Raw genomic sequence first — 144,179 nt, 5'->3', positions numbered from 1 at the left:
ACAACTCAAGTGCCTTAGGAATTTAGCATATCCAGTGCGATGGTTAGAACTGTCAGGAACTCTCTGACTTTCAGAAGTTCTTTTAGAAAACCTTGTCCAGTCACGCGACGTGCCTGAGCCAGGAAGTGAATAATCGGAGACAGACAGAGACGTCATCCATCAGCTCCTTCACCTGGTCCTAATGGCCTCCCTTAGACAGTCGAGTTTGACTGTGTGTGTTTGATGTGAGCATGCCACAGGATACCTGCCTGGGCTTTTGATGTTAGAATATCAGCAAGCAGCGCAGTGTCAGGGCTCACAAATGGATTTTCTAATCCACTTGTTTGCACTGAGTTCTTTCAACCCCACCCTTTTTTCTTTTTTTTCTTTTTTTCTTTTCTTTTTTGAAGCCTTGGCCAAAAATTTACTTAAACACGAGCCTTCTCTTAGACGCCTGACTGTCTCTCACCCCCCTCCCACCCTCAACCTCAACCCTTCCTCCTCCACTGTCATTGTGAGTTTGTGTGTTTTGACTGTGTAATACATTTCCGCAGTAGAGAGAGAGAGAGAGAGAGAGAGAGAGAGAGAGAGAGAGAGAGAGAGAGAGAGAGAGAGAGAGAGAGAGAGAGAGAGAGAGACGGAGTGGTGGAGAGAGGGAGGGCGGGAGGACATCAGGAAAGCTCAAATAATGAGATGTCAAGCAGGGCGGACCATAATTGTTAATTACATTTATCCCAGTGCTTTTGGAAAGCAGCCATGGTGCTTTCAGGAATATAAAGTGGTGTCCTCAACATGCTCCAGGTTCAGCCTTTAAATGGGCCTGAGCGATCAGTCCTGAAACTCAATAAGCAAAAGCATGTTCCAATCTCTCCCAGTGAGGCATGGGGCCATGTGTGGAACACAGACATATGGGCAAGCTAAAAGTCTGGACAGATATTATCTACAGCATTAGGCTGAGTCGAACACAGGCTGAGTCAACAACATGGCCGCTGACATGTCAGCGTTGTCAGTTTGCAGTGACATGGACAAATATGGACCTCTACTAAACGAATGGCTTTGACGTGCTGCAGTTGGCAATGCTGGTTGTAATGGTTTAATGTATCCTGCAGTGGTTCCTGTGGAGTTTAAATCTTTCTGGAGATGTTTATGTTCCCCAGAAGACATTTAACTTACTCTATGTCTCCATAATTGACAACGGGGACATGATAACTGAGCCGCTTTCCTTCTGTCGCATTCAACTGAAACGTCAAAGGAACCTTGCCTTTGAATATCTAACTACATAAACTCCTCAAAAAATAAACTACCGGCACAGCATCTGTAGATAATAAATATGACCTTCAGAAACGTACTTTGCTTCTTTAGTCCACACCGTTTAGGCATAAAGATTCATTTCTTCTCCCGAATCTTTTTCTTTGGTGTTCCCTCCCTTGTAGGATCCGACATGCCCCGCCAGAACATTGAAGTGCAAAGACACACACAGCCAAGCTAATCCAGGTAACAAGGTCGCTTTTCCTGCTTTCAAGTGCAAATAGTGCCGTATTCAAAAGGAAACCTGTGACGGGTGAAATATGTAAATTAACTTCATATTTTTGATGGTTCATGAACAGGAAAAAAAGCCTCCAGACTCCCCTGATGGGCTCAATCAGTATTTAAGACACCATGGAACACATAGCACTCCCCTGCAGGTGCAAATGTACCAATTTGGCAAATCTCTCAAATCTGTTATTTGTCATCTATTCTGCTTGGTATAGATGGAAATGAATAGAAATGATTCTAACTTCACAGCTCAAAGTGGGAGACCTTTTGTGGGATATTGCAACCTTCTTGATGGCATGTCTTTAATGCTTGTGCAAATGTCCTGAATATGTCAAATATATCTATTGGTCTACTGTTAGAGTTGTCACATGGTGGATTACAGTGTAGCATGCAGAGCCCTCAAACCCCCAAACAAGTGTAGAGACAACACTTGGTTTGAAATCAATTGACAATATCCCTATAAACTGCCATAAACTAACACAGACACCACACACATGCACGCACACACAAACACCAAAACACATACACTCACATGTACAAACACAGACACACACTCATACATCCCAACCAATAGTAGCCACCCCCAACCATCTGTCAGACTTTGGTAATTAGTTTTATGTGAGTTCTTGGCAGCGAGGGTATGACTGCACGATAATTACCCTTTTATTGTTTTGTGTTCTATTGTTAATGTGATTGTTGTTGTTGTTGTTTTGTGGTTTGTCCTAATTAAAAGTTTGGAGCTTCTAGGAATAAGAACAGGCTGCCCTTTTTGTCCTTCTAAATCGTTGCTCATTCTGAAAAGGATCTAAGGAGCTCTGAGCGAGTGGAGTGGGTGTGTGTGAGAAGCGACAGTAGAAGCTACTGTACAGCCACAGTAGTGATGTAGTATAGTTACAGTAGTGATGTAGTACAGCCACAGTAGTGATGTAGTACAGCTACAGTAGTGATGTAGTATAGTTACAGTAGTGATGTAGTACAGCCACAGTAGTGATGTAGTACAGCTACTGTAGGGTGGTAGTAAACCTATTGTAGTGTTAATGTAGTATAGCTACTGTAGTGCTCTGGTAGAGCTAGTGTAGTGATGTGTTAGAGATACTGTAGTGATGTGTTAGAGCTACTGTAGTGAAGCGGTACAGCTACAGATGTGGTACAGTTACAGTAGCTGATGTAGTACAACTGCTATAGTGATGTACCTGTTGAAGTGATGCTGACAGAAGGCTAAGCTGTATTCCAGTGAAGGCATCATAGTTAAGTTAAGAGTGGTCACAGCTTGTGTAATACTGTAAAGGTCAAATTCTGTATGGTTGGAAAGAATCTCACATGCAAACCCAATACAAAACAATACAGATATTGTTTGTCTCATGGGAAACCTTATTCTCTGTTGCTACTGCTTTTGATTGGAAAGCCTTGTTGAACAACCACTGAGGTAATATGGTGAAAAAACACACCATGTCTCCACGACTCATACCGTATTTCTATGGCATTCCTCTCTTTCCTCACTAGCACCATCCCTGGGGTGCAGTGCAAGTCATTATTTTCTGTCCATCTCTCCTTGCTTTCTGTGTTTTAATGGGTCTTAAGTTGACAGGTGTTCTGCTCTGGCTGTCTCTGTCATGAGACATGTTTGTGTGAAAGGTTGAGAGATACTCTAAGGCCTAAATATACTAAAGAAAGGAAAAAAGAAAAGACGAAGATGGAAAAAGGATTCTACTTTTACTTAAAGATTTTTTTGCAATACATTATGGTACTACTTAGTCCACAAGGTCCCAGTCCACTTCACATTCACAACTCATTATTTGAATATGTGGCCTCAGTATCTTCTAGAACCTGGCAATGCTGCCATTATAACGAGGCCACATAGACTTTAATGGCAAGGCACAATGTGAGCTCATCGGGCAGTGGTGTGGAAATGCTTATTTCAACACCCCCACAGTTCACAGTCTGCACAGACGCAGAGAAATATGCCTCCAATATGCTTCCTTGAGCACTCTGCCTCAGTGGGATTTCCCAAGGTATTTACTTTTATAAACTGTATAGGTTTTTCTCATCAAGCAAGGGTTAGTTTCCGGATATCACTTCATTCCAAGTCCTACTAGTGTAATGGTAGATTTCCTGAAGGAGGGTGTTGGGGACTTGATTGTCCAGGGCTGTGTGGTGAGCAGTACGGATGAAGGATGGGGAGGAGATGAGTGGAGAGAGAGAGTGGCCGGCTGCCAGTTCTCTAAGTCCCAGCTGTAGCCCACACAAGCCAGCACCAACACACCATGCCAAAACTACCAGTGGTTGGGGGAAGGTATTAGGAGTCAAAGAAACAGATTTATCTCTCCATCTTTCTGGCGCCTCACTACAGGCTGCTAAGGATGATTGTAGGGCACATTGTGAGCTGATTGATGGATTTGATAGACTTTTATAGATTTTATAGACAGTAACTTAATTTGTATTTTTAACAAACAACAGGTTTGTTAAAAATCAACGTGTCCCAGGTGTTTTTTTGTCAATGGGGTCAGATGGCTTAGTGGTTAGGCAATCGGGCTATTAATCAGAAGGTTGCCGGTTCGATTCCAGGCCGTGAAAAATGACGTTGTGTCCTCGGGCAAGGCACTTTACCCTACCTGCCTCGGGGGAATGTTCCTGTACTTACTGTAAGTCGCTATGGATAAGAGCGTCTGCTAAATGACTAAATGTAAATGTGGACATTTGTTGACTGAGTAGACAGAGATCGACACTTTGAATAGATCTGATCAGTATTTCTGGTGTCAGCTGTCCCTTCTAATCCATGCAGAACGTTTAAAAAGCTTTGATAATCGCAAAGTCTGAAAAACCCTCAGCCTCTTCTGAGAGTAAAATCCTCATGATGGCTATCGTGATTGAGCAAGGAGAGACAAGGGTTCCTTAATTCATTTTTAATCTTCAAATAAGTTTTGTTTCTAAACTGCCATGAGTTCAGAAGAGAAAACAACAAACTAAATATAATGATTAATGGCTGCTGTCTGAACCTTCAACATTTGAGAAATGCCTTTCTAGGCAATGAACCTGCAAAACACATTTGACCTTCTCCAAATCAGATTAGGCCTTTCAAATCTGCCTGCTTACTTATTGTTATGTGAGCACCAGGTGACATTTCCCCAAAACCAAATGTAATTGTTCGCTACCATGTTTAGTATTTAGCGAAGGGAAAATATCAAATGTGGAAGTTATCTCTCCATTGAAAAAAAAAATCGCTTCCTAATAGATGTTTTCCCCTATATTTTTCCTTGCAGCAGAATATTTAGCTTTAACCTTGTTCTTCAAGACAAGACAGTGAGGCCCCTCACTTCATATCAAGAAACAAAAAATGAAGGGCATCAATTGCTGGGTGAGGAAAAGGTCTCTTCAAGGGGAACAGGCTAATGATCTGTAAGCCGCTAGAAGACACAGATAAAGAGCACAACTGTCTCCTTAGGAGTGTGTATCCTCATTATTTAACACAGGGGGAGTGATAATTCCCTCTTAGAGAGAAGATCCGGTGAGGGCTGGACATTCCCGGCCGTGTCTTTGTAGAAGTCCCTTTAATAAGGGCTGTCACTGGCGATTAGGGACCGCTGACAGGCCGACTGGTCCATCCTGGCACCAGTTACAGCTCATGGCTTGTGTTTCCCCCCCCATTTAATCGCACCAGGCTTCAACATAAAACAGAGCAGATACATGCTTTCACTTTCAATCTCTCTCTCTCTGTCCATGTTTCTCTTACTGTTTTACAAAAAATCTCTGATGGCAAAACAAAAGCTGTCCTTTGCAGTTTATGGAGAGAGAGAGTGTTCTTGATGGTTGTCTCTCTGCCTCCTCATCCCACAAAACTCAAAACATCTCAGATCCCTGCTAGCTGCTAGCCACTAGCTATTATCACAGGCTAAATCTCTCTGTATTATACTTGCATGCTTAGCATGCCCCGAGTGCTCAGTATTCAGAACCCGGCAGGAACCAAACTAATTAAAGTGTCATCCACATTCTTTCTCTTTGTGGCCCCTGGATTTTGTGTGATTAGTTTCTTCCATGTCATTTATTAAACAGTTCATGGGGTGCAAACAATTTTCTGTCTAAATTAGTCTGTAGTGTCCTTTCTTTATCTGCTAAAGGAGGGTTAGACCTTGGGCTAATTGTAAAGGGATAGTGGTGGTTTCATGGTCCTCCATCCAGTGGAAACAAGGGATTGTAATGCCTTCTGTTGGAGCCCAGACCTGGTGTGACAGGCCATTCCTCATCCCATTCTTCTTCCTGCCGCTGGTCCATCTACCTTCCAACCCGGAGATCCCTGATGTCTCTCACTGACCTTGCCCTTTGACCTCCACTGCTTACACAAACAGCACTATTCCACAGGCAATACAAGCTGAGTGCAGTAGCTGACGCCTCGAGGGAATGTTAATTTACATGGGGGTCAAGGTTCACTAGAAGGCAACCTGGATGCATAATTCTCTAAGGTCCCTAGCCGTTACAACCATACCATACAACCATACGGTAATTATTTCGTTATCCAATTATTTAAAATCCATGTTTACCCAAAACTTCGGGGTAGATAGCACTAATGGCATACTAATGAAACCCAGTTCTTGGTACCTGAACCACCAAACTGCGAGGGAAAGAGAGTCGACCCTTGCGTCCTCTAAAACCCCAGAGTGTGCTGCTGACTTCATCCCGGTGCATTCCACTATCAACTATCTTTAATTGCAAGCTGTTAATTGGACTGTGAACTGTGGCCGACCTCTGTGGCATCGGTGCTGTCACACAAAACGCAACTACCGAGATTGAGCTGTTAAACAGGGATGGGGGGGGGGGGGGCAGCGGGCAGATGGCTTTGGGGCTCAGCTGCACTTCTGGACCTGGGGAACTGTTCTCCTAAACAACACTTTGCATACAGAACCATCTCACCTGAGCTAGGTGAATAGAAATACTGTTTATGCCTCAGGACTGTGGTTGCCATATTGAGTGGGATTTTGGAATTACTGACGCTCTCTCCCCGACGTTAATTGGTCGAGATCTATTTTTACCAAGTGATTGATAACACAATCACTTGTGTCTGGTGACACAACATTTTCTTTTGTGTCTGGTGACACAACATTATCCAAAGACACTGTCGTATCAGAGCTGCTGTGGTCCGATGTATAACAGAATGTGTTAATTTTAGACTATGCTGTGACAATAGCAGTATTATTCCCAATAATACGACCCTTTGATCTGTGCACCTTTGATTTAGTAAAATCGATGTCGTACATGACACATGGTAGAATGCATCGGTTTGTCAGTGGGCCCTAGTTAGCATAGCCTAGCCCATGTTCATGCTTGCTCTGGCCTTACGTAATCGTCCATGATTACAACTAATGGCTATAATGATGTACCCTCTCTCCCCAGCAGGGCTGTGTAATTAGGATCAAGCCAATTCTGCATCTCCCCAGGCAGCCCCCAAACCCTCTTTCTTTCTCTGTCTATCCAGCCAGGCTTTTGTGTGTATCTGTGTGTGTGTGTGTGTGTGTGTGTGTGTGTGTGTGTGTGTGTGTGTGCGTAAGAGAGAGAGAGGCTCTTGGTTTATGAGTCCTTGACTTTGTTTTAAGATATCCATTGTACTGTCGCAAGTTTCATTTTGATCTGATGTCATTTGTAGAGTTGTTTACGAGTGTGTGTGTGTGTGTGTGTGCATATGTGTTGTGATCAGGGTTAGAGAAAAAGAGAGACAAAATAAATACGAAATGAGTCATTGACTTTGTTTCAATAGAGAAGGTCAATGGGGTAGGCAATCTTTATTTTAATGATGTGTGAGTACGGGGGGTGAACACATTTTTGTGATGTTGCTTTCTTTATTCCCAAAGCTTACCTACCCTTACCTACACTGTGACTGGTCGGCATGGTGAAGGGATGAAAAATGTATGATTTATCAGTGAGCATATCAATCGTTTGCCCTGAATTGCCTTTGGACACATCCTCACGATTGCATCTTTCTCTGTTATTCGGAAGTAAATAGGGTTTTGCAACTTCATCTACAGTAGCTTTGAAGGCGTTGTACTTTGGCCTGGGGAAGCTCTGAGTCAAACTCTGTTTGAATCTGTAATCAGTCAGTGAGGCTTGGTTGGATGTGAGTCACACTAGTTCTATCAGCAACCATTGGCTGGCCATTTTAGCCAGACATCCAGTCATCTTAAAATGGAAGTCAAAATGAGATGTAATTGGCACAGCACTTTGAGGTTCATTGTGAGTGAGCTATGGCTCAGCTTGTGAGTGGGTTTCAGGTCTCTGTGATACTTTTCTGTTTTGGACCAGTTCATATTGTCTAGGCTTTGTTACCATGGATACAACATTCCAACCTTGCAGAGAGGGGCACATTTACATTAAAAGAGACGATAGTGCTTTAAATCCACATTCTCACAAAGCACTATGAGTCTTTTAGAGCAGTGGCCTTCAATCCTGGTCCTCAAAGCTCATTGTATTATATGTTTTCAATGTTTCCCAGCTCCAGCATACCTGATTCAAATAAATGGGTCATTATCAAGTTCAGCAGAAGCCTTATAACGAACACTCATTTGAATCAGGTGTACTGGAGCAGGGTTCTAGAACATACAGGACAGGGAGCCCTGAGGACCATTATTGAAAACCACTGTTTTTAATGTATGTCATTAAATTGTATTCATAATCAATATGCAGCTCTTGGGAGAAAAACTGTCCACCAGGCCTTGTCTCCCATCCCCCTTACAGCAAGATACATGGAGGAGGGGGGTACATAATGTGTGTTACCTTGTGTGTGTACTGTACGTATGTTTGTGTGGCTTCATTTGATTGCCCGGGTTTAGACTAGGGGGGTATTCCAGAAAGCAGGTTATATGCAACATAACTGGGTAAGTTAACCCACCAGCTGATTAACAATGTTGCAGCAACCTACTGGAAATGTTGTTATAACGCTGGGGGTCAGCTGGGGAGCTGCTTTCTGGAATACCCCCCAGGCGTCTAAGAAATGTTTACCTTATATTTTCATAGTCCCTATACCGTCAAGTGTTATTTTTAGGTGGTTTTAGGGAAATTAGGCTTTGGGTTGGATTTAGGGTTAGGGATTACAAGGGTTCGGAGTTGAGGATAGGTTTTATTTTACGCTAGGTTTTTGGGTTAAGGTTAAAGTTGGGGATAGGTTATGGAGATTAGGAAAACACGATTTTGAATGGGACTGAATTCTGAGTTCCCACAAGCATAGCTGTACACAACAAATGTGTGTACGTGTGTGTGCGTTTGCATCCCAGTGGTGCACAGCTCGAAGCCTCAAGTCCCCATGGAGTTTAAGAGGGATGCCTGGGAACAGTGGATCCATCACTCGTACCACAGCTCCTTCACACCGGCATGACTGTGGACTCACTCTGGGTCATTTGGATATTTTAAAGTTTTCCAGAGTGTAAGGCAGAGTTTCTGGATACATGTACGGCGTGTGTCTCTGTAAGGTCAAGAGGTCATGCAGCGAGGCTCCCTCTGAGCAGAATATAGCATGCAGTCCAGACAGAGGGGAGACAGTGAGGAAAATCATGTACCAATAAGGCTTATGTGATTAACGACCACTTCACCTGTTGAACGTTCTAGTGTATCAGTGTACTGACCACTGAAGACCCGTTAAGGAAGCAATTCTGTGTCATTCTATATATGTAATGTCCAACTCATGTATTTAAGCACAACTGAGAGACAGAGTTCTCACTCATGCCATCAGCTCGTCTTGAACTGATTGTTTGATCCGGGCTGCTCAACTAATAAACCCAAGTCAACTCCTTTCCTTTGTCGTGACTCTTTCCGGCCTGCCTTCTCCAGAATTTACATCTTATCACAGAGTGAGACTAAACTTTTTTGGCATATTTGAATATTTACATAAAAAGAGGACTTTGACTACAAATGAAAACGAATTAAAATAAATAAATAAAAATATATATTGAAGGAACATGATTATAAAGTGTGCTTAATTGGGCATTCTGATACCTGGCAATATGCCTTGTTGACATTAACTTGAGAATGATGGTTTCTATTTGTGTTCCTCTTAAAAACTCATAGTGGAGCAGTAGTTTGACATTGAATACATCCGTAGGATTCGAATTAGAGATACTGTATACACTTGACAATGCTTTTAATTACTGTAAAAGAACACAGAAAATCTTGGAGAGCTATCTACACATCAACCATGTGGCTTCATGTGGCCTCATTGGTAGAGCAACTTTCACCTGCTCGATATGGATATGAAATTCAGAATTGGATGTATTTGCCCTGGCCGGAGAGTAAGTAATAGTACTTAGCAAGTGATTAGGCTTCCCTGCCGCCTTCGGTCGGCTCTAGTTTCCATGGAGACTTGGCTTGATTTGATGAAGGGTGTGCGTCTGTGTGTGTGTGTGTGTGTCTGGCTATTCTCAAGTTAATTTTGAACTGATTTTTTATATGCAATCAATTCTTGATATCTCTTTCAGATCTTTATAAATTAAAGCCCCATCTCCAACATTACAAAAGATGTGAGGACTTGTTCATTAAGATTGCAAAGCAAACTATTTTGTAATGAAGTGCTTTATTTGTCCTAAAGGCCAGTGACTAAAGCTAATTTGTTTTCTGTAAACATAACCAGGAGCGATGTAATATGACTCATGGCTTCGCAGGGGGGGGGGGGGGGGGGGGGGGGAGGGCGGGATTGTAACCCAGGGTAGAGGAGGGGAGGGATGTGGATCTAACCCACACAGGGCACATCTCTCATCTAATTACATATTTCTCTGAAAGCTATCATTTCAACCTCCAAAATTACAGGGTGTCACAGAGATGTGCTGCAAACTCCTTTCCCCTGGTGTTGGTTTATGACCATCAGATCTCCCACTGTTATCACCATGGCCTCAGATCTCCCACTGTTATCACCATGGCCTCAGACCTCCCACTGTTATCACCATGGCCTCAGACCTCCCACTGTTATCACCATGGCCTCAGATCTCCCACTGTTATCACCATGGCCTCAGATCTCCAACTGTTATCACCATGGCCTCAGATCTCCCACTGTTATCACCATGGCCTCAGACCTCCCACTGTTATCACCATGGCCTCAGACCTCCCACTGTTATCACCATGGCCTCAGACCTCCCACTGTTATCACCATGGCCTCAGACCTCCCACTGTTATCACCATGGCCTCGGCGACCGCAGACACCGCAGACAAAGATCTGACCTTAGACGTCCATGAGGCCACTGCCACCACAATAACATTTCCTGGGTGGTGGGGCACAGTAGCCTGGAGCTTCTTTTCAACAGTCCTCAGATGCAGTGTGTTAGGAAAAGGCTGTCAGTGTGGAACATGTGTTTTGGCAAGCTGGGCAGTCTTCACACACACACACCGAGAGAAGAAGATAAAGTATGTCACTTCAGAGAAGCAAAATGCATCTGTAGCACTCTGGCTCTCAGGGTTGATATCTGAAGAGTATGTACAAGGGGGGGAAGAGGCTGCCAATTCCTGGTAATCTATGAATATCAAATTAAGATAGAAAAATAAATTATGCAAATAAACGAAGCCGCCTGTCTTGGTTTAGCGGGAGATGAGAACATCAGGAAACGGACATCTTATGAGCGTACTCAGCTATCACACTTCATAAAATGTTGCTATGTGCCTAATGCAGAGAAGTAATGATACAGGAGTCAATTTGCCTTATTCAGTTCACCCATTTTGAAACCTACCAGCCCAGTCAATATCAGCCGATAGCATACTTTTCCTTCTCATATAATAAATATTGTGTTCTGAGAGAGATTATTTGGAATCATCCGACACAGAGCTTTTCCCCACACTCGTTGATTTTCAGTGTGAGGGCATCTCTACTTGGATTAGACTTGTAAAAAAAGGGAAGGGTTTTTCCGAACAGAGCGAGCACTACTCGGAAAAAAAGTACTTACCGACAGCATGACACACACAACTATCTAGTCATAACACCACATTCTAAGAGTGAAATCGAAAAAGAATGCCGTCGCTTCCTAATGTCGAGCCAGATGGATGTTTAAACACAAAAGAAGATGAGATGTCTCTCTAGCATGGCCTGTGTATGTGTAGCTACTCGCAGCAGAAACCCCTGTTAAGCTCTAGAGCTCAATTAATGAAAGATTTGGAGAAAATAATGCTTTGCCCGCAGGCGCACAACACCAGAATGTGTTACCTCCCTCGTATCTTTTGTTTCTCTCTCATGTTTCTATTCTCTCCATGTCAAGATAATTATAACAATACACGTTTTAAATTAATGATTACACTGTTTGGCTATTACAAGGTATACTCTGTTTATTATAGCTTATCTGTAATTTCAGCTAATATGTATAGGTTTTAATGGGATAGTGTGATGATGGTCATGTTGCTAGTTGTTATATGTGGAGGCCAAAGGTGTTTTGAATGCTTGAGATGAACTATCTGTCATTTAAGAGGAAAAAATATGAATACAAAGGCGACCCAACATGTTTTTCCATGATCTAGTATGAGTGAATCATCTTCCAATAGTCAGTAGTAGAAGAAGAATCCATAGAGTACATGTTCAAAGGAAGTTCAGTTGAGCTAATTGGGCTGTTCTGTTAAAGTAGATCCATCCGACCAGACAATATTAGGATTGTGTTCTCTATGATCACAGCGTCAGATCCGGACTAACAAAATACCCAGCATACCTTTTATCATTTTTTCTTTTCACAAGATATCCAGTTTTGCTTTTAAGCCCTGGTGAGTCTTTAAACTTCTTTCAATTGCGAGCACCTCAGTCTATGTAGAATGTTGTGTGTCTCTGAAGTCTCTCACCACTCCAGCATCCTCATTCATCCTTGTTTTTGCAGTTACCCTGCATGTCCGCGTGGACATGCAGGGGAAAAGGAGATAAGTTGTGAAGTGTAGAACATTCCAAAGAGAAAGAGACAGAGAGGCAGGCAGACAGACACTGCTGTGTTGAAGTGTTTCGAAGGTGAGGCCTTTTGCCACATTGAATCGCCTGACAGAGAAATGAGGATCTCTGCTGTGCACTTTTAATCAAGGAATGTCATCTGCATAACCGCTCGCCTCGTTTGATCCTCCTTTAATCACAAGACTGATTTTGTGGCATTGAGCAACAGCCAAAGCTAGCCCTTAAATGGTGGCCAGATTAGAAACCACACAGCGGGCCTGTCTCTTATTTGTTATCTCCATGCTACAGTAGCTAGCTGTCCACCTCATCTCCTCCTAGAGTGCTTTTTAAGGGGACTGGTAAGTACTTGTTTCCATTTAGATTCATGCATATGGATGTCTGACCTGCCAAAGGGGAGATATTTGACCATGCGGGACATGGTTTTTATTCCAAATAGCATTTTACAATGGCCTTTAGGAAACCACAGGTCCTGTGACAAACCCTGTACTCATATTTAGCGTAGATGTGTTCTGAGCTCCTAACCTTGCGAGACAACTGGATTAGAGAGATCTCAACAAACGTAAAAATCCATCTTGCTGAGCTCCCACTTATCAGCTCCGACCAATCAGTGTCCAGTGAGGAACTACTGGCAGCTACGGGAGTGGTTGAAGTTAGACTGTGATAGACGGTGATAGACAGATGGTTCATCAAATCACCTGCCAAGTACTTTCGAAAGTTCCTGACCTTTACCAAACACTTTCCAAGAATGACTTCCCAGATGGATATATGTAACAAACCATCTGGGAGTCAGGTTAGTGAACTCCCACTAGTAGATGAGAACAGAACTTCAAGTCAGGTGGAGGGAGGGAGAATTGGCAAAGCACTTTTAAATACATTGCCTGGGGCATCATGGGTAATGAATGCAAAACATGTACAATGTATAAAACATGTTCCAAAGCATGGCATGATATTACATGAGAAACATGTCTTTCTCAGCCAGTGTGCTGATGAGCATATGGTTTGTGGTATGGTAAGCTCTCAGAACTCATAAGACATATTTAGTCCTTCTGCCTTAGCAAGAAAGATACCAGAAAAAGCAGTTCCAAAGCCATTTAGTCTCAACTAACAATACAGACATATGCTTCCTGTTCACACACACACACACACACACATCTTAGCAAGAAATCTCCAGCAGTTAGCGTGCAGAGTTCCCTGCTCAGGAAAGATGAGCAGGGTGATTTTATTTAACAGCTCATTTAGCATTCATGTATAGTACATTTAGCTCAGGTCCTTAACGACCTGGATCCCCCAGGATTTGTCGGGAGATGTATGGAAATGCACATCGAGCAGCAGGCAACAGACACCCTGTCTGCACTCTGTTCAGGGGGAGAGCCCCTGCAATCACAGCAAGCTAGAGCTCTCCTCTCAAGATCAGGCCGGCTCCTGGGAGGATTGTGTGTTGGATCTTCTGTAGGCACTGTGAATCCTGGTTTGAGTCAAACAGCACTCAACAACGTTTTCTCTGTATCTGTGAAAGAACATTGTCAAATTCACGTGAAAGCTGATTTCCTTTCATGTACCCAAGGTTCTGTTCATCTTTAATATCTGTTTCAGGGAGGTTTGTTTGCAGCTAGCTAAAGCGTATTGACTTTGTGGCAATTTCTTTCTTTTTTTTCTTTCTTTTTTTTCTGAATTGTTACGGTATAATGAAGTCCATTGATTAGGACCTGCTGGTGTAATATGTGGGAGTTTCATTACAGAACAATGATCGGCTGAGAAAGAAGACAGCATAACCCTTTATTATTTGGGCTTGAGCACTTCTCTAGATAAAACGGTGAAAATCTTTGTCATCCCTTTAATGCTTGTACGTAAACATATTTTCACAGGACAGTTTTTAATCACTGATTAGCATTCTGCCTTGCATATTCCCCTAAGGGACTCTGATAACTCAAGGTCTGTACACACACACCCACGCACACACACTCACCCCACACGACACAATACTCTCTCACCCAGCAGCACACTCGCGCACACACACATACACACCCACAGACGCACACTTCACATGCACACTTACACCCCCCCCCCACACACACACACAACATACTAACAAACAGAGCAGCACACCCGGCACTCACACACACATACACTCACACATGCACACCCACATAGTGAGTGTCTAGCAAAGGATGGGTCATCTTTGGGCCGACATGCAAACAAGAAAGCGTCAGTTCATTCAGTTATTCACACTTAGGCACACACACACATATAGACACAGCAAACCTAAACAGTCCTTTTTTTTCTCCGCTTTCTCCCTCTAACTGAATTACACCTCCCCCCCCCCCCCCCCCCCCCCCCCAGCAACGCCGACAGGAAGTGAGAGTGCTGGTGGGCGGGGGCGGTGGTGTCTATGTTTAGCCCGCATGGCAGCAGAGCAGGAGGTGGGATTTAGCGCTCTCTCTGCCAACCTAGCCAATCCCATTAGGGTTCAAACCCTGGAGGAGGCATGGACCCCTATCAGACAATTAGATATCAATGACTCCCCCTAATGGATTTACCATAATGAATCACCTGGCATCAGCCTACACATTGCTCTCCAGCCCAGCCCGTCAGACACTAGGAAGGTGCAAACCGTACTGGTTTCTTTTCAAGTCATACCAGAACTGTAGATGTCTGAACAGAATAAGGAACCATCCTGTGTTTTGTTCTTTATCATTCGATGTTCTGGGAGGAGATGAGATCTGTAGATTTCCAAATCCAGCGTCAGGTCAAATTCAGAATATCTGGTCCTTGTTTGAGGGGTTTATTACATCTTGTAGAACCATGTCATGTTTTTCATATATCTACATGTTTTGTTTCACATCAACCCATGTCCACCATTCAAGGGTGTAATGCATAGCAGATGTACAGTAGACAAGGGGTTTTCGTCTGTTTAACCATCTTTACATGTTTTCAGCACTTTAGACTTCTTATTTGTAAAATCCAAGTGAAGGAGTTCCACTGTCATGTTTTCAAAGGTACTGTTCTCAAAACAGAAAATACATTCAAGATCAATGAACTTCACAATGAAAACCAGACGGGAAAAATATGTTTGTCTTCAACCACAGATTCCACACCTTAAGAAATTCTACAAGCGCCTCTTTGTGTATCGATTCATTAAAAGAGAGAGAGAAAGAGAGAAAGGGAGTGAGTACACAGTCGTGGGAGGTCGGTTCCTGACCCACGGTGAGCGGTTCCCACGGTTCTCCTGTGTTCCTTGATAAACGAGTAGCCACTGTGGGAGGTAGATTAATCCCCATAGCTCCAGGTTTCCCTAGCTGTACTGAACCTCAGAGTCCCAGGGCCCTTGTTGCTGTTACTGAGCCCTCCTGCTTACCTTCAAAAGGAGGAGCAAAGAGTTAGGTCCCTCGTAAAACAACACTACTCTGCTACCGTGTGTGTTTACAAGTGTGAATGTGTGCATACTGTATGTGTGTGCTTGTGTGTGTGTGCGTGCATTAGAAGCAGCTTTTTATGAGAGGCCGTATAGGCCATAATTCATACTTGGTCTCACATACACACCATGACCTCACATATATACCATCATACTCTCACATATATACCATTATACTCTTGCACATAAACTACTTGGTCTCACATACAACACCATAACCTCACATATATACCATTATACTCTCACATATATACCATTATACTCTCACATATGTACCATTATACTCTCACATATATACCATTATACTCTCACATATATACCATTATACTCTTGCACATAAACTACTTGGTCTCACATATACACCATTATACTCTCACATATATACCATTATACTCTCACATATACACCATTATACTCTTGCACTTAAACTGGCATACTCTCTTACACACACACAAATACCCTCTTATATGCACCATCATACTAAAGTATGACAATATATGTAAGAGACAAATAGTATGTGTGAAACAGAATGTTAGTATATGTACGAGAATAACAGGATGTGTAAGAGAGAATACTTGTCTATGTAAGAGAGAATACTTGTCTATGTAAGAGAGAATACTTGTCTATGTGAGAGAGAATACTTGTCTATGTGAGAGAGAATACTTGTCTATGTGAGAGAGAATACTTGTCTATGTGAGAGAGAATACTTGTCTATGTGAGAGAGTTTGATTGAAACGGAAGGCAGTTTGATTGAAAAGGAAGTAGTACTGAATTCTCAGTTCCTGATTGGCTTACACATGAAGAAGGATTTGGGGTAGATGTAGCTAACGCCCACCTTCCCTATCAAGACGAGACTGACTGACATGACAAGATGGATTCATTAATAACATTTTGCATACTCCAAATCCTGCGGCGTCATTGTCAGAAATGTTGTATCAAAGACGACAGCCATACACGGGGGCTGTTTCTAACGCTAACGTTGACAATGAAATGCGCCGGCTCTTCAGACCTGGATCAGGTGCATTTTTAACCGTTGACGTCTTTAATTAGCCGAGTGGTCTTTACACCCTTGGCTACTAACCTAAACTTCAATGCCACAACCTGAATTTGATGTAAATCTGTTCACAACATTTTCCAGTTGGGACTTTTAAGATCCTATTTGAGTGTAGGCCCCTATGCCCGATGAGTGCCCGCACCCATTCACTGCAACGAAATAGCTTCATGGATCCGACTCAGAATCTGAGCTGAGACGCCTTGACAAAAAATGTGTTTGGCGTGTGGTGCGTTTTGGAATTGTTATTGTGATGTGTTCCCATCGTATTTAAGACGAAATAGTTTACAAAGAAGAGGTTTGTTAATGTGACTGTATACATATCTCACTCATACTGGCTAATCAGCTAACACGTTAAAGTAGCTTAGTCTACATCCAAAGTCGCTGTCGTGAAACTAGCCTCATTTTCACAAAAAGCTTTGGGGTAAAATTAAAAACCTTTAAAAACGTTTACATTTATCCAATATTATTGTGCACAAGTATTTTAGTATAGTTAATATGTAATTTAATTCCATAATGTCTCCAGGAATAACTGTAAAAACGTATTTCAGGAACGGGTCTGTCCTCCCTACATTAACGCCGCAGCATTTGGAGTATTCAAAATGTTATTAATAAGTCCAATGGCTTCATTAAGCCGCCCACTCTCTGCCATCTTGCCATGTCACTCAGTCTCGTCTTGATAGGGAAGGTGGGCATTAGCTACATCTACCCCAAATCCTTCTTCTTCATGTGTAAGCCAATCAGGAACTCAGAATTCAGTACTACTTCCTTTTCAATCAAACTGCCTTCCGTTTCAATCAAACTCTCTCACATAGACAAGTATTCTCTCTCATATAGACAAGTATTCTCTCTCACATAGACAAGTATACTCTCTCACATAGACAAGTATTTTCCCTCACATAGACAAGTATTCTCTCTCACATAGACAAGTATTCTCTCTCACATAGATAAGTATTCTTTCTCACATAGACAAGTATTCTCTCTCACATAGATAAGTATTCTCTCTCACATAGACAAGTATTCTCTCTTACACATCCTGTTATTCTCTTACATATAGTAACATTCTGTTTCACACATACTATTTGTCTCTTACATATATTGTCATACTTTAGTATGATGGTGCATATAAGACGGTATTTTTGTGTGTGTAAGAGAGTATGCCAGTTTATGTGCAAGAGTATAATGGTGTATATGTGAGAGTATAATAGTGTATATGTGAGAGTATAATGGTGTATATGTGAGAGTATAATAGTGTATATGTGAGAGTATGATAGTGTATATGTGAGAGTATAATGGTGTATATGTGAGAATATAATGGTATATATGTGAGAGTATAATGGTATATATGTGAGAGTATAATGGTATATATGTGAGAGTATAATGGTGTATATGTGAGAGTATAATGGTATATATGTGAGGTCATGGCGTGTATGTGAGAGTATAATGGTGTATATGTGAGAGTATAATGGTGTATATGTGAGAGTATAATGGTATATATGTGAGAGTATAATGGTATATATGTGAGAGTTTAATGGTATATATGTGAGGTCATGGCGTGTATGTGAGATCAAGTATGAATTAAGGCCTATACGGCCTCTCATAGCTTTTTGTGCTTGTTCTTCCTGACATTTCTCTTTCTTTCTTTGTCTCCGGGCTTCAGAGAAGAATCCCTGGGAAGATAAATGCTATACTTCCTGACACTGAACACACTTTGTATCTTTCCTGCTGTCCAAGTGAGAACTCCCACTCAGGAAAGATGAGGAGGGGGAATTTATTTAACAGCCCATTTGGCATTCCTGTGAGCGACTTGTAATTTAGAGATTTAATAGCCTCTGAGATGGTTCAGGCAGCTCATCACCCACTGTTCAACAGCTTTAGAGGAACTCCTACCTATCTCAGTGTTAAAACGACTTCAAACTTGTTACGGCGTGCTAACGCGTGTCTGCATCCTTCCGTTCCTGCGCTTGGTTCACGTTGACATCTCAGTCGCAGAGCCTCCAAATGAGCGTTGTTCACAATCCCCTTTCATACATGTCACTTACAGGTAGTCGAGCCCTTTTTTGGTCCGAGAAAAAAAGAGCCGTCTAAAAAGATTTGATTCTATTGTTTTTTTTTCTTCCCCCCTTCTTTTTCTGACCTTTCCGCTTTTGCTCTGTAGGAGAAGGCCTCTGCTCGCTGCTTGAGTCCGGCCTGTGAGTTGGGAGCTTGCTCTACTTTCTCCTCTCTCTCCCACTGCTTGCCAATTTTCTTGACAAGCGAAACTGAATTTACAGACGGAGGGGGGGGAAAAAGGGGGTCAGAGGGCCGTCGAAGAGTTACGCCAGACCGTCTACCTTCTCTGACGTGACCCCGCTCTTTTTAACCTGGCCTCCTCTCTCCATCCACTCCCTCGCTTTCCTCTCCTCCCTCTCTGTTGCAGCGAAGCGGGTTTTATCATCTGTGATAAAGCACCGACAGTCTGGCAAGAATCAACCCTGGATGGTTATTACATTAGGTCAGTGCCTTCTAATGGAGACAGTCCGGCACACCGTGTCAGCGCCACAGGGCTACAGGGGAGCGGATACAGAATCCCTGTACTCCCTCTCACACACAAACACACAAGCAGACACACACACGCACTCACGTGAGCGAAAAGAGGTTAAACTCGATTAGAAAGCTATTATGGATCTTAGTGCGCGCCATTTATTTGACTTTATGTAATTTGAAAATAAATAAGCAATTATCCATGTCTGCTTGCCACGCACACAGCTCTGTCATATTCCATTGATTTTTTTGGTCCCAAAAAATCTGTTTGACGAAATGGTCACTCTACTGTCTGTGTGTGTGTGTGTGTGTGCTTTTGTGTGCATGTGTGACACGGATTATACGAACATTATACATACGAACTTCACACACACCTCCGAGGTCATTCACAAGGTCATCCCTGATGTTAGTTACAATACCAAAAAAGTGCAGTTCAGCTCTCGTTCCTCCGAGCGACAGATTGTTTCATTTGAGAAGAGTCTGTTTCCGGGTCTGATAGAAGCACACTGCTCAGGTGTCTGTAACAACGTCAACTGCCAACTCACCTGGGGCCTACAATTAGCGTTGAGCAGATGTTGTGCTTTCTGCGCCGCGGCAACTCAAAACGCCATGGATACAGCCTGTCAGCTCCAGATATCAAACACCCAGAGAAAAAAACGCATCCCTGTCCCTTCTGCCTGGACTATTTCCATATCTGCTTGCTCTGTTGTGCAAAGTAAATACACTCATACATATAGAAGAACACAGACAAACGTCATTCCCCATCCATTGATACCAATCACTCAAAGGTCCAGATACCGAAGTCATTCATCTGTATTCAACCTTGCATGGAAAGGAGAATGACTGCCCTCCCCCCAACACACAAACACACACACAAACACACCAACTCCCACCACCCTCAGTCCAAATGGCTTGTTGACCCCCCCCGTGGAGAACAGACAGGCAGTGGCCCCCAGGTGACCCTGGCCAGCCCTGCCTCCATGACACGGGGCCACCTCTGATGAGGACCAGTGGCCGTGTGTGTGACGTGAATCACAGAGAAGTGCTTTAACTGGCAACGGCGCTGGACTCACACCGCCGTAATGATTATTAGGAGAGTCAGGGAGAGAGCTGGACAGATGGTCTCTCTGGAGGGATTCCCTATTAGGATGCAGCTGTCACCAGTGAAGACCAACTACCTGAAATAATGCATTTCCGTCTCACCAGCCCCTCTGACTGGAAGGTAACGATAAATTGTAGTCGAAGTTCCGCAGTTTTTCTATCGGCTGATTAAAGCCGGAATCTGTCTATCCATTTGTGATGCATAGATTCAGGCCTCCGAAATGGGACTTGGGGGCTCGTGATTATGGGATACTGTGTCGTGTTGCTCGCTCCCTGAGGGCACCAATCAACTGCTCACTGCCAGTCTCCTCCGGATTGGCTGTCTCCAATAGTTAAGTCCATCTGTACTTTCTACTTAATTAAATGGCTGGGATCTAAAGGTGCACACTGAAAGCCAGGATGGTGCAGCGGTTGTGTTTCAGCCACAAAACACACGCAATCCACAACCATGCAAGATGATCTCCGATCGTTTCAAGGTGTTTGTGCTCACTTAGTATAATCCCATGTACAGTATGAATTTGTCTCTACCAGAATGTTGCTGTGTACATTTCTTCAAAGGACAGCACTGCACATGGAGGGAACACCAAAGAACACGTTTCTGCCTACTTAAAATCTTACCTGGAGGCAGTGTGTGTGTGTGTTCTTATGCGGTGTGTGAGCGTAAACCTGCCTCTCTACTCTCTGTGAAAATGTTATTTTTCTGTCGAGGGAGTGAAGGTGCGTATCATTTAGGCCGTTTCTTTATCAGTTTGGAGGCAGAAAACACGGTGCTGGTGTAGCAAAACAAACAGGATCAATCTCACCAGCCGAGGCAGCGGAGCGGAGAGAAGCAAGATGGCAGCCGTAGGCCCATCCCCGGACGGCTCTTTCCCTAATCAGACAGCCTTCATAAAACCATGGGTTACTTTCATCCAGGCAGAGAGGGTGTGTGTGTGTGTGTCAAGGTGGGGGGGGGTGGGGTGGTCTAAAATAACGGAAAATAAGGTTTTATTATCATTTTTTCTTCGTTTTCATCACTGGAGCTGACAGGTGTTCTTTGTGACGGCCACGCGCAGCGCTTGTTGCGCAAACAAATGACGAACTCTCCATTTCTTGGATCTTTAAGCGTCTGTATGAGCGTTATGACAATAACAAAAAACTCAGCCAAGCCAAACTACTGAACTGTAGATCTCTGGTCAACTTTTCCACTGGATCTGTGCTGAGATTCTCCGTGCTACGGTACATCGGAATATGCATCAACGCGCTCCTCTGGAGATGCTCTCCACGGTGACCTCCCTCTCTCTCCCTCTGTAGATTAAGTACACTCCAGCCAGAAGTGCAGTCAAGATGATAATTGTTATCCTCTGAGCGGTCTGAAGTGCTGACTAATATACAGGTTGGATTCCGAGCAGTGCTGAGGGTCATTTCCTTGGCTTTTCATCTGCTTGTGCAGATAGTCAGATACATGTACTCTAATGAAGCTCTGCGGCCATGTGCTATAGGCCCACCTGTTGTTTTGATGTTTGGGCCTCATCTAAAGCTTCACAGGCGACATCACTTAGAAAAGAGAATTACTGCAGCACTGGAGACTGCGAAGGATATGTATCTGTGTAGTACACTGTTACAGTCTCTTTTCACCTGGAGATTAAACATGAAAGAGAAGGGATGTTGCTGAAAAGGGCTCATCATCACCATCACCGCTCTCATCCAATGCCCCCCTCCACCTTCTGCCAGCCCCTCGCCACCTCCCATCGATGGCCTCCTCTCCAAACCTATTTTCATTACCTCGAGAGTTCTCTAAACATGCTCGGTGCAATCAACGGCGATCAAAACAGCTCCGGAAACCTGTCCAATAGCCTCTCGGCTGCTCTCTCGACAACTTAAAAGCAACTTCTTAGTCAAAGGATTTTGTTTCAAAACATCACACTTTTAAATGATCTCATTGAGTCCTTCCATTCCTTAAACCTTGTAATTCTTTCAGTCTGAAATGGGAACTGATAAATGAAAAGTCCAAAAGGACAGAATAAATATATGTCCTATTTTTCCTGTCCGATCTTTCCTGAAGCTTGTTTTTGTTCTTGTTGTAAGTGCACATCCTTTATACCGGATGTGCACTTATATCGTTTAGATTTTGACTCTAAAAAACATGTTTCACTGACTTGCTTTTGGAGTGTGGCTGTGGTATGCGTGTGTGTGTGTGTGTGTGGGGGGGGGTCAGATTGTGTAATGCTCTATTGGGTTAAGTTTACTATAAAACATGTCGTATTTGTGTTCATGTACTTGATTTAGTTTCCCAGCAGTAGAAGATAGAGCTAACAACATTTTCCATTTGCACAAGTCATTCATGTCAATAACCAAGGGGAGAGTTTCTGAAGCGCAGAGCTGGTACGAGGGTGGACAAAGGGTGAAGCAGAGGGCAGCATGTTGTCTTCCTGTTCTAGTCCTTTCTCCATCATGTGATGACCCTAAGTCCCTTGGCAGGGGTCTGGGTCGCCAGGGCAACCCCCCCTTCATTACCCATAAGTCTCGGAGTCGGACTACAATATCTCATTGTGAAGGCAAAGGTCAAATTCTCCATTCTCCTCGTGAATGCACATGTGTGCTGTGTCTTTCGCCCACAATGCTCTTTTATTCAGCAGTACTTAGAAGATAGATCATGACATCTACGTTAGAGAGAAGCTAACTTTAGAAGAGACAGAGACACTGAAAACATAAATACAACAGTACAATAACCAGTCATTCTGTGGATACCATTGTTTGCATTTTTTGTAATATTTTTTTGTATTTTTATATTGTAAATTACTGCAACTTATATTTTATTTTATTGTATAGTTTATTTTAATCAAATTCCACTTAGTATTGCTAGTTATGTACCCTTAGTATAGTTAGTCCTCATATTTAAATTTTAGATTCCTATATGTTTAATGTTTGCACCTTCCTGCCAAAGCAAATTCCTTGTCTGTGCAAACTTTCATGGCGAAATAAAACCCATTCTGATTCTGATTCTATTTGATCACTTTTGATTATATGGCATATTTTTTTTATTCCAGTTGCTTTACATTTCGTTTCCTGGATGTAACTGCATGTTTTACAACATCACCCCTGGTGATCAGAAAATGAGCCACTTATGTGATATTCAAGTTTTAATGCATGTCTTTACCTCTTTTGAATTGTGACACCTTTTCAACACCCAGTTTTTTATTGCAGGACAAGTACTCTGAAAGTGTCTCTTGTGATCTGCTTTCTGAGAGAAAGTGTGACATGAGCAGACAGGGCTGTGGAAGCCGAGGACATAATGGAGGCCAGGTTCACGGGCTCCAGGCGCTGGTCTCCACACGGTATCAATGTCTGCCTGGATGCCTGGCAGCACCAACTCACTGCAGACACCCCCCCCACACACACACACACCCCACGCCCCCCCCCCCCCCCACACACACACACACACCCCACGCCCCCCCCCCCCCCACACACACACACACACCCCACGCCCCCCCCCCCCCCACCACCTCCAGAATCTCTGCAAGCTATCTAAAGCAAATAAAACAATGTTCAATTTTAGTCGACCTGACCTACCCCCCGTACTCACCCCCTACTCCCCTCGAGGATGAAACAAGAAGTTGACTTTTCTTTTTTCCCATCAGCACAAAATTCTAAAATAACCAACCTTGCTGTAAAAATAAAAAATAACATTTGAGAAGGAGATGAAAGAAAAACTGTGGAACATCTGGCCAGCAGACTCAGGCAGGTTAAGGTAAACAGCCAGGCCTTTTATGGAGGTGCTCAAACCCTCTTGCAGATTCCAAGGTATGATGTGGAACACCTTCAAAGGAGCATGAGGCCAGAACATCTTGTGTTCATTTACCTCGTAACCAGGACAACACTCCTCTTCAAATAGTTCTCTTGGCTTAATATACTCCCGCAAAGGAGAAGATACTCCACACACACATGAACCTGAGAACCATGCATGCTGATATAGAAAGGACCGTGTAAAAATACACTCTCACGTTTACTATACACATACACATGCCCCCCCACACACACACACACACACACTCACACACACCCACATGCATGCTCATACTCACACACATGCACAGTCACAGCTCCTCACACACCACACACGCACTCACACCCACACTGATATTTTCAGACCAGCACCACATATTTGAGCAGTGACCTTCTATGGAAGTAGGGAGGGGGTAGATTAATTAGTTCATGCCCGGCTCTGAAGCGAAGCGGCACGCCAAAGCCACACGTCAAGCCCTAGAACATCTGGCACTGGGCATCTGGCACCATACATCAAACCAGCTCCTCCATGTCCCTCTCTCATGTTGCCTTATCAAACTAGCTTCTCCTAAAACTAACATTTGCTTTAAAGGGGAAAGTGAGAAAAGGAGCAGGAGCTAGCTGGAGGCTTCTGGGTTCTGAGTCCCAGAGCCAGTTTATCCGACCAAGCCTGAACAAGATCCCTCCCTAAAAATCAACCTCCTTCCCTGTGTCAGGGGGGAATGTTGGCCGGCATTCCTGGTGTAGGCAAGTTTCAGACACCACCCCCCCCACCCTCCGTTTGTGTTCAGCAAATACGCAAATACACTCACTGTACTGTACACACAGACACACACACACTCCTTTGGTCCAGTCGAGGAGGATGAGATGACCAGGGAAGCTGTTACAACCCCTCCAGGGCCCTCCACGCCTTGAAGGCTCCAATGAACAGAGTCTACCACCAGCCCTGTAGCCAATGAGAAGCCTGCAGGCGCTAGCTGTCACACTGGCATGGACAAGATCTCCATGCTGAGAGGAAGAGCCGGCCTGTCCCTGATAACAGCCAGGTAGCACACACAGTCTACACACACAGTCTACACACACAGTCTACACACACAGACTATGCACACAGATGACACACACAGGCTACACACACTACACACAAAGGCTACACACTACACACAGACTACCCACACGCACTACACACAGGCTACACACAGACTACACACACAGGCTACACACAGACTACACCCACACACAGGCTGTCAATCTGGGTCATCCAGTATCTGTATCCACAGCTGGCCTCTACTACACACCAACCACCAGAGCCCCACCAGCATTGAGCATTTTGTCCTCACCCAACCCCAACCCTCTGCTCTGGTAACTACATTCCTGTCTTCTGACACCATGTAGGGCCCCACATTGCTGGGGAGATAAGATGCTGATGGTGAAGAGCTGCCATGTTCTCTGTCACAAAGCAGCATGGAAGACTCTCTACCCTGCTGTGTGTGTGTGTGTGTGTGTGTGTGTGTGTGTGTGTGTGTGTGTGTGTGTGTGTGTGTGTGTGTGTGTGTGTGTGTGTGTGTGAGAGTGTGTGTGTGTGGTTCTCGGTAGTCAGCAACTGTAATTGAATGATATTGTGCGGGATAAATTAGATCAGATATTGTGTTTATTTCTCTGTCAGTTTAAATTATTGGTCTGCCTTGAGCAAAGACGTACACACACAGACAGGCATGTGCCTGCAAACGTACTCACACACACACACACACACACACACACACAAACACTCAGAAAACAGGTAAGAGTAAACAGTATTTAGAAAGAGAAGAGCAAGAAGAAAATGAAACTAAATCTACGTTTTGTTGTGTTTCATTCAAAATCTCACAATAGTAGCTTTTCCTCAAGGAAAAGACGGATTATTCAGATTGTTCCAAAGATAATTCCATCAGCAGTTCGATGGCAAGCACATAAAAAAACAAAAAACATCACAACAAGATGTTAAACAAAATCTCAAGGCAAGTGTTAGAAGTACAGGAACATCTTTTATAAAACAGTAATTATGTTTCACATGAATCATCCGATCTTCCTTAGAAGGGATGATGTTTACAGTCCGCTCCAAATCCGATTATGTGAAGTTTATTGTGTTTCTTTGTGTGTTTCTTTCTTTCTCTATTTCTCATTTTCTCCCTCCATTTCTTTTCCTCTATCTCCCTCCCCCCCCCCCCCCTATCAGTCTCTCTTCCTCCCTCTCGCTCTTGCTCTCCCTTGTGTTGTGTGTGTGTGTGCGTCTGGGTGCGTGTGTGTGTGTATTTGTGTGCTTGGGGAATCGGTAAAAGCCGCTTGGGAGGGGATTGTTGAGGGGATTTTTTCTCATGTACCGTTCTGCAGGAAAGCGGGTAGAATCCAACTGTTATTCTGTAGGAATGGCCTGCAGCTTTTTGTCTGTCTCCTGTTTGCTGGGTAAGGGGAGGTTTTGCTATACTAAGCAGGCTATGGATCCTTTCCCCACCAATCCTCCAGTAATCCTAATAATCCAAGCTTGCGTTCTCATTCCTCTGTAATAGGTGCCAGATGCTGATAGCCCAGATAAACAGCAAACCTGTGTTTTCATCCAAGGAAAATAAAACGGCGGGGGCCACAGGAATTTGCATGCTGTTCTTGAAGCATGTGAACACACACACACATACCTACACAGGGCTTTGAACGTCTGTATGCCCATCAAGACCAAGTGGGAGACGTCCTGGAGACAAATGTTGTACACGAGTCGCCCACGCATGTCCCACCCTTTATGCACGTTCACCAAATGCAGAGAAACAGGAGCGATGTACAGTTAACGCAGGGACGTGGGAGAATTAACGTCAGTACATCTCTCTCCCACACACACACACACACACACACACACACACAGGCAGACACACACTCACATCCACTCAGAGGTTCTACAACCTCAAGCACAAGTCCCTGTTTCAAGGGAATTTCTGCAGCTATTGGGGCTGTACACATCATGTGTTTTCTACTGGCTCTCGGTGGAGTGGGGTATGGAGGGTGGGGGGAGAGAGAGAGAGAGAGAGAGAGAGAGAGAGAGAGAGGTGTGGTGCAGAGTATTGTTCAAACCCCATGTACTGAAGGCTCCAGGCTGCTTGCACAGATTGCTTTTTCCCACTCTGCAGAGACCCAGGTGGTCTGGGGTGGAGACAGCGGATTGTGACTGGCCTATCGTGCCAGGAGCCCAGACGCAGGGACACGGGCTGAGCTGGCTCTCCTCTGGGTCTGCTGGGAGAGCTCCCCGCACGTTGTTTGATGCTCCCATGTGTGCTGCAGGAGAGGGAAGCGACAGAAAGTCAAGCCCACCATCTCAATTAATTTAATTTGATATCGTTTGAGGCATTGTGGAACAATGGCAGCAGGGTATAAAGAGCCAAATATATGTTGACGTAGTTCTTGAAAAGAACCTTTATTCAAGTGGCACGTCGTATTTGGGTGCTGCAAGGCCAAATTCACAAAACAGAAATCACAGGATATATTTGTGAAGGTACACAGACTATTGTTCTGTATATCTGAGTACAGGCAATCTGTATCTTTTTTTCCCCGGTAAGTTTTAATGCAGCATATTGACTTTTTCTGAGAGGCCAACAAAAGACTGTTCTGGCTTCACTTTTACTTTAGCCTTTCAACAGAGAAGATGTTCTTGCTAGTATTTACTCCAGGCTATGATGTGTGCTGTCCTTCTCTGTGATATTACCGGAAATATATGAAGGCGCAGTTGCATTGAGAGTTTGTCAATCCTAATGTAAGTTCTCCTCTACTGTTATTGATTTTAGTTTCCTTGCTGCCTTTTTACTTTTCTTTCTCCACTTTTGTCCTTTTTACTCTTGTCTTTTTTTCTTTGGCTTTTATTACACCATGAGCTTTCTCTAACTTTCCTGTGAGCTCAGTGTCATCTCCAAAGGCTGAAGCTAAAGACTCTAATCTCCACAAGTTATACCAGTCCTGGATACTTACCACCTAAATGTACCGTTCTGTACATGGTTATCAGATTGACATCAGTGAAAACATCATCATTTCATTGTGTTCGGAAAGCTCGTAAATGACAATAGCCACGATAACGGAAACGGCATTGACAATGACCTTGATGGTGATGGAATCAGTGTAGTTGATGGCGGAAGATGCCGCGGTGATGGCACCAGCGGTGGTGCCGATGACAGAGAAAGGGTAATACAATGACTCTCCTTTTGACAAATGATCCTGTGGCTCCATTCTATGCTAAAGAGCGCTCTCCTGCCAGGCCCCTGTTTAACTGACAGCAGTATACCTCCCTCCTCCTCCTCTTCCTCCGCCCTGGAGACACCAGGAGCCCGTACCAGGGAAGGGATCGATCATAGTAATGGCTTCCCCCTGTGGCGACTGAAGCCAGAGGCAGGTGACACATCGCCCCATCACACTGAACACAACGCTCCATCACGGCTGACAATGGTTGCCACAGCCCCGGACCAATCAGCTCCCTTGGCCACTTCATCATTTTGGCCAATCAGCTCTCACATCCCCCAATCAACAGAGCCCATTCGCTCTGACTTGATTGCATCACCCCAACTAGCTAACCTATCAGTTTCCATCCCTCCATGTCTCAACCATATTCGGAGAATGAAGACCTGCATGAAAATTTCAGCCGCTCAATAGATAATTCATACACAAAAGATCCCTTGTGCTTTCTTCTCCCCTCTGGTCTATTCCACAGTGTTCCAACAGCTGTCAGCAACTATATATCTTCAGCCTCTGACCGACAGACTCCATCTCAGCCTGTAGGCTTTGATCCTGTCCCAGCCTCCCTGCACTCTATCAATCCAGTCACTCTCCCCTGCTCTCCCCTGCTCTCCCCTGCTCGTCTCTCCTCTGCTCTGCAGTTGTCTCTCAGGGCCTGGGTTGAGTTCAGGCTGAGTAATGGTTCTCTCCATCAACCTGGGTTCAGCTGCCAGGGAGCCAGAAGGCTAGTGGGCCCACGAGGCTAGGAGCAAAGGCGCTGATGGTTATGGGGGGGGGGGGGGTTGCTGTTCGCTGGCTAGTTAGTTTAGGTGTGCTGAGACCAGAGGGCTTCCAAAGGTCATTGGGAGGGATGTGTCAGGGGAGCTCCATCGCTGATGCAGACAGACTGAGGGTTCCCATGGGCTTTCACAGAGCGTTGTCATGGTTCTTAAGGGCAGATGAATGGTATGTCAGAGGTAGAGCACTGGAGGGTGGTGTCACCTTACTGATCCACTCTCAGAAACAACATCCATGTAGGAGAACCTTCTGGAAAATCTTCAATTGGGTGTTTTGCTTCCGGGCTGCTACCACAAGCCCGTTTAGCTGGTACCAAACAGGTGCTATTTTAAGGATTTTCTCACAACCAAGGAGATAACCTTAAATTGATATTCTGAAGTGTAGAAAACCGTTTGTTCAGATCATCCATTCCTTAGATCTTTGAATTCTCCAAGGTGTCTGACAGAGACATGAACAACACATGATTGAGATGTTTGCTAAATCCTAGATACACAGTGAGTCAAACCACTAAACCCCCTCACCTTCTGTTTCAGATCCTGTCAGACAGAAACCAAGGCCATGACTAGGCGAGTTGTTTTCTGACCTGAGTTTATCGTCCCATGTGTAACCCTCCTTTTACAGTGGAGGACAATGGAGGCCCCCTTCAGGCAGGGATGTGTAACCGCATGAGTCAGGCAAACAGCTGCTCTTTGTTAGGCATAGTCAGTGTGCATGTCACACCAATGCTGGATGTGTGGGGCTGGATGATCTGCTTGTCCGGCAAAGGGATGGGTTTTTGAGTGTGTGTGTGTGTGTGGGGGGGGGGGGGGGACGGACGCGGATGCTTGAGCACGTGGGTGAACATTCCTTTCATTGTGTTTGTATTAGCATTTCTCACACATAGATTTGTTGTCTCATTAATTGGCGATTTGTTCCCCAGCCGTTTTTGAATGATTACAGGGATGGCTCTTTAGAAACATGATGAAGGCTGGAAAAGCGATTAACCCCCTCCGTCTTCAATCCTACAAGATGTAGACAGATTCCCAGATTATTAAGACAATCAGGGTAATTGTTATTGGCAATTGACAAGCTGAAACATATTTGACTGAAACACATCAGCCAGTCTGACAGAAAGCAACCTGTATTTAAGATGGAGCTGTTTCACTGACTATTGACTGGGAACAAAACTGTTGATTCTTCTTAGGGAAAAATAAATGAGCTCATTTGTACTTGAAAGCTTTTTGTTTTCAAGAGTCATAAATTACTAATGTACAACAAAGCTGCTGTTTATGCTTTTACCCACGTGGGATTGTTATTTGTTTTATTGTTAAATTGGGCCATACTTTTCAGAAAGCGTTCTCAAAACGGGAATCCACAATGGGGATGAAGATTATGCACATCTCAATAATTAAAATTATTTTGTATTGTTTGCACCATGCATTCTAAGACACTATTCTGCTATTTGTATCTATCTATATAATGACTATACAGTCTCTGCACAAACGATTAAAAGTGTAAAATCATCAGGGCAAATATAGGGTGAGCCTAAAAGGTTTCTTATATGAGTATGTGATAACTCAAGCAAATGCTTTCTAAATGCACAAATTGCAGTTTTGCATCATGATTCTTTCATAGATTATTCATTAAAACATAACAGTTGAATTCATATGTGCATAATGATTATGTTCCGCTGGCTCTTTAAAAGCTGGAGCGTGGACACGGCTGCTCACAGCATCGCCATGGCAGCCAAGAGCTCCTGAGATAAATCCCCTCGCTAATCAATGAGGGTCCTCTGCCAGGGCCGTATCCCACGGCCACGCCAGCCTATCACCACCATTTACACCTGTCGGAATCCATCACTGATCACAAATCATGAAGTCCTGCACCCCCCCCCCCCCCCCCACCACCACCCTCTCCCCACATCATCGCACCCCGCTATCCTCCCATATGTCCCGAGGCACACTAGACCCCCCCCCCCCCCCCCCCTCCCCCCCCCAAGTCTAATAAACTCCTTACAGTGTCACGACAGACATCCCCTTGTCTGGGAAAGCTCCCTGTTCTTAGTCATAAATGATTTATGTGACAGTGTTTCAGCCTTGTCTTTACTTTCTTTTTTTCTCTCGATTTCGTCCTCTTTTCCCCTCTCCATCGTTTTGAGTGGCGTAATTAAAACCCTGGGAGCCGTCTGACTGTGCTTGGGATGAATCTCCCCTGGCACACCTCCATCTGGGGCCCAGTCGTCACACGTCCTTCTCTGCATTAGACCCCAGCTGTGCAAACTATCTGTCGGGCCCGCACCAGCCCGGCAAAACACCATCCTCATCCAAAGCTCCTTTCCTTTCCTCTCCCTCAAACCTCAGCCCCATCATTGCCTGTCAATCTGCTTTGTCCCTAGTCCCATCGGTCCTATGCCCAGACCCTCCACCCAGCAGCCATGTCCCCATCCCAAACCTATTTCCAAGTTCTGTTCCTAAACCGATTCATGTCCTCACCCCCATCCCAGCCGCAGCCCCTTCATCCTTCCTTGCAGAGATAGAGAGTGAAGAAAGAGAGAGAGAGCGAGATGCAGAGATCTCTCCAAATCCATCTCAATATCTCACATCAGTTCTACTTTGCCGGGCTGATTTGCTCCTAATTTGGTCTCAAACAGCTCTGTCCGCTGTGATCTGGTTGATGCTAATGGCCGCCGCAGTGGAGATATTTGGGTGGATGAAAGGCTTTTACAGAAGCATGCAGGGAAGATGGCCGACTTGTTAGTGTGATATCAAGCGAGAATGTGAGTTTGAAGTTTGTTTTCCCAAATCCTTCTCTTAGACAGGGTAGATATGAGAGGGCTTGTGACGGATGCTTCGGAGATTGTGACAACATATGCATGTGTCTGTTGGCAGCCAACGATGCACAACACGACAAACAGACAACTGGAGCAAATGCTATGCAAGCAAAGTGAGAAATGGAAGGCCTATTTAGACTGCGTACATTCCATCACTCATGATAATGTACGTTTACATGAAACTTCTACTAGTGATTGATTCACAATGTTCTGTGAAATGATGATAGGTGTGCTGGTCTCAGACAGGAGAGGGACATGTGCATGTTGAGCAGAAGCACGAGCAGAACCTTGGCTGTTGGTAAACCGGCGCTCAGGCACGATGGGCCGAAAAGACCCTCCGAATGAGCTTCACGACAGCAGTCAATCCCAGCATGCCCTTATAAAATCAAATCCAGGGCCTCATCATTGGATGGGAGACAGCCCCTGTCTGACAGCCTAGTCAGAGAGCTTGTTTTGCCTCACGGTCCATCCCATTTAACGGGCCTCTGGCTCCAAGCGTGCGAGATACGGCCGATCCAATTTGGGCCACGCTCAATCAACCTAATTCTACGGGGGACACGGAGGCAGGGTACTGCAATGTGTGCAAGAACGGAACGCTCGACAAAGCAGCTTTTAAAGGTCATGTTTTCGCTGCCTCTGTGCCCAGAAGACCCTTATAGAGGGGCACGGTTTACCAACACACGGTGTAAATTCATCAAAGCCATTCAAGTCTGGAGTGATTAATGTTGTTAAGTTGGAAGCAGCAAGTTTTGACGGTGCAAGCTGGGACTGTGTGAAAACTGTGGTGTGGCTAAATCCCCACATGGCCTATTTATAGATTCTGCAACTGAAGAAGCAGTTCAGTATATCTCTCAAATCAACAAATTGATTGGGCTTGGAATAAAGAAGCACAGTCTGCAGACCCCTCTGGTCACCTTCGTTTTTTTATCGATAGATACATACTGTAGCTGCCACAGTGGTGAATTGTGCACAATATATGCAATATTTGCAAGGCAACAAACTTGACTTCACTCCCCCTCTCAATATTTTCATCATTCTCCTGGAGAGCCCAGTATCATGCTTCTGACTCTGCAGTACAAGAAGCCAATTATATTGTCAGCATGGGACCTCCGCTTGACATCGCATGTCCTGATGGCCTAATGGAATAAAGGGGGTTTCACACACACTCCCGCTGTGTCCTTGACACTTTGAAATGTCTACTTTGCAATTTCTGTAATTTTGGTGAGGAGGGGGAGGGGTATTTACAGAGATACCACAGTGTGGACTGGACTCCAAAGGGGGGAGATTTTAGGCAGCCAATCTCAAGATGCGATCCAGGTATGGGGCACCAGTCACTAACCAGTGAGGTAAACAAACAAGTATTGTGTTCCATGAAGTTGTTGTCCCATCACCACAGTCACTATGCATTTGTGTATTTCATATTGCAGTATTTGCATTCCTAGTTTCTTAACTTTGGATAAAGTGTGGCGGTTTGACCTATGGGTGACCAATGACATTAGCAATGAAACTGACCATTAATTGGAAGATGGCACCAAACCAAGCTGCTCCACAGGCCAGGCTCTTTGGGGGAGATCTCAGTAGAAGTGCACACTTGGCTGCATGGATCTCAGAGGGGTAGGCGCAGAGGCAGAGAGGAAGACAGCTTCACTGAGTTTCGTGCCTTGTCATCAACTCCCAGACCCCCAGACGTTTACAGGAGTCAGGAATGGTTGTTGTAAATGTACAACACGCAGTTGTAAAGTGAGTGCCAAGCCGTGTTTGATGATGGGGGGGCTTTGACTGCCTTGTTCTAATGAGCTCTACCCCCAACCACCAGATGTGATGGAGCCAGTGCTCTGTGAAGTTAACATCTGCACATAATTGGATATTGTAGCTATTGTGGAAAACATGTTGAGGGGGCCCCTTTTCACTGTTAGAACTCATTATCAATGTTTGTGTTAATGGTTTCGCCCAACCAAGGTTGTTCTGGATGCTAGCCCCGTTTTCCAGATTGAAGCAGTTTTGCAGATTTTGTTTTGTTCTGTTTACAAGAAAAGGTTTTCAACCCCTTGACTATTTCTTCCAGGGTTTAGGAGGTCTCTGGAGTGTGAGCAGCCTGTTCCACTGTTCCACAGTGACAGGCAAACTTGTTTCTTGGCAAACACGGACTGAGAGACAGCTTTAGTCACTTAGTGATTTGACACATCACCTGTCACACACAGATGTTAGACTTAATATGCACTGTCAAAGAAAAACCTGCCTGCCTGCCTGTCTGCTGCTTGTCTTCATACACTGTGCTCAATACATAATTTTAATAATTTTCCTGACAAGCGTCAAGGTGCATCTGACATCCAATCAGGATTTCTACTCCATTTGTACCTGATGTTAAAAAAATGTACCTCAGTCATTTGTACAAGCATGGGTATCAGTGTTTTAAGTAGTAAAAAGGTATATTTTATCATCACATACTGTAGGATACTTTTTAAAATGTATCCTAGTATTAATCAGACTAAGATGCAGTGAAATAATTTTTGCAGAGGTGGGTGTCCTGTGGAGAGAAGCCTGGAGCAGCTGGAATAAATCTCTCCTTTCATGTCAGACATCCCCTTAGATGACCTGCTTCTGCTTGGTATTATCGTGAACAAGATTGAATAATTGAGAACACATTGCGAAAAGGGAAAAAATACCAGCCCTTTCTCTCTCTCTGAAATCCTTTCCATCTTATATAATCAGTGGGCATCTGGGCAAATGTGTGTATGTCTGGTTTGGATGCCTCCTACAGAGATTCCATGTAGTTTGAACTGGGTGAGGTAGATCAGCAGAAGATATTGACTGAATGTGTCTGAGTGTGGGGGGGGGGGGGGTGGTCTGGTGGTGTGAAGGTTCTGTACTGGGGAGGTCTCAGATTGCTGTCTGCTTGTGTGAAGGAAACCCCGGCTGTGCGGGTCCCTGCTGGGGAACGGCCCCTTCTTCTTTCGGTGGCGTAATCTGTAACAGTGTTACTTTAGACATCCACTTCTCAGGGATGTGCATAGATTGTACAGCATAGATTGGTGTAACCTGACTCGTCAGATAGTTTGTTACACATATCCATCTGGGAGGTCGTCCTCCCAGAAAAAATCTATATTTGGTAGGTGATTGGATGAACAATCTGTCTATCACTGTCTATCCCGGTCTAACTTCATCCACTCCTGTAGCTGCCAGCCGCTCCTCATTGGACACATTGGATTATGATAAACGAAAGACTTGGAGCTCAGCAAGCATGGAATCTTGCATGGTTGTGATCTTGTGAATCCAGCTGTCTTGCGAGGTTTAACATTGGTGTAGATGCAGCACTTCCAGGCCTAACAGCTCATTCTCCTGGTCTTCCAGACCGATGCAGAAATACAGACTGGCATACCTACAAGGGAAGCCAACCAGGAACAATGAGGAAGTGTAACGCGCCAGTGAAGTCAGCAAGGAAGGACAAAAGTGAGGAAGAAAGGAAGGGGGATAGGTGGGACATGGTTCAGCATGAGGAAAACTCCTCCCTCTTCGGTCTATTCTGAGGTGGAACCGACCGACACGGTTCTCAGACCTACCTGTAGCACAAGGAGGTGTTCTACTGGACACTTACGTTTTTTCTTTTGCTATAAATTCTTGACAGACTACCAAACATATACACAACAAACTGAATTGTTTTGTCCTGTTCTGGTCAAACTGAATGACATAATCAAACATCTTTGTACCACTTCTGTTCGTGTCTCTCTCGTTCTCTTTCAGTTCTCTTCTGAGGATGAGGAACAGGATGGAAATGATACTCAAATAGAGCTTCAGTGGAAAAGAGGCTGGATATGTTTAAGGCCTTGGAGCTTTGAGTTGCGTGGGTGACATCTCTTGTATTGATTCAAATGGTAGTGTTATTGAACAGAAGAACACAGAGTCCAACCCTGGCTGTTAATTGGTTTTGTGGTTACATGAGGTTTCAATGGAGAAGTAAAAAAATAAAAAAATGAATATTCTTCTGCTCGTCAATGTGTCGTTTATCCATGATAGCACCGATACGCTCAAAGACATGCAGCACAGCCATGGACTGCTTTGTGAAAACTTAATTAACACAAGTTTATTTCACTTGACACGACCTTGCATGAAGAAGGACACCACTTGCCAGTATGTTAGCCTGCTTCAGAGACTGTAATCCCACAGTAACTCACTAAGCGATAACAAACATGGCGTGTGATAAAACTACACTTCAGCGGATGGAGAGGCGTGTGTTTAGATTTACAGAGATTTACTGGGTGACTCTGGGGAGGAGGAATGGGTAGCAGAGACAGGAGGTCAAACAGCAACACCAGAGAAAAAGCAGAGGTATCCCCCCTGATGTCTTACTAGTCATGCAACTTTTATTCTTTGAATCGTTCTTAATATGAAATGGCATACACATGAACTGATTCTGGTTTGAATTGGAAAAATAACATCCAATCCTGGGTAACATCCTCCAAATGTTTTCAAATACTTCGCTTTAATCAAATTCTAAATTAAATAAACATACAAATGAAGTAAAGGGAATTTGTTATTGCCTCCCAGATCTCCCTTAGTTTATGAAACTAAGAGATGATGACTTCTGAAAGACGTCACAGTTAGGGAATGAATTTCTGTGCTGGAAGCTTCGCCCAATCCCCACCATGTGATTTGAATTGATGTTGCGATCTGTGTTTATTAATGTTTGGAAATGGATTCCAGTCCACCTGCGATGATAGCCAGACAACACATCAGTGCTCTGGTTTCATGTTTTTTTCATTACCAAAACGAAACAGATATTGATTTGAGAAGAGGTGTTTTTCAGGAAAGTTGGGTCCCACGGATTGTTAATTATCTGCCACAATCTCATACTGATCTGGAAGGTTGGTGGCAGACCTGCTAATGATGTTCAGCAACATGAGAGAAAATGAACATCTTACTGTAAATTTTCATAATAACTCTCTATTAGGCCTCTAGCAGAAATGTTTTCTCTGATTTAAAAACTGCATGTGTGCCTTTCTGTTGCTCTGAAAGCAAAAATAATGTAGTTTTTTGTGTTTGTTCTGTTGTTCTTGTAGCAGACTTAAACCTCGTAGACTGGGCCGTAGAAAACTAACAGAAGAGGAAATTGCTAGTATTGAAATGCTGCAGGAAATTTGTGGTTATCTCTGGAACCTTTCAAGCTACTGCTAAGTCAAAACATCCAAATAATAGTAAACCCAATAACAGCAGCATTTGTTCCAGCATTTGTTTCATCCTAATGATAAACTGTATTTCTATACCTTTCAGAAGAAGCAAAAACCCAATATATTGACTGACAAAATTAATAAGTCTCCAAACAATCCATCCAATCATTTATATTTCCTTAGCTAGCTTTCAGCAACATTCTGAACCCAACATACATACAATTTACATATTACTCTTCACTTGAATCAGAGCAAGATACAGAATTGTCTGATGTCCAGTACTGCATGGACTGTGTAGACCAGCCTGTGTATGTGGTTTGTCTCTGACTGTTGACCCCATGTCTTCCCCCAGCCAAACCATCTCAGTCCCCTGAGGCCTCTGATGGGGAGCGCTTGATTGATTTACCTTGGTTCCTCTGAGCGGAGGTCTGGCTGTGGGTGAGGAGGGTGAGGAGGTGGAGGTGCTGAGGGTTCACCTGAGCGGGGGTGTAAACACGGACATGATGAACCCTAGTCGGGAGGAGGAGGGAGGGGGGGGGGATCCTGCCAGGGTAAGTCATGACGGAGAGGACCTTCCTCTCTGTGTGATCCCACCACCGACACACCAGTTTGAGATAACCTACCACACATGCTGCTTGAAAAAGCATATCTTTTTCTCTCTGTTGCTTTGTGCTTGGAATGTGTTCACGGGCAGCTGTGTCAACAATACAAGAGGCCTGTGGAAGTTTAGCCTAGGTGCCGTGCTATCCTCCGACTGGCTTTTCTCGATATCAAGAAGACAGTTTGCTGTGCTGGCAGTGCCATCGTGTCTCACTGCTGTGAACTGGAAGTGTGTGTGCTGAATCCTGGCCTTCCGCACACCCGAGCAGGCCGCCCACGCCCAACGCCCATCTGCAAATCTGTCCCTGCCGCTATCAATGACAGGCCCTTCTTTGCCATGGTGTGACTGTGAAGTTTATGTGTGTGTTGACAGAGAGAGAGCGAGAGAGAGAGAGAGAGAGACAGAGAGAGAAGGAGAGAGAGAGGGAGAAGGTGTGAGAGAGTGTGAGAGAGAGAGGCGGAGCGAGGTGACAGTTGGAAATGAGTTGAGAAATGCAAGCGGATGAGAGGGTAAGGCATACTGTAGCAAGTTTCATAAAAACATACATTTTACATAAATAATAATGATACACTTACAGTATGCGGTTGCCGATAGAGTTAAGCTACCATGTGCCAAGCTGCCAAAATACCCAAGAACGCAATGACCCAAAAGATTTCCGAGGGTAATTGATGAACCTCATTTTTCCTTTTCTCTTCTTTCCACCATGCACACAGTGGCACATCCTTGCACACTCGGTGAGGACGAGAGAGATGAAGTCATCATCCACTGTTGTCTCATTTAGACTCTGCAGTCCCCACTCATGCGTATACGAACCCTCGCACCCCCCACCCAGACCCCTGCTCTCCTTTTTTGACTTAATGTTGATAAATGAATCTGTTCTTACCCTGTCCCCTCACCACCCTTAAACAAAACTGTCACTCTTAGAGAAGTGAGTCTGTTAAGATTCAACACCAGGATCTTAAAGGGGTCATTGACTGGGTTTTTGGGGCATTTCACATTGTTCCCTAAGGTCTCTGAATAGAGTATGTAACATTGGTTGGGCTGAAAATGGCCCGGGTGCTGTTCTATGAGCCCTGATGCATCCTGTGAAATAGCCCTGTGAAAAACAAGAGGTTTTCTCCTTTTATGGTATGCTCATGAATATATAGATGAGCTGCGCGCTGATTGGTTGGTTTGGAGTGAAGCTGCGGAGCAAAGACGCAACACGGCCAACAGCACTCACTGAAACATCGAAGGTGGAGACTTGAAATAAAAACGTACAAATAAATCTATTGTGTCTACACAACGCTGTTTCAACAGATTGAGTAGATATAATTTGAAATGATAACGTTAGTTGTTTCCACTTCTGTTGTCAAAGCAAACAGGATCGACTTAGGTGGGTATCGTTAGCACTACAGCTTAGCAAACAAACTATTGTGATTCAACTCAGCTTTAGTTAGCTCTAGCTATCTTGCTGAAAAATAGATCTGGACAAATATGCATCTTAAATTGTAGATTGTAGACAACACAGGTTATTTATTTGAATGAAACACAGTCAGGAACATGAAATAACATTAGCCCCATTGCCAATAAACCAAATCATCACACATTCTACCGATGCTAGATACAGGCAGGATACGTTAGCATTGCTAATAAATTTTAGCGACAACATCATACTACAGCTTGCAGTTGTGATGAACATAAGGTCGGAACAGCACCTCTTTTCAGCAACAGCTTCATAGCTAATCCTGCTTTACATTGTCCCAGGTTTTCAAAACTGTCCTCTGTGAAATGATTCGAGCAAATGTGTAATTGAGGATCGAACTGCACAGGGATCTTCTCATAGACAAACATCACAGCCCGTTGAGTGTTTGGTACCTTAAGAAGACTCTGAAAAGTGTCAGCATTCCCTCTGTATCTCTCTTTTACAAATAGTCGTCAAGGACACAGGGGCTGCATACCAGCAACGCTCTCGAACAGGGCTGTCTCTGAAGTCCTGAGAAACACAGCCAGAAAAAAAGTTCTACCAAAGATTTAGAAAAAACCTGTTACAGAGTAACTGGGCACCAGGTTCTGCCATTTACATAAAGTTCACCCTTGTGGAGGTACTGCTCCCATGACGACAGAGCCATCTACACTGCAGTGCAGTCAACTGTTAACGGAATTCAAACAGTGCAATTAGACAGTTGTTTCAGTCTATTAAACACAGTCAACTCAGAGCTAGAGAATAATCTACAAATGCTGTTCATTTGAGCTAAGAGGATGTAAATGTTTGAGCCCTTTGTGATAAATGCAAATTTGCATTTTAGCTGATCTCCCAGAAGTTTCAGTTAGCATAATCATAATTGCCATGATTGCCAACTTGTGGTTCTCTCTTATTAGGTTTTAGAGACCAGCTCCTCCTCTCTCATTTGCCTCCCTGCCCCACCACACCCATCCCACCCACCCACTTTACACCTTTAAAATGAGCAAGTAACAAAGAGGATAAATTGAGAGGAAAGAGGAGAGAGAGACAGAGAGAAAGTGACCTCCAGCGAGAATGTCTGAGTTCTAAGTTTACGAGACACTGTTTGCTGCAGCAGTGAGAGGCGGTTGCCAGATTTGGGTCAGGTTCTGCAGCCTGGGTTCAGGCACCATGCAGGCTTCTGCAGATGAGAGGGGGTGGGGGGCATGTAAATACCATTCCTCCTCCAGATGTAAAGGGGGAAGCATAATTGGGAGAATCTCTTTTACCTCAGGTGTCACAGATGGAGAGGTCCCCAAACAGGGAAAGGCATATACAGCCTTGCACACAGGCTGTGGAAGTTCACCACCCAGAGACCAGTTGACATGCCTAGCTCCATCAGTCACAGCTGAGTCCAAATATTCTCCACACTTCTGTCTGCAAGGGCAGGTATACAATGATCAAACCTGACTGATACTACAAATACTGTAAACTTCTTGGCTTGAGCTTGAATTAAGTCAACCAGTTCAATGAAACCAATAGGTGAGTCCCACAACTGCAAACTGTGAAGCGAACTCCCTCATACCCAGTCTATTGAGTCTGGTCTGTGTTCTGGGCTGGGATGGTTGTGGGTAAATCACAGTGACAGGCAGGCCCAGGGCCAAGGAAGTGTTGTCTGGCTAGATCACTTGGATTCAGCTCTCGCCCTCAACTATCATTAACCACTGGGGTCAGTCTCAGATCGACCTCAGTCACAGAGACCCTTGTGTGTCCTGGGCAGACAGACAGACAGATAAGGCAGGCAAGCAGACAGGCAGGCATACTTACATGCAGGCAGATGATTGGAAGGATGAGGCAGTAGGGCAGGGGGCCAGACAACCAGACCTTATTTGTGGCTGGATTTAGGTTGTCTTAATCTCTGCATGTTCAAGCATTTCTTTTTACACAAGCCTTGTTTGTACTGTCGGGCACCTATTTGGATAAAGGGATTGGAACCAAATTTGTGCAATGAGTAGGTCTACCTGTAACTTAAAAGATCTTTACAAATTCCTTCTAGGTCTAGTGGTAGATGTTGCGGTGCGGCTGTCCGGGGATAGACCCCCACCTCAACCCGCCATTTAATCAGCACTTTGATAAACTGATCCTAGAGGTTTTACTTGAATCTCTTCTGTACGTCATTGGATCGATTCATCCAGTTGTACCAGGCCAACTAATGATCTGAAGGCCAAGTAAGCATTTCTGAGGGCTCCACTTGTGAAGCCTGTAGGAATGGCATCTGTCACAAAAGGAAGGCTCCATACTGGTCTGCTTGTTCTGTATTGTATGGAGCTGCATTGCCAACTTCCATCTTCCAGCAGTTTGTTCAACATCAATAGTGTTGACCCTGAGATTAATGGAAAGATTGATGGTATTCTCAACATTTGGTTATAAGATTCATGTTATAATAAAATGTTCTGTATTGACCAGGCCCTCAAACATGGGCAAAGCTCCTTTTGTAGCTGTGGAAAAAGTATGACTTTGTGTTTTGTTGAAAGTACACTTGAATTTCATGTTTCTTTCACCATCGAAGGTCTCAACTGAAGATAACAAGCGGATGGTTACTGTCAACAAATCTCATCCCTTTGTGGTAAAGATGTTAAAGATGGTTTCACGCTTTACCACAGACATTTAGGACACTGGCGCTTAAAGGTTTATCCTGTAATGCATGTCGGATTTCACATCAGTTCCTACATCACACACATCCTAGAAGTGGAGGGTGAGGAGACAGGTTGCAGGTTATATTGTCGCTAGTCACACAGTAATAAGACAAAGCCACAAATCTAGTTGGAGATAGTGCCTACATTACTGTGTATATGCATTGCTCAGATTCAAATCACACATACACGATAAATGTTAATAACTTAGAGCCTGGTAACAACACTGTAAAAATGTTCACTTTTTTTACCTGCAACCGCTAGATCTGCTGTCAAATGCTTTAACGGTGAGGTATACCTGTCCTCTGTTGAAGAAAAAAAAAATTCAATGAGTGCACACAAAGAGACAGACACACACTCACACTAAGTAAACACATCTGTGAGTGCTGGTCAAATTGAGACCTCTTCGTTTTGCGAGTGTGTCATTAGTAAGATGACAGGATGAAAAATAAAAGCAGAGCTCAATCCCAGCACTCGATAAAGGGGCAGACGACAGTGGAAAGAGGAAAGGAGAAAACAACTAGCCGGGTGGTGGACAGATACCCACTGACCCATCCCCCTCCCCCACCCTCCCCCCGGCTCCCCTACAGATGGAGGTAATGACCAGCGTGGGCTGAGGCATGCCTATCCTCACGGTGAGCAGGTAAGCTGGTGAAGTTCAATAGGATGCAGGATAAGGGCCCCAGGGTGTGTGTGTGTGTGTGTGTGTGTGAGAGAGGGATGGGTTGAGGCTCACAGACTCAGACAAACACAGCTCAGCACACACTCTTGCTTTTCAAACTACCAGGGCCTCTCCTTCACAGCGGTGTAGCCTACCTACCCACCTCTACAGCCCCCCCGGGGAGCCCAACCCCGCCAGCCCAGCTTGCAGGGCTTCAACTTGCTGGGCAGAGGTGGGGGCCGGGAAGGAGGACGGAAGCTTGAGCCGCCCGAGGCGAGGCACACAGTGGAAAATGTGGTCCATGTGATAGAAAATGGGTGATTACCATTCTTAAACAACAACAAAAAAGATTTAAACAGTGGCTCAGATTTAGCCATGAATTTAAAGATAAGGATTTGAGAGATATACTTTATACAGTGCCTCACAGAAAGGTGAAGAGTTGTGTATTCTTGTTTTCCATGGCTCTTTCTGTTGTGTTCACGTGCACATATATACACACACACGTAGTCACTGTTTCAACCCTGGTATCCAAGACTCATTACTTTAAGTGGAAAAAAAACTCTCACTGGGGAGGCCAATTTCACTCTGTGTCTGACGAGCAGAAATTACACGTCTAATGGAATGGAATAGTTGTGCAAATTGGAGAAATAAAACACAGTTTTTTTTTCATCTAGGTGTCTCCTTAAATTCGTTTTTAATTTAAACCACCTTCACAGGTAATGGAGTGCAGTCAGCCTGCTTAGGCGCCTCTCTTGTCTGCCTGCAGCTCTTATGGATTCAGTTTGTCTAAGGTATTCATTATCAACTCCACTGACCACCATTTGGAGGCGACTGCAGCTAATGGTGCTGATGGCAAGATGACAGATGAGAGTCACATCTGACTGTGAAAGAAATGCAGTTAATTACTGACACAATGTGTCATGATTCACTGTTTTACTCTAAAGAGATGAGATGTGAGGGAATCATGAAGCACTCACAAAATAATACACCAGGAACCACTGATGACAAACTTCCTCCCAGCCTCTACATGCTTTATCTCTAGGCTTTGGGGAGGATCCCAAAGAATGTTTTCTGCTTTGGTCTCACTGTGGCCTACGAGTCAATGTACCAGAGAACAAAGTTGAGATTTCACAGCTGCTCCAGTTCAAGTAAACAAGAGAATTCTTATGGGAAGATGGAGGTTGTGGCCAAGGGAGCTGCCCAATGGGTCATCTCCATTTGACCATAGGTCACCAAAAGTTTCTCTCAGTAAGAGTGCTGTGCTGTGTGTGTGCGTGTGTGCGTGTGTGTGTGTGTGTGTGTGTGTGTGTGTGTGTGTGTGTGTGTGTGTGTGTGTGTGTGTGTGTGTGTGTGTGTGAATGTGTGGGGTTACCGGGGAGACAGATTTTCTATGTAAAAGGTTTCTGAGAATCCCTCAAGCCCTTACCAAACCAGTTTTGCTCAGTCTAAATAATGAAAACAACATGTATTTCAGATAGAATTTTTGACATCAAATGGTTTTATTATTAGCTGACTTCTCTGTGTTGGGGAATAGTGATGAATGGGGAAGGGCTGATTATCATAAAATAATGTAAAAAAAAAACCTCCTCATAGTCAATTAATTTGATAAAAAGACATAAGATAATCAACCCTTTCAAAGACAAACGTTACAAAGGCTGTATGTTCTGATTGGGATTCAGCTGAGCAGTACAGTAGTGTGCTGATGTAAAACAGAAACCTTTCATATCACTCCTAAGGGAATTCTGTGGGCTGTCAGTAGCTTCCTGTGGCGATCTAAGGCATGAGAGACAAAGCAGAGATGTGTTGAAGGGCTTGTGGCAGAAATAGTATCTTATCACTGACCTCAAGCCCCTGGCAGTTTGGCTGAAGCCTCAACCCCCCCCCCCCCCCCCCTTACATCCCCACTCATAGCAATACCGAACTTAGCTGACAAAAACACTCTTTCCCAACGTTCTGGGAAGACCGTGGAATGAACAGAGAATGTGGTGGGTGGTAGAACGAGAGAGACTGACACCACTGCACAGAGTTTAGACAGGCATGTTGTAGTGGCATCAACTTTGCAACTGATAAGATGTGAGGATGACATCGGTGGGTTGGACCATGAGTGGGGTTGGACCATGAGTGGCACGAGAGGACCTTGTATTGGCTGTTATTTCCTGTACATTCATTCATTATTCATGAATATGCACCTTTACATTATTGTGTTCTTGATCTCCACACCTCGATTAAGTGTATTTTGCTGGAGGATAAAGTGGAACCATCTAAACAATTCACAACAGGCCTGGATAAAAAAATAATTGGGTAGGTTATGGGGTTTTTTGCCTAAGGGCTGGTCTGAAAAAGTTTGGCTTGTAAGTGAGTGGGTAACACTGAGTTATATACAAAAAAAATGACATTTGGTGCCAGTTCCAATTCTTTCCTCACTCACACAAACATTCCTACCTTCCCCAATTGCAATTTTCCATGATTGAGGACCCCGGTAGAACCAAAGAGTGAATCTACAGCCACAATGGAATAGGGAGAGAATAGCGATGCTAATCTGATAGAGGCGGACAAAAGACACAAGAAACGCACGACAAATACGGATGTGGCATGGAGAGAGCTGCATGGAAAATTACCTGCAATAAATTAAAGCCTGTGCTGGAGAGGATAGTAGTAAAATGAGGCAGGGGAAAATAAATAAATGTGAAAGTGGCTTGCAGACTGATTGTGTGTAATAGCCATTATCTGGACAGCCAGGAATGTCTCTGGGTAGCGTGGTTGGAATGCTAAAGTGTGGCCTGGCATGTAATTAACAGATAAAACTGTTGGTTCATTAAATGCAGATGCAATGTCATGTGTTCCGAGTGTATTGATCTGCTGCTTGCCGAGCTGGGCCTCCCTGCTCACCAGACTACTGACACTACATCCATCACACCTTCCACCTCGGCATATTTATAGAATTATAATTAGCTCTGCGCTCAAGCCAACATCATTAGCTTTGCCTTCTTTTTTCCTTTTCAAAAAGCAGTCATGCACGGTAATAATAGTGTTCTTAGCAGAGCAGACGGTATCTTTATCAAGGACACATCCAGACATGGGATTCGAGAAAGAGAGAGTTAGACTGGAAGAAATATGGCAGTTTCAAATGACAATGAAAAATGGAAGAGGATGAAGAAGAGAAAACATGACGTGTTCTACTCAGGCAACAATGTCACCTTGGAAGAATTTTTAGATTGATTACATAAGCAGACCTAGTCATTCCTCAGAGATGGCCTGGTTTGATGATAGTTGATATTGCCAGAATATTCTGAACCCCAAAGCTCTGTTCTAGGATACCATGCAGGCACAGCTGCCTTTATTTTTTAATACCGTATAAAAGTATTTTACATTAATACTGCACTCTGCCCAAATACTCTCTCCAATACTATAAAAGGTACGGTAGCGAAAGGCAGAGGTAATAAACTGGCACAATTTTAACTCTTGACATTTTCACTTCCTTCAATCACATTTGAAAAGCACGGACAGAGAAGGCATATTCACTGTCCGTGAAGTCATGTGTGTCGATGTGATTCTAAGGGCCTGGAGGCCAATACTGGCCTTGCCGCTCCTCTCTGCATGCTCATCCAGCCTTGTAAAGGGGAGGTCGCTCATGTAGGACAGATTCAAGGTGAAAAGCTATTAGTTTAACAGTAACCCATGGCTTTTTAGCATTAGCACCTGGGACGTGTTATTGTACATGGGATTGGACCTGACTGCACTTTAAACCATGCTCTCGCGGCCTTTGTGCATTGGCGCATTTTCAACCTGGAAAATGGAAAACTATTTCAATATTCCATTTTACAGAAACTCAAACGGAGATGGAAGATGCCACAGTCCTATAAATGACGGTTTTGCATGACATGGTCTTGAGTTTTATTACTGCAACATCATAATTGGTGTCACTGTCAGAGGCGCTGGTCACGGTGAGCTGGCAAGGCCTAATGAAGTGAGAACGTCTCTATTTTGTGACACATTGCTGCATGATTTATAGAGACAAAGGAAACCCAATCTCAAATACAGTATGTTATAGAAGAGCCTGTTTCTTTGACTTTATTTTCAGCTCGCTGTTCGGCAGAGTTAATGTAACTGAGCCTATCTAGTGTACAATTACCAATTATTTTATTTTGATGATTGGTTTTGATGTTGTTGCTTCATACACACAGACCCTTGGAGGTGACCTAATTAAACCAGAGGGTAGATGTAATTACTTGCCTCTTCATCCCCTCCAGGCACTATTGTTTTGGCTAGTACTCACTATTGCTTGTGGACTCAATTACTGTCTTGGTGGCTCTTGCTAGGAGTGATTTAACCCATCAGTTTGGATAAACCCTCTAGAACAACACCACCAAGCATTGAGGAGCCCCCAAAAAAACAATTGATAACTGATTGACTACAAATGTACGTTATGCAATGGTCATTGTAGAAATAGTCATTGTAGAAATGGTCATTGTAGAAATGGTCATTGTAGAAATGGCTGCTGGGTGTAGCTCAGCAGAAAGCGTATTTAACTGCAGATCGAGAGGCCACAGGTTTGAATCCCATCCTGTCGTTTTAGATGAAAGTGTGTTAAATGCACATTATAATTATGAATGACTGACTAAATGCCTGGGGGTTGAGTTAGTACTGAGACAATCCATTTCTTAAAAAGTCTAGTCTTCACATGGTGCTAGAGTTGAGGAGAGAGCAAGAGGAGTCTGGGCGGTGCTTGGGGGTGACCAGGGGTCGATGATAGAGTTTCTTATCACACTTGCTGTCATTTGCAGCTGCTGTCAGTGCCCGGCCTTGTTGGTAATTAATCACATTGGCTGGCTAATACATTCCTTCGATCCGGGTGATTCATTTCTCTGGACAGTGGCCCATGAAAGGTCATCCTTCCCTGGTCGTTGGTCATTCCGGGAGGGCCGTATTCGCAGGAGGCGTGCCCTCTCATCCAGTCAATACATCTCTATCACGATGCACATATGAAATGAGTTTGTAGCGTCGGCTGGATTGAATTATCGTGTTGTTGGACCACGTCATCATGTCTGGGAATAACCTGGACAAGGTGACTAATGGCTTCCTTCCAGGCAGGCACAGTCCTGGTTAGTGTCACAGGGGTAGAAATCTTTGAAGTTGAAAAACAAATTCACTTAGATGATTCCTTATCTACTATAGGTCTCTGGCTCACATGGGCGCAACAGTGCATTATAACTAACCGTTAAGTGAAGGCCCAGCTGTAGTATCCATGACGGGAGGCCCAAACGGTACATAGAATAAAAAATCATCCAAACTGAAACATAATACATACATAAACGTCATGTCCATACTCTAACATCGCTCAAACGGTGCCGTTGAAAGACAAATGCAAGCACATGATGTGTCACAGTGTTGAAAGCACCCATGATGGGGCAGGGCTGAACTTCAGAAGGAGCAGATGAAAGGTCAGGGAGCAGGGATGACCGCCAACTGTACCTCCATCGTTTCGTCACCGTGATCATGTCAAGTCCACACACCACTCCACCGTGCCAAAGAGCGATGGCTGGCGTGTGTGCAGAACGGTCAATGAAAGAGGATGAGAAGGAGAAGGTGGGATTGGTGGGGAGGATGATGGGGAATGGTTGTCAAGAACGAGGAAGTTGTGTTGGGTATGTTCAAGATTTAGCAACCTCACTGACAGTCACACCAAGGTTGGCATTTCAGTGATTTCTATGGAATGTTTGTGATTAAAATGGTGGTCAGGCAGTTACAAATTGAGCATCCACTTCTGTGAAGCAGTGGTGTACTGGAGTTTCTCTGTGATGGTGGCAGGCAGTTCACCATACCACCCAATAAACATTTGCCATGGCAGCAACTCCACCTAAACTCTATTCGATGGGGACAGTGATTTGCCTGTTGGATAACATACAGGTCAAGAACCAAAACAGAATATTTAGTAGAGTTCCCACTTATCGTCTAGGTAAGAAGGTGTGACTGGAATCACCCAACACAGGGCAGATGGGTAAAAATGTATTTGCTCCAAGTCATTTCACATAGTATTGATCAGCTGGTTTGGCAAGCCAATGAAATCATGTGATCCCCGCCATCTATCATTGGTTTTGTGATTGTGTATGAGAGCCAGCCAAGCGCTCACATGGTAGTCACATCTTAGAGAGGGTGGAATTGAGACCATCTGGGAGCGCTGACCCCCAACACAGCGTGTGCGTGTCACAGGTTGACCCACTAAAGTGATACCCTGACTGGAGTATGCATCACTGTTGGAGCGCTTACCATCATCTGGCTGTGGACTTGAAACGCATCCAGCATCCAGACAAGGCTGTGTTGATACTAGCCTGACAGCAAATCAATAAAAAGAATTCCCTCTAGTTTCTCTGTCGGTGGATGTATAAAAAATGTTTTGAGTCTTAGAAACATGAAAGCGATCGACATGTTAGAGCATCGGTGAGGTTTAAGTTCTCTCGACTTTAGTATAAATAAACAATGAAGTGTTCGCAGGGCTTAGTGTGGGATTTTGCCGCACAGCTGTATTGGATTTTCTGACGCCACCTGGGATCCATTTATTCAATGGTAATGAAGTTGTGTGCTTATGTGCCCTCCTGTACATGAACATGCACGATTGCAACACTTCACATTGAAATTCATCTTTACCATCTGAGTGGAATCTGTGGCTTGGACCCCAAAAAAGCAGAATTGTGTTGACATGACCATACGCATGTAACTGCTTAATAGAATCGGTCAAATGTGGGAAATCTGGGGACCAAAAAAATATTGACACTCACACTGTCTAACATTTCATGGCTTGCAGTTTTCAAATTCGAAACTTGTCACCTTGGTACCAAAACTAATTAAAAAGTAATTAAAATGCAAATGTGGTAAAGTGGTCACGGTGTATTCAGTGTTAGATGGAGGGCAGTTGGTGGCATTACATTTATCCTCAGTTGGCCTCCTCTTTACTTCTCAGTCTCTACACTCCTGAACTGAAGTACAATTCAGGTCTGACCCAGAGGAAGGCTATGCGAGGGGGGAAATCTTCTCTGTATGCTGGTATTATTTAGGCTCTCTGTTTCTTACTGTGCAGCACCCGCGCATAGACTGAGGAGTGGTATAGTCCGCTGTGAGCAGGCCATCATGGTTAGTGGAGCAGCTGCGGTGGTCCCCTTTGCAGGTGGTCTGATCTTTGATACAGATCTCCACCACAGGGATTACATGCTCTGAGGCCCAGAGAGACTCCCACCCTCTGCTCAGAGTCAGGCCCCTAAGGCAGTACCCCCAATCAGCTCACAAACATCCTCTTCAAAGCAACCGCACGCACCCAAACTTGCTCGGAGTGTGTGTGCCTCTTCCTCCCAGAGTCGGTCTCCACCTTTCTCTCTTTATCAGCTTATCTCCCTCCCTCTCAGCTGCCTCCGTCAGCTGCCTAAATCTCGTTCTTACAGGCAACTCTCCTGCACTCTCGCGTTCCAGCATCTCCCTCTTCTCTCTGTTTCTCTCTCTCAGTGTATCTCTCTCTCTCCCTCTCTCCCTCCACCTCTCTGTGTGTATCTGTGTCTGCGAGGAAACTCAGTGAACCTACTCTTCTCATTGCCATCCCATCTTGGCTGCTGGCTGCTGAGCTGTGTAATTCCTGGACGAGACCCGTGTGAGATTGGCAGGGGGCTTGGTTTCCATTAAAATGTCTGCAGCGAAAACACACACTTCCTTATTGCGATTGCATATTGATGATGCACACGACATAGGCAGTCATGGAGAAAAATAGAAAGAGAAGAAGATATAGTGAGTGTGTGTGTGTGTGTGTGTGTGTATGTGTGTGATGCCAAAGGAGACTACAGAAAACAAAAGATGCTTTGATCCTGGGGGACTCTGAGTTCATGCTACCTCACACCCCACCTCTAGTTTCTAATCAGGGTACCATCTTCTACAGAGCTCTGTGAATGTGGATTAATTAAACAGATTGTAGCGTGTTTGACACAGTAGGAGGGTTGATCTCACTCTCAAGCACACTAGAAAGGCAAGAAGAGCTGCAAACCTGTCTCAGATGTCTCTTCAAAGAGCATCCCCTAAGTAGAGAAAAAAAAGTTTGATAAACCCAGTAAGACTCCCAGCAATACCAAAATAATGATCGCACCGCTACAGTATGTTCATCACATGTACCTCTGCTGCACCCTGGTTCTGACATTGGACTTCAAATGGTCTCTTAACAAAGACGAGCACAAACAAGTAATCTTCTCCTTTCAGAAGGCAAACACCCACTCAGTGGTTTTATGTGGCATCGACTGGATGCAGAGATGAAACATCCAGTATGACAGTGGTCCGCTTCTGATCATTAAGTACAATACTTAAAGTAGACTCGATCCACATTTGTCCTTTGTCCTGTTCAGAAAGGAATCAGAATCAGAATCAGAAAGGGATTTATTCGCCATGAAAGTTTGCACAGACAAGGAATTTGCTTTGGCAGGAAGGTGCATACAATAAACATATACCTAAAATTTAAATATGTGGACTAACTATACTAAGGGTACATAAACTAGCAGTACTAAGTGGGATAAATATAAGTTGCCGTAAATTACAATATAAAAATACAAAAATACAAATATTACAAAAAATACAAATGTACAAGATACCATGTTGTGGTGCAGTGCAAAAGCAGAGTGTTTTAAGCAATAAGTCATTTGAGTCAGTGTGGTCCCTTGGCCTTGTTGAAGAGGCCAACAGCGGAAGGGAAGAAACTGTTTTTGTGGCGTGAGGTATTGGTCCTGATAGACCGCAGCCTTCTGCCGGAGGGGAGTGACTGAAACAGGGGGTGTCCAGGGTGGGAGGAGTCGGCCACAATCTTCCTCGCTCGCCTCAGGGTCCTCGAGGTGTGCAGGTCCTCGAGGGTAGGCAGATTGCAGCCAATCACCTTCTCAGCAGTACGGATGATACGCTGCAGTCTGCTCTTGTCCTTGGCAGTGGCAGCAGCGTACCAGACGGTGATGGAGGAGGTGAGGATGGACTCAATGATGGCTGAGTAGAAGTGCACCATCATTGTCTTTGGCAGGTTGAACTTCTTCAGCTGCCGAAGGAAGTACATCCTCTGTTCTTACCCCACAGTAGATTGATTGTTACACAGTGTTATAAAGCTTAGAAAACATATTGTTTTTAATTGGCAACTGACAATAATAGCACAGATGTATGAGTAGGCGAGACATTACGAACCTTCTGGATCCTCTCTCATCTTTGTGGAAGGAAGGAAGTTGCAACTGAAGACTAACCACTTCCCTGGAAAAAAGTAACTAAAAGTTACTTTAAAAGTAAAGTAAAAAGTTGTGTGCAACGCAACACACACGCGTGCAGACATAGCCTACCAAGAGAGAACCCCCAAGTCGATTTCTAAAGTCAGCGAGAAATGGACGACATCAAATGAATTCTCGAAGTTGAAAAGCACAGGGAGTTGTATGACCTCCAGCACCAATTTGACAAGGACAACATAGGCTAGATAAGGATCAATGCTGGGATATAGCCAATGCCATGTTTATGTACCATGTCAGCGTAAAGGAAAGCTCAGAGTAGCTGAAAGGCTTGGTGACCGGCGCGGAGAAATGCGCGTTTGGTGTGAACAGCTTTTGCTCAGTCGTAGCCGATCGTAGCCGATCGTGGCGCTGCGCGGCGCGTCCAGGCGCTTCGTAGCCAGTGTGTCCCAGGCGTTAGACTCTGTTGGCACAAACATCTTGTCCACAGCTAGAAAATATTATTGTGTGTAATTACAGTATTAACTAATGGTATTAATTAATGGGACATTAAAATTTGAGTCATTTTTCAAGTGCTTATATTCCAGGGCTGCATTTTGCTGAGGATGAAAGTAAAACTTTACTTATACAGCCATGATCTGTGATGCGTGCTCTAAAGACCCGGCAATTCAGTCAATTTTCCCGGCACATTTGCAATGTAATGCAATGCAGATGTGCACACCGCCCCCTACCGAACAAGATGGATAGCTCGTTCAGCAGGGACCTGAAGAAGAGCGGCTACTGACGTCACTCTGCTGCGCCGCTCAGATTGCTTTTTCGTTTTCGAATTCTGAGCAGTACTTTGCGGGCAGACCACGAAAATGAAAAATCTATGTCCGAAGAAGAAAATGCAAATGCAAATAGAATGATTGATTACTAATTGTATTTATGAGTCCAATAATGCAGCCACATTCTTAAAATGAAAAAGCATTTCTGCAAATGCATTTAAATTTTCAAATTTTACATTTCCAATTGAATTTAGGTATCTATTTGCTGGGGCATATTTTGAAAAATAAATTCAAATGTCTATTTCTTTTTCATTTTAATTAAGTGAAAGATTGAGCACTTTTGAAGAAGAAAATTAAAAGGCACATAGGATGATTGATTACTAATTTCATTTATGAGTCAAATAATGCAGCCACATTCTTAAAATTAAAAAGCATTTCTGCAAATGCATTTTAATTTAAATTTGGGTCACGATTTGCTTCCATAGTATCTATGGATCTTTGCTAACGTGTGATGTTGTGATGTTAGGCTAGCACTGAGATCCCTTCGGCCACACAAGGCACTTTTTTGCCACAAAAACATTGTAGGCCAATGTGTCGTTGTTAACGTGTGATGACATTGTGACGTTTAGGCTAGCACTGAGTTGCCTTGTGCCACGCAAGGCACTTTTTGCCACAAAAACTTAATTCAAGCCTAAACCGTCAAACGGAACGTTCGCACGAATACAAGAAACTCAATCGGGACCAAGACAGGGTTTAGGGGTGGGAAAATAATTATAAAATTATAAATATATATGAGAGAGAACAATGGTTGTGCTCGTCGAAGGCTTGAGTTATAGGCTACCCAGCTAACACAGTTACGTTGCCCTTACGTAACTAGGACGTAATTTGATGACCAAACTTTCGTCGCCGTGGCAACCAGAAAAGTGAAAGTCGTGGATTGGTAACGACAACGTAATTTGGTTACGTTGTCAGATGGTCGTTGCAACGTCGTGACAACGTAATGTCTTCATAGTTGTCAGTTGGTCATCAGGTAATTGAAAACCGCAGCCTATTCTAGGGCGGACTTGCATTAGCTGCTAGCAGTCTTCATTTGCCCAAAACTATCCCGGCAGATAGCCCCTAGCCGTTTTTAAGCAAAGCCGATATTTTGCATGGTGTACAGATAGACATAGCTAAATTCTGAATGTAGTGTTGCTGTAGCAGTCGGCCTAGAAGTTAGTTGGAATTACAACTAACTGTGTTACAGAGAGAGTCATTAATTATTTCGAGCTCCCTTAGCCATACCAACACACAACGTTATCCTATGTTGTAATTGTAAATGAGACAGGGACTTACTGTACCAAGTTATATGCAAGAACTTTATTTAAAAAGGAAACATGTCTAAAAGAAGGCCGTGGTTCCAGCAGCTACTCCTCCAACTCAAGAGACCAATTGCGCCTATCAACGAAACAATGCACAAACAGAAAAGGTGAGTGTCAAGTCCACCCCATTTTACCTGTCTAGCTTTGAATCTGTCATTTTAAAGAACATAGGATACAATATAACTGCCCATTGCTATTTGTTACCTTAATGGTCTGTGCTGCAGCATGTTTCAGAGTCTCTCCTATCAGCATCTCAACCTCCTTCTCTCCCAGCCCTGCCTTCCATTTCATAACTGCTTCTGCAATTGGACAGACAACACAAACATATACATTCAGTGTTAAGTGAGATCATCAACATTTTAAGACATTTTATGTGATTCTTTCACAGAAAGAAGTGGTCAGACTCAACGTTTAATTGTTGTGCACACATTTGTGCCAATGAAAGGCAACTTCTCCCTTTTCCCCTTGAAGCTGTAGCAACTTCAAACAGCATTTGTTGCCATGGACCGCATCACTCTCCTGACGCACTCTCCAGGAGTGGCCCCACCAGTGAGGCTGAGATGGTGAATCTGTTGAAAATAACCAGGCCTTGAAGGTAACCACATTCAACTGGCTATTTCAACAGTACATAATTCGTCTTAAACTGTTTAATGTTGGCAGTTAATTTACCAAATTAGGTAGGTTGTAAATGACAGGACAGTTCAACTTGAATTAAGCATTATGCTAGCGACCTACCACTCTCTTTCTGAACTCGGTCATCTTGAGGCGCTCCTCAAGATCCTGAAGTTCTTTTAGGCATTGTGCCGCAACAAAGTTGAGTGCAGGCTCCTCACTTAGTCTTCCCTGGCTTCTGCGCAACAGAAGAAGTATCTCCCTCTGGCTTGCTTCAATTGTCTCCACCTTTTGAAGGAGAACTTGTAGTGTATCTGTAATTAAGAATCACCTTCCATTACCACCGCGGTCACAGTGTCTGCAGAAATGCTAGCGATTATTAGGCTACTTTAGGCTATATGGTAGATTAAGTTTAAATATGATGTATAAAAAGGCATACCTTGCAGTTTTCTTGGCTCCCAAGCTGTCGCTGGCCAAGAGGGTCTCTTGTCTAAATTGGCAACATAGCAATATCGTGATTATATGAAAGTCTGTGTTTTCTTAGGACATGTTCAAAAATCAATTAATGTAAAATGGTCAGTTTACCTTCGACAAAATGCTGGGTCAGAGTCATGGAGTGCTGGGATTCTGGTAGTTCATCGATTTTGCAATGGTAGTTACATTATTAATTTAGATTATTTACCATCAGTTCCATCTGTTGCCAGGGTGGGAGGTGAAGGGTTTGGATCTGAGAATGTGGACATGGATGGGAAATACATTTGAGAATGTGTAGACTTATCGAATCAACAGTAATTTCTATGTTGTAGTTTTGTAATTGAAAACTGTGAAATATTTCTGTCAAGTACTGTGTATCTTGAGAGACTTGGTTGTTTTTTGCCGTACTTTTTGCTTTCTTTGGCCGGGGAGGGGTTGGACGTCCTCGTTACCACTTAGACAAGGGCAACCGTCTCATTGCAGATTGAAGATCCTGTAAAGCAAATTCCATGATTTGCTTCTCAGTACATAGGCCTATACTACTTGTGAAATTAGTTCCTGAAAGCATGTGCAAAGCGCGAAAACTTTGTCGCACTGAAATGTGGAGATAGGCCTTAAATGGTTTCTCTTCCGTTTTCAGCTCAGGTTTTGTATAGAGGGAGCCAAACCCCGACCGATCTACGTCACAGCGACCTATCCACGTCAGATCACAGACGGTTGCATTCTGTAGCTGGTACGATGCAAAGACGAAGTAGCCTAGGCCTTATTAATACATAAAACACTCAGAGACTTAGGTCTGTTCTGATATCTGCAATTGCTTTAGCTAGTGTTGCTGTTGTTACTAAATTCAATAAATTCGAGGGGGCGGAGCTTCAGCTCCTTGAGGCGACACGCCCCCCCCCCCCCCCCCCCCCCCCAGTCTAAAGCAGAGGAACTGATTTTCTCACGATTTCAAAGCCTAATTTAACATAGGTGTCTGTGTTTTTTTTTCCATTCGAATGTGGATGGGTATAGTTAACAACACATTATTCTGTTGTGTGATGAACTTAAAACTCATTTTAACCCTTTTGTTATCTTCGGGTCATTCTGACCCATCAGTCATTGTGACACACCGTCATATTGCGACAAATTTACCTCATACAAAAACAAAGTGAAGCATTTTCTTTTAACTGTCGGGCTGTCTCAGACCCCCCACATTGGAGTGGTTAAAAGAAAATTATTTTTATTTGTTTTTGTATTGGGTAAAATTGGGTAAACACAATGATGGTTCGTTATGAACCTTTGGGTCATGTGACCCGAAGGCAGCACGAGGGTTAAATTCCACTTTGCTGGATCTTTAAAAACATCGGTTTTGTGCTGCTCCCCACTGGCAGCACAAATGCATAGCCCACTGTCTGAAATTTGCGATTTTCGGAATCAACTTTTTCAATTTTTGTCGGGTTTTGTCTCGCCATGATTTTCTCTAAGGAAGAAACAGGTACCGTTAGCAAATCGATTAGCCTGCGTTGTTGCGAATGAACAACCTGCGTGACCCACAGAGGTTGCAGCCAACGTTGAGTGAGTGAGTTGTCATGGTGATTACAGTTATTACTGCTCCTGATTGGACGGAAGATAGAAAACAACATCTCGTAGGAAAGAAATATAGGCGCAATATCACGCACCAATGAAAACTCGCTTGGACTAAATGTTGATTTTGGCTTCGGTCCAAATTGTATTGCGTCAGGGTCCGGATCCGGACCAGAGTCCGCATATTGAGTACCCCCGTTTTATTGTGTTCTAAACAGTCACTGAATAAAGCCAAATGACCCACTGTATTTGCTGACAAGCAACACATATATACGTGGGTTAGACTCTGTTTGTTAAATCATGTTGACAAATTAAGACACAGATCCATCTCTGGGGTCTTCCAGCAAAATGATTTATCCGATGAACTTGACAGCTGTATGTTTCAAATGAGCATGGTTGACAGAAGTTGTAAACCCGAAAGAAACACAATGGCCCAAACAAATCATTAAACTAGGAAATTATACTCTTGCATAATTAATGTGTTAATAATTAAAGGGGCATGTTCTCCCAATTGGTGAGAATAGTCACAGGCCAAAGGGATTGCAGTATTGTCAGGCATATCTACTGAAATGTGTTTTTGAGCGATGCCATAACCAACATGTTTAGTTGACAATACTCACACAGCAAATGGCATAACATCTGACATGTTTACTAATGGAACATTCCATCATCAGATGTAGGCTAGTTGTTTCTCTTTAATTGTCAGTCTTACTCTAGGCCTCCATGTGGCAGCATTTACAATGCATCACCCTCATAAAAGTATCCATCTTGGTCTGTAGGCCACTGCTCTTGACAAAGAACTAAAATGTCGCCAAATAAATGTATATTCTCTGTTTAGGAAACACATTTCTTTCATACTCACTTTAAAGGATATTTTAGACACGGTTTGTGTTTTGAGTCTTGGACTGCCTTGCATCATTAACTGTGTGCTCACTTGCAGCCCATTAATCATCACCAGTAAGCCTACACGTGTAGATATGAATCTGGCCACACCCACCGCTATTTTAAGCAGAAAGCGAGACATTGGGACTGAGACCTTAATGAGAGAATCAAGCAACCGATTGTGTCTATTTCTTTTATGTGGTGGTGGTGGGGGTTCCATAATATTCCGGTCAGTATTAAAATGCTAAACATCATTGGTGGGCACATTTATCACATGTTGGCAATGTGTAAGTCAACTGATGTGACATATGTCTTCATTTGTTATGTAAAGTTCACTCAAAGACGTTGAACGTATATAGACACTTCTGGCAACAATGCACCAAGCAAAGATTTAGTTTGTTCTGTTACAAATTACTTCTGAAACAGTACAGTATACCACATCCAGTGTCACTGCCATCATGTATAGTATTTCCAGCTACCCACTACCGTACATGGGACAGGAGAGTCAACTGTGGAGATGACGGTACAAAAGCAGACATACACAGATCTGTTGCGCTTCTGTGTCGGCACTCCTGCGGTATCTACTGAAAAGTGAAGTACGGATGTGGACAAAGGACAAAGCTAGTTTGTGTGCTCCAGTTTCAACTCCAGAACCAGTGAGACTATCGAAATGACCAGAAGACTCCCTCTACCCTGAGAGAAGAGCCAGGAAAGAGGCAAGAGTGACACCTACTGTTTTAGATTGGAAGGCCATGCAGTGAGAAGACCACACGTGTCTACCGTATACATTTATGTGATGTTGTCAATGCTGTATAGAAAATACTGTAGTGTATACGTGCAGCAGATAGGTGTGGTCTTCATAGACCCTAGTTTGAGAGTGTTCCAGACACTTAGCTGTTCTAAGAGCATCTCCGTATTGGTCTCTGATGTGGCCAACTGCCATCAGAGTTTCCTGCGGAGAGAGAGAACGCAGGATATCTCTGGAGATTGTTTTCAGAGTACGCAGAAAACTAATTACAAGCAATAAATTAATTTCACGCTGCCGCTTTGGAATTAATTGCGTCTTTAAAAGAGTGACTGGGAGCGATGGCTCAAGCAGCGATAAGAGTGGACAGACCGAGTAAATGAATTACATAACTTGCCAATGGCATCGCTTGGCGGTGGCCCTTCATGCCCTTTAAATGAATTCTTTCAAGACTTTCAGTTATTTAAGTCTTTTTTTTAATTTTTTTATTTTTTACTGTAAGTTCATTTTTGGTCTGAAATGTTCTCATGCTACAGTAAATAAACATTCAATCTATTGCCATAGGGATTGAAAGTACAATAAAAGTATTCAATGATTTTGTTAAGTTTTTATACAAATTATTAATGGGAAAACAACAAATATAAAGTTTGAGACCAAAACATCAGGAAGCATGTTGGTTGTTTGTATGTCTGTGGCACTATCCCTTCACCCTGTCACCTATGAGGTGATCATTCTGACCATAGGTGGAATATTTAGCACCAGATGGGTGGTGCTACGGACTAAGTCCAATGTTGATCGACTGTAACCAGGAAACCGTGACAACAAGGCCTCCATGGGAATGTGAGGTGGTTACATGCGAGGTGAGGGGACATGACACATTATGTATATTTACTAGATTTATGATCTTATATGAAGGAGAGTAGAGTTAGTAGACTATGATGCTCTTAAATTATTGAAAATGTGCAAGAATTCCATATTTCTTTATATAGTAGCATAGCTATTGCATCACCCATGAATGATGGAATATTAAAATGTAAATATAGATCATATTTAGGTTTATTAGTACACTGTATGTGGGTCAGCTGCACGTTTCTATTATTTCTGAACACAGAAGCAGTGAAGTCATTTTTGAGGATTGAAACCGGAGTGTGCTGACTTCAAGATAATACTAATTGGCCCCAATGGGAATTTGAACAAAAATCCTTGATGTGACTTCTCACTACTCTCTAGCAATGCTCACATGAAAGACCCCTCCCATTGCAACACATTCTCATAAGTTTGACAGTCGCAGTAATCTTTGTTGATGTCATCGTTGTATTTTTCAACACACTGCACTGTTTGATCATTATGAGAGACGTCATTTTCATTCAGATAATCCATGTCTGTTCATGTCCATTGCCATTGTCTGTCCACTAACATCATTGATATTTATCCCCCATAGAATGACAGATATGGACCCATTCATTTTACTAACAGCTTGTGTACTAAATGAATCAGCTTAAGAAATATCATATCTATACCTATTTCTGAGGATACAGTATATTTGAAACAGTATTAGCTGAGCTAAATCCTCTGCTGGGCAGTTCACTGGTATCATTCTGAATGGTAATCAGACAAGACCCAAAATCTAATTTATCTTTAACTGAAACTAGAAGGCTCTACCCAAGGCTCTGGACAGAATACTGATTTCAGAGTTACAGTGCACATGTCATATTGCTCTGCCGAAGGCTAGTTCTAGGTAGAATCTTAAGAGGATTTGGTTAAAAGGTTAACTGGTGTGCTTGGTAATCTCATTCTAGCATGGTTACTGTGTATCACAGAGGGCTATTTATTCCCTCCGGGCCACATAATTGGATGGGTTTGCCAACTATAAGTTTTCACGTTTAATACTTTACACATAAATACTTGTACAACACTACGTTGCTGTGTTTGTTGTGTATATTCATTTGTTGCCATTTAAAGATTGGTGTTTGAAGGTACTGATTCATCTTTCTTATTGCAGTTTCCTGGCAGTGTCAAAAGGGTTCCCAAGAGCCTACGTTGTACTTCAGACAGGAAGTGACAGGAAGACACAGGAAGTGACAAGAGGAGGCAGGAAGTGCTGCTGAAAAGGCTGCCACGCTGGGGTGTCAATATTATCATTGAGATCATGGATTTTATAGTGTAGTTGTGTACTGCATTCATATTGTACATCCTAGATGTGTGTTATTTATAGGTGGAAGGAAAGGGCTGTTGTTTTGTTAGGAGGGTAGTCCTAATAGGTTTGTTGGGAATTCGCAACCTTTAAAATGCTGCTGGAAGTCCACCTGAAGGGGGAAAGGTGTGTGGTGGAACACGAATAACACTAGAGTTCCTCTCAGCTCTCCGCGTTCTTGCTTCTCTCTCACACTCCAACTGCATTATGGTCATTGGACACTGGGTAAGCACAAGTGCGAGCCACACCCTGTAAATGATTCACCACATACTCTACTGTTTATCTACCTGTGTAAACAGGCTCCCTGGTAACGCCTGCACATAATTATACTCTCTCATACACACACAGGCAAGTACACACATGATGTACAATTCTCCTCTCTAAAATGTTCATACTTAACCGAATAAAGTTTAAATATGAGAAGGGAACACAAAACAATTTATTTTCTGTCAAACAGCTCAAAACCATCAATAGAAATACTGTACATGTACTATAGATAAAAATATATAGTTGGGTGATCATATTCCACATATTATCACAATTAGAACTGTTGCAGAAGGGCAGTCCGCTGACTGAAGTATTAATTGAACACTTCTTTTCAGGTATTCATCTTCATTGGTATGGTTCTGCTTCAAAAAGTGCTCTACTTGCAGAAGTTTTACAGTACCCGTGCTAAAACAATGACAGAGAGCTGTATAACATCCAGCCCTCCACCTGACAGAGTACAACAGAACCACAAGGTAAAGGGTGGGGTGGTGGAGGCAGCAAAACACCATCTCGTGTGTGTGAGAGATTATGGCCATGATAATACAAATAACAGTAGACTATCAATTGTGCACTTACAGTCTTCTTGTCTAAATGGCTTGGCACATTTTGCTTTCTAAACCCTCAATAAACCAGTAATATGACAACCATTCTAATACATTACAATTCATGTGCCCAAACTTCATCTTATTAAAACATGGGAGAAACCTATTCTTAAATACCACACACCAATTTACTCTTATAACACTACTAAAAAGGTTAGCAAAAAGGCCAAAAAGCTATAAAATACCAACCAACCCTTTGCCACAGAATACGCAAGTATCCCAAACATAAAATCCAGTGCAAATCCAGTACGACTACAACGAGCATCCATAGCAGTTCAGTGTGATGATCCCACAATGACCTCTGACATTGCGGGGTCATTCACGGCTGTAATTCAAGTATCACTCAGTGCTCATTGTTCATTTCTTGGTGCAGGCCTCTGCCAAGGTCTGGAACTTAGGCCCCAGAGTGTTGAGAAAGTCCAGGTTGTCTTGGTTACCCTGGTCACTGCAGCAACCCACAGAGCCGGCCTGTGAGCCCACTCCCTCGAAGCCATACGCATGCAGGATGTCATCCGCGTAGCGCTCCTCTTCCATGGTCCCTAGGTACGTCAGCTTCTACAGGGTGGGAAACACAGGCCAGTGGGAAGAAGGATATTAAGTTTGGTGGTATTACTGTAGCATCCAGAACAGGATATTTCACAGACAGATATTACACAGGGTATTACACAGATAAACCTTACACTGGCAAGATAAGACATATGAACGTTTACAGAAGGGGCCAGACGAGATTACATGGAAGAATTGACAGTGCTCTCACCACGAGGGAAGAGAAATATTAAACCTTGGAGAAAAAATGGCTGCATGTCTAGCATGTGAGACTTTATCTTTTTATTAAGTAGGGAGCTGTGATATTGACCTTTGTTGAACAATCTCCTGTCTAGGTTTAGGTTAGTGTCATTGACAAGATGAGTTTAAGCTCAGGATTAGCTGTAGTAATATATATTACCTTTTGTAATAAGCGTCCGTTGGTTTGCCAGGTGTGGTTTGCAGCAGAGTCTGTCAACTGGTGGAAGCGACCAGTGTTATCCATAGCGAGATTATCACCAGCGAAAAACTGTCCTCCTCCATATTGGCCTCCACCATTGTACTGGCTAGGAGAGAAGCTGTTGTGCGAATCGTTGAACAAAAGGCCACTGGACTGGTGGAGCAAGTTCTGTTGGGCGTTCAGAACCCCTCCCTTGGCTACCGAGATTTTGCTGTCTCTGAATCCCGCGTCGGCCATGGAACCTTTACCGGGTATGTCAGCAGTCGCAGACGCAGGAACAATAATGAGATTGGAATCCTGAGGAGATGCATGTCACCAAAAAGAAGAAATAGAATGAAAAAATGAGGTCTGTAAGCAGTAGGATACAGTATGATATCCCTTCCTGGTTCTTTCAACATGAGGATCTTACCAGCTGGTCCCCCGGAGCCTCCGTGTTAGACTTGAGGAGGACCCCGCCACTGTCGCCCATATCATCCATCTGTTTGTTCTCATCTTTAGTCACACAGACCAATGCCAGCACCACACCTGCCATTGACGGAGAGACAAAGACATTAAGTTAAACAGCTCTGTAAAAGCATGGCTCCAGAAGCCACTACTGGTTGATGCATTCGTTTTCTGAGTGATTCGCTCCTTCTCAAAACCCTACTGAATCACTTCTGCTTTGACACATACTGCATAATGTACATTCAGTATACATTTTATATAGACATTTAATGGTTCCAGTCTTCCTTCAGACAATGCATACTCTTATTATAAGTGTATATGTGTCATAATTTGTTTTGTACTTGTTAAGGTCAATATTTATTTATTTGACAGTACAATAAAACCTCAATCCCGACAAGTAATCCCTCCCTGGAAAACGTGTGTCTGTGGTGTAGCACGGTGAGGAGGAGAGGATGGCGGAGGGGGACTCACAGAGCAGGGTGAGGAGGGCCAGAGGTAGCAGCATGGCCAGGATGGCCCACCCTCCCAGGGTGGTGGAGTTCTGCTGGGCCACGCAGGCTCCGCTCCTGCAGCGACACACCCGGATGGAGACCGTCTGTTCCTCTCCCATGCCCTGCAGGTCTTTCACCACCAGGGGGACTTCGTAGATGCCCGTAGAGAGCTCCCTGGTCTGAACCAGTGTGGCAGCAGTATCTAAAGTGGAGAAGTGGGGCATACGCAGTTTAACAGGCATTCTGACAATCCAAATCGGCTTAGGGACAACATTTCCGATTTTGGTGAGGCTGCGAATGCTATCTCAAATCTAAAAATGTGTAAAAAGTGAGTTGTAGTTTCTCCGTTCCTACAGTAGACAGACAACGATAGCGAGCAGCATGTGGACAGTAGTAGAACACAGTGAGAATCCTCGTCACCACACACCATTAAACCTCTTCACAGCCCATTTCCCGTCATTCTTGGCCCCCAGCTGGAAGCTGAAGGGGGAGGAGTAGGGAGGTCCGTCTTTATCCTCGGCCACCGCCAGCGTGGAGCCCAGCTCACCGCTCTTCTCGCACACAACCATCTGGGCGGAAGGCAGCTCAGGAGTGTGGTCGTTCACGTCCACCACCTCGAGAATCACCATCCCCGAGCCGGTCTTGCCACCTGAAACACGGCAGAAGATAACTCAGGTCAGGGAAGCGTCCCGGAACATGTGCCCCGCCGTTGGAAACACTTGCTGAGAGAGGATACTGTATGTGTCATGACAACACTAAACGGCTGTCATGGGTGGTTACAGGTGTTGTCTGAGAATGTCTCATGTTTCTCTCTGAAGTCACTGTCTCTTTTGGGTAAACAGTGAGTAATCTATCTTTCACTCTCCATGTTCCTTTCTCTCTTTCCCAATCTGTTACGTACACACCCAGGGCACTCAGGGTACACTCGGACAATTTAAGGTGCGCCAGAACATCCTACTAACATTGCCTCAAGGTAAAAACATAGTCCTCTGTAGCAGCATGACTAAGCTATAATTATGGCCCTCTGACATGATTGTAGAACCAGCTCTGTGACTTATCTAATTAAGTTGGTCCGTGCAATACAAACAGAAATGAGTCAGATAATCAGGAAAAGTCATAAACTAAAATCTGACTTTTATTCTCTATCTGGTATCTGAAGCCGTGAAAGGGACTTTGGAGTGATTGGTATGAAATCATGTGGAAAAAGGAGCAGTTGTTAAGTACAACATGGACTTACTGGCATCCACAGCCTTCATGGTGACATTGTACAAGCCACCGTGAACGTAGTTGGACTCCCTGTCTATAGTGTTGGCCACCTTCAGCTGACCACTGTTTTCATCCACACTGATCCAGGACCCTGGGTCGACAACCTTATAGTACCTGGGAGAGAAGAGAAGCAAAACATGCAGGTATATTAAAGTAGTTTCGAAGGAATTGATTTTGACTGCCCTTTAAATGCTTCAGATAGGGATTTTTTTTATTTCTTGTTGCAGAGCTGTACCACCATCTTGTGTTGGGATCCACAAATGACAGCCACGCAAGGAGGATTGGAGACATGGGGAGAATCTGACAGGGCTTACTTGATGCCAGCACTGCTCTTGGTCTCGGGGTCGCTGGCGGCGTAGGTCCCCAGGAGGGTTCCATTAGATGTGTTCTCCTTGACGCTGATGCGCATGGTGGGAGCGCTGAACTCCGGCCCCTCGTCCTCGTTCCCCACGTTGACGTCCACGGGGATGGAGTGCCAGGATGCCGTGGTGCCAGTCAGATTAGCCTGGTTCTTTGCCATCACCTCCAGCTTTAAGATCTTGGCGGCTTCATAGTCTAAAGGCTGGAGGAACAAAAGGAGGAAGTTCACATGCAAAGTCCATGTCTCAGACAACAATGGACATGATATCATATCACTTAAGTAATGTATCTTGCTTGTAGAAATACAGCAAGATCAGGAATCTGTAAATCCTGTTCAGTGAACAATATGCGTTGGTGAGGAACTCACCTTGGTCAGGTAAAGAAGGCCTTCGTTCGTTTTCGGGTCTCTTTCGATCTTGAAGTTACCATTTTCATTGCCCTTAGTGATGACAAACTCAGAGTTCCAGTTGGGTGTGTTCACCAGGTCCTTGTCCTCGACAGGGATGCGGAGGAGGAGACGTTGTCCCAGGTTCTCCATGACGTCCAAAGTGTACTACAGGCAACACACAAGGTCAACTGAAGTCAAATGAACGTGAATGATCACACTTCATATAAAGAGTGGCATTGTGTCAGATAACTTATCAATACGTATCAACTGTCTGTTTTCCCATCCGCTATCAACCTCCACCATCACCACGTACCGATGGCTTGGTGAAAGTGGGCGGATTGTTGTTCACATCCCCCAAAGTGATGGTGGCAGTGCCGGTACTGAACAGGCCGTTTGGTGCTCCGCCCATGTCCCGGATTTCAACTATGGCCAGATGAGTGTCTTTCACCTGGAGAAGGAAAACAAAGATTCCATTGCAGTGTTGGTTACAATCTACAGAGCCTCAGGTGGAGATACCATGGTGGTGCTGAGAGAGGCTGGGTGGAGGCCGAAGGCGCGGGGGGGTACTGACCTCCCTGTTCAGATTGGAGGAGACGGTGCTGATGACGCCGGTCTCTGGGTTGATGGAGAACAGGTCATTGGCGGATTTGAGGGAGTAGCGGATCTTGGTGTGGTCCGTACCCTCCTGGTCTCTGTCCGTGGCCTTAATCTGCCCCACCACCACACCTACAATGCCAAACACCCAACTCGGGTTTTAAGGAACGTTCACGCTCTAAATATACTGTACGTGGTTTATTTGGAGGTGTTTAATGGGAACAGGAGCGCCCTGCCAAACACTCTCACCTGGCTTGCTTTGCTCTAGTACAGAGAACTGCAGTGAGCCGGTGAAAGTTGGCTTGTTGTCGTTCACGTCATCTACGTTCACTGTGATTGGCAAAGGCAGGTCTGTTTGCGCGTTGGTCAGTCTGTCGAATACATTGGCTTGGAACTGGCCAGAGACAAGACATGAAGTTTCAGTTATGGACATTATGATATTCAACCTAAGCAGAATGTCCTTTTCAGTAGACAAAATAAAAAATACAGACATAAATATAACATGGCAAACTGTCATCTGATGTGATTAGCAGCACGGGTAATTGTCAGTGAAGTGACTCGAAAGGTCAAACACAGCATGTTGGACTTTGTTCATAGAACAGAATAATTCTTAGGCTGTGATGGATATTTTGGATTCTTATGACAGATTTGAGTGGCTCAGATTCATAGTCGTACAAGGCCTTCTTCACAGAATATAAAAAACATTAGGATGACTGATGGTGACTAGGTGATCATACTCATCTTTAATCCTCGTACTTACTGTGAACTTTGGAAACTCCTCCCGATCCACAGGCTGATGCACCCTCAGCAACCCTGAGTTCCTGTCGACACTGAACAATCCCCTGGGGTGCTCGTCAACTCCCGGCCCACTGATAGTGTAGTACACATTGTACATAGCCGCGGAGTCAGATCCAACCTATACCGGCAAACCCCAAACAACTCAGTGTCATCATATCTATTCAGTACTGGCGTTTTTAAAGTGTAATACACACTTTCAATTTCAAAATCAATATCTATCGTTCAAAACCCATCTTCCTTTGGACGGTAGGTTTTTGTGAAAAGATTGAAAAGCTCCCACAGTATATAGGACCTTGAGGCAAGTTACAACACATGCATCCACCACCCAATGGCTTTGGTTCCTGTGTTTGTGTATTTTTCAAGGGTGTGTCTATGAGTTTGTTTTGCCCCATACAGTACCTGTGAGTGTGAGAATATAGTAGAACATGGAGCAGAATATAGATCAAATTAATAGTTGTAGTAAAAAAGCAGTAGTAGCCACTGTCTTACCAGATCTACATCTTTTGGAAATGGTGGCACATCATTTTCTATGATGTTAAAGGGTATTGGGCTCCATCTTCTCTTGGAACGCCTCAGAACCCCATTGTTTTCTACCTAAGATAGGCAGCAGAAGATTCCTCACGTAACACATTTGTACTATTTGAAACTGTAACTCTCCATCAACAATGAAACTGTCAATCACCTCATTTGTACTACGGACGAGATAGACATCCATCACAGCCATCTGACCACTAGGGTCTGGGTAACGTAGAGAGAATATCCTCCCATTGGCTGGCACTGTGGCATTGTGTGATGTTATGATGGTGCCGTCTGCTTGAACTGTGAAGTCTGGGTCACTCGAACTGATATCAAACGTTTTGCAGCGGTCCATGTCAACTAATAAACCAAAAGAAAACAACAACAATTGTGGTGACTGTCAAATAACGACAGACATAAGTGGATCATAGACTATGACATTGAATCTGTTAACTACGATGCATTTCTGTAATCATCACTGATGATGGGTTGCGAGCACAGAAACATGTGGTAAATCAGAAGGATACATGTATAGGAACAGTAGTACCTTTAGAAAGGACATATCCAGCAGCTATAGTATGGGGTACTGATACTTGAAGGGATCGTTGGAAGGAGCAGGACTCAACATAGCTGAAAAGATGCTGGAGAGAATATTTCAATTGTAATTGGTAATTGTCTGTACTGTATACTTCACACATGCTAATTTTGCCATCCTGAGTTGGCTGTTTTATGTTTGTCAAAATGTCCTCTCAATGTTTCTTAGGCATACTCTATAATTATTGTTTAAATTCTAAATTGTCTTTGAAACTTAGTATTCACAGTCACGCAAACTTAACTGAAGTAAAAACAGAAGGCTACTTACCGAAAATAAGCAGATATTGATGACAAAACCTGGTGTGAGAAACCTCTTCCGCTTAATATAAGACATTCTGTAACAGCCAATCGATCAACAGTAGCCTACTGTGTGTCGATGTAGAGTCAGACGGTGGCTATTTGTCTTCTACTTATGAACCAGTGGTTTGGTAGTATGAGTCTTGAGTACAAGATACTGCTGAATATCTTTCTACGTTTTAACGCTTTGCCTCACCTCGCAACAACCTAAGCATTCAATTGGCTATGAAGTCCTACAGACGTGCGCCGGGTGACTCACCTCTAAAATGCCCCACCCGGTCCCTGGTTCAACTCCACCCTTCTTGGGCGTGGGATTCGAAGAACAGTTGAGAAAGTGGACGGCAGTTTCGGATTGCGTGCAGTGACGGTCCTAGCACATTTGGCTAGCCCCCGCCCCCCCCCCCCCTCCTCACCACCACCACCACCACCAGGTAAACTGCACGACAATGGACACGAACGCACTACCTTTTTATGCCAGCAGAGGACGCCAACCACAGCACTGACATATGACGTGCCGCGGTGGGGAAATTGCCGCCCCTCTCTTCATGCCGCTCCGGGCTGCTGCCTGCTTCGCCCGTGCCAAAAACCGCTACTGATTTTGCGTGTGACTGTGGTGTAAACTGACTTATTTTACCGCCAGGGGGAAACATTGTATCTCTGGATTCGGTCATATTCGTCCCTCCAGTTTACCTAGTGCACCATTCATTCTTTTCTGTAGCCTATCTGAGGGAAATGATTAGTTTTAAATGATATATTCTCCTTCAAAGGCATTTACACTAACAATATTGTTTTTAGTTCACTTCCACACCTTGATTGCGTACGACGCAAGAGAGATTTAATCTAGAGTAGCCTACTAGTAGTATTTGATGTAATTTAGGTCTTCTTAGAGTCTGTACGTGAACAGTTTTTGGTCTGTTGTTATGGTGTGCCACGGTTTGACCTCTCTGGCTCATCTTATGCAGCATGAGGTTGAAGGCTTGTGGTAAGTGAAGCTGCAAAGGGCTCTTAACTAACCCCACAGGAATGTGTGTTGGATGAGGGCTGACTTGGGGGAGGCTGAGCTCACAATATCATCACGAACTGCTGATAAGACTGGTGAGTTACACAGCCTCCATAGACACCACAACAGCACTGAGGGAGTTATACAGCTACAAGCAGATAACATGTCTGATTATCATAATTCTCACATTATAAACAATGAGAGCTAGAAGTAAAAGCTTTAGTAAGTGAGACTGGGTCCAGGGGGAATTTGTAATTCTACAATAGTGCCCCTATTAAGTCTTATTAGTTGAATTCTATAGTGGAGAAAATACTGAGAATTTGACTGAGAGATGAGCAACACTTTCTACTATGACTACACCTAGCCATGGGCCACATACCTTCTCCAGCTAGAGGAATGTAACACTGCCATTCAAAACAGTCTGCGAACACCCCTGCAGAGACACAGTCAGATAAACCCCGCCTCTCTCAGGCTTCACAGAAAATACAGGTTTTCACTTCCCTCGAGGCAACAATTCAAGATGCTAAATTAATTTGTTGTACATTTACATTTAGTCATTTAGCAGACGCTCTTATCCAGAGCGACTTACAGTAAGTACAGGGACATTCCCCCGAGGCAGTAGGGTGAAGTGCCTTGCCCAAGGACACAACGTCAGTTTGCATGACAGGGAATCGAACTGGCAACCTTCGGATTACTAGCCCGATTCCCTCACCGCTCAGCCACCTGACTCCCAGTTGTTTATGCTGATTCACCAACAGTTACAATCAATCTTACTGATTAAACATGTTTCTGTTCAGTGATTGAGGGAGCGTGCACTCATTTCACTTACCATAGGCATTCATTAACTGAAACCCCTTTGTTTGAGTTACCCAATGTAAAGAGGAGTGTTTGTGCTGGTAGCAGGGTTATTCCAGAAGAATACCGTGTTGGAATAGGTCCCTAATTGTGAGACATAGGCTGGCTACTGTATGTGTTTCTTAAACATGAAAAATGTCTTCCAGTGAGTGATTTAGGTTGAGCAGCTTGGACAGAATCTGCTCATGCCCCCACTCCAGTCCTGCTAAGCCCATTGTAATGCATTACCAATAAATATATTTTATCCTGACAATCTCCTCTTGGTTCTCACCAGCTGACAAGTTCCAAGGAAGCCTCACCTGTCTTAAGTATTGTTTTACAACACATCTAATGAAGCAATATCCGGATGACAAGTTCCAATGAAGCCTCACCTGTCTTACGTATCATTTACGACACATCCAATCAAGCAATTTAAAAAATATATAATTAAATTGGGAGTGGAAGTAGCATGGTCTTATCAGTCTAGATCAAAGCACACGGCTCTCCCATGTATTTGAATGTACAGTTACTGGTAACTTGGCAACAGTTGTGAATCATTTATAGTCGTCTCTCTCACACGCTCCCCCTTCAATTCTTATCTGTTTCTGTCTGTCTTACTTTGTATTTCTAACAGACACATGCACACACACACACACACATGTGTGGGCTTACACACACACACACAATTATTTCAGTTTTAGCCACAACAAATTTTGCCTGCACCCAAAAAAAAGAAAAGGAATCGTCCCCATTAGTTAGATATTTTAGGCTAATGATGTCCATCTTGGGAGAGAAACAGTAAGAATTTCACTGCCCTAAGTGAAGTTTTACAGATAAGTGCCAGATCACAGACCTGCTTGTCTCAAGATGAAGGCCAACCGAAATATAGTTTTCAATTTTGACAATTTAGCTTGTTGTTGTTTATTGTGTGTGCATGTGTGTGTGTGTAAACATTTTAAGAGAGGCCTATATGACAGTTAGGCAATAGCATGCAGTTATTGAGAAGGGATACTCAAGAAAAAGTCCTAGAACATATTGAACCAAACAGGCAAACTTAGGTATTACTACCATAAAGTAAATTGCGAGCATTTGCGTTGAGTACACTATTGAGTATTGTAGGCTATTGTAAATTTACAAGAATAGTTATCAAATTTGTCAAAAGAACATGCACAAACTATTCAATTTGCACCAATGTTGAGATGAAGAGCTTCGCATTCCCGATATCAGCCTATAGCTGTGAGAAGAGTATAAAGAAGGCACCGCCTATTCTCTGACTCATTAGTATTTGAGAAAGTTTCGACACGGTAGAAGTGGCCAAAGTCTTAAATAACCGAGTTGAATAGAAATAGCCTCACGATACGGAATTTACATCGGGAAGGGAAATATTAGACATGTGTCCAGCTACAATGGTCCGACTTTCAAAATCCAGCGTTATTTTATGGTTACCGTTCATGCTAACTGTAAGTACGAATAAGAGTTTCTGTCCGAATCGGGAAAAGTGCAGGTGTTAATTATCGTGTAACGGGACAATGGTGTAATGTAGCCTATGTGATTTCTAATGAATGCGAGATGGGTGGTGTCACTGATGGATCTAATTATAACGGATTAGTCGGTATGAAAGACTCATAGACTATGTTTGCAGATTTTAATTAGACCTATGGGTTTGGGTTTATTGACTGCATTCCAATGTTGTTGCCTATAGGCGTACCCCTATGGCCAAAAAGCTAAACCAGTTTATACAAAGGAATAATAGTAACAGCTGTTGAATCAAACGTTTTTTCAGTTTTTGAGAAACGCGGTTAAAAACTGTGTAGGCTACTGGTAGGAACTTTTGTAACAACAAAGTAATCCTCTGTTTACCCCTCAGAACCCCTTTAACTCCTCTGTTTACACTCAGAACCCCTTGAGTGTATATAGATGGGGTCAGATGGCTAAGCGGTTAGGGAATCGGGCTAGTAATCAGAAGGTTGCTGGTTCGATTCCTGGCCGTGCAATTTACGTTGTGTCCTTGGGCATTTCACCTTACTTGCCTCGGGGGAATGTCCCTGTACTTACTGTAAGTCGCTCTGGATAAGAGTGTCTGCTAAATAACTAAATGTAAATGTATATAGCCTGTAAGGCTGTGCTAGAGTAATTAATGTTATCGGGCAATGACAACAACTGCAATACTGCATGAAAAGTATAGGGGTGATAATGTTTGTATCTACAAATATCCCAAACGTTTTGATATACCATTATCCAACTATCCAAGAAACATCCACCAAATCAAGATTTTGTGTAACCTATGTCGTCCTAAGGAGTCTAATGGAGTCTTTTTCCTGCAGTATGAGTCGTCATTCACTGATTCTTTTTTCCCAATAGATAGATTTATATATACATTTTAAATAAAACACTTTGATGATGATGCATTCCAGCCTATTGAATGACTAGTTTCTTGATAGTTTTTACAGGTGGTGGCAGATGGTGACGGTCAGAAACTGAGAAGACAGAAGAGAGAGTGGATTATTCGTCGTCCTCGTCAACTATATGAGAATCATGATTACCAAGGCCTGGACTTCATTGCTAAGGTATGATCTTAACAGTGACACAGCATCATTGTGGGTGGGTGTGGGATTGTGCCACTGTTGCAGCTCATATTGTACCCATGTTGACACACTGAGTAATATGAGTTATATTTAGTTTGAATACATTTGTACCAATCTTTGGTTGCTTCAGTAGATGGTTGAGAATGATCCAGTAAAATCCATATTGTAGATCTTCCTTGCCTTCCTAATTCCTCCTTTCATTGATGGTGTTTTGATGATGAGTGTTTTCTTGCATCTATCTATCAGACCAGCAAAATAAAATAAAAGAAGGGCCATGAATACTTCCGTAATATCTGTTTATATTTTATTGTGATTTAGTGTTACCTTATGTTATCCCTTTGTATAAACAAAGTTCCCATGTATTGTTCATGATCCCTACAGTGGATTCACTGTTCTAGAGAACTAAATAGTAACATTTCTTATTTGTTTATTTATTAATATTTATCCATGTGTTTATTCATTTATTGTTCCTATGACCTCTATATATAAAAACTTGAACAGGATTACTGATAGGCGTCTCTGTTCTAGATTCAATCAGATAATCAGTATTGGTCACCGGTGTTCTACTCCCTGACGGGTGATGGGGTAGATCAGGATCCGGTGGGCTTGTTCTCCATCAACTCAACCAGTGGCCTGATCCGAATCCACGACAAACTGGACAGAGAGAAGAAGGACTCGTACCATGTAATCCTCACCCACACAACCCGTATCTTCTAAAAACGAACGCATACAAGATCAAATCAGCTTTCTTGTTCTCATTTCTTTCTCTCACAGAGAGGCCTATCTCGAAATATTCGAGATAGGCCTGTGTGAAGACGCAAGGTCTCTGTGTATGTGGTGATGAAACTGACACGGGCGTGTTCTGACTTTTGCAGTTCATCGGAATGGCTAAGTACAGCGATGGAAAACGTGCTGAGAAGGACCTTGACCTGAGTATTGTTGTCCTGGACAGGAACGACTGCCCACCTGTGTTTTCAATGCGGCAGATTGGAGAAGTGTATGAACACAGCGCATTAGGTGTGTGGTTCACACTTGATTTCCCCATGCTCCAGACTCCTCATCAGTGAACGTTTCCTGCCATGTGCTTTTGAACTACGACCCCTGTAGTGGTGCTTATGTCTTTACCCGGTCTATTCCAGGCCAAGTTGTCATGAAAGTGAACGCGACGGATGCCGATCAACCTGGCACTGCGCACACTCAGATTAGCTTCAGCATCGTGGAGCAGTCCTCCTCAGACAGGATGTTCTACATGAACCACAAGACTGGAGAGATCCTGGTCCTCCAGACCAGTCTGGACAGAGAGGTGAGAGGTCATGATCAGTACTAATCATCACAGTACGCAAACTGGGATTACAATGAGACCGAGGCTATGCAGATCCATCCAAATGGGTTAACCCTTGTGCTGCCTTCAGGTCACATGACCCAAAGGTTCATAACGAACCATCATTGTGTTTACCCAATTTTACCAAATACAAAAACAAATAAAAAATACTTTTCTTTTAACCTTCGCAATGTGGGGGGTCTGAGACAGCCATACGGTTAAAAGAAACTGCTTTACTTTGTTTTTTTATGTGGTAAAGTTGTCGCAATACGACGGTGGGTCACAACAACTGATGGGTCAGAATGACCCGAAGATAACACGAGGGTTAAATGATGATCTTCAGTCATATGAAGCTGAATTTAAATTCCCTCTCAGACTGACACTTGAGTGCTCTACCTAGAGCAGTGTTGATACTTGAATGGAATCCAGTGGGTGAAGGCTTAGTTGATATTGTTTTCATTGTCCAGACACAAGACACATTTACCTTGATGGTGAAGGGTACTGACCTGAATGGAGCCGCAGGAGGGCTGTCTGGAACAGGACAAGTGGTGATTAAGTTGCTGGACATCAATGATAACATACCCACGCTGGAGGAAGAAAGAGTAAGGAGCAGCTAACAAACACAAATACTGTCTTCTTTCAGCCCAGACCTACTTATATGAACCCTGAGTGAACCGGTATGTGCTGTGGGTTGGACCTTGTGTAACGTGGTTTGTGTTGCAGTACGAGGGGAGCGTGATGGAAAACACCATCAGCATGGAGGTGCTGAGAATCAAAGCTGTGGATCTGGACTTGATGTACTCCGACAACTGGCTGGCTGTATTCACCATCGTGTCTGGCAATGAAGCAGGCTACTTCCACATCACCACTGATTCCAAGACTAATGAGGGCATTATCACTATCGTTAAGGTACGGTTGGGCTTTAGCTTGTCTAAGTAAAGTATACACTGTGCAACAATGTAGTCTAAAACAAGAAATTGCAAGAAATTTAAGTTAAAGTTGGATGGAATAAAGTCCCGTCAGTCCCGTCAATCACACGTGCAATCAAATCTACAGCAAGATTTAGCTTAATGTATTTAACTAAATACCTTCAATTGACAGTTATCTTGCTCTGTGCTTTTTAAAAATGAAGGCTTTGCACTATGAGGAGCTGAAGGTGTTGAACCTGGGGGTGAGTGTCTCCAACAAGGCAGAGTACAACTTTGGCTCTGTCATCCGCACCCACCCCCGACCTAAGATCTACTCCATCACGATCAACGTGGTCAACCAGCTGGAGGGACCGCGCTTCCAGCCTGCCATCAAGGTGGTAACCATCTCCGAGGACAAGACCACGGTCTCCCTCAACAAGATCATCACCACCTACGCTGCCATTGACAGTGACACCCTGCTCACTGCCACCAACGTGAGGTAAGACGTCAAGCTCATATCCTATGTCATTTACTGCACTGCAGGTACATCTCAAGCAGGTGTCAATATACTGTATGTCACAATGGCGGAAAGTGACTATAGACTGTGTTTGATTACATTAAATATGAACTGTATACTGTAGTGCTGTGTGTGAAAGGACACTAAGATACTGATATATTTTCTGATTTTTCTTTCGGTCAGATATGCCAAACTATACGACATAGACAACTGGCTGATCATCGATGAGAAGACGGCAGATATCAGATTAAACAAATGGCCCGACCGAGAGTCCAAGTTTGTGGTTAACGGAACCTACACAGCCAAGATAGTCTGCATCACAAACGGCAAGTGTGACAGGCCCATGGAGGCCCTCATCGTCATCATTCATCTGCTTTGTCACTTTCACATCTAAACCAAATGAATTCTTGTCGGTTTACAGAAGTAAACGCCAAAACTGCCACAGGGACAATTGCCATCCAGGTGAAGGACTTCAACGACCACTGTCCTACCCTGACCGACACATCTCAGACCATGTGCCAGGGGACCAACATGGTTTACGTCACAGCCGAGGATGGGGATGCCTTCCCCAACGGAGCACCCTTTAACTTCCGGGTGATTCAGGCAGGCAACAAGGAGAACTGGACCATAGAGCGTCTTAATGGTTGGTCGTAGTCTGCATCAAGTATATATTTTACTAAATGTTTTTGTGGTTGAAAATGGAAAATATCTAGAATACAAAAACAATTAAAAAATATCTATAATAATAATAATAGTAATGATGATAAAGTAGCTCAATAAAGTAGTCAACATTTTCAACTTCCCAAACTGTCTTGGCTTACTATCTTATGGTCCATCTTGTTTTTTTGCCCTCGCGACTTCTCAGACACCACTGCGATCCTGCGAGACCACGCCTCCCTGTGGCCTGGGGACTACAGGGTTGCCCTGGAGATCCCGGACCAACAGGGCAAGGTCTGTGGGGACGTCCAGTGGCTCGACGTGGTGGTGTGCACTTGCGATGCCGCCAACACGGCCTGTTTGGGGCAGTACACGGACAGAAGAACCACGTTTGGAACACTGGGTGTCCTCATGCTACTCCTGGGACTGCTGCTTCTCCTGTGTGAGTCCTGCCTGCGTGCCCTTCGCACTCTCTGTCAGGTTGATAACACTCACGTCGAGGGACGGAAGGAGAGTCTCCGTCTCGTAATGCAGCCTCTTCTAGTGTTTTTGATAACGCGCATTAACAATAGCCCTTGTTTGAGCCCCGTTTTGCTACTTTGTGGTCTTTAGTGTTAGCTTGTGGGTGAAGTGTTTCAAATGTGGACAGTGATATGAAAGGAAATGTGTGCGTGTGTTTCCAGTGCTGCCCCTCTTCTTGTTGTTTTGCCTGTGTGGACGGGTGGAGGACCTGGGAGACTTCAAGGCCATCCCGTTCGACCCCACAGAGCACCTGATCTCATACCACACGGAAGGACAAGGAGAGGACAAGGTACAGAGAGCCCTCCGTTCCCGTTGGCTCAACACGGTGTCACTTTCACACAACACGCGACACATAGGCTGATACCGCATATCGCCGTGCTCTCATTGGCCCACGCGTTCCCTTCCCAGGAAGTCCTCTTGCTCAGGGCTCCTCTGGAGGTGGACCATGATTCCATCAATGCCGGGGACGTGAAGAAGTACGGAGATAATCAGAGGCTTCACCTCCATGTCCACGACAGACATGTACGGTGAGAGTGATTTCCACCAGCACATGGTCAGCGGGCACGACCATGTGGACGGCAAGGGCATGGGTATGGGTGTGGGCGGAGCCACCATAGCAGGAGGGGAGCAATTCTCCTCGTGTTACGATGCAGGGTTGTATGGTGGGATCGCCCTGTCTGACAGCTTCCTGGAGGAGTACTACTCAAGTGTGAGTATCAACACTCAGCCTGATGTGTAGAATATAAAATGTGTTATTTTACTGTTTTTTTGTTTTGACCTGCCAAGGGACTACAGATGTGAGTTAATTTAAAGTTATCATGTGGTAAGGTGCATCAAATGGTGACATTTTTGTTTTAAACTGTACATGGTCCCTTGGTCCACAATAAATATACATATAGGTTGTGGAAGTCATAGTCTCAGAGACATGAATTGTCCCTGACTTAACAAGACAAACTCTAAGTTAAGTAAAACAAACAAAGTCAAGCTTGCAGTTAAAGACAATCTTTTGTTCGGGCCTATGTATGTGAACAGGAAACATTATCAATCCTAGATTTGCAATACTGTATTGTAGTATTACAGTATGTTACGTTTTTGAAGCCGTTTTATTCATGGGCTGTTCACTGCTTGCAGAAAGCTAACCATGCAGCACAACATTCACAACAGCAAGACGCCCCGATGACCTACGACTACGAAGGTCAGGGGTCACTGGCGGGCTCGGTGGGCTGCTGCAGCCTCCTGGAGCACGACAACGACCTAGACTTCCTCAACGACCTAGACTTCCTCAAGTTCAGGTCCCTGGCCGAGATCTGCCGAGGGTCCAGCCTGGAGGCGGAACAGTCTGTGGGGGTGTCCGTTTGCCCCCCCAGACCCACCCCTTCCTCAGGCGCCCACATTGAGACCTCCCTGGACACGTCTGCCAACCTCAACACCCTCACCAGCTCCGGACTGGCCTCCTCCTCCTCCTCCACGCTCATCAAGCAGACGGTGCTCAGAGAGCAGGGGTCCGCCAGCCTCCCCAGGGTCCACGTCCAGGAGAGCATGCTGGTCCCCAGCCAGACCCCCCTCATCCAACAGCCCACCATGTACTACACCTCCGCCCCGGCCCTGTACATGGTCGAGCCCCAGCCTCAGGTGCTTCTGGTGGATGCGAGGGGAGCAGGGGTCGGGGGCCAGGTGGGGGTGGGACAGGGACTCGTGCAGGTAGCAGGGCTGTACGGCTCCCAGCAGGGCATGGTGCTGGTGGAGAGGCAGGTGGGGGGGAGTGGAGGGGCTCAAGTGCTCACCAGCACAGGCCAGGCTGTGATAGGAGGAGGCCGTGTTGTGGCCGGGGGAAGCCACACCCTGTCAGGGGGGAATCAGGTCTCACACATGGTGGGGCAGACCGTGGTAAGGCCAGGGCATTTTGCCACGGGTTCAGGCATGTCACAGGGCAGCGTGACGAGATCCAAACATGTCTGTGTGGTTGAGAGCAGCTCAGCAGTGGCTGAAGGCGGGGCCAGTTCTGCCGGCCTGGCCTCGGGCGTGGCCCTGGGGGGGTTCTGCTGAGGAGCACAGCCTGGAGGTCAGAGTTCCCCATGTGGAGATGAGGGCTCAGACTGGCTCCTCACTGGGCTCCAGCTCCCAGGCTGGATCTGTGGGGTCAGACGAGGACTCCGCTCTCATGGCTGCTGCGGGCTAACTGGGCAGCCACACAGTGCTGGTTCAACTGGGACACATTTTCATGTAACTGATGTCATTAATGCCAACTTAAAATGATTTAAATGGTAGCCCATTTTGTACATGGAATGGAATTCAACTGGAGCTAAACCGAGCAATAGTTTTTGTAAATATATGTCTATGATCTATTTTGTAAAGTCAATGATTTATGCTTTTTTAACAATGGAAAATATAATTGGGAAATACATTTGTATACATATTTACTTTGGATGAGTAAAAGTAAGATTATGTGGGGAATCTATTTAGGATGGGCTACTGCTATGCACTGATATACATGAATATGGTTAACATTGCTACAATTGTTTACCAAATGCTCACTTTCAAGATTTCATGTCTAATGTATTTTCGATGTATGTACTTTTTTTTATCCAAAAGCAAGGCATGTGCTCACTTTGTGTGTTCTGATGGGCGTGGCCTCAAATTGGATCACATTAGCAAGCCTGTAATAGGTCCAAATAAATTAGCAATGTTTCATCTTTGAGATGCTAGTCCAAGCACTTGTCCTCTCAAAGTTGGACTACTGCAACTCGCTGCTCGCCGGTCTCCCAGCATGCGCAACCGGCCCTCTCCAGAGGATTCAGAACGCGGCAGCCCGTCTGGTCTTCAATCTACCCAGACGCTCCCATGTGACCCCGCTCCTCATCTCCCTCCACTGGCTTCCCATCATGGCCCGTATCAGATTCAAGACTCTGGTACTGACCTTCCGAGCGGTGAACGGGACTACACCCGACTACATCAAGTCTCTCCTCCAGCCTTACACCCCCCAGGTGTAAGGCTGGGGGGTGTAACTAACATCAGGCTGGACCTGATGTTAGTTTCCTCCAGGATCACAATGACTCGTATTGACAGACTTGTTGCTCTTGTTGGTTAGTTGTAACGGTTTTAAATTGTTGTACTCGCTGTGAAATATTTTACTGTTTTCTTTATTTTTTCTACAGGTACACTCTTGCACTTTTTGAGTTTCATGTTGTTTAATTGTAACTTGTTTAACTACATGCTCTTATGGTTCTTCCCTTTGGCACTTATTTGTTTTTTTCATAATGTATGCTTCATGTTTTGGTTGCTCGCAATGTTAGGGGCTATCTCGTTGTTATGATCAGTGACCTATGCTCTTTTGTAAAGCTCTCTCTTGGAAGTCGCTTTGGATAAAAGGGTCTGCTAAATGCATAAATGTAAATGTAAAATGTCTCCTTGTGTGCTATAATGAGATTAACAGCGTTAGACAAGAGAGGCATTTACATAGACCCTAAACAGAGACAAAAGCACAAGCTGAGAACGTTTTAGGAAGTCAAGAGTAGATCATTAGGATGGATTTTGTAGTAGAAGTTTTCAACCGCAACATCCCCACTAGATGTCACTCAATGTTGTCACTTCAAGTCTACTGTAGGCACAGACCGTACAGATATTTACAGAAGTTATGTAGACTTTTAAGATAAAGAGGAGCAAATCCACTGGACGTGAGCGAAAGCACTGTGGTGTGATGAAGAAAGGGTCTCTTCATTAAAGGACTGACTAAGTTCAGTTGAGTTCTGGATTTGTATAAGTATTATCAATCTGCAGATTGGGAGAGAGAACCAGACCTCTGACAATAAATGACAACACAACACCAGGCTCAGGTCTCAATCATGTCTCTCTCAGCTCTGTAGGCCGGAGGACCATCTTTTATAGGGTACAAGAAGGTAAACATCTGCTGGACCTTTCTGCAGCGTTTGATACGGTTAACCACCAGATCCTGCTCGCCAGACTTTCTGAGATGGGCATCACTGGCACTGCACTCCAGTGGATCTCATCCTACCTGTCGGGAAGATCCTACCAGGTTTCCTGGGGAGGCAAACTGTCGGGCCCTCGCCAGCTCTCCACTGGTGTCCCACAGGGCTCCGTCCTTGGACCCCTCCTCTTCTCTCTGTACACCACCTCACTTGGACCAATCATCACCTCCCATGGCTTCTCCTACCACTGCTACGCTGACGACACGCAGCTGTACCTGTCGTTCCCCCCGACCGATCCGGGGATCTCAGCTAGGATTGAGGCCTGCCTCACAGACATCTCCGCCTGGATGACCGAGCACCACCTCCAGCTGAACCTCGCCAAAACAGAACCTCTACCCAGACGCTCCCATGTTACCCCGCTCCTCATCTCTCTCCACTGGCTACCTATCATGGCCCGTATCAGATTCAAGACCCTGGTATTGACCTTCCGAGCAGTGAACGGGACTGCACCCGTCTACATCAAGTCTCTCCTGCAGCCTTACACCCCCACCCGCCACCTACGGTCTTCTTCAGACAACCGCCTGGTGGTCCCACCGCTCAAGACCGCCCGGTCCCAACACAAGCTCTTCTCCTGTCTGGCCCCCCAGTGGTGGAATCAACTCCCCACCTCCATCAGAGACACTGACTGTCTCTCCACCTTCAAGAAAAGGCTCAAGACGCACTTGTTCCGGGAGTACAACGGTACTTAGGAACGGTTCGCTTGACCCGATGTTAGTTTCCTCAAGGATCACAATGACTCTTGCTTAGAGACTTGTTGCTCTTGTGGTTAGTGGTAACTGATTAAAATTTTTGGTTCTCGCTGTGATATATTGTTTTATTACTGTTGCTTGCTTTTTCCCACAGGTACACTTGCACTTATAGCTGTTCATGTTGTTTGGTTGTGACTTGTTTAACTACATGCTCTTATGGTTCTTCCCTTTGGCACTTACTTTGGTTGTTCACAATGTGTGCTTCATGTTTTGGCTACTCGCAATGTTTTTTGGCTATCTTGTTGTTATGATCAGTGACCTATGCACTTTGTAAAGCTCTCTCTTGGAAGTCGCTTTGGATAAAAGCGTCTGCTAAATGAATAAATGTAAATGTAAATGTAAATGTAAACATAGTGACAAGCAGGCAGTAATGGTGTTTAAATAGTCACAGAGAAAGAGATTCCCAGGTCCCAGCCCATGACCACTCTCAGGGCAGAGAGAGATCATAGGTGGAGCTCTCCCTGTCGTCATCACAAGACACATTTACACAGCACTTTCTCCTGACCCTGGACAGCTATTTAACCTGACAAATAGACACAATCTACTCTTATCAATAGCAAACTCACATGACAACATACTAACTAGTTTCCAGTTAATGAGCGGAGCTAGTTCAGGCATGGCATTCGGGCAGCACGCGCCATATCACCCATCGCCGTGTTCTCAGCCCATAGGCTTAGCTTGATAGGCGGCGCTATAAAGTCGCACACATGCACGCACACGCGTCCTCGATTACCTTTGTGTTCTGCGCTGCTGCCACCCACCACCATCCCCTTCTCCCCCATGTGGTCTGTCTGTTCTCCCCGTGGGGGATTTAACTTGTTGCTCCCTGCCTCATGTCATGCATGCTGCAGTGAAGGCAGGGAGCGCTTCCCCCATGTACATCCATTCTGCCAATGTTAAACCATTTGTCATGTGTATGAATAAATGGTTATTACTGAACTAGTTATATTGATTAGGGAATAAAATAAGTACACAGGAAATGTGGCAGTTAAGACTAAGACCAAGTTACGTCTTAGGTGACTGACTTTCCATTCATTCCAATTCAGATAAATAAGCGCAGCTAGTTCAGGCAGGGCAATCGGGCAGCGCGCGTCAGTCATCTGGGACGTAAGGCGTCTTACTCCACCTTCCTTTCCTCCGCCCACTACCACACCCATGTTAGCAGCGCATATCCATTGGGCCACGTCCGATAAGGCGTCCGAAGATGCGCGGATACGCACACACTCACCCCGGTTGTTGTATGATCAGTGCTGCTGCCACCCTCCACCATCCCCTTCTCCCCCATGCTGTCTGTATGTTCTTTCCACCAGGGGGATTATATCTCTATTGCTCCCTGCCTCATATGTCAAGTATGGATGTGTGTTGCATCGAGGAGGCAGGGAGCGCTTCCCTTAGATCATCCACTCCGCCAAAGTGAAATCTCCATGTCCAAATCAAATGTCCATGTCATGTAACAATAAATGCTCAAATCTAATACGTGATTGTCTTGACTGAATTAGTTTACTTGATATTGACAGTTAAGCTTATCCTTGTACTTCTTTCATGTGTTCCTTGTGCCTTGGTGATAAACAGGATGAAACCACACCTAATTACAGGAACATGCTGATCTCATAAATACATTGTGATGCAGGCACATTTAGTAAGTTAGTAGTTAACAATGGCCAGATTCGTTAAGAAGCTCTTAACGCCAAGAGCTTCTTAACGAATCTGGGAAACCCGGCCAAATATCTTTTACTCAGCATATGAGCACATATATGACTCATATATGAGTCATGACATGACTACATTACCAATGTAGTCCTGTCATGACTTTACTTAAATGAGGCTAAATAGCTGCTAAATAGACGTGTGAGATGATGCAACAGACAGGTGACGCATTACTGATGTCATCAGTCTCTCTTCTAGGGAAGACTGAGGAAGGTGAGTTACCACACATCCGTGTCAGGATTCAGGAACACCTTCAATCAACACAGTGCCATCTTCATGCATCTGGTATTGATTCCGATTGTGTAAGGGTGTGTAAGTGTATGTGTGTGCGTGTGTGTGTTTGGTGTGGGTGAGCCGCCTTACTGGAATAACCACACACATTCCTTCAAGTGATGATAGATGTTTGTCTCTCCCCCTAGTCCCAAACAACAGTTTAAGCCTGGAGATCAGCTGGAGAAAGTTACATTCCATGACCTCGTCATCTTCAGAGCTCTTGGCAATAGAAGTTGCTATCTGTCTACCTCTGACAATGAGCATTACTAGCATTGGCAATCCTTGCGAGCACATGCTGAAACAGCTGAAACTAATGTTGTGATAGATCATTTATATTTGTGTAACAGATCTTTGATCCCCAGACAATGGAACCCACAGAACTACAAGACTGACCAGCATCTGACACACAAGCTTGTAACCAGAACAGCATTCTCTCCTAGAAAAATTAATCTTCTGTCCTGTCACTGCAAACAATGAATAAAAAGACTGCCATTGCATTGCTCAGGGAAGGCAAGAGCACACTATGAAAAGTTTTTTATTGAATCTTTCAATGTAAAATATATATGTATTTGCTCAACTGACATAACTGTTTATTTCTGGTAGTGTCTTTTGAAGGTGTAACCTTATATGCGTGTATATTATGAAAATGTACAAGGACTAGAATGAATAGGATAGAACATTTTAATTTTGACTTGTAAGAGAGAATGCATTTTGAGGTAAAGGTAACAAAAAACATACTGGAAGTTTCTGACACCAACATTGATAGCCTAAAACATGAACCGAAAAACCAATTACTACAGTATAATAACAATTACATAATTGTCATATTCTACATCGATCATGGTCTTCAAAGAACATATTCAAACCGCCATGAGATGCGGCATAGCTTAAAAGCTATAATTAACTTCATACACACACACACTGCATAGTCGGAAACCTCTAGATCTCTGAACAACAATTATTGACGATTTCAAGTGACTGGTTAGATATAGCACAGGCTGGTACTTCCACATGGCACAGATCAGTGACGGACTTCATGACGGACCTCCTCTTCATCTTCCACCTCGTCTTCCTCGTACTCGCCCATCTCGTCGGCGGTGGCGTCCTGGTACTGCTGGTACTCGGACACCAGGTCGTTCATGTTGCTCTCCGCCTCGGTGAACTCCATCTCATCCATGCCCTCGCCCGTGTACCAGTGCAGGAAGGCCTTGCGGCGGAACATGGCGGTGAACTGCTCGGAGATGCGCCTGAACAGCTCCTGGATGGCCGTGCTGTTGCCGATGAAGGTGGCGGACATCTTGAGGCCACGTGGCGGGATGTCGCACACGGCCGTCTTGACGTTGTTGGGGATCCACTCCACGAAGTAGCTGCTGTTCTTGTTCTGGACGCTCAGCATCTGCTCGTCCACCTCTTTCATGGACATGCGGCCGCGGAATATGGCCGCCACGGTGAGGTAGCGCCCGTGGCGAGGGTCGCAGGCCGCCATCATGTTCTTGGCGTCAAACATCTGCTGGGTGAGCTCGGGCACGGACAGGGCGCGGTACTGCTGGCTCCCCCTGCTGGTGAGGGGCGCAAAGCCGGGCATGAAGAAGTGCAGGCGGGGGAAGGGCACCATGTTGACGGCCAGCTTGCGGAGGTCGGCGTTGAGCTGTCCTGGGAACCTGAGGCAGGTGGTCACCCCGCTCATGGTGGCGGAGACCAGGTGGTTGAGGTCGCCGTAGGTGGGCGTGGTCAGCTTGAGCGTGCGGAAGCAGATGTCGTAGAGCGCCTCGTTATCGATGCTGAAGGTCTCGTCAGTGTTCTCCACCAGCTGGTGCACGGACAGCGTGGCATTGTAGGGCTCCACCACAGTGTCCGACACCTTAGGAGAGGGCATCACGCTGAAGGTGTTCATGATGCGGTCGGGGTACTCTTCGCGGATCTTGCTGATGAGCAGGGTGCCCATGCCCGAGCCCGTGCCCCCGCCCAGGGAGTGGGTGAGCTGGAAGCCCTGGAGACAGTCGCAGTTTTCAGACTCCTTCCTCACCACGTCCAGGACTGAGTCCACCAGCTCGGCCCCCTCCGTGTAGTGGCCCTTGGCCCAGTTGTTACCAGCTCCGCTCTGGCCTGAAAAAACAACCGTTCACCTTAGTTAAAGATGCATCACCTTGGCACTTCATATAATAACATCAAAAGTACATCATTATTGGGACTTGTTTGTACAAAGTGTTTGGGCTTGTCAGCAAAAAATTTAATATTACTTGCAAATGAAAACAAATACATTAACAATAACAACAATTTCACCAAATTAAGTTTATTTCTTATACGATTTTATGAAAAAACAATTACCCTATAGTAAATTGTGAATTCTTCAGAAAAAAAGAGTGACATTCGAAGTGAAAACAAGAGCACACTACTGTTGAGTGTGTTATTGGACATGTAATAGAATAGTCTGCGCCTCCTATGTTTTATCGAGTCTTAAATCCTCCTGACCAGCAGCGCTGCAGGACTGTCCCCTGTGGGCTGGGTTTTGCTGAGTCACCTCGCTGTCTGTGCCGCGCCTGACACGATGGCACATCACATAGCGTTGCTGAGGGAGTAAAACTTGCTTTGGCTGCAGAGGATGTGACAGGGAATGCTGACAGCAAGGGACACCACCATCGCTCTACTGGACCTCCGCCCACTCACCGAAGACAAAATTGTCGGGTCTGAAGAGCTGTCCGAAGGGCCCGGAGCGAACCGAATCCATGGTGCCGGGCTCCAGGTCCACCAGGATGGCACGGGGAACATACTTGCTCCCTGTTGGAGGGAGGAGAGGGAGGAGGGAGAGAAGGGGGGTGTGGAGTTATAACCCGCAGGATATACTGATACTGTGGGTGTGGTGTGGTGTGGTTCTGCATCTAAGACAAATAGAGAGAGCATACAACACTGCTATGATAATGTGCAAAGACGTGGTCATATGTGGGAAATATAGGCTGGAATCTTTTGGGAAGTGCTAATATGTTTTGGGTAATCCCTGGGTGTGTATGCAGGGGACACTGTGTGCCTGGGGTGCTGCCCTCATAGAGGGGATCCCAGGACATCCAGGCTGGAACACACTGCAGTACATGCTACGATGCCTTTGATTGTCTGGGCCTCCCTCCCTCCCTCTCTCCTCCCCTGTCTCCCATTCGCAGACTGCAGCAAAAGCTTGCAGTGCTGAGAACTGCTGAAGAGTAGCGAGGAATGGGGGAGGGGGAGGGGGGGGGGGGGGGTTCTGGCAAAGGGGACAAAAAAAAAAGCTGAAGTGTGCAGAATACATTCTGAGTGAGATGTGATCTCCCAGTGGACTTGTCCTCTTTATCTAACCACCTCTCCTCTTAAGTACTGCTACTCAAGCTGAATTAAAACCTTCCTAATCTGTCTGCATTTAAAGAACAATTTATTGCATGAGTGCATAAGTGTCCAATAGTGGTACCAAACATCACATTGGCTCCAGCTCAATTTACACCTTGCGCAAAAGTAAAATAAAAGACATCCCGACAGCCTAGCACCGCATTGACTGGAAACAAGATATGGCTAGCTAGCCATACTGTAGCATATGCTAGTCTTCCATTACTGGCCACTGCCTCTGCCACCCAGCTGAGTGGACACGTGGTGACGGATATAGTGCCGACAGACAATGGATTTCAAATGACCTTCTAAAAGGCTGGCCAATATAAACAGACAAACGCGAACACAGGGTTTTAGGGCTGGGTCAATTATACAGACACTGCAGATACCTGTCTAACCTGGCAATGAGAGAGGAGGGGGGAGAGAGAGAGAGAGAGAGAGAGAGAGAGAGAGAGAGAGAGAGAGAGAGAGAGAGAGAGAGAGAGAGCTCTATTTAGCAAGTCCCCGCTGTCCTCATTTTCCCCAGATGGCTAGCTGGGGCCTAGTTTTCCCTGTCAGGCACAGATTACAGAGCAGCTAGTTGAAGTGAGGTCTGTAGCTTTTACATCATCATTCAGAGAGCACTGCAACAACCTGCTGCAGGGTTCAGCTGTCTATTGTTCATGGTCACATACAGAGATTCCTCCCCAATCTGGCCACAGCCTACAGACATTGCAGGACTCATTATGATGGATATTTACCTGATGCTTCATTGTAGTACACATTTATCCTCTCCAGTTGCAGGTCACTGTCACCTTGATAACTGCCAGTTGGGTCGATCCCATGTTCGTCACTTATCACCTCCCAGAACTATTATTGGGACATGGATTGATACAAACTTAGAGGTAGGATAAAAACCGTAACTTGATATCTTCCACGCGGTATTGGACTAGTGCTTTGGCGCATCTCTTTTGATGACAAAAGGACATCAGCCAGATGCGTGTCACTACTGCAGCCATGAGCCTCATGTCCCGGTCAAGTGGACCGCACCCTCAGAGGGATGCGTGGAATTGTTAAATAATTTCCTGCAAACTTGTATTTACAGAACACGATGTCAATATCAACAACATTGCCTACATACATTATGTATAGACAATGTGTCGCAGATCGAGGTGCTGCGTAACAAGTCAGATTTAACATACAGGGATAATGATTAAATGGTACGTAGCACAGGAATTATTTGATGAAATATCAAAATAAATCTAAACTCGGAAGTTTTTGCATAACAGTTGCTGCGTCAGAAGAAAAATAAACGTACCTTGGCTCCAATCTGGTTTCCACATTGTCCAGCCTGGATGTGAACAATTTCCCTCATGATGCTTAGTGGGCGCGAGCAGCAAGCTTTGTGTCTCAACTTAACCGGTCGTCGAGTCCTTCTGTGTCACCGCTGTATTTCTTACTCTGAGCACTTTCTACATTCCTCGGGCTAAGGGTGAGCCTCCAGCACCCACAAAATGATGCTGATTGGGTGACGTCACACCTGCGCTGCATCCCAGTACCCTGGCCAGCCTATCACAGGCCACCGGTTTGATGCAGTGGAGCATTTGACCGATCTGCATCGGTCACCGTGACATCATCCTGTCCGTGTCCGAGACAGAACGCAGCTTGTTACCCATTATGAGTGACTCATGGCTTTTTTACGAAATAAAAGTGATGATTTTATCTGTGAATTTGATAGCAAACTCTGCAGATTGGCAGATTGTGGAGGTACCAACCCTCCAGTAGCTCGCAGTCTCTGCTGCAGCATTTGGACATAAATATGCAATAAAGGTCAGTTTGGACCCGTTTTTTATTCATAGTATTGGAGTTTATTTCTGAGGGGAGTTAATTTAGCTAGCCAAGTCACTAATATGGACTAAATGACTAAAATGACTAAATGTAATATAGTTCATAAGCCTTGATCTAAAGTTAAGATACAGAGGATGGAACAAGCAGGCACATGGAAAACAATAACTGATGCGAAATGTGGAAGAAATCTCTTCACAAAGAACAAGAGGCGTCAAGATATTTGATCAATAAATAGTGAAGTTTATTACAACGACACATATGGCTTATGTACAAGTGCATTACTCATGTTAAAAAATGGTAAAAATAAACATGTCAATCAGTGGTTTTTACATTCAATCCACTCAACCACCAACACAGGGCCTCTGAAGCAGTTTATTGTACACTTCTTATACACAGAGGCTGTTTCCCAGTGTGTCTCACAAACTATGAATCCATCAACAATGACAGTCTACATTACAATTGTCTGTTTTCCTATCTCTGAAGGGAAGACCTTTGTCTTATCACAATGTTATATATTCTGTGTTCATCTACTTAACATAAGCACCCCCTTATCAACACCTCAAGATGAACCTATCAGCTGGCACTGAATATGCTATTACCTTTAAGTTCTGAGAAAATATGGAGGTTGTAACATCCATGTCAGTCAAACATCAACTAATCTTGCACGCCATTGCATATCCTGAATGTCAACCAATGAGAGTTTCAAGATCACTTCATAAAATGGGTGGTGACAAGTTGCTGACAACAACTGTGTTGTAACCCCTTAAGCAACCCTAATCCTAAAGCATACATCCCACTGTTATAGATGGAGGAGTCCATCACATTTGAAATGACAAGACATCATTTAATTATTGTACATTTGCAAAAGGTCTACAGTACAATGGCATTGTTTTAATAGAAGAAATATGTCTGTAAACGGTGACCTATCTACATGTCCATTCCTTCATAGAACTTCCTCTCCAAAGCATTTTTATGTCACATCTTTAGCTAGCATTGGCAAAACCCCAGACCTTATGTAAGTATCATATTGTTCGACATCAGACAAGAGGGAAGACAGTCGTCATGTATGTGTTTTTAACACAATAATCGGAGGTTTTCTTCAAGAGACCTGATAGCTCTCTGTCATATCCAGACTGATTACGATGAAATAGGTACCTTGTGTTAATGTTTTTTACATTCATGAAATAAAAAAAGATGGGAGAAAGGCTTGGAATAAAATAAAAAAAATCACAAATAAAGCAATACTGCAGCTTTTGTAAATGAAATTAGTTTCATATACTTTCGTTACAAAAACAAAACAGGTTTTACATTTCAAAAGAAAATCCACATTTATAAAAATGGACACTACAGTTTGGCAATGAAAAATGTATTGTTGAAGGAAGATGCAATTATTTTGTCAATTCGGGGAATAGCTTGGTCTGTTCCAGAACAAGGCATTCTGACCTTGTGGTAAAAACGTTGTTTTGATGACAATGTCATATTGTGTACATGCTTTGTCCACCTAGCAAAGGATAAGGTGTCAATTACTTTCACACAAACACTGAAGCTGTGCCTTATAGCCTGGAAAAATGAGGGCACCCCATGTGAAGGCAGAATGTTCTTCTTCTTTTTTTTTTTTCTTTTTTTTTTTATCAAGCTCAATATCGGTAGCACAACAACATAAGGTTTGTGATTTACTGACAACATCATTTTACAAAAACTTTTTAAAATGCATTGATTTCTCGAAAAGGGTGGAAAAATAAGAATACACTCCTTCAGACCAATGGAAAAGGTTGATGCCCTCACACTGTATCCAGTCCAGTGTTCAGCTCAGCAGAGTGACTCGGACCACATGACTCCAGTATTTTTCACTTTTGAGTTTCCTACAATACAAAGTAAAGTCCTTGGACCTTTGGAAACAAATTTGATTAGTGTGATTGATATTCACACACACATGCTTTTATAACACTCAGGGCTGCCTAGTTCAGCTATTTGTCTATTGTATTTCCCACTGTCCAGTAATGGCAGATATTTTCTATAAATCGCATGACACTAAACACATAATTTGCAAAGATAAATAACTTTGGGTTTTAGGTGGTTCAGCAAATATGTCCATTCTTTGTCAAAATAAAAATAAGCCTCAATTTGGTTTAGAATTCGGCCATTTAAAGGACATTCATAATTCAACATCTGTTTTTTTAGGTAAGGCTTGCTGTCATCATCAACACACTGGGCGAACCTCTTACGCAAATGCACAGATGGATATGACTTCTCCAACCAACCACGTCATACTGTAGCAGTGAACATGGGCTTTTTGGCTCACCGCCCCTCAGAAAACGACACACCGAGACTCTCCACAGACCAAATCCCAAGGCTGGCGATGTCCAGTGATATTCAGTCCAGTGATATTCAGTGGGGCAGAGGGGATTCCCACAATGTCAAAGCATGACCGCTAACTTCAAGCCTCTGTCAAAACAATGTCCTCCTTAGTGGCAATAGCCAGCTAAGAGGCACCCCCAACAAATACCACCTCCTCACCTCAAGGTGGAGCCAGTCTCTCTACAGAGCATCTGAAGGGTCCGAAACCTGAGCCGGCCAGTAGGTACATGTCTGTCTGTTTCTCCCCCCCCCCCCCCCCCCCAGGTCAAGTGACATGAGCTGGGGCCCGAGTGGGGCCCAAGCCCACCCCCTCCCGTCTTCTCCATGGGGCTTCAGACATGGGATCATGAGGAGTCCACTCCGTTCACAATGCTATTTCCTGTGATGGCACAGTCTGTAACTGGGAGGAGACCCGAGTCTATGGGGGAGGAGACCGTGCGGTCCACGGGGGAGGCAGGGGGGGGCGCCTCCAGGGGAGGACAGTCTGTTGCAGCAAGGGGTTCTGAGTCTATGACAAGCGGGGTGGTGGGGAGGACAATGTCTGTGACAGGGAGAATGGTACAGTCCGCTGTGGGGGGAGGAGTGGAGGGGATGTCAGGGGTGGATGCAGTCCCACGTACTGATGGAGACACGGGGTCTGGTAAGGTGGGGATGATGGAGTCTAGGGTGACAGGGGGTGGGGATTCTACGGAGATGGTGATGTCCGTGGGAGGGGGCTCAGTGTCATTAACCTGAGGGGTGGGGGAGCGAGAAGGGGAGGGGGGACGAGGGTCAATAAAAGGTTGAGCGGAAGAGTCCAATACGGGTGGAGGGGTGGTTTCAAGTACATGGGAAGTGGTACAATCCAAAATGGGGGGAGGGGTGGTTTCAAGTACAGGTGGGGTGGGATAGTCTAACGTAGGGGGAGGCAAGACTTCAAGTACAGGGGAAGTGGTTGAGTCCAAAGTGGAGGTAGGGGCAAGTTCAAGTAAGGGGTTGATGGAAGAGTCCTTAGCTGGGGAGGGAATGAGATCATGGAGGACTGGGGAGGGAGATGTCGAGGTAGGCGGGGGGTCAAAGATGGAAGTGGTTGATACCAGTATGGGGGTTGAGGGGGGGTCTGTGACAGGGGAGTCCAATGAAGAGATAGAGAGGGGGACAATGGCAGGGGTTGAGGGAGGGGAGTCCTTGGCAGGGAAGGGGCCAGAGTCGTTGACCAGGGTGGTGGGCGAATCAATGGAAGGAGTGACAGAATTCATCAGAGGGGTGGTGGAGTCTTCAGTGGAGGCCAGGAGGGGCTCTGTAGTAGAGGGCGGAGCCTTGTGCAGAGGGGTGGAGGACAACAGCTTCTCCTGACTCGCCAGTATGACCCCGCCTTTACCCAGGGCGGAGGGGGTGCCTGGGGGCGGGGCGAAGGAGCGTCCGTTGCGGCCCGCCGACCGCGGCTTGAGCACCCCGAGTTCCGTGCCGGGGGACGCAGACACCTCGACGACGGAGGGCGCCGTGAGGTCCACGGCCGACGAGGCCGTGGAATCCATGGTGGACGTGGCGCCGGCGGCGGCCGCCTCGTGCGGTGGCGTGTCGTGGACGCGGGCGTAGTCCCTGCTGCCTTCCCGGGGCGCCAGCAGGAGGCGCTGCTCCACGGGCTTCCGGGGGGGCAGCAGGGGCGGGCGGGTGTAGTACTCGCTGTCCGCCAGCGTCTCCGGGAGGGGCTGGTAGCGCGTCTCGGGCAGCAGCAGGATGCAGATGATGCAGATGAGGGTGCAGCAGGCGAAGATGATGTGGTGGAGGAAGTAGCCCTTCTGGTTGTGGAGCTCCATGATGGGCGCGGTTAGGATGCCAAAGCCAGCACTGGCCAGCACCAGACCCAGACCACCACCCCTGCATGGAGGAGAGGAGAGGACAAAGAGCGAAGGGGGGGGGGGAGGAGAAACCGCAGGAGAGAGGAGGGGAGAGGAGGAGGAGAGGACAGGATTAGAGGAGAGGAGAGAAAAAGAGGATGGGAGAGGAAAGGAAGGGAGAGTAAGAGAGGAGTCGGTCATCTCTTATGGACTATTTAAACAGAGGAATAACTCCATTTTGATCTCTGGACATTTTTGTTTGTTCATTGTCCATTAATGTTCTCCAAAAAGGAGAAACTACACAGTGCCCGTACCCGTGTCAAGACACACATAACAGACCCAAACCAACAAACCAGGATGTCTCCTGCAAGTATTTTCAGCTTGCTCATGTTTCACTAAACACAGCCCATTCTGGACTCCCCACATCCAACAGATAACTAAACATCTAGTCTCAAATGAACAAATTAATCATCACAGGCCATGGGTGTGTTCTTGACTTATCCCCGGCTGTTTGTTTTGCAGAGTGCTGCAATCCAACCAAACCGCATCCTCTCCCTTTCCTCTGCATGCAGTGCTATTACTCTTCAGTCTGCTCTGGGGTGCCATTCCCCTCGGCCACCAGATGGCGCTCTGTAGCTATTAACAGGCGGTGCGCCACACACCTTATATAACCTTGGGGCCGATACAGACCCAGTGTGCATGTGTTTTACAGAACGTCCTCAGACGTGAAACTGATTCCCACAATGTGTGGATCTAGCATTACACGATCACAGAGGTATGCAAACGGGGGGGTGGGGGGGGTGGGGTGACGTGGGTTCTGGGATCTCTCTGGAGGTTGGGTGTGCTGCTAACACAGCTGTGTCTCCTGCTCGTACCCCTTCTCTTCAGCTCAACCTTGAGCAAGTCATCTCGCCGGTAGGAACGAGAGACGACCCAACTAGTTAAACAAGGGTTATACAAAAACAACCTTCAGAGTCCTCGAGCAAAATCAGCTTTGCCACTGTGATGCTCTCCACAGTCCACCCATCCCCATAGGTCCACTACGACTCACGAGTATTAACGTGACATTATATCGGCCAGGAACTATCTTACGGTGGCTCTGCTTTCTGTGGGCGTAGGGATTTGAAACCGAAAAACGAGCACTTCGTCCTCTGGCCTAGTAAGCGTCTCCTGAGGCACAGTGAAAATCCCCATTCATCACAACCCACAAACGAAACCTATAGTTCTCCATTCCTCCCACCCCTCCCCGGAGCGCTCTAGTGGTCTGGTCCCAGTGTGTGGGAGGGCTTACCTGATGACTGTGGGGGTGATCTCAGCACAGAAGAAGATACTCAGGTTGCTGACTGCGTGGGAGGAGAACATGCCGATGATGGAGAAGGCAATCGAGAAGTTCTTATTCAGCGTATCTGAGCGCTCTGCGCAGGGAAAAGACACACACACACACACACACATTAGCCATTATTCCCAAATTCGTAATACAATGAGAACAGCTTTACACGGTTTGAAAACTTTTGATGAGGCTTTGATAGCCTGTTGAGAGAGTTTCTAAACTCCATGAACTAACCATGGCTGGCTAATACCGTCATAAATTGTTGACTGACTCTCCAAAGGTCATACAATGTAACATAAGTGACTATACTGCCCAGTCCAACATCCTGAATTTGGGATGGTGGGTTTAACTCGGATCTGGATTAGAATTCGGAATACAGCCTGTCTGATCCGCCCCAGCTAATTTCAAAGTAAACAGATTGTACAAACAAACACACACACACACACACACACACACACCCACACACCCAGGGGGGGACTGAGGACATTGAAATGAGCCTAAAGAGGATGATCCGAGTCTGGTCTGTGATTGGTTTGGGTGTGTTCTTATCTCTAATCCCCAGTCTGTCTGACAACAGCCCAGGCTCATTTAGCTGCCCACGCACCCACAGGGAGAGAAGGAGAGTATGAAGAGATTGATAAACATGAGAGAAGGATGAAGAGAGCTAGGGTTTGGGCCAATTAGTCAGAGAATACTCCAGAGAGGGAAGGAATTGGGTCTGGGTTAGGGTTTGTTACAGGTCACAGCTGTGTGATTCGAAGAGCATTTTCCTGATGGTGATTCTTACAGTCTATGACTTGGCAGCGGACACAGCCAACAGGTCAGGACAGGTCAATAAGGAATTCTGACAAACTTCCAAACCGATTTCTACCAATATGCTCCCTTAAACTTGTTATCAACAGCTTGGAAAACAAATTGGTACAGAACCAGCCATTGGGATTCATTGTCATTCTGTTTTTGATGTTTGTATTATTGGATTGTGAGCACTGATAATGGACTGATGTTTATGTATTGATTCAATTCAGCAAACATGCTGGGCCCTGTGACAAAGTATTTCACCAGACTCCATCAAAAATAGACAGTTTTCTGCAGAGGTCATGTGAGCTAGCATTTATACTGTTGTCCTCGACTCCACCAACCCAAATACAAGGACCCACATTCCAGTAGCTGTGTAAGAGAGAGAAACAAAAATCATACTTTACCTATGTTTAGCTGCACGCTGTACTTGCCCACCACTGCAAGACAAACAAGAAAAAAAAAAAAAGAAAAGGCGTTGAAAACAAGGTGGTGATGACGCCGGTATGCAGGCAGCTGACACCAGCCGACACCGGTTAGGACAGCACCAACAGAGCACACGCAACACACACCCTGCCGTTCCCACTCCCACTTCTTCCTGCTCGTATATATCGACTGCTTTATTAGAACCCGAGGACAAGAGTGTTGGTGTTGTCTGTAACCTTGGAGCACCCACAATCTGGTCAAATATTTGCAAGCTCACATTCAAGGAACTTAAAAAGAGCAGAAAACATGCATGCCGCTAAAATATGTTCCCTTTGTTTGGACAAATTTTGTTTTGGTAAACATGAAATGGCGAGCTTCCATCCCGCAGTTTTTTTTTGCTCCAACCCCAGCTTAAACCAGATGACTCGGTACATCAATCAGAGAATAATTAGAATAAAGGGCAGTAAAATGAAGAATGCTCATTTCCAAGAACAGGGTTGAGGATCTCCAATACATCCTATACTAGGCACTTTCTCTGCACTATAGCTAAACTCTGACATTTGACATTGACATTTGTGTTGACGGAGAAACCAGATCCATTGCCGAACGAGGTTTACATGGGCTGGAGCTGACATTCAGGCACTCATTCAGTCATTCGTCATAATGACTGAATGAGTGTCTTTGAGTGGTCTTTGAGTGCCACAAATAAAGAGGTTTCCAGTAGGTCAGACATCTCAAGCCACTCTTTTAAAGACAGTCTTGTTGCATAAAAGAGCATGTTCAAGGTCAATGCACTAGGACTAGGATACTGATACAGCATGAGCTATATAGTAGTGGTGGAGGAACAGATAGAGCGATGTGTATGGTATTGTAGCGTGTGCGTGTGAGCTCACAATTGAGAAGGCCGAGTTGCAGCAGTGAGGCCAGGGCGGTGATGATCATGAACATGAGCAGGCCGCCGCGGCGTCCCATCAGCCCCACGGCCGGGCACAGCGCCAGGCAGGACGCAACGGCGATGCCAGCCTTGGTGTAGTAGTCAGCGTAGAAGTTGTGGAATATGGCCGTGTCGTGGGCCTCATGGTCCATCATGCTGCGGGCGAAACAGTGGTGGATCCCATAGCCCGTCAGCCTGGACACCAGAGGGGAGATCCAAAACAATGACGCCAGTTATTTCCTGCTCCGTTCAATTTGGGAAAAGCATTTTTCAATTTGGCAAAAACGACCTTTATTCAAATGTGTTGAAAGTGGAATGGGAGGAAACATATGAAACAATATGAATACAACAAATGTGCCGTGAAAATTGGATCCTCCCTTTGCAAACAGACTTCTTCCTCCAAAGATGTGGTGCATGGCTAGGTTGAAATGATGAGTCCCAGTCTATTCAGTATATACTGCATATATACACACACACACATCAATGAACTGGCTTCCCTAGGTCAGGCAAAAGCAAGTCTGCTTCTGAAATCAAAAGCCCAATATTTTGCACGACTTGGTGCTTCTTTCAAAAACAAAAGAAGGACTATATGACCTCCTGGACCACCAGGGTTGGTCATCAAACACACACACACACACACACACACACACACACACACACACACACACACACACACACACACACACACACACACACACACACACACACACACACACACACACACACACACACACACACACACACACACACACACACACACACACACACACACACACACACACACACAAAAGTTACATACACATACATTTTAAACCGAACGGGACCTTCATAAAGAAAGGCGAACAACATACTTCCCCAACTTCATGAAGAAGAATGAATAATTGTTTAACAGTGGGAAAAAAGTTTACTTGTTAGGGGACAATTCAAACCATTCAATGTATTCAGCAATGCATGTAGCAATCTGCATGAAATGTCTTTCTAGACCATGTTCTGTGTATCAAACTTTGTGGCAACAATTCAAGGCCCTTTTCCTGTATCAGCTTGCTAATGCCCCCATGCACAAAGAGGTCCATACAGAAAAGCTTTATTGAGTTTGGTGTGGAAAAACTTGACTGGCCTTCACACTCCCTGACTCAAACATCAAACACATTTGGTATCAATTCTAACGCCATCTGCAAGCCAGGTGTAATCACCCAACATCAGTGCCCAACCTCCCTGATGCTCTTCAAGCTGAATGGAAGCAAGGCCTGCATCACTGTTCCAACACCTATTGAACCTTCCCAGAAAGGGCAGTTCCAGAAACAAAGAGGGAACCCCTGATCTTGGAATGAAAGGTTCAACAAGCAGGTGTGTGTATACTGAGAAGTGTCCCCATACTGTACTGTTGGCCATGTCGTGTAACAATGTGTAAATGTAGAGCTATATGTATGTTTGTATCTGTGTTTTTTTGTACAGTATACCTCTTGACGTGCCAATAAAGCACCTGAAATGTTAATTGAATGTAGAGAGAGAGGGAGAAAGAGTGTAGATGATGCAGAGGGGAGTGAATAAGGGGTTAAAAAGGGAAAGATGTCACCCAAACACACACACACACAAAACTTGTTTGACTAGGGTTTCATACAAACAACGCTCATGTAAAATTCATGGTCAGTCCAAAGTCAGGTCCACCGGGCAGTAAAATAGGAAACATTCAGGCCTGACTCTGGCCAGGCCACAGAGGAGGAGGGCCAAACGGATGAACAGACACAGGGAAAGACGGACAGAACGTCCACTGGAGGAGGAACAGGGAGCCCCTAATCAACGCTGCATCCAACTGACCAGTCAATAGTGCGGACGCCTCAGCAAGCCATGGGCCGCTGGCTGGCAACACCACACACACGCGGCCAAACTAGTTCAAGTTCTCTCTCTCTCCCTCCCTCTTTTCTCTTTGTCTCCTTACACACACAATATGCAGACATGATTCCACCCAGGCCTGTAGTTCACCTACGTTTAGATACTCTCTACTCTCTCTAATTGCTCTCTCTCACTCACAGACCAAACAAATCCCACACAGGTAACATAGGAAACAGGCTGGGACACACACAAACACACAGGACTTACGAGTTGACACAGAGGACCACGATGTTCTTCCACAGATTCCTGGTTCCCACCATCTTAACGATGCATGTTCTCTTGGGCTTCATCTGCAGGGCTCTCTGCAGCTCTGAAAACAGGAGACCACACCAGGGTTCAGGAGGAGACATGGAACATCATGAACATCGTGTTTTTTTGGTAGAGCCAGGAGCAAGGCATACATGACAGCTGAGAGTCACAAAAGACAATGTGTCCACATGACTCATGTCGTCCTGTCGTTTCTGCGGATATGACAGCAGGGGGGGACTGAAGGATGAGTAAACGTACGGCTGATGGACGAGTGTGCTTTGAGGAGGACAACGCCCTAGTGCCTATCTGATGGGGCAACGGCGTTGTTTTGGAATCCGACCGGTTGCCATGGAAACAAACCTTCTACATTCTGCCTGGGCACGTGACATTCCACATGACTGTTCTGACTTATCTTTGACTATGCGTGCGCGTGTGTGTGTGTGTCCAACCAAGCAGCATACCTCTTCCACTAATCCCCCATACAACATGACTCCGTCTTTGAAAGGGTAGAAATAATAGACACACTCACACGCTCCACACAAATACCCTGTGAGGATACCTGAGTTAAACATAGCAGGTAGCTGGGGCTAAACTAAACCCATGAATACAGCAGATGACTTTGTCACTGTGCTGACACACCCACATTGTCTCGCTATCCCTGCATCAGCACACACTGGTCCAAATCTCCAGGAGCAAAAAAAAGAGTACATTTCACCTTAGCCAGCTAGGTTTTTCTCTGTACTGTTCCGTTTCTCAGATCAACATGTGTCCTGTGTAAGATCTTTCTGGATGCTAAAAGCAGTGTCTCTAGACTTGCCCACCAGACATGTCTGGATATGTAGGGTAGATGTTCTGGTGTGTTCCAGGACGCACGTCTGGCCCCAGACTACTTCTGCAAGAGTCGGGGTCAATGGGATTAACCTGCTCCCATCTGTTGACCATACACCCTGCCTCGCCTCTCCTCCCCCTGCCTCGCCTCTCCTCTCCTCTCCTCCCCCTGCCTCGCCTCTCCTCTCCTTCCCTCCCCTGCCTCTCCTCTCCCTGCCTCTCCTCTCCTCCACCTGCCTCGCCTCTCCTCCCACTGCCTCGCCTCTCCTCCCCCTGCCTCGCCTCTCCTCTCCCTGCCTCTCCTCCCCCTCCCCCTGGCTTGCCTCTCTTCCCCCTCCCCCTGCCTCGCCTCTCCTTTATTGTTTCTTCTCCCCCTTCCTCTCCTCTCCTCCCGCCATTCTTGTTTTGATAAAGATAATCAAAGGGCTGGAGTGCCTGGAGGGGGTTGGGGAATGGAGGGGATAGACAGGGTTTAGGTTTACCAATCCCACCGACCCAGGAGTCGACCTGTTACCATGGGTACCACAGAGGAGGGGGCCGAGGGTTGGGGGTGGATCTCTATCAGGCCATCAACCCTGCATGCCCTAGGCTGACACCTCACATACTGTTAGCCACAGATCTTTTCTTACATAACCGTATAACTGTGACCATTTGGCCATGAAAAAACCACAAGGAATGTAAATATATCCTTATTGATTTACTGATCAATGCATTTCAGGTGAGAGCCGACCCAGGTCAGCCTAATATAAAGGGCTGGGGCCGATAAGGATGGTGTCTCATTTCCCTGTGTGAGGCCTACCTGTGAGGATCATGTCAGGGTCCAGCTCAGTGTTGATCTGGTTCTTCTTGGCGATGTGTCCCATGATGTACTTGGAGCGACTGTACTGCTGAGTGGACAGCAGCCACCGCAGCGACTCTGGGAAGATCCTGAGGGGAACGATACACAACGGAAGAGTCCCTCATTAATAAAAGAAGGGCTGATGAATCCAAATCAAATCCGTCTTTTTTTTGGGGGGGGGGGTCTCCTTCTTGGGAGCCTGTTTCAGATGCCATTATCCTGGGAATTCCTTTCCTCGCTCTCTTTCCCCCCCCGCCACCGCTCTCTTCCGCAGCCTCTCTCTTTCTCGCTCTATTTCTCTGTCTCTTTTGTTTGGGACTCATTGGGCCAACCATACCGAGTCTAATCTCAGATGGAAGCATTGAAATCATGTGATAACTGTCGAATGATGAAAACGTGCTTTGTTCAGGTGCGCCGCGGAAAACAACAATGACAGGCTTTGTGTTTGTCTTTGACAGACCCGTTTCTGAGCTCAGTCACTATACTTTGCCATGGCAGAGTAAATGGAGGTCAACAAATTAGTATTTACAAGCCAGCACACCATCGACAGGTAACTTTGGTAACGGTAGAGGTAGTTTGAAGGCAAGTTATAAATAAACAAACAATAAGATATTATAGCCATTACAGAAAGATAATGATTAGTGTGGAAATGTCCTTCAGTACTAGCATATATTCTTAGGCCTCTGATAACATAATAATGTTGAATAATAATGAATGTGAGGTATTGTCACATAGATTATGCAACAAGTAGAAAATGGAATGTAGGTGTTTAAAACGAGTGACTGAAAGTGTTTGGAAAGGGCATTGCATCCAAATATCAGTCACCACTGTTCTTGCTGCACATTTTGTGCAATGGCTATCCAAAAGTTCGAGGCATTAGGTAAAAATACTGTTTAGGGGTCTGCTCATTGCTCTACAGCAGGATATCAAGGGATGGCAAAGCACCATCAAGCTCATTTCCCACACAATAACAGATGTCTATCTTCCTCAGGATGACGTCTAGACTACACATCTGACCGAGACCATCACACCAGACAGGAGCAGCGTCAACAGGGGCTGGTGGTCTCCTCACCAGACGTAGGAGAGCATGAGGAACAGCGGGCACACAATGACGGCCTGCAGGACCTGCCAGTCCCGACACAGGTATGCAACCCCGGGCATCAGCAGCTGCCCCCCCAACACCACGAAACTGGCCACCATGGTCACGGTGAAACGCCAGCCCGGCAGACACAGCTCAATCCCTGTGGAGGATGGGTGGGGGGGGGGGGGAGGGTGGAAGAGAGCAAGAGAGAGAACAAGAAAAAAAAGAGAGAAAGGGGGAGAGAGAGAGGGTACATGAGTCAACAGTGCTACTACACAAATACAGAAATACACAAATCGTCCATTCACGACACAGACAGAGGACGGAATGTTCGCAGTGGCCCGACGCCCTCAAAGAAACGCTTGTTTGCGAGACAGGAATTTCCAGTTGTAAGGAAAATATCTCTCCATTGTTCCCATTACGATATTCCTACTGCATCCCAACTTTGCTTTCACTTGAGAGGTTAGAAGGACCTGTTCCGGTTTTTGAAAGAACATATTGGCATGAATGAGTGACTATTTATTGTTTTTGGTGGCAGGAAAGATCATCCTGGTGTTATGAGCTGTACGTCGCAAAGGACTTGCTCTTGCATTTGTGAAGTACTACAGTTTATCAGGGATGGCCTCTATAAGACACTCCTTAGATGACCTCCGGATAACCTGGAAAGGAACACACACACACACACAGAATTTGATAAGAACGGTTGCCAAGTCAGTCCTTCCTGCATCCTCGTTCAGCCAATCAGCCAAGTGAGGCAGGCAGGAACCGAGCGAGAGAGAGGCTCCTTGTGTTCATTCTCTCCCTATCAGAAAGACCCTGATTCATTCGACTGTTCATTAGCATGCGCGGCGCGCTAGCTAGCAAGCAGCAACCAAAGACACCTCGGCCTTCCAGACCGCAGAGCAGCAGACACGCCAGGAGGACGCAACGTTACTGTAACGCCCCCGTTCCCACACCGCTCGGCTCTTTTGTCCTTCATTCATCCCTTTATCTTTCGTATCTTTCTCTCTTTCGGGGGGGGGGGGGGTCTTTTGTGCAGCCGAGAAACGCAGGGGCTGTTCCAGATGGGGCCATTCAAGGTGACAGGGCCGGGATAATACAGTGACTGGAGCGGCAGCTCCGCTCCATTCCTCAAGGAAAGAGAAAACAACAAAAAAGAAGGACCCCGGAATTTCAATGAGGCTCTGCCCCCTCCTGAGGACATGAATAATGTTCTCTGTTCAGGGACAGTTCTGCAGCTGGAGCGACAAAAGCCAATGAAGAGAAGAGAGGGAGAGACAGAAAGAGGGGAGGGGGGAGAGGGAGACAAGGTTAGAGAGAGAGAGAGAGAGAGAGAGAGAGAGAGAGAGAGAGAGAGAGAGAGAGAGAGAGAGACAATGAGTGAGGAAGACAGGGAGAAGGAGGCTAGGAGAGAGACGAGGAGAGTAACCTCACCCCAGTCTTCCCTCCCACCCACCAGCCCTCCCCAGTAGGAGTCCGCGAGCCCTCAGCATGGATCAGTGATGAGGAATTGCAGGGGACGGCATTCCTCACGGGTGTTTTGGAGATCCTGACGATGCACCCGGTCACACTGAGGCCCCACAGTACGTCATGGGCATGGGAAAACACACACACACCCCCCCCCCCCCCCCCCCACACTCCTGAGGAGCGGGGGCCTTCTGAGCTCCTTACCCCTGCTGACCCTAATCCTCCACATCCCTCTAGATCAGCACTCCCACAATGCACTGCTCCAGCCTGGGCCCCTGCTCACACAAATCCCCACTGCTCAGCTGATGTCATACACGAGGCTCTCTCTGAAAGTCCCCAGTGACACGGTAACATGGCAGGGTGACGGAACTGACCTCAAACAGAGCCTGGGTGACCAACACAAGAAACTACCTTGAGCTGACGTCGCGACAGCCCATGCAGTGGATGTTAGAAAGCCGTCAAACCGCCAAAGCACCTCGTGGTTTGCTGACTAACAGGTGGTTTGGCTGACTCTGCAAAAGCGTGCCGCAAACCTCAACCGTGTCTCTGGTCAGGAATGTGTTCAGTAGCCTGGACAACCAAGGGACAGAGAGTTCAGTGAGTCAGGAGGTTGAAGGTTTCCGCTTTTACCTACTCTGACCACTAGAGGCCCTCAGATAGGTATTTCCCTGAGCCCAGCGGCCAATGAGGTGGGTGACCTTTCTGTGTCACATGAGATCCTCATGGCTTTCTTGCCATGATGTCACCTCTGACCCTGGCCTCTGGGTTTGTGTGTTGCTTGCACGGCCCCGGGTGCCTTCTGTAACAATCCACATACTGACCGCTGTGCAACCTTATGATGCTGTCAGGACTTTCTTTAAAAGGCACATTTAATGCAATGAGCTCACAGTGGATGCGTGTGTGCGTGTAACCTGTGGTATCACGTTCCCCGTGGACTTTCAGTTTAGGTCACACTCATTGATCAGGTGCTTATCTCTTTGTAACACGATCAGTGGGTCACAGTAGACTTTAGACAAAACATTCCAACTTTAATCTCATCTACTTTTACACTTGTTGAAGATTACTCTATTCATTCTGAACTGCCTGATTGTGTGTGTGAGTTAGTGTGGGTGTGCTTAGTAAAAACAGACCCTAATATCAACACAAACGCAGAATATCAGCCTTGCTCCCAGATGGGAACAGAGCAGGAGATAAAAGACACTCTTACACAAACACTGATAAAGTGTCCATACAGTCCACAAAAACCCTCAGTCATCAGAACTGAAAAAACAAATAGTGGAGATAGTCCACTCCTCTCTCACCCCCTCACAGCCACCATGATACTACACCAGACACACCACCAAAATCATACCACAACTCGGATTTCAAAACCATCTGAAGAGAGTTGTTTGTTATGGTGGCTTGTCGAAGTTTAAGGTTAGTGTATTATTATGGATGGGAGGCTATGGGACTTAGGCTAGTGTCTGGGGTTTATAGATGGAGACAGCTATGGGGCATAGTTTAGTGCATGTTGTTAGATTAGAGAAGGCTTTGGGGCCTAGTCTTATGTATCAGGGTTATCAGGGTAGTGTCATGGTTGACAGTATAAGAAAGGTAAAACTATGGGTGCTGGGTTATTGTGTGGGCTTGATAGATAACAACAGATGGACAGAATGAGGGGAGGAAGTTAGCAGAGCTGCCAGGAATGCAAACTCCTGTGAACTCTAACCTGCTCACAGAAAACACAGCACCTACACTTATTTAAATAGACACGGAAAGAGGGGGGGGGGGGGGGGGGGGGGTTGGAGGAAGAGAAGAGAAGGGGAGGAGAAGGAAAGAATGGTTTGTATTTCAGCCTGTGTATCACACACAAACACTCTGACACACACACATACACAAACAGGCATTCTCTCTCTCTCCGTTTCCCATAACCAGTGCCTACACATCCTCTTCCATCTCCCCAAGAAGTTGGGCTCACATGAATACATTAACATTCAAAGTCAGGGCCAGATCACAGATCAGAAACCGTATTGGTTCCTGTCTCTCTCATGCACAGGCAGAGGCAGACAGGGGGAGAGAGAGAGGCAGAGAGAGAGGCAGAGAGCTGATTGTGGCTGCTTGCTGCACCCCAGGGAGCCCGAGGCATGCAATGGTGAAATGAAATGCTCCTCTCAGTAGGACGGACAGAGTCCTACTGCTGTCAACAGGCCTTAAGGAGAGACATACATCAGGGACCTGCACTGCACAGACAAGCACATTTACACACAGACGGAGAGACTGTCAATAGACAGTTGGACGGAGACAGGAAGAGGAAAGAGAGACGGATAAATAAAGAGAGAATGAAAGAAAGAAAAGAACAACATCGGAGGAGAGAAAGAGAGAGACAGAGGGAAAGCGACCACGCACTTTATAGGACATCCAAATAGGGCCCTAGCATGGATACACACACACACACACCTTCACTAACACCCCCTCTGTTCTCACCTGGCTCTCCTTTATCACTGTACAGGGAGATTAATGCCTGTGGTAAAGTGGGAGCGAAGAGGAATGGAGGGGAGAAGAGAGGATAAGAGATGAGGGGAAAAGAGAAGAGAGGAGAAGAGATGAGGGGGAAAAGAGAAGAGAGGAGAAGAAAAGAGAGAAGAGAGGAGAAGAAAAGAGAGAAGAGAGGAGAAGAAAAGAGAGAAGAGGACGCGTGATCCGGCTCGGCGTGGCCCATCCCGGCCCGATCCAGCCATGCAGCAGACTGTGAGCAGAGCTGGCTCGGATCCTATCCGAATAGAGAAGCTTCGCTTCCACCACCAGAGAGGAAACACGCGCACACGCACAAGGAAATATACACACACACACACACACAGACGGTGACACAATTTCCCCTCACCTTGATCTGTCATCTCACTCAAAGGGAGGAGGTAATGCATTTATGACCTGCACAAACAAGTTCTGGGAGCCACTTCAGTGTGCCTATCCAGCAAAAGGAGTCAACAAGCAAACAACCAGTTATTTCAACGTTTTGTACTTTTCCTAAACTCTCATCCAAAAAACTATTTGGCCCTGTTGTGATAGCCTCCAACCCTTCTGAGGACTGTCAGCCTCGGATCTCCCTGTTCTATTGGTGGAGGATGGTGAGCAAGTGAGGAAGTCTTACTGTGATCTGACACACCTGGCCCTTCACCTTTAAAAGAGAGTGGACCCCCTACCTCTGGGAGGCCTCACTCCACCCAACACGTTTTGTTCAGTTGTGGCATTGTTGGACTGTTTTGTCTCTATGACCTTCAACACTACTTGTCACTATGACTACCCACCCCCACACACTTAAGCACTGATCTACTGATTGACACACCATCATCATCATCATGTTTTTTTGTTGTTGCGATTTGATATAGGAAGTTGTTTAGTTTGGCATTTGCTCTCCATACATGTAACACTATACAAACCCACGTCTGAAAAACTAAAACAAAACTACAATTCTTTTACAGGGACGTACTATATATAGAACCATTTGTATTGTACCACAGTGAAACTATCTGAGATTCTCATCTGGATATCAGTTTTGAGAAAACTGCCCCCTGACACACATACATTTTTGTTTTTCCTAATGGTAGTTTAGAGGATATCCTTCTCTGTCACCTCTGTGTGCAGATACAGCAGCTGTATAGGGGCCGTCACCATAGTGGGGCATGTACTGTGGTCCTGCTTCACCGTGATGATGTAGCAGTGGGAGCAGATACCAAGTACTCCAACCACACAATCAATGTAGTGTCGTGAGCGTTTGGGTGTGTCTAAAGCACAACATCCCGACAGAATCAATCCCACGTAGCTTGCCAGGTTTTGGGCGGTGTGATTCTCTAAAGATTTCAAAATGGAGGGAGTGTTCCATAAACGTTTATGAGTTTGAACCACAAATTAGGATGAGGTTGAGTGGATAATGTGGAATTGTTAGCCACAAACTTTTGACTGTATTTTCCATTTGTTCCAAATCATAATTACAATGAATATTTGCTCCTACTTTAATCACTTTCCTCACACCAATACATTTTACATGTGTACTGAAGGTGGCAGACAAGCAAATGTGTTCTGTACAAAACAGTATACTGTGTTTAATAGAAGGGAACCATATGGCAAACATCAACACACACACAGTTAGTAGTATCAAGTGACATCATCAGGCCTACCAGACCTCACTCAGCAGGACTCAAGGTTCACCAACAGACACATACACAAACACACACACACACACACACACAAACACAAACACACACTGGTGACACTGTCAGGTGACATCTTTGGCTACACCAGAGCTTCTAAGTAAGCAAGACTTATGGCTCATGCGTTGTTCTCCATTTCCAGTCCCAGATGCACACACACACACACACGCATGCACAAACGCAGGCACGCACATTATCCTTCATAAGCACATCCAACACGTGTGAAGAGCGGGTGACATGCATGCAAAGAAATGCAAACACACTAAAACACATTTGTCATGTGCATTAGCACACACAAACACACACATGCAGGCAGACACGTGCCCAGGGAACAGGGTGTACCCAAGGTGGGACGCAAGGATCCTTTTTCTTCTGAATGGCTTCTAGATCCTGTGATCACATGAGCTGTGTGGCCCACACAGATAAGCAATGTGTCAGAGGACACACAGGGGTGATAGGACACACCAAAGTAGGTCTGTGTGTCTGAAGCCATCCTTTATCAAGAAGCCACTGTACAGAGCAACTGATGCTTGCTGTAGGCTAAACTGGATAATCAGCCATTACCCATTTACAAGTCATAAAAATTGCAGTTAGCATAGATGGCTAACTTGCAGAATGAAGGGAGAGTACTTGAAAACAAGACCACCCCACTGCCCCAGAGCACAATAACCCTGGTTCACAGTGGTCACAATGAGCTCACACAAACAAGCCAGCACACAGCCAGCTAGCATGACTCAGAGTTAGCTAGCTCTGTGGGGCGCAAAACACTCACCGAAAACAAGCCGGGTACAACAAAAGCTCTCTACATATACACTTACAACAGCTAGCTAGCATTAGTGTGACCCCTGGGCTAAGCTCTGGAACTCGGCCTGCAAGGGATGCTAAGCTACAGTGCTCAAATTGCTAACACATAATTACAAGATGGAACTCGTATTTCTGCATCCTAACCCTACAAATATAGCAGTGGAGCATGATGGATCGGATAACTTAAGCTTGCTGCTTGGGCACTCTACTTTGTTTAATATATATAACACTGATGAGCCAAAACATTATGACCACCTGCCTAACATATTGTTGGTTTGTCCATGCGCCAACCCACTGACCCCTGCTCAATTGGACTGAGATTTGAGCAATTTAGAGACCGGGAGAATACCTTGAACACTTCATTATTACCATTCCTGAACAATGTGTGCAGTGTGACAGGCTGCATTATCCTGCTGAAAGGAGCCACTGCCATCAGGGAATACCAGTGTCATGAAGGGGTGTCTGCAACAATGTCTAGGTAAGTGGCACGTGTCAAACAGTGGGGAACCTTGGACGCCCAACACCCTGTCGCCGGTTGGTGGTTTGTCCATCCTAGGACCACTGCCGTTAGGTCCTGACCACAGCTGACTTGGAGCACTCTAAAAGCCTCACACTCTGACCCAGCCATCTGTCCAGAACAGTCTGGCCCTTGTCAAACTCCCAAGTTTATGAAAACTGACTGCTTGCTTACCACCTAATCTACCAAGACGTGAACAGGTGCCCTTGTTAGGAGACCACCAATGTTATTCACTTCATATGTGAGTGGTTAGGATGTTTTGACTCATCAGTGTATATGGTGGATGAATTTAAATGCTTTGGACTGCATGGGAGAGCACATTATGTAAATCAGATGTACACACAAACAGGCAATATAGAAAGGAATGCGTTGACGTCAGGAGTTGAGGTCTGTTCTCTGCTCTCTCTCTATGTCCTCTCGCTGTTCATTGCTATTCTATGGTTTTTCTGTACCACCCCACCCCACCCCCAACCCAATTTATTTTCCCCTTCCACACCTCCTTTATCCACACCCCCCCCCCCCTCTCTCCGTATGGTAGTTAGCGTCAGGAGCAGTATTTGGTGTCGCCTCACATCAGGCATGTCTGCCCATGCGGTGTTTCTGAATCTGACAGGCCAGCAGAGCGGAACAGACACTGCCTGCCTGCCTGCCTGCCTGCCTGCGTATCTGATTACCCTTCCCAACCTGTAAACAACACAAAAGTCAGACGGGGCAGCAATCAATGTTGCATGATTCAAATGAAACCTTCAACTGACATGAGTAATCCTGTTTCAAACTAAATGTGACCGATGTTGTCTTGATGCAGCTGTGTGGGTTGAATTAACCAGAATATCCCAGCAGGTAAATGGGTTAAAATGGTTTACATGGAGATATGTATGATGAGCTTGACAATCACCACCACAGACTTTACCTGGATTATGACTCATGTTTTGTACTTCAGGAACGCCTTTTCTACTTCAGGAATGCCTTCACTGGAAACAGGGATGACATCACTGATGTAACAATGACAAGATCCAGTATTGGTTATCTCCAGAGAGAAAAATACTGACATGACACATCAACAACCCTCAGACTTTCCCAAAGTTCCGTGTCTAACTCAAATGCAGAGAGGTATGTTACTGTGTGTATTTAGTCCAGTGAATACCTGGCCTCAAGCAAGAGTTATAGGTGTTTAATAGGGATTCTTTTTTGCTGAGATAGATAGATACAAACTTTATTGCCACACAACAATGTTGGTGGTATTCTTTTGTCATAGGTAGCTCAGTCCAGTGAGGAGGGGGGAGATGGGGATAGGAAAAAAATTAAAATAGAAAAAGTCCAGGTCAGCTTTGGGAGTTCAGGAGTCTGATAGCAGAAGAAGCTGTTGTTGAGGTGCGTCATTCCAGCTCGCATAGATCTGTAGCGTCTTCCGGAAGGCAGAAGAACGTCACGGCTTGGATGGGAGTAGTCTCTGATTATGTTCTTTGCACGATTTAAGCTACATTGGAGAGCAGTAATGCAGGCAAGGATGGACGATAGGGCCACTTTCTGAACCTGCCGATGGTATTGGAGGGGCGTTGCTGTCTATGGTCACTCTTTGAATGCCCAGGTGTGTCCCGACTTTGTGCCGTTGTCTCTTCCGCGTCTCACTCTCACTCCAGCTCTGGTACCTCTTGTGTGCCTTCGTATCTCCACAGGAATATTGAGTAGGGGAGGGCTCGCAGCCTGGCAACAGAGAAACGTCTCTCTAGAATAGCGCAGCATTATTCAAATAGACGCTTCACTTTGAAAAATGCAAAAATAATCTAAACAATCTATACTGATCAAACTCGCTGAAAACTAAAACCAAAAGTATCAGATGATATAAGTTCACAGTCCAGCAAAGTACTACTACCGTGTTAAAAAACAATGAAAATAGTGAAAAATGCTAATAAAAAATAAAAAAAAGTAACGGAGCTACTGTAACAGGCTGCCATCCAGGCACCTCCATTATGACGTAACTGAGTGGACAAAAGAAACATATTCCAATGTTATTTCTGTCCCACAAAATAAAACTAGTAGATGAAATATATGTCTGTAGTGTAAAGATGCCCTTAAAGTGGTTGATTTACAGTACCAGCATTAGAGAAGTTGTGGCAATACGGAAAGATAGTGGAACAACAGACCAAAACTATTGGAAATATGAAAACAATATGGGCTAGAACAATTTATAAGAGAGAGAGCTAAACTTAAAATCCCTTGAGCTCTCGAGAAAATCTCCATGCACATAGAAGGATAACCTGTCGCAGGTAAATAATGCTAATAGAAATATGTGCTTTTAAATCTCTCTCACTTCCCTTCCTGTTTGTTGGTCACTTCCTGTTTTGTATTCTTATGACCGTAAGGACATTCATGGTCATACATGAGTGTAGTGACCTCAGTTTTTTAAGTCTACAACTTAAGCTTGAGACAAAATATTGCTAATAAAGTCAACAGTAACATGGAACTCTGAGTTAGCTTAGCTTGACATCAAGGAGAGACAAAGGCATTTAGTTAAATGTCCAACAGGTGTGTTGAGTAGTGCTTTTATGACTTGTAACTAAGGAGCAGGCTTGGTAAGGCTTGTGACGTTTCATTGAACACTGTTTACTCAGCAAGCAGGTTACAGTGGGAGGAAAACATATGAGAGAGAGAGAAAGAGAAAGAATTCTTGAAGCAAAAGTCAACTGTTTCTTGCTTTTATCTTGAATCCCACAGTGTAGGGCTTGTAAACAGGCAAACCTTGAAGTGATTATGCTTGACTGAAAAGTTTCAGTTTTTTTGTCTTCAAAGTTGTTTTCACAAAGTGGCGGAGACTCATCATTGAGAGAGCTTCTTATGGATTTAAAAACTTGCGCTTGATTACACAGCTATTCTTTCATTTTCTCCACCTCTGGAAGCACCCGACTGCTCAAGTCACCCTGGCCTCAAAGGCCCACCCTCCCTCCATCTTTTCCTCTTTCCTCTCACCCATCATCCCCGCCTCCCTCCATTCCCCATCCCAAGATCAGACCAATCGGCTCAGCTATTTTTGGTCTAAGTGGCGAGGCTTTCAAGGTAGACAGTGTGGAGTAAATTAGAATGACAAGGACGAGGAGCGGACACACACACACACTGAACTCCCCGGACCGCCCCTCTCCTCCTCCTACCTCCCTCCCTAACCAATACATCCCCATTCCTGCCTGACAATTACTGCAGCCGGAAACAGCTTTTAAGGATCCATTGTGCAAACAGACCGCAAGGCCCGGTCATCAAGACACGTGTAACCCCCCTCTTCCCCCCCTCCTCCTGGCCGTTACCCTCTTGGGCTAACGTGGATAGCATATCCAAAGGACAGATTATTGCTCATCAAACCTTTACTGTGCTGAGACAAAAGGTCACAGCAGACTGTGCAGGGGAATTCATCTCCATGACTGTGCTTTTGCTGCAGTTACCAGAGGACAGGTTATCTATGCCCCCAACCACACACACACACACACACTGTATCGACCAGGTCTAGCGAAATTCCAAAACCCAGGGTTCAAAGTTGAACGCTCTGTGTTTGATGGCGTACATTGCGAACACTGACCCAGAGCATTGATAAGGTCAGTACTTCACCGTCACTCAATAGCTCCCCATTACAGGTCAAAAGCTCTCTCTGTCTCTATTTGAAGCTTCCTTCTAGTAGAGAAGATGTACAGACTACAGGAGAACTCTCGCTCCCTCTCTCCGGTCACATTTTCCTACCCACCACCACATGGACTCAAACTCACCTAACCTCCACAACTTCTCAACTCTCTTCCTCTCCCAGGAACCCGTAGGATTCTCTGGCTGGGTTCTGAGAACTACAATCTAAAACCCAAAACAAAGGCTGAGTCCACAGGGAAGCTGGCCCAGAAGGTGAGCCTCCCATTGTCCCAGACCTGGCTGTACAGCTGTGGGGCCACGGCCTTGGCCTTTCCACACTGCTGCCTCCATGTTTAGTACACACAGCGCAGGCTCCTTGACCCTCGGACGACCCTCCACAAACATGACCCACTCCTGAAAAGCTCAGCTTTCCTTGCAGCTGCACCTCACAAATCTGAAACCAATGGCCTCCCTCCCTAAACGGGTCAAAGAGGCCGCTAACACAGAGACTGACAGAGGGAACGGGCCCACTATTGGACACCGCCTGAGAGACAGACGGCGACAGCAGACATCGACCACCCCAAGTCCCAAGACTGACATGAGCTGCCTGCCGTAGTCTGGAGGTAGCCCTCACACTGACAGACCCTGCGTTGAGAGACTGAAGGGTGGTAAGCAGAGTTCCTGGGCACGCAGCAGCACTTACTGAGGACGTAGAGGGAGAGGGTGATGCCGGCCAGACAGAAGCCTTCAAAGAAGCGCACGGTGCTGAACATGGGCACGTTGATGGAGAACGCCACGGTCAGTCCGAACACCAGCATGAAGAACACAGAGATGATCAGCACCGGATGACGGCCAAACCTAATGGCCAAGGAGAAGAGGAGGAGGAAGGAGTTTATGTGACTAAACAGCTTTAATTTTGTGATGTACTTGTTCCCTCCCACAAGACAAAGGGTACAAATGAAAGAATTGCCCTAATTAAAGGGTCAGTCAAATGTTAACAGAACGAGAAAGACTTACCAGTCGGCCAGGACTCCGAACACCAGGTATCCGAAGATGGAGCCCACCAACAGTGAGAACTTGGCAATGTGGACTTTCCATGCTGACTCACACACCAGACTCCACTGTAGAGACAGACAGGAAGGTTCACCAACACAGTCCATGAGACCCTCTACTCTTCCACATAATGCATCATTAGAAATAACTTTCAGAGATATTCTGGTGGATTGCAAACCTCATTCGTCGTGGCTTGGGTTTCTCAACCAGCCACACACTTATTTACCGAATTTCCAACCCCAAAAGATCCCTATTCTAGCACTGTAGGAAGCACAACAGGAGTTCAGAGGAGAAAACCAAGAGTTCACAACCAAGAGCATGACCAGTATGCAGGCAGGGTCTTTCATTCTAATAAGTAGACCCCCTACTCTGTCTAATCGTATGCAACATCCCCCCACTGCCTTCCTTCCTTCCTTTCTCTCTCCCTCTGGCTATTGACTATATCTCCTCTCTCCAACTGCAGTGGGATTCCCTTAATGCAAAATATGGTGTGTGTGTTTGTGTGTGTGGATTTATCTCGTTTGCTTCCAGAAAGTAAACCTACTCTGGTTTTGAACACGTCTAGGAGGTTTAGCCCTGGGCAAACACACCCAGATGAAAAGGCACATTGAACTAATGAAAATCAAGTCATTATCAATTGAGTGTATTTCATGTCATTTGTATAGGGGTGAACACATTACGAAGAAAGGCTTGCTTGGCTTGGCAGCTCTAGTCTTACTAACATTCTCCATTCAATGTGAAAGTTGCAGACATGGGTGTACGGGGGCGAGTCAGAGGACGGGGGGGGGGACCCCCTCTGAGCCCCCAGCTGCCTGGAGGGGTTGGGGGGCAGAGATGAGAGGGCGGGGGGGGGGACCCCCTCTGAGCCCCCAGCTGCCTGGAGGGGTTGGGGGGCAGAGACGAGAGGGCGGGGGGGGGGGGGGGGGGTGTCGCAGAAGGGGTCTGGGTGTGGCAAAACATGTGTGTGTGTGTGGCGACAGGTGCATGACACATGGTGTATTGACTTCACATTCTTCATCCTTGACCAAACACTCTACCTTCACTACCCTAGATTATGGAGAGAAATATATCCACAAAGTAGTCTCGAAAAAAATACAAAAGTGCATATGATGTAACTATGTTCTCTAGTATCAAGCTCAAATATGAGAATTGAGCAGACTTGTATGTGTGGCTCCTGCTCTAAGCCAGGGAGATCACAGCCTCTTGTAACCTCTGGTTCAACAACCTCATTCAGATCTCCCGGATCCCCCACCCAGTGATCATGTGACTCACCCATACCAGTTTTGCTCTTTGCGTATCAGTGTCGCCAGAAGGCAAACGAGTTCCAGTTGCGCAACAACATCTCATACAATAAACTAGAGCGTGTCAAGAGAATCATGCTCTCTGTTAGGCTGTCTAAAGGGCGTGTATGGAGTGAACTGAAACTGGGACTATTGTCCAACTGTGTGACAACCAAGGCTGTGGTCAGGGCCACAAACACTCGACTGGGCAGAATCACAGTTGACCATACACTACATATCCCGTGGCTGAAAACAGGAAATCACGCTGGAAGGTATGACGGGGAACTGTGGTCTACACAGCCGGACCGACACATGCCTGACAGGCCACCTGACACACGAGACGGAGGGATAGCAGGTGTCCACATTTGAGCGTACTAGCCCTGGAGGCTAGCTTACCCTTGCGCAAGACATCCAGTTCCTCTTTTAAGGACACAGAAACAATGCAGGGGGATCTGCTGGGTCAGAATAACGCAGAACAAAGCTAATCAGAGGGCGACAAGGAGCTGCCTTTCTGAAGTGTCATTTAGGAGTTGCTCAAGACAACACATCCGTCCCGGTTAGGCAACATGGAAACCTATGTGACAATGTGCTGAGCGTGGACAAGTTACAGCAGGGGTCTAATGAGCTGCAGGACACGGTGCTCCCTCTCTAAGGACTGTGGATACAGGACTACTGTCTCAGTCATTTGAATACACTGAATTGGTCTCTCTGTGAAGACAGTGAGACTGGGCAGGGCTTGATCATCTATTAGCCGACAGTCCGAGGACAAAAGCCCCACTGGTACCCCCATGTGTGAGCTTATGTCTGTCTGCCTGCCTGTGCGTGCGTGCGTGTGAATGGTCCTTCATCATCTGTGAGTCTGATTAGATGAGGACAGCATCAGCTACAGGTGATGAATACATGTGGAACTACAGAACGTCTGGGAAAGGAGGAGATGAGAGAGGGAAAGAAGGAGTAAGGAAGAGAAGGAGGAGAGGGATAGAGTGAGACTTAGCAAGTGGACGAGCCAGATACTGTGAAACGAACAAAAGCATGAAGGAGAGATAACCAATTCTTATTATCAGAAATATTCTTTTTTAGGAAAGATAGAGATGGGAGAGGTAAGGGAGATGCGTCTGAGCAAGAGAGAGGGAGAAAGAAAAAGAAATTAAACCCTCCCAGTGTGAGAAAAAAAAAGCGAGACAAGTGAGAGACTGCTGCATGGATACTGCCTAGCAACAGACTATCACCTTGGTTATCAGACACTAATTGCAACAGTACGTTTAGCGCCGATTGTTTCCTTACTAGGTTAAGAGAACAGACGGCGGGAGTGGGAAGAATAAAGTAGGAAAGAGAACCAACATTCCATGACATTACAACACAGAGGGTTTTTTTCAGACTCCTTTTCTGTTCAGAAACGGCCCTTATCAGAAAACACCCTCCAGCCCGCCTACACACACACACACACACAAATGCTGCCTTTATTTTAATCTTTCAGTTCCACAGGCCACCCATCCGTTGCTGCTGACTGTGCAGCTGTTGCACAGCCTTTTGAATGCTGACTAGGCATCTGGGGATGGGATGCCCACTCTCTGTCTGGGATCTGAGGGCTGCAGAAGGGACAGGCTAAGAGAGGAGATAGGCTAGGAGAGGAGACAGGAGAGGAGACAGGCTAGGAGAGGAGACAGGCTAGGAGAGAAGACAGGTTAGGAGAGGACACAGGCTAGGAGAGGAGATAGGAGGGGAGACTGGAGAGGAGACAAGCTAGGAGGGGAGACTGGAGAGGAGACAAGCTAGGAGAGGAAACAGGCTAGGAGATGATATAGGAGAGGAGACAGGAGAGGAGACAGGCTAGGAGAGGAGATAGGAGAGGAGACAGGCTAGGAGAGGAGACAGGCTTGGAGAGGAGAAAGGAGAGTAGAGGAGACAGGCTAGGAGAGAGGAGAGAGGAGAGGAGACAGGAGAGGAGACAGGCCAACCGGGTGGACTGGGCAGCTGGAGAAATACAATAAAAAAGAGGCATGCTGAGTCCTATCTGTTACAGTATCACCTCTCAAGATTTCCAGAGCCTTCTTTTTTTAGTGGTACAATACTCCACAATGTCCCTATCTCGACTCTGCCTTTGCTAAGTACTCACTTCCCAATTAAAAAGGAGGATGAGGCGATGAGAACCTTCTTCTGGCTCCCCGAGGTGTTTGAGCTCTCGGCTGTAATGGAGAAGTTCAGCTCAACTCCCAGTAGAGTTGACACACCGCAGGGTGTGAGAGTATCTGAGAGAGAGCAGGGGAGCACAGGGAGACCCTATCGGTGTCTTTCAGTTGATGATCCATTCTCATTTCAGCAGCTTCACTCCAATTAAGTCAAGCCCCCAGGAAGGAGGCCCCAGACGCAATTAGAATGGGCCCTCTCCGCACTGGCCAATCACGACCCTCCTACTCTTTTTTCACCACGCTCCCTCGGAGTGGCCCTCTAGCAGGAGCAGAAGTTTCCCGCCGACAGGCGGTTAATCGTCATGCAGCGCACATACTCCTTGAGACATAACCCCAAGACATCCACCTCAGAACCTCGAAAATGGCTGTACTAGTCATTGCCGTGGTTGTTTACGTGAGTACGTTAAACATATCGGTTGAGGGTTGACAGGAACGGAACAGAGGCTCATTTCCGCCGGGTTTGCACTCGGCAGACACTGTGCTTCTCTCCCGTCTCCAGGATAGGGTGACCACACGTGGCTCAACAGGGTCGTGTGCAGCGGATACGCCCGAGTCAAATGCCAAGGCAGCCCTTCCTGTCTTGGTATCACATCCTGGTGCGTCAGCGCTGGACGTGGGGATCCTGGGAGGAGCCTCTCCTGTCGGACTGTTCCCAAGGCCAAGGCACAGAGGTCAAATCTGGCTAAGGCACTGTTTGGGGGGAAGGCGGGGTGGATTCCATTCCAATGTGTCTATCTGGGGGAAGACCTTTGAATCGGTTTCACTTCCCCCTCGTGGATGACCTTGCCAGACTGCGGAAGGCTGTGTAGGGAGAATGGTTTCCAGTGATTGTGGCTGCCTACAACACAAACATGCAGTGCTATGCTCCCTCTCAGGTAATCAAAATGGGAATGATCAAGATCCAACATTAGCAGTCCAGTACAATCATTAATGTTTCACCTTGGAAAGTAATTGAACGATCGCGCAGACATATTCCAGAACCTGATTAAAAGGGATTATCTTTAGTGAGTACCATAAAGCCAGTCAGCCTTCCGTCCGAGATTGCAGAATCCCCATTAAACCAGGCAGTACATGTAAGTTTCATGCAAGAGTCTTTCGGTTCTTGGTGTGATATAAAACACCACATTTGCAGTGTTTGTTCTGCCTCTTATTGACTTGGCTGCTGGCATATGAGCAGACCTCGGTGTGGCACAGCATGCCCCCACCCCCTCCTCCCCTAGCGCAGGGCCTTGGCATCAAAGCCTGGCCTTCACATCAAAGCTGCTCCGTCTATGCCACTCTAGATGAGCCCTCTTAGCCACACTTGTGAGGTAAGCATGCAGGCGTGTGCAGGTACTGCGCTGCACCCACACTGCACTGGTGTGTTTGTTTTGATTCTGATTGTGATGGTGTATGGTGTAGTTTCCAGAAGCAGCCCCACTGCACTCCCACAACATGTCCATAACAAAGTCAGCCGTTTGCTTCAGTCTGGTGTAAACACACCTGTACACACCATGGAAACACAAATGACACAGGGGCTGAATTGGTCCATAAAGGGACAACCTTGAAATCTGTCCTTTGACATTTATCTTTTAGAAATCATTATCTCACTCTACTAGAATGTTATTTGCAAGAAAGAGAAAATGAGTACAGTACGTTTAGTTAACATTACCCTGTAACACACTAACATACTGTAGTTGTGAAACCAGTAATTGACAGTTTTGGAACCACAATGGCGAAATGAATTTAATCAAGTCCTGTAATTTGATGACTACAAAGTAGGTTTAATGAAGGCTGGACAGTGTTGCAAGATCCAATAGACTTCCATAACTTCAGTGTTTCATATTCAATAAAACGATGTAGGCTACAGCCTTCTCTACCCCAAAAGTACCCCACTTGTTTAAATTAACCCTAAATCCAGATATGTAGTTAGGAACATAAAATTGGCGCGGCACATGCTTACTGTTAGTCCAAGTGACATAAAAAATCGGTGTGAGGGTTATTTTAGGGAATGCCTTAAGAGAGCTCTAATGGCGTGACAGTGCTACTCATTAATCCAGGGCGAAGCATTTGTCCGGTGCAGTTGTGACAACCGGCACATTCCACCGTGCTCCCTGTGCTGAGGCGGGGAGCCCGCTGTGACATCGCTCTGCGATAGCTTGCACCTCGTCAGCTGTTACGATGACTCATGGCAACCCGGTCTGTCGACAGTGCATGCTCACTATCTTCCTAGTGGTCTCCCCACACACTAATTTGACAGACATGATTATTTATAGACCCCGTGAATAAGTTAATGGTGCTATGACACACGCTACAACATAACCCACCCAGCGTGGATAACCATTTCACAGAGACTGAGTCTAGGACTTAAAAATGGTGTTATCCAATAAATTAATCTTAAATATATGAGAAACGTAGGTGTTACGTAATGATCTCCTACAGATTTGGGCAGTCTAACCCTGGAAGCCCTGGAAACAAAGATGCCGGCATATCTGCAGTTCTTGATTATCCTAGGTTTCCCACTGTCCATGTGGCCTAATCAGAAAACATTATTGAATGGATGGGAAGTCATTATAGATTCTATCAAGTTGTAGCACCTACCTTTGTAACCACATTCCGCACAAGTCCTGTGTGCAGCTCAAATGTCCATTCCTTGCACATGCATTGCATGTTAGCAGAATCATTGTGAGTGCCATAACTGCCATTGGCATAAATGTACGCAGGACGCGTAGTGGTATTACCAGGACCATTATATAAAGAAGAATGAGTTCTTGACAAATTGGTCGTGTTTGTCAAAGGCTGAACACATGTGTTGTTCGGCTGGGCAAGAAGGAAATTATCAGAGTACTGGCTGAATCCAATAAATATCGCCGGGATCCATGTCAGGACGATTAAATGTCTCTGGTACTTCCCAAATCCCCCGAGAAATGGCAAGACACAACCGTCAAAGCGAGTGAGCAATCCCGGCGACGTGGATTCGGGGGGCACAAAGCCGTTCTCCGGTTGATGGTCCTCCGTTTCGAGCTGCACCACGGCCATCGCGGTTTCGCTCATGGATGCGTCTGTAGCGCAGCCGGTTTGGCAGTGCTACCCCTGTCGACTCCACAATGCGTCAATGCCCCCGCTCTGCTAGTGAAAGCTGTGCGCAGTCAGTCACAGGAATTGAAATAAGACGCACTTCTCTATTAACAGGAAGCTGTTCACTATGCTTCTCTCCCAAGTGGACAACCCTACCACTGCTGTTAAACGATACGCACTTGGCTGACCGCAGGTTCAAATCCAGCTAGGTTAATTAAGAAAAGTGCGAAAGAGAAGTTTTCCATTCGTATCGATATTTTCTTTCGAGTTGGATCAATTTGCATACAGTCAGCGAAGGTTTAATGCAGTGCCGGAAGAAGAGACGAAGGGTATTGTCCTGCCCCCTTTTGAGACTGCTACAGGTAACACACCTGTCCAAATACAAATGCCTGTCTCATTTTGAACACACAAAACCATCAATTTCTTTCCTAAGCTAGTGCTAGCCCATTCAGCTACAGTAATATCAGTCTACACGCCCACGGCAGTTCTTCAGGCTACTATAGACAATGTGCAAATATTTTTTTGTAAAACAGAACCGACTTGTGTAGGAGGAATTCGCTCAACCCCCGCCCCTGGATGTATCCATCCTAGTCTTACTTGTCTGGGGTATACCGACAACGCGCATATAGCGTTGTGCTTGTGTGGTTCTTTGTAATATTGTGATGTCCTTACCCACATATTATGGTGTAATAACTGGGAGGTTCAAATCCAGCATCAAGTTAAGATTGTAGAGAGAACTCATGTATTTTGGGAGTAAAACACAGAAGGAGAAAGGTAAACACACTCACCTTCACCTGTGTTTGTAGTTGTAGGCAATGCCCCCCTCTGCAGTTAGCGGTATGTAACTACATCGTGTTTTACAGGGCTGCTGGAAAAGACTGCAGTAGGCCTGGCAGTGTTCTGCCTCGAGTCATCATTGACACACTGCTGACCTCTACCGGTTGACGAGAACAACAGCGGGATACAATTGGATGACAATTTTAAATGTGCGTCCATTGTTTTAATTTGTGAAATGAGCATCTATTCACACTGAAAAATAATTAATGGTACTTAATAACAAAAATACTTGATAACAGCTATAACGTTTCTTATAATTTGTCTTAGTATTGTTCAAAACTTGGCCTGTTGATTGTTTATTGATTGTGTATATTGTACACACTAGTGTGTGACAAGGGGTTCTGCCAACAGAAATATGCACAGCTGTGACAGAACCATCCACAATCTCACAGCACAATCTGTTATTGTGCAAACCTACGTGTTTATCTCCTTGGCAACAATTTAAGGTGTGCCTAGGAACCGCCCTTGTGAGAAGGAGTTCAACTGGGTGTGTATCACGTCAACTGTCGGCAAACTTGTCTGAATGGCTAAACGTTGAATGAAAGATACCATGTTTGAAAACCCTGAAAGTTTGCTACAGTTTAAGAATCATCTGTCAATTTAAGATAACATTAGACTGATTAGGATTTCAGTCTCTCCACAAAGACTAATCATTATAAAAAATGTGGTTTATAACAGAATCAAAGTTCAAAGGGTTTTTGTATGTCACTGGTCTCAGGGCTGACTGGGAAAAAATAGAGCTTTATTGTAAGAAGAAGATAACATTGTTATTCATGTGAGTTAGTCTGCAGCTGAACAGTCAACCTTGTGGATCCCAGAAGGCTACTGTGACAAGGATAACCACACCCCTCCAAACTCACTCCCCAGATTAGGCTGCACACTATACTTACTGAGTATACTGTACTAGGAAAAGTGCAAACTATCCATTTGCAATTTATCAATAGTAGATCCTGGTATAGAGCGGCTGTCAAAGTCCAACTGAAAGTGTCTAAGGACTTGGCAACACATGATGGCTTCCCACGTTTACGGTATCTCATTTGAAACACACACAGACACACACGTTCACAACCCACATTTTTTATTTAATCTTGACTAGTTTCCCAGAATGCAACCATTCATGTAAAATGCATAAATATGATATATACATTTTTTATCTAGCAGATACTTTTAGGCAACACACACAGTTCATACAAGTACAGCAGATAACCAAGCACCAGAATCCACAGTTCTAATCGTGTTTAAATGGTTTGTGCCAAAGAACAGCCTGTATTTACCAGACCCAGCGCAACAATAGCATAATATGAACACTTATTACAAGTTTATTGAATCATTGAAGAAGACAGACAGTTATAGGGTGGGAAATGTAATTTGTGAACATTCACAGGATTTGGTACGACTGTATGACTCAACCAATGATGCCACTGTCTGGTAGAATAAGGTGTGTCTCCAGGTGGTAGTCTCCTTCAACAATTATCGTCACTGTGATTCAGGCAGCACAAGTAGGCGTAGACCTAAATGTGAATACAAACACATTCAACATGCAAAACGTTGCTGCCAGCCTTGATCTGTGTATCTCTCATGTCAATGATAACAGGGTAGGATATCTAACCACCATTTTATTAAGTTATTGAAGGAACATTGTACAATGCTGTGTACAAAATGTAGCACTATGTCACTTTGTCGACAGGAGTTGTAGCAGGAGTGTATCTACACTTTTTTTTTAGGTGGAATAGAGCAAATGATTTCCACAATGCACCTTGTGTGTGTAAACTTTACAATATACCATTGTTCCACTCTTAAGTGGAGCTCAAAATTACTGTTTCCGGAGTTATTTTCAAAATTATATTTGGGATGGCCATGTGGCTGATTGTGGCTGGACAAAAAACAGGAATAAAGTTAATGATTTCCTATGTAGCTGTAATACTGTGACCAACTTTTACTTTTATGACTCAATGTGACAATCTCTCTATGCATACAATAGGCACATACATGTGTCTTTGTGTGTGTGTGTGTGTGAGTGAGTGTGTGAGAGAGAGACAGATAGATTGATAGATCTATAGATTGATAGATAGATAGATAGATAGATAGAGAGACAGAGAGAGAAAGAGGAGGGGAGGGGGAGAGAGAGAATGGGTAGCAGAAGAACAGGTTGCATTAAGCGAAAGTGGCCATTGTGCAAATTTCCCAAGCTGTTTCTTTTTTAGCCGTGAAGGTAGATCATGCCAAAGGGGCGACTGTTGACATAGAGCAGGAGGAGAAGTGACACACCCTTTTTAACAGCGTACCTTGGTGATGAGTACCCTGACAGGGTGGCCTAGCCCTCCTGTGCCACACCTTCAGACACTATTCAGTGATTACACACTACAGCTCTGACTAAAGTTTCCCCCCTCCCCGGTTCCAACACACACACACACGTAAGTCCTACACGCGAAATGTGCGTGGAGCTGTTTTATATTATGTCTCAAGCTGCAGTCTAACTGTAATTGCTAAATTGCTGCCAAAAAAAATTGTCAAACTGTTGAAAATGTCAAACCCCAATCTAATTTAGGGAGTGTGTTCTGAAGACAACAAGTCTGATCCTGGTACAGGGTATAAGGTGGAGTTCTGCCTGTGACCTGTCATTTGTGTTCCTCTTTCTCAGGGTGTTTCCTGCTCTCTGGACTATAGTTATGTCTACAGGCTCAGTCATGCTTTCTTTCTTAGTAAAGAAGGGATTACTTCGAAAAAATCGTAGCTATATTCTGAATTAACAGTGTGTGTGTTTAATCTTATGAACAAATAATGAAGTATAAAAGACAACCAAAGAGCAAAGTTTGCCAAAAAGCAGTCAATCAACTGGATAGTTAAACAGTCTGTTTCCTTCTCTCGCCGAAAATAAAGTGTGTGTAGAATAATCCAATAGGCCAAAACACCAGAGGGCAGAATGTGTCCAAGATGACTGTCCGCTGACTGAAACACAGGCTGTAATCTGTGGTTGGCTGTGTGTTGTCTCATGTCTCTACACTAGTGTCAACAGGTCAGTGGGTTATTATTGTATTTTTAACAGGAGATTTTGATAATGTTGATGATTTAACATGGTGGATTTTAATACAGAAATATTTGTTTTACAGCAGAATCTAATGAAGGTTCATCTCTGTAAAAACAAACAAGTTATTTTTCTTTTGCCCCCCACCGTCCCCCAGCCCCCCTTACCTTTACTCATACAGACACACACACACGCTCCCACACTAATTCACACAATGTCCCGTAATATGTATGACTATGAGTGGGGAGTCTCTCAGACACTGCAGACTGGGCGTGTGCCTCCTCCTTTTCTCGCTCCTTTCCCTTTTATTGTCTTCACACGCCCACCTTGATGTCTTCAAAATGGTCATATTACCAAATTATTATTATTACTATCATTATAATTGTGTTTCTTTAATAGGCGGCGATAGATTCATATAAATGCCGTTCTTTAAAAGCATATACAACAGCAGTCTTTGTCCGGTCTGTCGTCCTCACCGAAGAATGTCGTGAAGAACGTGGAAAAGTTCTTTGCACCTTAGTTCTGCATTCCCTTCCACACGCGGAAGTTTTGCGAGTCCCCTAGAATTTAGAAAAGGGGGTTGGGTAAGGTAACGAGGGGCGTGGAAAACACAAGGTGTGGTTTTCAGCCTATCAAACCGCGTCCTTAGTGTGTTCCGTATGTTGACAGTAGACTACCTAGTGAGAAATATCTGCGACAGAGAAGGTTGAGACGGTGAATGTAGTGTCCTTCTCCCTTTTGGAAGACGGGATACTCTTTAGCAATTTGCTTTTACTTTTAAGATTTGAACATCACAAACTGGAAAAAAATGAGTATGTACGGGTCTCAATCGAAACTTCCGACAATGGGTCGGAGAAGTAGTTCTCGACCAGACCTCGCAAGTGCCAGTTTTACCAGTCCCAGGATAGACGGCGGTTCTGTCTTTGGGGGCAACGGATTCCAAACTCAGCATGCGGACCATTACAACTATACATTCTCGAAAACGTCCATGGGAGGAGGAGGTGGTGGTAGTGGTGGTGGTGGTGGTGGTGGAGCTCAAGCGGCAAGGTAAGCACCTGCATAGATAAAACTATTTTCACATCATTGTTTACTATAAGAACGTCAATTACAAAGATAAAGTTGGGTTATTCGATGAGCATTTATCAAAATCTATCAGTATGGTGAATGTCTTATGCTTAAAATGAAGATCAACAAATACGGATACCATCAAGGGTTCTGTTGAGTGATTGTTATGTATCCTGTTAAAACTTGAAATGCATTACTGTAGTCAGAACATTCTCATCCAATCTCTTGAATCAGAGCCAGCGGGTTCAAGGATCCAATTTGGGTTATCTTCAAGAGCAGAAATGATTTGAAACCTCTCGATAGACACAGCCCTAACCTCTGTTTTTCACTTACCATGATTCAGAATGAAGTTAGAATAATACTTGCTGCTGTTTGTATCTCAGATGCTACTGAGTGGATTGTTGAGAGTGGCAATTGTTGTTTTTTCCATTCAGTGACCGTTTTTATAAACATTTAGCCAATAGATCCCTGATATGCCAGTACTGTACCATACTGTAAAGAAGCTTTGAACTTTAAATAGTTGTAAACAAATGTTTTCTATAGTTAAAACGGTTAAACTAATTAAAACTAAAAACGGTTTTGCATGGTGAACCATCACTCTACTTGTCTTGTTTAGTGTGCAGAACATCCAGAGCAGAGCTGTATACCTGCAGGGCAAGTGTCAGGAGTACCTCCAAACAGCTCAGATGATTCTGGAGAAGGTAAGAGTGCTGCACGTGAAAGCCATGCACCCAGACACACACAAATTCCTTAACATACAAGCACGAAGCAAGAACGTGCATGTGTGGATCTCTCACGCGCTGTGCAGTCCGTACAGCGGGTGCGTATAAGCGTGTGCGTATTAAACGTGTGCGCATAAGCGTGTGCGCGCATCGCCGATGTATGTGGTGTGTCTTGATGGCGTGAGTTGGCTGACCGACCAGTGTTGTTGTGTCCTAGGGGGGCTCAGCTATGGAGGTGGACAAGCTACTGGGCATGGCTGCTGAGAGCCTGGTGCAGATGACAGGCTGCGCCCAGGACTTGCACCACATGCACCAGCCCAATGACAGCCTCTTCAGGAGGTAAGTTTGGGTGTGTGCGGGCGGGTGGGAGAACATGACGTGAAATGCCTACGGAACAGAGTTAAGTGGGGAGAAAAAGAAAGGTGACTTAGAGTGAGAGCTAGACCAAGTGACCATCTCCCCCCACCCCCTCCCACCAGCATCGAGCATTTACAGGGAGTGCAAAGAGGACTCCAGTTATCCATCACAGGGACAATCCAGAGGCAGAAATTAAGCGGTTCGCGGGAAGAACGTGGGAGGAGTTTCAGTGACGCCGTGTCTTGGATTACCCAACAGAAGGTGAGCTCTAAACTTCCCCTGGTGTCTGGTGTCACGCAACGTCTCCTGTCATCCCCCTGGGGTGCAGAGGAGGAGGGGGGAGAGAGTGTGCTGGATGACTGCATCCTTCTGGAAGTCCAACTCATTTTCTCTGAAATTCACTGCCTACAGGCTCACAGCCTTCTGTGAGGTATATGGGTTTGGTGTATGCGTGTTTGTGTGTGTGTGAGAGAGTGCAGTCGAGATTGCCGTCGTACACAGGGTAGCCAGTCCATAACACTAAGCTTATACATATTCTGACTTGCTGTGACACACCCCATCTGATTACACTGCCAAAAGTCTGAAAGGAGGAGGTGGAGAAGGGTGGGAAGGGTGGGAAGGGAAAAAAAACAAACACGTAGGCCTGAGAAAACGTGTGACAGAGGAAGTCAGAGAGAAGAGTAATATATCACCCCCTCCACTGTGGTTCTGTGGTAGTTTGGCCGCTCTCTTACACTCCAACATGGAAACGTCCTTGCTCGCTCACACCTCTGTCACCACTCCCTGCCACTCCTTTCTCTTCCCTCCTACTATCATTACCTCTCTTCCTCCCTCTATTCAGTTGCTTTGTTTGTTTTATCTCTCCCCCTTCATGTCTTTCTTGACTTTTCTTTTTCTTTGGCCCCTCTCTCTGTCCTCCTACCCCCCCCCCTCTCTCCGCTGACCCTGTTTCTCCTGTTGGAGACACTCTGCAAACTCCTTGCTAAAACCATAATTCAGTCTGCTAATACAACTTCAAGTCAGGTCAATGTGTCTTCTCTCCCACAGATAAACTGCCCAGACTGATATTATGCATGTTACAGCTGTATAGAGGAAAGGGAGTGGTGAGAAAACAAAAAGAGTCAGAGAAAGAAGAGAAAAAAGGGAGGGTGCAGGGGAGGAACTGGTTGCGGGTGGTTTCTGAATCTTATCAGAGCTGAGTGCTGTGAACTTCGGCTAAAGGGAATACTTGGAATAGTTTCCTGCTGCTGCCTGACAGCTTGACAGTGGGATTAGTTAATGAGTATGCACTGACACCTAGAGGCCAGGGAGAAGACCAACAACTTCTGCAGCAGCCAAGGCCTTTAAAACACCCAAAAAACAAAATGGTTGCCGGAGCAATTTACGTTGCTCTCATAGATGGTGTAATTAACATGTTTGTTCGAGTGTCTGTGTGTACGTGTGCAGGTGTGTGTGTGTGTGTGTGTGTGTGTATGTATGGCACCATTTTGACGTGTCAACGTCTTCATGACTGTCCCTCCCCTGTGTCGTCCGCAGCGCCTGATCGAGATGTCCCCGTGGGGCGAGGACGCGTCCAGCATCGAGCAGCAGATCATCAGCCACAACAAGTACCACAGCACCATCCAGAGAAGCCACGAGGTGGAGCGAGCCAAAGAGGAACTGGTAGGTAGCCGGCATGATAGGTTCAAATATTCTGTGAAAGAATTTGCTTTAGTCTGCCTGGTGTTTGAATTGTTTTGGAGTTCACATTGGTTGTGTTCACTGGCGATAAGTATTTGAAAGAATATTGTCTCCTACTCCTCCCTCACTCCATGGCCTCTTGATTAGTCTTTTACTCGAACGCCCTTTTCGTTATCACACCATGGTCCTTATCTCATATGCATGTTATCTCATCAGTTTCAGAGGAACGATAAGGCTGGCCTCCATGCCTTGGAGCAGGAATGGGACAACTTGCAGGTCAGTTAGCTGTCACTCAAATGTCATAGGTCAGTCACTTGAGAAAAGGTTGCCACATTCGATAAGCCTCGTCCGTTTCGTCCCCGCATCCAGAAAATGTCCTCCAGTCGCACTGGCCAGCTTCGAGAGCTGCAGGGAATTATCGAGGAGATCTCCCACGCCATCATGTGGGTGAACGAGCGCGAGGAGGAGGAGCTGGTGTTTGACTGGGGAGACAAGAACATCGACGCCTACATCCCCAAGAAGCAGGAGAGCTACTCTGTAAGGCGCTGGGTGGACAGACAGGGTCTGTCTAAAACTCTGGGTGGTTTCTAGAAGGTCTACATCGTAAATAAGTCAGTCAGTGTGTTTGTGAAGACTTGTGCTTCCTCCCCCGAGAACTCATCCTTGGGTTGAGCCCAAAACTGTTCTCGTGACAAGTCCGATATTTGGAGTTTGTGTTGGCAAAAGTCTCATAAAATGCGACGCTGAGAACATAAGGTGCTAGTGAATACAGTGGTGGAGAATATGTGTAGCCTTGATTTGCTCTCCTCTAAACAAGCCCATATTAGCAACATGATCTTATCATGCACTCTTTCTATTTTAGAGGCTAATGAGAGATCTGGAGGTGAAGGAGAAGGATCTGAACAAGCTGAAGACCAAGGTGGATGGTCTGCTGAAGAACAACCACCCAGCCTCCGACAAGATCGAGGTGGGGCCTGCTCTCGTTCGGCTAGAGATTTCCAGTGTAGCCTCGTGCTCGCGGTGTTATGCTAAGTGTGGGGTATGTTTCTTAGGCCTACATGGACACTCTGCAGACCCAGTGGAGCTGGCTTCTTCAAATCACCAAGTGCATCCACATCCATCTGAAGGAGAATGCTGCCTACAGCCAGGTGAATAAGAACACAAAAACACACGCGCAGACAACCAACCATGCACTCGGGCATAAGCGTGCGAAAACGCACACGCATACACACACTCGCGTGCATTTCTATACTTGACGTACTCATTCATGACTGTTTCCACATTCAGTTCTTCAAGGAGGCCAACGACACGTATTCAAAGCTGCAGAGGGAACATGAGAACATCCGCAAGAAGTTCACCTGTGACAAAAACACCCCCCTGGAGAACCTCACAGAGCTTCTGAATAACCTGGAGGTAGAGTACGCTGCACCTGGTCCAACACATACAACTCTTCCATCCTGTTTGAAATACATTACCCTTCACAGATTACTAGGTAAACAACCATTTGAATACGAGTTTCGACTGTGTGCCATGTATTCTTTTGTGACCATGCTTGTGACACCAAACGAGATATGCGAGTATCAATTTGTGAAAAGGATATTCTAATGCATGCCATATTTGCAAACGGTTCGGGTGCTTGCGTGCCTAGTCTAGTGTCGTAGTCCCTAATGATGTGCAGTGGCCATCTTTTCATAGAACCCCTGTTCTGTGTGTATACGTGTCCACAGAGAGAGAAGGAGAGGATCGTGGAGAACAAGAGACAGGTTCAGTCCTTGGAAAACAAGTCCAAGAGCATCGTCAGACTAAAGCCACGCAATGCTGAGGAGAAGAGCACTAGTCCGGTCATTGTAAAAGCCCTGTGTGAATTCAAACAAGACCAGGTCAGACACGCACACACCTATATGTATATATATACACACACACACACACACATAATGCACAACCACACATTAAAGTACATGCTTTGCTGGGGAAAAACAGCCAAGCGGGGCAATATTCCGTCCATTAAAATGTGTGTGTGTGTTCTATAGAAAGGTATTTTGAAAGGAGACGAGGGCATTCTGAAGGACAACTCCCAGCGTAGCAAGTGGCACGTGACGGGTCCTGGAGGTCTGGAAATGTTGATCCCCTCTGTGTGTCTGCTCATCCCCCCTCCCAACCCCCTCACCATCGGCCTTGCCAACAAGTAAGATCCCTCCTCCTCCCCAAGCTCTTGGCCCTGGGCCCTGTCTTGCCAGTAAATCCTTTCTTCCAGAGAAAATCTCGAATGAATCATCAATTAAAACTGCAGTAAAGCTAGGCTGAAATCAATAAGGCCTTTGAAAATGAGAAACCCTTCTCTTCAGGGCCTGATTGACAGTTGAGAATAGTATGTCTAGAATGAGAGTGGTTAAATTGTAGAACTGTACAGTGACTATTGTGGCTTTGACAGCTCCGAGTGATGTCTCTTGTCATGTGCTCTCCAGGAACTACCAGTATTATGAGGCCATCATGAGCATCTGGAACCAGCTGTACATCAACATTAAGAGTCTCATCTCCTGGCAGTACTGTGTTAAAGACATCAACCACATCAACTCCCTCACGCTGTCTGTGGTAAGGCTGTCCTATGCCGAAACTTCATTTGCTGTCCAACACTTCATATGGTTGCCCAAAAAGCAGCCGATCAGAATGGGAGTTTACTGTACGAGACAGATCTTCTGTCATTTTAAACAAGTTACTTCTACCTCAGACTAGCCGTTCCAATTTGGAAATCTCCGTTTGTCGTTAAGACCAGTGAGTGACAAGGCAAAGTTCTAATTCAGGGGTCTCCAACCCTGTACCTGGAGAGCTCCCTGTCTGGAGACCCCTGTTCTAATCAGACCCATCATTGGGGACTCCCTCTTGTGGGTTGTCAAACACATTACCTACAGCCCAGTCTGTCTTCAACCCTGACCTCTCCCCCCCCCCTCCCCTCCAATCAGTTGTCCAAGATGCGTCCTGATGAGTACCGCATCATCATCAAGAATCTGGAGACCCACTTCCAGGAGTTCCTTCGCAACAGCCAGGGCTCCGAGATGTTCGGCGAGGACGAGAAGAGGAAGATCGAGGGCCAGTACTCTGGGGCCCAGAGCCACTACGACACTCTGGTGATCCAACTGCCTGCTTACAGTGAGTGAACCGGTCATCCTGTTACTAGCTTCCACTGAGATACAGTAAATGTCCATATTGCCTCAATACCTATGTGTCAATAAATCAAATATCACTTTGACTGATGTTTTTTCAAACCTAACTTGCTTCAAGATTACATCACTCTGAAGTACCTTGCCAAATATAACAATGCCTGCCACAGGAGACACAGCTTATTTTTTATACAGTAACTGAACGTGGCAATTGCCAGAACTGTGAATAGCTCACAAAGATAAGACGGTGTCCTGTGAAGTACCAGGTCAGAGGTTCAAGACCAGCCATAGCCATTGAGTCCGTCATGACAATGATTATTTGTTTGGTGAGACTGTGAGCCACTGCAAAGGAAGCCAGGTACACCACAGTATCTAGCTACCTTGTAGTATAGCTGTAAATAGTCATAATAATAATGGTATCACTCTGAGGATATTACTACACAAAAAGAGCCAGAACTATTTTTTTTTGTAGATAAGATGATGCTACATATGTTACATCTAGTCAGCGTATCAGATTTCTTGAATCAAGTGTGTAAAAGTTGTATTTTGAACGATAGTGTGAGACTGCATCGGACACTGCGTAGTCCCATTCACGTTAGTCACTCGGTGTACTCACGCAATCGCCCTTTCCAAGCATGATAGTGCCTGTGGCTCAGTTTTCTAGTACGTAGCATATGTAACTCTGAGGCTGACGGTTCAATTCTGGTTTTAGCGATCATTTAGTATTCTGCAGGTTGACATGTGCTTTTAAAATTCCTTTGTCGTTAACATCTACATTTTACTATATTTTGCAAATTTGAGGAGGAATCTGCCATTACTGCTTGTTATTAATTGTATTTTTAATGTGTAAGTATATGTAATGTCACTGGTGCTATCTCAGATGTTACTTCATGAAATGCCACTCCTCCCCCCAAATGAGCCTATTGGTGCCAAAGAAAACATTTTGTCAGTCAATCTGTAGTGTTGATGAGCAATGTTAAACACAAGTGTCACCCCCAGATGCCTCTGCCACTAATGTGGATGTGATCAAGCCCACCATGTCCAAGCCCATCCAGGCGGAGACCACCAAGAGTACCACCAAGACGACTGTTTCCAAGACCACCATCCAGACTCCCACCCCCAGCTCTGCCCTGAGCGTGACCCTGCTCAGTGAACTGAACGCGCTCAGACGCAGGCTGGAGCTGGCTGAGTCAGGCCTCAGTCAGCACCTTCACGTTTCTCTGGGCGAGAACAGTGTGCAGGAATGCTCACAGCGCCTCCTCAAGTTGGAGGTATGGAACTGCAATAACTACTAGTTTCACTTGAAGGCGTACGACTCCTTACATTTGCTGTAAACAGAACTGCTCTGACAAGAGTGGAAAGGTTCAGTGTTGTATAACCGTTCTGTACCTGTCTAGCAACTATTTGGATGAAGCCCACTCCTTCGTTCCTGTGAACAGATCACTATGTTCAAAGCTAAATGTTGTTGTTGTCGTACCAGGGTATGCATGGAGACCTGGATGCTATCCGCGACGAGTACCTAAGGCTGAGAGAGAAGATCTTGAGGCAGCTGGAGGGAACTGCGGCTGACTCGGAGCAGGCCAAGTTCCTGCGCTCCGAGCTAGAGGTCCTCAACCAGAAACTAGGAGACCTGCAGGGCCTGTCATCAGCCTACCAACAGAGGTAACAACATAAGCAACCAGCCTCGGGCTTTCTCCTGAATACCACTGAGTGAAAAGGAGCTGATAGATCGTTGTTGTGCTGTGCTGTGATAGAAAGACAAGTATAAATCCTACTCAATCCTATTTTTGCCTTTGGGCACAAAACAAAGGGATCCACTAAGGGGACAGTGTTTTATAATGCTAATACTGCACATCTGCTTGGAGAGATTTGAGTTCTGAGCAACTTAATATTAAGGAATAAAATAATTTATGAATATTATAAATAATGCATCACATTACATAAGATGACTAATAAAAATTCTGCCAAATACAGCATTGTCAATATAAAATGTTTAATTTTTTTGAATATATATAATTTTTAAGTAGATCATGGGTAGTAGTTGATATTTTATGTCAGATACAGTATTTTTAGAAGGAAAACATTGTAAACAAATGTTTTTGTTGAACATTTTATTTACCCTTTGTGCTGTTGTGTTGTCCAGACTTACAGCTCTGAGGGCCTTGCTCCAGAGTATTTTAAAGGCTGAGGATGTCATCAAGGTCCATGAGGCTCGTCTGACTGAGAAGGAGACCACCTCTCTGGACCTCAACGAGGTGGACCGCTACCGCAACACTCTGAAGGTCAGACACACACCCGGTCAGAACACAGAGAGATACCACGTTTACTTAGAGGTTATTTAGGGGTTTTGTAATATTAAGGGAAGTTTGAGATGTGATTTGATCTATTTCTTTTTAAGTTATCAAAGTTGTGCATCAGTATCTCTGTGTGTTTGTGTGTATATATATAATATTGTACCTGTTCTTATTTCACTTTAGCAAATGAAGTCAGATTTGGAACAAAAGAGAGACCTTCTGACAGCAATGGACTCAGACCTGGCCAAGGCAGTGCACTGCAACGCCCTGATCTCCCAGTCCTTCCACAAGTGTGACGTGGATCTGTCCAAATATTCAGAACTGGTGGGTCAGATGACCGACCGCTGGCGCCGCATCCAAGCTCAGATCGACAGCAGGTACGGGTATTTCGATCTCTGCACAGATAGGCTTACGCACACACACACACACACATTACTTGTTAACGCTTCCCCTCCTGTTCTCGCTGCTCCTCAGGGTGTGGGACCTGGAGAAGCAGGAGAAACAGCTGAGTCACTTCAAGCAGAGCAGCTCAAACCTGGACCAGTGGGTCGCCAGCGCCAAGAAGCGCCAGGACACGCTGCAGACCACCAAGTTCACCGACATCCAGGTCCTCATGGAGCAGCTCAACCAGCAGAAGGTACGCTTCAGAAACATCCACTCCTCCTGTGGACCAGACGTATTGATTTCAAGCACTTGACAAACGTCTTTCTGGTGTTCTTTGGCCAGGCGCTTCACAGCGAGATTAAAGGGAAGAAGGAGAAAGTGGAGGATGTTCAGAAGGAGGCCGACACCTGTGCTGCCTCCATAAAGGTGATTAGGAGTCTTGGACTTAGTTATTGGACAGGATTTAAATATTGTATATGATACTAGACACACATATCATATATTATACTACTGTGTATGTAAACGACACAATTGTAAACATAAACGTGAAAAACGTACATGCAGTACACAACGTAAACACAACATTTCATGTCTGTGGTACTGACTATTTGATAGGACTATGAGCTGCAGCTGGCCTCCTACAGTGCTGGCCTTGAGACTCTACTCAACATCCCTATCAAGAGAACCATGTTGCAGTCTCCTGCCACGGCGGTCAGAGAAGAGGTAGGGGGCATGGTGGACCTGGATAGGTCTTTACAACTGGCATTGCCGCCAAATGAGATCACGACTCCAGCGGTGTCATTAACACCCCGGAATAATTACTGCGATGCCATGTTAATCCTCATTTGTTAATCCATGCCTTTTGGCTTGATAGTTAAGTCTTTCGATAATTCCACGGACACAGTTGGCAGCGATTCACAGTTCAGCCCCCTTGTGACCATATTATCGTGTGAAGATCTGGCTGTTTATATTGACGTACTGATTCTACCATGACTAGGCGGCTGATCTCCAGTCTCGCTACATCGAGTTGCTGACTCGCTCCGGTGACTACTACAAGTACCTGGGAGACATGCTGAAGAACATGGAGGAACTAAAGGTAAGCGCTCGGTTTGTATGACACACCGTATTTACGTCAACTACACGACCTACGGCGTGTTCCTTAGCTGCAAAGAAGCAAACGTTGACAAATTGAAGGAGTATGCGGTATAGCTCAATACAGGGAACTATTTCTTTAGACTGTAGGAAAACCCTTGTGCTTAGCCAAACCTATTCTTTCTCCCCTCAGATCAGGAACACCAAGATTGAATTGCTGGAAGAAGAGCTGAGGAGACTGAAGGACGACATCCAAGACCGCACCCAGAAAAACCGCTCTCTCGAAGACTCCCTGTCCCGCTACCAGCTGGAACTGAGCCAATCCAAAGATCAGCTCGTCTCCATGGAGGAGGTGAAGAGGACCACGGTCATGCAGGTGAACGCGGCCCGCGAGAACCTGGACAGCACCAGCAGCCAGGTGAAAGATCTCAACGACAAGCTGGCCCGCCTCACCTTCCAGCTGGACGAGGAGAAGAGGAAGAGGAGGCTTGCCGAGGAGCGCTACAGCAGCCAGCAGGAGGAGTACGAGGCAGCCGTGCGGCGGCGCCAGAAGGAGCTTGACGAGCTCAACTGGTCGAAGATTGACCTAGAGAAGGCGGTGAAGGACAAGGAGCGTGAGCTGGAGAGGCTGAAGATGCAACTAGAGGAGGAGGCGGCTCGCCGGCGAGGGGCCGAGTCGGAGATCTCTAAGGTAAGAACCCAGTGCAGCCAGGAGATTAGTCAGCTCAAACAATCGCACGAGACGGAGATCCACGTGACCAAGACCACGGTGCTGAAGACCTCGGCCCAGAAGGAGGACCACGCGGCGGAGCTCAGGCTGCAGTGCGAGAGGGCGCAGGCGGAGAAGCGCGACCTGGAGGAGGAACTGAGGAGGCTGAGGCTGTCCGTCACCCAGACTGAGGAGATGAGGAGGAAGGCCGAGGAGGAAGCCCTCCAGCATAGGTCAGCCGGGACTGAGGAATCGAGGAGGCGCACGGAGCTGGAGGTGCAGCTGCAGACAGTGGTCCATCAGAGAGGGGACATGGAGCTCAGACACAAGGAGGTCCTGGCGGAGGCTACAAGAAGCAACCAGGAGAAGGGCCGGAAAGTCAGCCAGCTCACCATCAGCCTGGAGGAGGAGTCCAACAGGAGGAGAGCCCTGGAGGTGGAGATTGTGCGTTTGAAACAGAACCAGGCTGAGCTACAGAGCAGGCATGCCTCCACCCTGGAGATGGTCAACAAGCTGAAGGTGTCTGAGCAGGAGATCCATCTCGTCCGAGTTGAGCTGGAGAAGCAGACCAACGAGAAGACCAAGACTGAGCAGAACGCCCAAAGGCTGCACGGCCGCATCCGGGAGCTGCAGACCTTGGTGGATGGACTCCAGGTTGACGTTGAGAAGCACAAGAAGGAAACCCAGGAGGAGTTCACCCGGAGGAAGAGGATGGAGGCGGAACTGGAGAGGATGACCCAGAGCTGCCGGGAACACACCACCACCATCAACACCCTGAAGGCCAAGCAGGAGGAGGTGTCCACGTCAGGGAGGAAGTACCAGCAGGACCTCAGAGCCCTCCAGGTGGCCCTGGACCAGAGCTTGAGGGAGCACAAGACCACCACAGAGCGCCTGGCTCAGGTGATGGCTGAGCTGAAGGCCCTACAGCAGCAGCTCCTCCAGGAGCAAGCCCGGGTCAGGGAGGTGAACCTCCGCAACGAGAGCCTCAGCAAGACCATCGAAGACAAGAGCCGCCTGCTGAATGACTGCACCACGGAGATAGAGAAGCTGAAGAGCCTGACCCAGACCCTGACTAAGGAGAGGCTGAGACTGGAGGAGGAGCTGAGGGGAGTCAGGCAGGACAGGGATGAGCTGAGGCTGAGCAAGGACACTGTGGATGGGGAGAGCGCCTCACAGATCTCAGCCCTGCACATCCAGCTCCAGAGCAGCAACAAGAGAACCCTGGACCTCCAGGCTATCATCAATGACCTGACCAAGGAGAGGGAAAAGCTAAAGTCGGATATAGACAAAATCCAAAAGCAGTCTATTGAGGTATCCAGTTTGTTTGAAGGGATCAGTATCATTTCAACTAATTTCTGCATGATAAATGGGGTATAGGAAAATCATGATGAAAACACGTTTCCTAATATTTGATCTGCAAATGTAATTATTTTTCCTGAATGACTTTCAATGGTTTGCGTTGCACTAATGTTAAAAGCATGCTTTTGGTTTACACATCAACCCAATTCACTAACTGCTAAAACATTACGTCAGACTCTGCGTCACACAATGCACACTTCTCACATAATAGGTTTCTTCTCATGCTGCCTGCTGGAAAAGGGCTTTTTTTTGGAAAATGCCTTAACAACCAAGATACACAAACTACTATTCATGAAACACTCTAATGGCATGACTTAACCATTTATAAGGTGTTGTGAAGGTGTACCTGCTTTTTTTTGCTATGTTGCTTAACAATTGGTATAGGAAAGAAAATGACAAGTGTCACATGGCATAAGAGATGGTCGAAACCAAACTTCCCAACTCAATGTATTATTATCTAATCTGTCCTTTGCCTGTTTTCCCCCAGACATCCTTTATGGTGCAGGAGTCCCAGAACCACTACACTACACTGCTGCATGAGAAAGACGGCCTGCTTGCCAAACTCAAACTGCTGGAACAGGACAAGGGTCGCCATCTCCGTCTGGAAGAAGAGCTCAACCGCATCAAGCTCTCCCTGGACACAGAGCTGCGCAACAAACAGCGGCTCAAGGAGGAGAACGACACCATGCGCAAGGACTTCACCTACTGGAAGAGCCAGTACGACCTGAAGGAGGGCCAGGTGAGACAGAGCGACTCGGACAGGGAGAAGGCGGAGCGGGAGAGGGGCTCCCTGAAAAGCGAGGTGGAAAGATTGATGTTGGAGCTGAGGAGTGTGGAGGACAGATACCGCAACCGGCTGCAGAGCTCTGAGACGGAGGTGTCGACCCTGGCCCTGAAGAGAGACGCCCTGGAGAGGGAGCTGAAGAGGCTGCAGCAGAGGCCTGACGCCCTGAGCAGGCAGACCCAGACGGACGAGAAGCTGCCCACCGTGGACCCCAGCAAGCTGGTGTTCGAAGGCGTCCGTCGCAAAGTCACAGCCCACCAGCTGTGCGACTGCGGCATCATCAGCAGAGCCACCCTGGAGCAGCTTCTGAAAGGCCAGAGGACCATCGAGGAGGTGACCGTAGACATCCAGCTTCATCTAAAGGGCACGGGCATAATCTCTGGCATGACAGGAGGCCCCCAGGGTAAGATGTCCATCACTGAAGCCAAGACCAAGAACCTGCTGACGCCAGACAGCGCCCTCATGCTGCTAGAGGCTCAAGCTGCAACAGGACACATTATTGACCCCAAGTTCAATGAGAAGATGTCGGTGGACACTGCTTGTAGCAGAGGGGTGGTTGACACAGAAGATAGAGATGCCCTTTTGACAGCTGAAGCAGCCAGCGTAGGATTCAAAGATCCGTACACTGGTAAGCTGCTCTCTGTGGGACAGGCCCTCAAGCAGGGCCGCCTGGACAAAGAGATAGCCCTCCGTTTGTTACAGGCCCAGGAGTCTGTCGGTGGGATCCTGGACCCCGTCCTGAGTGTGTACCTGCCCAAAGATCTAGCCCTTGACCGCAACTTGATCGACGAGGATCTCTACAGGGCTCTGAACAGGAAGCCCGCTTGCTACGTAGACCCGACCTCCAAGGAAAAGATCAGCTACAGTGACCTGAGGGTTAAGTGCAGGATAGAACCAGTGTCAGGTCTGCTCCTCCTCCCTGCTTCAGAGAAGAAAATGACCGTGCAAGGCCTCCGAGGCGAGGTGTCTGTGAGAGATTTGGTCGACTCCAACCTCTTGGACGAGGCCGACTTCCAGAAGCTAAGCCAAGGCCAACTCACCAGCAAGGACATTGAAGACAAGCTCAAGAACTATCTGCATGGCTCCAGCTGTATCGCTGGGATCTATGACGAGGCCAACAACCGGATCATGCCCATCTACCAGGCCATGAAGGATGGCCTGCTCCGACGAGGGACCACCCTGGAGCTCCTGGAGGCCCAGGCTGCCTCAGGCTTCATGATCGACCCAGTCAACAACCTCTATCTAACTGTGGACGAGGCCTGGAGGAGAGGCTTGGTGGGTAAAGAGTTCAAGGACAAGCTGCTGTCAGCCGAGAGGGCCGTAGTGGGATACCGAGATCCTGCCACAGAAAAGACCATCTCTCTCTTCCAGGCCATTGAGAAGGAACTGATAGAGAAAGGCCATGGCATCCGTCTGCTGGAGGCCCAGATAGCCAGTGGTGGCATCATTGACCCCAAAGAGAACCACCGCATCGATGTGGAGGTGGCATACCAGAGGGGCTACTTTGACAAAGAGATGAACGATATCCTCACCTACGAGGGGGACGACACCAAGGGCTTCTTTGACCCCAACACCCATGAGAACCTGACCTATATTCAGCTGAAGGACAGGTGTATCAAAGACCCCAAAACTGGTCTAGTGCTCCTGCCTCTGAAAGACAAGAAGAAGCCCGAGCCCCCCAAGGAGAACAGCCAGACCAACATCCTGCGGAAAAGACGGGTGGTCATTGTTGACCCTGACACTGGGAGAGAGATGACGGTGCGGGAGGCCTACCACAAGGAGCTAATCGACTATGACACCTTCCTGGACCTGTCAGAGCAGGAATGTGAGTGGGAGGAGATCACCATCAAAGAGTCGAACGGCTCCGAACGTCTCGTTGTGGTCGACAGGAAAACCGGCACTCAGTACGACATCCAGAAGTCCCTAGATCAAGGTATCATCAGCCAGAGGTCTCTGGACCAGTACCGGGCCGGAACCCTAACCCTCCCCCAGTTTGCTGACATGATCACCAGCCGAACCAGCAGCATGGAGCTGTCAATCACGGCCAGCACTGCGGAGGACGTGGAGACATGCAGTACCCCCTCCCAGGCCTCCCCCTCCTCTCCCACTGTCCGCAAACGCTTCAATAGCATCTCCATCACCCTCTCCCCTGCAGAGATGTTTGATGACCATAGCCCCGTGGCGGCAATCTTTGACACAGAGACCCTGGAGAAGATCACCATCAGCGAGGCGTTACGGAGGGGTTTAGTGGACGCCATTACTGCCCAGAGGCTGCTGGAGGCCCAGGCGTGCACAGGAGGCATTGTCAACCCTGCCAACGGCCAGAGGCTCCCCCTGCAGGATGCTGTGCACCAGGGCATCATAGATGATGACATGGCCTCCAAGCTGAAGCCTGCCCAGAAAGCCTTTACTGGCTTTGAAGACGTGAAGACCCAGAGGAAGATGTCAGCTGCCGAAGCTATGAAAGAGAAGTGGCTGCCTTACGAAGCTGGCCAGAGGTTCCTGGAGTTCCAGTACCTGACAGGGGGGCTGCTGGAGCCTGGCACCGGGAAGCGGGCCACAATTGAGGAAGTCATCCGCAGGGGCTGGCTGGATGGCAGAGGGGCGCAGAAGCTCCAGGACACCAGGAACCACATCAAGAATCTGACCTGCCCCAAGACCAAGCTGAAAATCTCTTACAAGGAGGCCATGGACAGCTGCATGGTGGAAGAAAACAATGAGATGAAGATGCTCCAGGCATCTTCCATGTCCACCAAGGGCATCAGCAGCCCCTACAACGTGTCTAACCCAGGCTCTCGCCCCGGGTCCAGGGCCGGGTCACGAGTGGGCTCCAGGACGGGCTCCCGCAGAGGCAGTGTGGACTACTCCTCTGTTAGCTACAGCTTCACCACGAATAGCACGTCCTTCAGCAACAACTCCCTCTCCTAATCCAGAGGAGGGGATTAGAGGGCCAGAAGACCTTAGGTGATCTTGAATGTTTTTACTTGTTTTCTTTAGTTGCTGTTTCTTTAAGTATATTGGTTAGGGAAGGATACATACGCAATATATTACTTTATAAAGGAGTTTGATAGACGTTTAACAGATCTATGGCATTTTATGGGGTTTTGTTATCGTTTTTAATTGGGAAATATATCATTTGTGTTTAGTATATCTTCCACTTTCATATCTGATATGCTTCGTTTAAAGTCATGCTTATGCAGGATAAAGACTGTAAATCTAGAAATAAGTAACTTTACGGTTTTAAATTGTTAATCTGATTTAAATGTAGCTGATTTACTTGCTGTGGAAGTCAACTGTGGTTTTTCCTTTGTGCTTTTCTTTTGAATTTGTCACTATTGTTACCTAACATACGAATGGTTCTCAATTGAAGAGAAAAAAAAGCAGTAGAATGAGTTAAATGTTTTAAAATGTATAAAATGAAGTCATACTGTTTGATCATGAGAATAAAACATTTATTATCATATAGTGCTAAATGAAAATAAATAAATGTAATGCCTATAATATTCGTGTGATTTATTTAATATGTCCTGGCACCTTCACATTTATAATGAAAATGTGAGGCATTGCAGCTGTAACAGGAACATGTAATATCAGTTTTCAACCATAGATGGTGCTAAGAGCCATTCATTGTCTAAAGTGAAGTAGTAACAGCTATGTTTAGTAGTTTGTAGTTTGAGAACATAATGCATCATGTAAGGTAATTATTGAACTGGGACAGAACACTTTGTCCATTTATATGAAGCCCCCCAAAATATGAATGCTTTCTAAAGTCCAGAAAGCATTCATAGTTGTTATGTGGCACAGTAAATCTATATTGTTAAATACCACTTGTCAGACTTCAAGAAATAGGACACAGGAATGTAACTTTGTAAAGGCTGAGACAGATAGCTTTTTGAACAATGGCAGTCTTCGGACAGAGTCAATCATTAAGCAGGTCACTGCTTCAGCAATCAAGGTCCACAACTCACAAATTGACGTTATGTAACCCAAGTTTCACTGTTCATGGAAGCCAAACAAGTGATCTCAGAATGCCAGAGGTCATTGGTTATCAATGTATCATTGCACCACCACACAATAGAAGGTACAGTGTCTGTATAAAAACAGTCAGCAACACTATTGAGGGAAAATCTACAAATGTACATATTCAATATCGAACTCAGGTTTCTCATCTCATAAGCAAATATATTCCTTCTGTCTTGATTGCTTTCTGAAACACTCAATGTCCTATTTAAAGATCAAACAACATATTTATAGTCCATCAGTTCTGGATTATTAAATGAAATGAGAGGATTTTTTTTCTTTGTCTTCTCTCAAATGAAGGAGTGGTACACTTAAGAACCCCCCTTCCCCTTCCACCACCCACCCATCCCCCCTGCCTGACGCCCTCTGTGCGTGTGTCTAGAAGTGGCTAAAATCGAGGCAGACCTGAAGAAGGCGCAACTGTGAGAGAGAGAGCGAGCGAGAGAGAGAGAGCGCGAGAGAAGAGGGAGGAGGGGAGGGGAGGGGGGGGGGGGGAGGGATCAGAGGAGGCAGACCCAGCGGCACAGTGGGAGGACTGTCCCATGCTAGGACTTGTGGCGGCTGCAGCGGCCGCCTCTTCCTCGACAGGAGGAAGTGTGTGGGTTGGGGGTTGAGCAGGGGCAGGAGCAGTCCAGGAACATCAGCAGCACTTCCATTTTAACACGAGACCGAGAGAGACAGAGACCAGAGGGGGCAGCTGAGACAAAGTGAGCTCTTTGACTTGCCTGTGATCAGCCTGCAAGCACATTCCAGCAGAGGAAAATGATTCTCTCAGCCTCCGCTAAGCCCGTGTGACGGGGCCAAGCACTCTTCCCCCGGATCCTAAACTCGCTCACAAAAGGATCCCAAAGGCAAAGAAAGGAGAGTTAAAGGGCCCGTTTTCAGCTTGTTAAGGTAAGGCTTTGTGTCGTGAACTCTGTTGTTGTCTTTCAGTTGCAGAGGGGAAGTTGTTCTGTGGGTCTGGTTGGGACTTCAAAGAGGGATCCCAGTTTGATGCAGCCTCCTGGAAGTAGCAGTCTTAACTCTTTTTAGCCGGTGGATCAAGCACATTACATTTCAGCTGCATAAATGATTCAAACTGCAAAAAAGGGGTATTGCTTGGTCTTTATTTACTTTGGCTCCATGCCCTGCAAAGGAGGAAAGGGGGGGGGGTATGTATGTGTGTGTGTGTGTCAGAAAGGGAAATACTTGCAGAGCCTAGTGTAGACATAAGGGGACCATTGAAACCCAACAAGCGGCAAGGTTGTGATTTCTTTGAATGAAGCAGGGTGTTGTTCATGAAAATCCACGATCTCCCTTTAGAGACGCTTCTCCCAGAGAGAATCTCAGCACTGTGAATGTTCCACTTGTTGAATTGGCGTTTGCTATGGTTGAGGGACTCCATGCTGTTGTGGGCTTTGGTGTGCTGGAGAGCTTTCTAATGGGAAACATATGGAGCCATTCCAGAGGAAGCGTCTAGTCCTCGCATAGGTTAGTCGATTTTTGGTTGACTAGCAAGGCTGCCAATGGAAGGAAGGTAGGAAAACGATAGAGAAACAGAGACAGAGAAGGAGTCTCTCTTGGAGTCCCAGCTGCTGTGTGGTATTCACGGCCCGAGGGCTGTAGCTCTCTGGCAGCCATTGTTGATGACATGTCCAAGTCCTTCTTACCTCACTCAGGCTACACCCTCCTTACCTGTCTCTGGCCATCCGTGTCTTTCCTTCACATCTGAAAGCACACTCAGCCAACCAAGCACGCTTTTAGATCCTTTTTCCGTGTCCACTCATGACACCAGTTGAATAGGAGGGTGAACATGCATCGACCACACTGTGTGTCCTTGAAATCGTCTTTCCTGATAACTCGGTGAAATGAGATGTTTGCTTTCTCAAGCGCCATAGAAACAGAAAAAGAATCCCTTTCTTTGACCCTCTCCGTCTCTGATAACCAGAAGGTTGTTACAAAGAACAAGTAAGTTGTAAGTTACCGGATGAATGGGAGAACCTAGATAGTGTGGTTTAGACAGGTGGGTTGGCACAGAGATGGGTTTGGCTGTACTGTGTGTACAGTGTGCAAAACACCCTGACCCACCCATACCAGTGCTGTCTGAGACCGAGCACGGTGGGGGGGGGGGGGGCGTTGGGGGGGGGGGGGGGGGGGGCATCACACTTTGTCACAGCAACCCAGCCGTCAGCCACCCAGCCAACATGTGTAAGCCATTAAACAGTGAAGGGGGGGAGAGAGAGAGAGAAACAGAGCGAATGAGAGTGAGGAAGAGAGAGAGAGCGGGAGCGTAATCCATTTTGGAACGCATTCCTCTATGACCTTGGGATAGAAGACGGTAATTAGGGAGTCCTTTAGGAGCCTGGTGGGTGCCTAGATTCACCAGGCCCTGGGTTCTCCTTTTTTATATTCCCTTCAAAATATCTAGTGAAAATGAGAGACAAATACACGTTTGTGTTCCAGAATGACTAAATAAACAAGCTATAAATACCTCTCTCCTCCCTCCCGTGGCTTCCTTCGACAGATTCCACGGTTTTGTTTATTTCAGTTTTTCAGCGTTGAATGGGCGTCAAAGCCACAGCGTAAATGCACAGAGGCCTGGACAGGAAACAGACAGAACAAACTGTGGCCTCTCACTCTCTCTTTCTCTCTCTCCCTCTCTTTTGACAGGCTCATGCTGTTGGGTCACAGGAGATGATAGCCCGCCACTTTTTATTCCTGTCAGGTAGAAAGGCAAGGCGCTGGCAGAGGGGATTTCAGAGTTATTAGATGGCACCCACATCTGAATGCTAAATATCCCCATAGGCCATAGTCTCTGTCGGACATTGCAAGGCATTCAGGGAAATTGAAGAATGAAAGCAGTGGACCTGTTGTTCTCTGTGTCTGTTCAATTGGAGATACCAGATATTTACCAAGATCTCACGAGAAACACTCAAACCCGACCCCCCCACCCCCCCCCCACCCGCATCCCCCCATAGAAACATCACATCCTCATTTGAGCTCTGGAACCAAAGAGAGTTCTGCAAATGGAAGCTGGCTCTGTTTTGAAAAACATTCCAACCCATCCATCTGGTCATAAGCAGCTGGACTTCCTGAAGGCTTTATGGCACTTTAGGTGTCGCTGAGGGTTGAAGACAAACAGTTCAGAGATCATTAATGTAGCCCAGCACAGGGACTTCCAGAGAAACGGTGTGCACCTCTGTGTGTGGCTGTTATTTTATTTCGCTCCAGTAGAAAGGAAAATGTTTCATGCTGTGCTGCATATGCCATGTTGTTGCCTTCAGATATGGCCTTGCTTTGGTTCGACTAGTTATTTAGGCCTGAATGTGTCAGAACTGGGGTTTTGGCCCTCCCTGAATAAGATCATACTGGAACTTTCTATTTCTGAGTGTCGCTTCCACCAATGGAGATCTTTAAGCTCTGCTTTCTGCCATATGAATATACTCTGGCTTTATCTGACCATGATGAATACTCAACAGGCGCTAAAATGGCCACCTCCACCACAAGCTGTCAATCACTGTGGGGCACCAATTGGAACGCTTTAAAGTTTGACATTTGACATGGCGTAAGTGCCGATTGCTTTCATATGTGTGCCGACCTAAAAAAATATTGAAAGACATGAAACTTGCATTTAATAGAACCCTGTTCATGATGAAAGATATTTTTTCCCGTCCCTGATTGACACATTGATCTCTGAGATTGAAGCTTGTACTTTGCTCATTGC

General features: G+C 45.6%; 5 protein-coding genes across 7 annotated transcripts; 2 read left to right on the top strand and 3 right to left on the bottom strand.

Annotated features, from left to right (window-relative positions):
• Positions 1 to 60,863: 60,863 nt before the first annotated feature.
• On the bottom strand, positions 60,864 to 68,239 carry LOC136958486 (desmocollin 2-like protein). The gene is made up of 16 exons (XM_067252429.1): positions 68,016 to 68,239; positions 67,701 to 67,794; positions 67,320 to 67,513; positions 67,127 to 67,231; positions 66,600 to 66,755; positions 66,089 to 66,233; positions 65,817 to 65,971; positions 65,559 to 65,693; positions 65,225 to 65,410; positions 64,812 to 65,059; positions 64,469 to 64,611; positions 63,659 to 63,880; positions 63,212 to 63,433; positions 62,706 to 62,821; positions 62,258 to 62,593; positions 60,864 to 61,866 (listed from the first exon to the last, which is right to left on the bottom strand). Exons 1-16 carry the CDS (start codon positions 68,079 to 68,081, stop codon positions 61,669 to 61,671), a joined length of 2,721 nt encoding a protein of 906 aa, XP_067108530.1. The 5' UTR covers positions 68,082 to 68,239; the 3' UTR covers positions 60,864 to 61,668.
• A 3,045-nt stretch (positions 68,240 to 71,284) lies between these two features.
• On the top strand, positions 71,285 to 78,615 carry LOC136958964 (desmoglein-2-like protein). The gene is given in 16 exon segments (XM_067253126.1): positions 71,285 to 71,338; positions 72,320 to 72,445; positions 72,992 to 73,147; positions 73,339 to 73,480; positions 73,603 to 73,766; positions 74,252 to 74,386; positions 74,508 to 74,693; positions 74,917 to 75,191; positions 75,393 to 75,591; positions 75,594 to 75,852; positions 76,075 to 76,308; positions 76,550 to 76,677; positions 76,797 to 76,879; positions 76,881 to 77,097; positions 77,520 to 78,419; positions 78,421 to 78,615. Coding segments are annotated over 16 exon segments (3,453 nt in total).
• Positions 78,616 to 83,774: 5,159 nt separating this feature from the next.
• On the bottom strand, positions 83,775 to 87,911 carry LOC136959585 (tubulin beta-2A chain). The gene is made up of 4 exons (XM_067253965.1): positions 87,752 to 87,911; positions 87,195 to 87,303; positions 85,771 to 85,881; positions 83,775 to 85,209 (listed from the first exon to the last, which is right to left on the bottom strand). Exons 1-4 carry the CDS (start codon positions 87,806 to 87,808, stop codon positions 84,125 to 84,127), a joined length of 1,362 nt encoding a protein of 453 aa, XP_067110066.1. The 5' UTR covers positions 87,809 to 87,911; the 3' UTR covers positions 83,775 to 84,124.
• Positions 87,912 to 90,843: 2,932 nt separating this feature from the next.
• LOC136959584 (solute carrier family 22 member 23-like) lies at positions 90,844 to 119,063 on the bottom strand. The gene is made up of 10 exons (XM_067253964.1): positions 118,514 to 119,063; positions 112,429 to 112,532; positions 112,115 to 112,269; positions 100,825 to 100,993; positions 99,714 to 99,841; positions 98,045 to 98,147; positions 95,904 to 96,139; positions 94,992 to 95,024; positions 93,751 to 93,874; positions 90,844 to 92,499 (listed from the first exon to the last, which is right to left on the bottom strand). The coding sequence occupies exons 1-10, from the start codon at positions 118,964 to 118,966 to the stop codon at positions 90,984 to 90,986; spliced, it is 3,021 nt and encodes a 1,006-aa protein (XP_067110065.1). The 5' UTR covers positions 118,967 to 119,063; the 3' UTR covers positions 90,844 to 90,983.
• A 3,771-nt stretch (positions 119,064 to 122,834) lies between these two features.
• Positions 122,835 to 139,951, top strand: dspa (desmoplakin a). 3 transcript variants are annotated; one of them, XM_067252557.1, is made up of 24 exons: positions 122,835 to 122,843; positions 124,534 to 124,618; positions 124,857 to 124,978; positions 125,119 to 125,257; positions 126,533 to 126,658; positions 126,893 to 126,952; positions 127,046 to 127,213; positions 127,539 to 127,643; positions 127,729 to 127,824; positions 127,964 to 128,089; positions 128,404 to 128,556; positions 128,707 to 128,861; positions 129,142 to 129,268; positions 129,637 to 129,823; positions 130,834 to 131,105; positions 131,315 to 131,496; positions 131,978 to 132,116; positions 132,312 to 132,505; positions 132,603 to 132,765; positions 132,855 to 132,938; positions 133,128 to 133,235; positions 133,510 to 133,608; positions 133,798 to 135,624; positions 136,160 to 139,951. In XM_067252557.1, exons 2-24 carry the CDS (start codon positions 124,604 to 124,606, stop codon positions 139,382 to 139,384), a joined length of 7,872 nt encoding a protein of 2,623 aa, XP_067108658.1. In that variant the 5' UTR covers positions 122,835 to 122,843; positions 124,534 to 124,603; the 3' UTR covers positions 139,385 to 139,951. The 3 variants fall into 3 exon arrangements, with proteins under 3 accessions (XP_067108658.1, XP_067108659.1, XP_067108657.1); XM_067252558.1 differs by lacking the exon at positions 122,835 to 122,843 and adding an exon at positions 123,517 to 123,899 and having other exon boundaries at positions 133,798 to 134,295; XM_067252556.1 differs by lacking the exon at positions 122,835 to 122,843 and adding an exon at positions 123,517 to 123,899.
• Positions 139,952 to 144,179: the final 4,228 nt, after the last annotated feature.

Source organism: Osmerus mordax, chromosome 16, assembly GCF_038355195.1.
Source record: "Osmerus mordax isolate fOsmMor3 chromosome 16, fOsmMor3.pri, whole genome shotgun sequence".
Lineage (NCBI taxonomy): Eukaryota > Metazoa > Chordata > Actinopteri > Osmeriformes > Osmeridae > Osmerus > Osmerus mordax.
Note: the sequence above shows the minus strand (reverse complement) of the source record. Positions and strands in the feature narration are given on the sequence as shown.

What these genes read in the sequence shown, in the direction of transcription:
- LOC136959584 (XM_067253964.1), bottom strand. Translation starts at nt 118,966, where the DNA reads ATGAGCGAAACCGCGATGGCCGTGGTGCAGCTCGAAACGGAGGACCAT. An exon ending in TTCGGAGTCCTGGCCGACTG is followed by an intron (nt 112,270 to 112,428) that starts GTAAGTCTTTCT and finishes CTTGGCCATTAG; the next exon opens with GTTTGGCCGTCATCCGGTGC. An exon ending in CCCTGACATGATCCTCACAG is followed by an intron (nt 98,148 to 99,713) that starts GTAGGCCTCACA and finishes TCCTGTTTTCAG; the next exon opens with AGCTGCAGAGAGCCCTGCAG.
- LOC136958486 (XM_067252429.1), bottom strand. Translation starts at nt 68,081, where the DNA reads ATGTCTTATATTAAGCGGAAGAGGTTTCTCACACCAGGTTTTGTCATC. An exon ending in AGGAGTTTCCAAAGTTCACA is followed by an intron (nt 66,234 to 66,599) that starts GTAAGTACGAGG and finishes GTCTCTGGCCAG; the next exon opens with TTCCAAGCCAATGTATTCGA. An exon ending in ACGGACGCTTATTACAAAAG is followed by an intron (nt 61,867 to 62,257) that starts GTAATATATATT and finishes CCCACCCTGTAG; the next exon opens with AAGCTGACGTACCTAGGGAC.
- dspa (XM_067252556.1), top strand. Translation starts at nt 123,661, where the DNA reads ATGAGTATGTACGGGTCTCAATCGAAACTTCCGACAATGGGTCGGAGA. An exon ending in CCTGTGCTGCCTCCATAAAG is followed by an intron (nt 132,939 to 133,127) that starts GTGATTAGGAGT and finishes ACTATTTGATAG; the next exon opens with GACTATGAGCTGCAGCTGGC. An exon ending in TCCAAAAGCAGTCTATTGAG is followed by an intron (nt 135,625 to 136,159) that starts GTATCCAGTTTG and finishes GTTTTCCCCCAG; the next exon opens with ACATCCTTTATGGTGCAGGA.
- LOC136959585 (XM_067253965.1), bottom strand. Translation starts at nt 87,808, where the DNA reads ATGAGGGAAATTGTTCACATCCAGGCTGGACAATGTGGAAACCAGATT. An exon ending in GAAACCAGATTGGAGCCAAG is followed by an intron (nt 87,304 to 87,751) that starts GTACGTTTATTT and finishes TCCCAATAATAG; the next exon opens with TTCTGGGAGGTGATAAGTGA. An exon ending in GTACTACAATGAAGCATCAG is followed by an intron (nt 85,882 to 87,194) that starts GTAAATATCCAT and finishes TCCCTCCAACAG; the next exon opens with GGAGCAAGTATGTTCCCCGT.